At 45.6% G+C, this 123,126-nt stretch overlaps 3 protein-coding genes across 9 annotated transcripts; 1 reads left to right on the top strand and 2 right to left on the bottom strand.

Moving 5' to 3' along the window:
* Positions 1-2,686: 2,686 nt before the first annotated feature.
* Positions 2,687-18,457, bottom strand: DRC10 (dynein regulatory complex subunit 10). Of its 4 annotated transcripts, none has more exons than XM_075898213.1 (5): positions 18,124-18,457; positions 16,669-17,525; positions 6,428-6,661; positions 4,673-4,744; positions 2,687-3,140 (listed from the first exon to the last, which is right to left on the bottom strand). In XM_075898213.1, the coding sequence occupies exons 2-5, from the start codon at positions 17,380-17,382 to the stop codon at positions 2,868-2,870; spliced, it is 1,293 nt and encodes a 430-aa protein (XP_075754328.1). In that variant the 5' UTR covers positions 17,383-17,525; positions 18,124-18,457; the 3' UTR covers positions 2,687-2,867. The 4 variants fall into 4 exon arrangements, with proteins under 4 accessions (XP_075754328.1, XP_075754326.1, XP_075754327.1 ...); XM_075898211.1 differs by lacking the exon at positions 18,124-18,457 and adding an exon at positions 18,055-18,104; XM_075898212.1 differs by lacking the exon at positions 18,124-18,457 and adding an exon at positions 18,047-18,100.
* TPCN1 (two pore segment channel 1) lies at positions 18,349-91,024 on the top strand. Of its 4 annotated transcripts, none has more exons than XM_075898207.1 (28): positions 18,349-18,487; positions 19,712-20,011; positions 42,487-42,611; positions 45,402-45,578; positions 48,077-48,190; positions 48,714-48,844; positions 50,138-50,226; positions 51,209-51,243; positions 52,509-52,567; positions 53,259-53,358; positions 55,777-55,890; positions 57,328-57,452; positions 59,364-59,412; positions 59,615-59,678; positions 60,911-60,955; positions 62,047-62,103; positions 62,192-62,245; positions 67,713-67,785; positions 68,143-68,247; positions 73,242-73,313; positions 73,983-74,072; positions 76,390-76,505; positions 77,476-77,522; positions 78,392-78,460; positions 78,904-78,988; positions 81,721-81,854; positions 83,776-83,856; positions 88,237-91,024. In XM_075898207.1, the coding sequence occupies exons 2-28, from the start codon at positions 19,903-19,905 to the stop codon at positions 88,348-88,350; spliced, it is 2,433 nt and encodes an 810-aa protein (XP_075754322.1). In that variant the 5' UTR covers positions 18,349-18,487; positions 19,712-19,902; the 3' UTR covers positions 88,351-91,024. The 4 variants fall into 4 exon arrangements, with proteins under 4 accessions (XP_075754322.1, XP_075754321.1, XP_075754323.1 ...); XM_075898206.1 differs by having other exon boundaries at positions 18,475-18,621; XM_075898208.1 differs by lacking the exon at positions 18,349-18,487 and adding an exon at positions 19,438-19,604.
* A 1,909-nt stretch (positions 91,025-92,933) lies between these two features.
* On the bottom strand, positions 92,934-109,782 carry SLC8B1 (solute carrier family 8 member B1). Its single transcript, XM_075898214.1, has 15 exons — positions 108,377-109,782; positions 103,344-103,496; positions 102,932-102,984; positions 102,228-102,284; positions 101,101-101,207; positions 100,130-100,297; positions 99,836-99,943; positions 99,669-99,731; positions 99,133-99,263; positions 98,143-98,284; positions 97,184-97,305; positions 96,681-96,834; positions 95,675-95,755; positions 94,323-94,387; positions 92,934-93,691 (listed from the first exon to the last, which is right to left on the bottom strand). Exons 1-15 carry the CDS (start codon positions 108,566-108,568, stop codon positions 93,494-93,496), a joined length of 1,794 nt encoding a protein of 597 aa, XP_075754329.1. The 5' UTR covers positions 108,569-109,782; the 3' UTR covers positions 92,934-93,493.
* Between the last annotated feature and the right edge of the window lie 13,344 nt (positions 109,783-123,126).

The following is a 123,126-nucleotide window of genomic DNA, read 5'->3' as shown; positions in this document are numbered from 1 at the left end:
GCCCAACATGCTATTTAGGGTAAGATCTGAGGTATAAATTGACCTGGCACTGGGACTGGTCTGTTGGGACCAGGAAAACCTGTTCAGATTTGGTGAGATTGGTTTTTGTAACCTCTCATCTGTGTAAGATATGGTGCTGGTTGTGGCATAGATAAAGCTGAGGTGTCTTAGGGAATTGCTTATGAGACTTCTTGCTGGCCTGCTGGATTGCTGTGTGTGACTGGTTTGGTCCCTTTAGAGGAGGACCCCAGTCTTGGGATGTAAATAGCCCCAGTTCTAAGTAATTCACCCTGATCTGATCCTCAGTGTGCCCCCAGGTTACCTGTCACATTACACCCTGGAAGCTGTGCCGTTGTGCATCCAGTCAGAAGAAATTCAAATGATGCCCAGCTGATTTGCAGACTGCCCACTGCTGGGTTTTGTGTTTCTATTGGCGGTGCATATTCACACATGTCTCAGTGTTCATAAAAAGTATTCTGCACACGAATGGAAAAAATCTGCACATGAATGGAAAAAATTAGAGGCAACATTGGTGGCCAGTCCATACAATGCAGACACATTGGAAACAAACTGGAAAGCATGTCAGATTGACCCAAGCACCCAGGAAATAACACAGCAAAGAAAGATTTGTCATGTCACTGTTAACTGTTTTGGAGCAAAGTTCAGTAACACTTTGGATATGTCTACACTACATGGCTCTGTCAACGGAGCCATCTAGATGAGCTTTGTAGACATAGAAAAATGAAATGGCGATTTAAACAATAGCTGCTTCATTTACATCAAAATGGCTGCCACGCTGTGCCAATCAGCTGTTTGTCGGCTCAGCGCAGTAGTCTGGACAATCAGTGGTCGACATCAAAAGCCTTTGTCAATCGCCATTTTCGCGATCGGGGCTTTTTTGCGCAAAACAATACCGCGTTTTCTACACTGGCCCTCTTGCGCAAAAGCATTTGCGCAAGAGGGTTTTTGCCCGAACAGGAGCAGCATAGCATTTCCACAAGAACACTGACAATCTTACATGAGATCGTCAGTGTTCTTGCAGAAATTCAAGCGGCCAGTGTAGACAGCTGGCATGTTTTGTGGAAAAACGTGCCAGTCTAGACTCAGCCATAGACTTTAAGCTCAGAAGAGACCTAGTTATTTAGAGTTCAGTGTGAATACTAGGGATATAAAATCCTGGTTAATTAGTTAACCAGGTAAATGTTAGGTTGACAATGTTTAACAGGTTAACTGACTAAGCGAGATCTGGGCTGGGGACTGTTCCAGCCCAGCTGGAGCAGCCCCCAGCCCATGAGGTTTCCACCTCCAGTCCCACGGTAGGGCCGACTACTGGCTCCTACCTCTCAGCTCCTATGCTGGGGCTAAGGCTGGCTCTGCTTGTGGGCTGGGACTGCTGTCAGCTCCTGGCTCCCAGCCCCCACTGGACTAGCCCATGTCTGCAGCAGGCCTGAGCTCCCCGCAAACAGAGGCTGCTCCAGACACCGGACAAAATCAGCTCCTGTCTGTGTCAGGTTTCCTGTCAGGCTGGAGTAGGAGCTGTTCCAGTCCCCACTAGTTACCAGTTAACCAGAACTAGTAAGTATCCCCCCATTTAAGGTGATGCTTACCAGTTAACCAGGCAAATGGTTAATCTTTCACATCCTTAGTGAATAGCCAAGGATTCTATTTAGTCTTAGAATTTAATAGCCTTTGATATCAGCAAAGACTCAGTGCTCATAGTCCATAAAATATTGACGATACTACCTATCCTCAATAGTGATAATATAGGTAATACTGTTGATCAGTGTAGTCCATTTCCTTGTATGTGCAGTAGGGCAGGACAGCAATGTAGTATATCAGGATTCAGTGATGTGGCGTCCCGGCAGGTTTGTCAAGGATGATAAATGTTCAGCGGCGTGTGTTTCTGTATGCTTCCTCTGTATATCTCATACTCTGCACAAACAGCTAGCATAATAGACTTCAAGAAAGCCCCCAAAGATCACAGACTCATAAAATATAAAGGCACCTGGGTCAGGTTTACTTCTGAACCAACTACAGTAATAGTTGTCAGTAGCCAGATAGTCACTGAGCTACTACATATATGTAGCTGTGACAGTGGACACAGCTCAATAGGGATTTCACTATTGCCTCCTAGTCTGGCCAAAGAGTTAAGTCAAGATATCCCAACATTTATAGACTGAGATAAACAATCTATCATACATATCTTATGTATTATCTTACATGTTAATGACATTTGGTATCTCCCCTTGTACTTTTCTCGGAAGCATTCCTATTCACCACTTGTTATGCTTTCACTCCTGCTGTTTCAGACAAAATATCACTTTGTCAGTCCAGGAGTGCAGGCAACAACAACAAAGCAGGGTAAAAGACACCCCACATTAGAGGGCAGAGGTAACACAGCACTCACTAGTCTAGACTATACCTTGGATAAGAAACACAGGTCTGTGGTAGGGGTCTGCTCTGGGACCAGGGTAAGTAGGAATTTTGCTACTGACCACAGCAGGGGCTGGAGTGGACCCTGAGTAATTTCTACTAGGTTTCGCAGTGTGTGAGTGGTAGAGTTGGGGATAAAGTCCAGGAGTCCCAATCCTCAATGTAGTGTCTTAACTACAAGATAATCCTTTTTCTCTTAAATTCAGACCAAAAGCAATTAAAATATCTGGAATTAATATACCTGGAAGTCTAATATGTTCGTTGATATTTATTTATAATAGAATCATTATTACATGCCAGATTTGTGTACATAAAAACCACAGTCTTAGAGAGGGTGTTTGTCTGGCTGAAGCGAAAACATTCTAGACAGATAAGGTCCAAGAGGAAATTCCTATAATGTTGCAAGAGAGGGAGGGAAAAAGGATGGAACTAATTTATTTTTTGCTCTTCTTGCCTTTTCCCTTCTTCTTTCTCTTTGACTTTAACAGTGACCTGACCAAGTAGCCCTTCCAGAAGGCCTGAATGTGAGTGGCAGCACGGACCATGATAGCTAGTTCCCTCTCAGCCCTTTCCTTCTTCTCTTGAGATAGCCTCCTCTCCTCCTTGATCTGGGAATATTCTTGTTCAAGCATAGCATACTTCTCCTTCAACTCAGCTAGCTGGGCCTTCTCTTCAGTATAGACAGCATCAACTTCCTCATACTCAGTCTGGTAGGGCAGCAAACAGAGTTATTCATGACATTCATAACATCACCCTATATTTCCCATTGGTAATGTCTTTCCCGGAGGATCCCAAAAAGCATTACAGACCCTCTGGCTATGTCTACACTGCAGGCTTCTTGTGCAAGAAATGTTTTGCGTAAGAATTCTTGTGCAAAAGGTCTTCCACAAGAGCGCGTCCACACTGCCATGTGCTTTTGCGCAAGAGCATCCATGGCAGTGTGGACGCTCTCTTGCGCAAGAAAGCTCTGATGGCCATTTTAGCCATACGGCTTTCTTGTGCAAGAAACCCATTGCCTGTCCACACTGCCTTCTTGCGTAAGAGGGCTTACTCCTTGTGGGGAGAGGAATAACTCTTGCAGAAGACGACCTGTTTTCTGACGCTGTACTGGATATTTACTTGTGCAAGAACACACGTGCAGTGTAGACACCTGGCAGGTTTTTGCGCAAGAACAACTGTTCTTGCTCAAAAAGCCTGCAGTGTAGACGCAGCCTCTATGTTTAGGGATCATTTCATCCATCACAAATGCGTGCAGAGCCACTTATAGCTCTTTAAAAGTTCCATCTCAGAAGAGGAAATGAGTAAGATCTAAAAGGAGGTACCCAACTGGGAGTTGGGTGCCCAATTCCTTTAGGCATCTTTAAAAACTGTGTCCTGCAAGACCAGGCCACAACACTCAATTTCTTAAGCAACTTTTTCCCTATGATATAAACACAATTAGATGGATGATTATGGTTTATTGTCATTATAAACCATCTATAGGGATGAAAATAAGTATTATGGAGATAACATGCTCATAGGATAGAATAAGGGGAATCAGAAACATCTGTGTGTCAGCCCTACCAACCCGAGTTCATCAGTTTCTGTCACTATATTCATGATGATGGCTTCATGGGCAGCCAAGAACCAGCAGGTTTCTGCTTCCTACCATGTTATTACATGGGACCTACTATTAAGGCCCATTCTCAACAATTTTCCATGTCCCCCTCCTTAGTCCCTTACTTTGCTGTTAACCAAGCAGAGATCCACTAAGATGCTAGGAACATGTGAGGAATTAGTGGATTCTAGGAAGGGTTTGGTGGTTTGGACACGATTCTAAGACTATTAAGCTTAATGTGGAAGAGAGGCAATGATGCATTTGCTATCACTCTCTATACTATGAACTAGCTGTCTAACAAGTTAGTAGTGATGTGGAAAAAGCACTTGATTTGTATACTAGGTAGAGCCAGTAACTCTAAGGAATCAAGCATAACAATTCCATCTAACAAAGTGAGGAAATAATCATCTAATGCTAGAATAGGATAGATTTTGCAGATGATATGACTCTTCTCAACAATGCCTAGACAGTAGAGAGCAGCTGAACACAAAAGCAGGGCAGAAAAATGGTTATTTGCCTGATAAGAATCATGGTTCTTCTTTTAGATGGCTTGTTTGGGTAGATCATACACATCCCTTGAGTGGGACCCACATGAACAAGCCCTCTCAAAGAAGAGCCAACTGTCTTGACCAGTTAGGGTACCTGTTTTTCTCCCATTTCAGCATCATATTTCTGGATCCAGTTCTCAATTTCCATCTCCACTTTGTATTTTTTCTAAAATAAATGACACAGGAAAAAAAAAACATTTACAGGCAGCTGAATATAGAAACATAACATCCACTATGCAGGGATGAAAGGAGCTGTATGTTTAAATCCCAGCATCTAGTATGCTTGAATGTGATGCCTGCGCCTTTTGAAAAGGTTCATTGGTCCAAGATGTCTTTATTATCCATCTCTCGGTCTCTTACGGAGAGCAGACATCATCCACCTAAGGAATATGGAGTTTACTTAGTTTACAGTAAGTGGATGGGTTTCAGTTGCAGCACAGCAACACTATCTGGATTATAATGGTGGGTGCATTTAAAATAAAGAAGTATTTTGGAAAGTTGGAAAATCGGATAAAAATGACTCGACCCCATGTATGGTGAATCTTATAAAGCTACTGACAAGCAGTTTCCCTCAAACTGATGATATCTGCAATCTAAGAACCACTTAGATTTTAAGATCAGAAGATCATCTAGTCTGACCTCCTTTACATTGCAGGGCAGAGAATTTCACCCAGTTAAGCTTAACTATTAGGAAACCCAGTTTCCTATTTGACCATACCTCTTCTGCATGGATGCTATCAGAACCTGGTTTTTGATGCGCCCCAATAACCAGCTCCTTATTTTAAGTGAGGTGGACCGGACTATGACAATTCCCAGTTGTTCGCAGATGAATTCCTCAATCCAATTAAAATATTCGGTCTTTGGAGAATAAAGCATGTAGGATGGGAAAGGTTCCAGTAGTGAGGGCTTGTGTTTTCTTTCTCCCACTTGTCTCTCTGTCAGCATATATTGTGAGCTAACCAGCTTTTTACAAAAAAACAAAACAAAAAAACCCCAAACCAAAGACACACACAGAGAGAGAGGAATGACTGACAGCTTGAATTTGAGCTGAATGACAAAGCAGGCCTAAGAATGGATGGGGATACTTGGATTTCATACTGCTTTGTAATCTTTAATTCAACACTTTGGCAATGTCCCTACAGATAAAGCATTATTCTACCTTGGACTGTAAAATATCTGGAAAGAGCTAGAACAGACATATAGCGTAAACATCTTTAAGTAGGTATGTTTTGCCTGTAAATTGATCTGACTATTTGGACTGAGCACGGATTTTTTAAAAAAAGTTTTTTTAACACTATAGATTTTTGCTATACAATTCTTCCACTCTCCAGCAGGAACACCACCACCAATTGTAAAGCTTTGGAGATGCCAGTGATCAGGAGGATGAATCAGGATTGTTTGTTTGGATAGCACCTAGCTAAGTGGAAGGTGAGGATGTTGTCTGACTGACCGTTTCTTCTGATGGTTGCAATATAAATTTGCCTCCCTTGCACTTTGCAGTGCAATTTTTGTGCTATGAATTCTAATTGCTTCATTGACCTACTAGAGCACTGTGTAACCTGTGCTATGTATTGAATGTGTCTTCAGAGGCAGGCTGGCACCCATTATGTACATGTCTGGTGGGATTTATAGGTAACAACAAATTAGCTTCTTTGCTGATGGGTTGCTGTGAGGCTGCTTTTTTATCAATAGCATGTTAGATTACAGCTGTATGTTCAGCCGCACAGCAGGCATATTTTACCAGGAATGTCCGATAGCAGTTCAGTGGTAAAGCTTAGTAGGCAATATGAAAAACTCACAGCACACTAACAAGTCACCTTGCCTCTCTAGAACGCCCTTCCCTCCATACCTTTCTGAGAGCCAGTTCTGACTCTCGATTGTCTGTGATGAGAACATTGAGCTGTGCTCTTAGCTGATTTATATCTTGCTGTATCTTGGCACACTTTGCCTGGGAAGTTCGCAGCTCCCCTTTTTGGAGTTTCTCTGCTTCATGTTTGGTGCGTTGGATGTGGCTTTCAGAGAACTTCTCCAGATGGAGTAGATGGCTTTTGAGATCCCTGATTGCAGCATTCTTTTTCATAATCTAAACCCAGGGAAAAAAGGCATCGTAAGGATCAGTAGGTTTACAAGGGGTTTACAGATTGAAACTACAGGAGAATTAAGTTACAAAGACACCAGTGTCCTAAGATAAGGAACTACATTCCAATGACAGCAAGTACACTGTATTTACACAGAACTCTGAAATCATTATTGGTGCAACTCCTAGTGACTTCAAAGGGTACAGAGTTTGGCCAACACTGAAGCTTGATCTACACTAGATCTTACTATGGTATAAAACTTACATTGCTTAGGGGGTGTAAAATAGATCACACTCCTGAGAGATGTAAATTACAGTATTCTAAGCAGAGGGGTAGATAAACATAGTTACCATCTCTCATAGAGGTAGATTTATTATGCTGATGAAGCACTCTCTCCAGCTCACATACAGTGCCTTCACCAGATTCACTACTGTGTGCCTCTAGTGTAGACAAGCCTTAAGTGCTTTGAAAACCACACCCTCAAGGACTCTTTTGTTGATAGTTTGGCAGAAAGCCCAAGGAATGAATTGGCATCACCGATTAACACCAGCTGAGCAGCATAGGATAGTTGGCACAGCTGCTACCAATGCTGGACCTGATCCAAAGCTCACAGAAGTCAATGGAAAGACTATTGAATTCACTGAGCTTGGAATCAGGCTTACTGTGCCTGTCCTGTGGGCAGATGGGTCCAATCTGATTGCCTGTCTAGACAAACAGACAAAAACCACGTATTTCCTTGCTAGGTACTGAGCAAACTGCTAAACTGCACTAAATAATCATGAGTTCATTGAATTACCAGCATGCTTGACCTGAGCTTGGAAATTAGAACTCAGTTACCTCCCAAGTGCAAAATGAGGATGATTATCTTGTCTGATCTACAGCCTTGCTAGGTGCACTTTGTCCCCAGTCATTCAACTGGACCATTTCCACTGAACCATGAGGGTTGTACAAAGCCCAGTGAAGGTAACAGAGCTCTAAATGAACGCAGGCTCTTCCCACATGGATCAGATTGCAGGATTGTAGTCTTAAATTGTAAAAGCAAATAACTAGCTGCTACTGCTATACTGCTATGATCCCTATAAAATCTTCACAAAAATGTTCTAGTCCAAGCCCAAAAGCTATTCAACCATTCTTCATTGCAATGATGGTGAAAAATCTGACTTTCACTTAACCCAAAGATATACTTTTCACTACAGATGAACAGATGGATCGACTTTTGCAAAGATATATTGACAGATTAAACTAGATGTCAGATCATTACACTAGATTAATAGATTATGCTGGACTGTAACTGTTATTAGTGATTTGGGTCTCATTAAAAACAACAACACAATTGCAATTTTTATTGTATTCTTAATTAATTTTAAAATAAAGAAATTAAGGGAACTTTTTGATAAATCCCCTCTCTGAACAGTGAGACTCTTGTATGCTGCATAATGAGCACCATCATGTCAAATCTCCTGGCTGCTTAATGTTCTTCCTTGGAGATGGCTTATTTACCCTATATTTTGAGTGTAAAGCACAAAGAGAAGTGATATTGAGTGGCTATAGGGGAGCCTGGACTACCCTGCCTTGTGGTGATGTCTGCCTTGTTCACAGTGCAGATTTCTGGCCTGTCTCAAGTCTGGTGCGCCAAAGCATGCAGGCATGGTCAAGGGAAGCTGTGAGTCAGGAAATGTTTTGAATAACAATGCAGATTAAGCAGGGTACGCAAGACAACGTCAAGAACCCAGAACAAGCAAACTTGTACTGGTATTTCTGTTTCTAATAAGCAAAAAGTACACATGCAGCCATGAAACTGTCAACTACGCACATAGTTTAGGTAACATCCTGAGTAGCAGGATGTACCCCAAATAGAGGCATTGGGTATTTTACATATCCTACACAATATGTAATCAATTAGTAAATATTATTAGAACGACCAAGTCTCTCTCTGCTATAAAACTGGTCCTAGTAGGAACAATCGATGGGAGGAAATGGGCAGGCTTGACCCACAGGTCCTGCTCAATGTAACTAAATGTAAATAGGTCCTTCACACTGGCGACCCAGTGCAGGACATTCTAATGCATGGGAAGAAAAGGAACCACGATCTCCTGGCTGGTACTGTAGGTAGCATAGGGGTGAAGTGTAAGTGAATTAGGCTTTATTATTGTATTAATTTCTTTAGAATCTATAGTATTCAAGGTTTAAATTGTATAGACATTGTTTTTAAGGCTTGTAAAACTTAAACAACTGTATTAACTGCTTAAAACTTGCAATAAGTAGGAAAGTGGTTAAATAGCCCTAGCATGTCCTGGTTTCCCTTGGATCTAAACTAAATGGAACCGCAGGACAGTGGCATGTATGTGTATGAGAGTTGTCACCCACTGACTGGAAAGAAGTAAAGAACATTAGATTGTGGTTTTAAATACTCACTTTGGAGGTCTTTAGGATAGAAAGGAATGATTTGGAAACTGCTTCCAGCATTAAAACAAATCAACATGCATTTATATGCAAGAGGCATTGGAATTTTTCTCAGAGGCCTTTTCCACTCAATTTCCAAGAAATTAGCTAAAATCTAAACTCATCACTGAGTGCTTTTTTAGTGACACACAGCAATACTGTACAAGATTAAAATGATTAAGGTCAAGTACATTGGGGTGGATATTGGTGTTTTCCACAGCTCCAAAGCAGATTACATACATATTTCAAAATGAACGCAGGCATTTTACATTGCATCATGATTTATAATTGGTTTACAAATTTTTGTAGCCAGTCTATGTACAGATCCAGAACTGCTAGTAAGCAATAGGGATGTAAAATCCTGATTAATCACTTAACTGGTTAAACATTATATTTAACCGGTTAACTGCTTAAACGAAACCAGAAAGGGCCACTCCATCTGGGCTGGAGCCACCCCTCCACTCGCCAAGGTCCGGTTGAAACATCCTCACCCATGGCGTGCTGCTACAGCCAAGACAGGCCCACTGCTCTGGCCAGCATAGGCCTGCCATAGGCAGGGACTGCTTTGGCTGGGCTGATGCTTACCAGTTAATCAGGTATCCGATTAACCATTCACATCCCTAACAAGCAAAGCTGCAGCTGTAAACTTATCACACATCACTTTTCGGTTTCTTTATCTATTAACTTGATGTTGTTTACAAGCCCTCTTATGAACTTATACTTTGTTTCCTTATTTCTGTTTTCATTCACTGTGAATGCATGGCCTACTAGATAGACCAGAACTCTTATATAAAAACTGAAATGATTAAATAATTAGGGAGGAAGGAATAGTTTGTATATATAGCAATTGTGATACATAGAAGGTGTGCTGGAAGGGCCAGAATGGAAGGGGTGGGCCAGGATAATTCCCTGCTTCCCCACCCACAGACCATAATTGGTTTGGTGGTGGTGGGTAAGTGCATGAAGTCTTTGACCCCACCAGAGGTTCCCCCTAAGTGCCCATCTCCCTGGTGATGGGAGGAGACTTCACACACTCTCCCTTCTGCCCCCAGGCCAATCTGCAAAGTCTCCTCCTGCCCTGCCAGGATTGTGTGGCGCTTCTAAGCGCTGCACACTCCTTGCATGGGAGGAGCAGGGAGGAGGAAACTTCATGTGCTGCCCCTCACCCATAAACCAATCAGGGCACGAGGATGGGAGACCGTGCAGTCTCCTCCTGTCCTGCCAGGAGCATGTGGTGCTTGTAAGCACCGCACACTCCTTGCAGTGTGGGGGCAGAGTGGAGGAAACTGTGTGCTTCCTCTCGCCCTCAGCCCCTGATTGGTTTGGGGGCAGCAGAGTGGCAGGGCCTCCACAGGCCAATTAACTCACTTGGCAAGCCGGATCTGACCCACACAGGCCTTTTTGCCCATCCCTGATTTAAACCCAGACAGGACTACCATGCTTCCAAGGAATTCGGGGCATAGAAGTGAACTGAACAAGGAAGGAATCAGGAGAAATCATTTGATGGTGGCAGCTACCCTGCAAAGTCAGTAAATCTGTGACTTTGGGGAGTTTTTATAAACAGAGGCTGTAGAGGCAAGGTATTTTTTTAAGGTCTCTTGCGGGCCCTCACCTTTTGCACTTGGGAGTGGCAGAGCGGGGATCAGCCATGACAGCAATGATGGACCGAGGCTATGTCAACACTACAAGATGAGGTCAAAACTATTATGGTCGATTTCTGATCACCTAATTTTGCAAAGTCAAATTTTGAGTCCTCACTGTGGGGAAGAATTCAATAAAGTCTGAATAGTGCATCCCAATTAGGAAGCCTACAGTGTACTCCAAAAGCAATACACTGTTGACAGTTTTGCATTCTGTGCTATGCTCCTGGTGCCTGCTGGGACCAAAACTCTGTAGCCAGTGGTTATGGGTTAACATTGTCAGCATCCTATAATGAACTCTAGTCTCTCCCTCCTTGCACGAAACCAATGAGAAACAGTCTGTTCACGCCTTTTTTTGTCCTGGTTTGCTGTGCAGACATCATAGCAGCACAAGCAAGGATCGTGGATCCAGGTTTGCAGCAAATCATTTTGATGATGATGAGTGCTGTGATGTGCCTAATGATGCAGTACTTTGTGAGTATATGCATGTCACTTTGCCAGGAAGAGGAGGAGGATGAATCTCAGCTTGGCATGGAGTTGCTCCTCATGCAAGTCCTGGTGCTGATGCAAGTACAGCTGCCAGTTAGTCCTGTGGACACAGTGGAACGCTGGTTCTGGGGCCACAAGACAAGCACAGACTGGTATGACCACACTGTGATGCAAAGATGGGATGCTCAACAGTGACTGCAAAACTTCTGAACGTGCAAGGTCACTTTTTTTGAACTTTGTGAATGGTTTTCCCCCACCCTGAGGCACTAGAGTATCCAAACGAGACTCGCTCTGACCCTGGAGAAGCATGTGGCAATAGCCCTCTGGAAGATTGCAAAGCCAGACAGCTATCATTCACCTGGGAATCAATTCAAAATGAGGAAATCTATAGTGGGGGCTGTTGTCATACCAGTAGCCAAAGTGATCAATACCTTTCTGTCTCAGAGGGTTGTGACTCTGGGAAACGCAGATACGATTGTGGACAGTTCTGCCGTAATAAGGTTCCCTAATCGCAGTGGACCAAAAGATGGAACATACATCCCTATCTTGGCCCCTGACCAACTTGCCGAAGAGTACATAAACCACAATGGATACTTCTCGATGGTGGTGGATCACAAGGACTTTTTCACTGACATCAATGTGGAATGGTCAGGAAAGGTGTATGAAGTGCACATCTTTAGGAATTCCTGCCTCTTCAGAAAGATGCATACTGCAACTTTTTTCCCAGACAACAAAATGAAAATTGGAGAGGAGGAAATACCTATTGTGATCCTTGGCCACCCAACCAACCCCTTGTTCCCATGGCTCATAAAGCCGTACATGGGCAGCCTGGCCCCCAACAAGGAGCAATTCAATCACAAGCCGAGCAAGTGTAGAATGGTGGTTGAATGTACTTTTGGACATTTAAAGGGTATGTTTAGGAGTCTCCTGACTTGGTTGAACCTCAATGAAGTCAACATTCCATTTGTGGTGTCAGCCTGTTGTGTGCTTCATAATCTTTGTGAGAGCAAAGGGGAAACTTATCTGGCAGGGTGGGGTGTTGAGGCAAGGCACACAGCCAGAGACTTTGAGCAGATGGACACCAAGGCAATAAGGAGAGCACAGTCTGGGGCAGTTCAAATCAGAGAGGCTCTGAAGGACAGTTTTATGAATGACCAGTTTTGAGACTCATATACATTACCCTCAACAAGCTGCCCCTGCATTCCCTATCTTTGCCTTTAATCCCACACCCCAATCTGTTATCCTATAGCGAAGGTCTCTGTAAAGACAATGGAAATGTGTTCTGTGCAAGGCCAAATTTTTGCTTTAAAGTAGCCACTTTACAGCAAGCACACAGAGTTCTAAGGGGAGCATCTGGACTCATGCAATTTGGAGGCAGGCAGGCATGGTAAAAGGCCAGCCAGGGCAGGATCCAGCACACACTAGATTTCTAGGACAGTGCTACTTTTCCAACCCACAGAAGTATGAAGGCAGGGAGAGGTGACAGGGCTTCCCTCTATGTCCAGATCCAGCAGACACGGCCTCCCTCAGAGAGTGCAAATAGCTTCCCTTCTTTGGGAGCAGATGCTGACTAAATGTGGCCAGAAACCTAGACCTTATGCTGTAAGGCTTTATGGTTTAATGATGCCAGACTACTTACTGATATCTTGGTGAGGGAAGCTGTCCTACTATGGAGGACAGAATAAGAGTGGTTTCCACAAAAATCTTGTGAGACAGATCAAAGAATTCCTGTGTGAGAACTTCATGGATATATGCAGGGAAAATTCCTGCTTCATCTTCAGTCACATTAATAAGTGGTTCTGAGTTCCTCCCCTTCCCCCACCCCCAGTTATGTAGGCACAGAGTGCACTGTACTTCACACCCAATTGCCTTAACTTGCTTGAATTGTGAACTCACCAGAAGTGCTCTCCCCGGGGTCAGTGCTCAACTGAGAGACATCCTGGAAGGAGGGTACTGGTTCCAGCACGGTGAAAAGATCCTGGCTCTCATTGACTGCTGGCTGGAAAATACTCCTTCTCATCCCCCTCTTCTGCCACTATGCTGTCCTCCATGCTGACGCCAGGAATGTCTGGCCACTTGCTCATAGAAGAGGAATCTGTGCAGTTGTGCACCAGACTATCTGTTTGCCTCCTTTGCCTCATGACTACCTGAGCTCCTCAGTTTTTGATTCAGTGCTGCTAGACATCCCTGGAATATCCTTTAGCCATCAGGCAGCCTATGATCTTCACGTAAATGTCCATGCTACATTTGTTGGTTTGGAACTTGAAGAGAATGGATTCCTCTCCGCATGCCTCAATGAGGTCCAAGATCTCCCAGACAGGGGCAGCCCATGAGCCTAAGCGAGCTAGGCAGCTGCCTAGGGGCCTGCTGGCCCGGGCACCCTGTGATGACATTACGGACATTGACAGCCGTGCAGGCAGGGGCACTGATTGCGCCACCCTGCCTAGGGTGCCAGCTGCTGCAGCCGGCCTCAGGCTGCTCCTGCTTCCAGACAATCCACACTGGCACTCTTCTGCATCCCAGGGAATTGTAGCCCATGGGAGTCGAAGTATTCACAATCATTGCAGTATTTGAATTGGCTGAAGTCATGGCCTCATGTACCATGGAGCGCTACTTGCTCTGAGATGTGCTTGCAAAACTGGCCACCCTGGAAATTAAATTAAAATTTTTCTGGGGATTTTCCTGTTCAACTAGAGACCAGTAAAGGCGCAAATTTTGGCCAGAACACGGCACTGTGAGATGCTTCCCAGAGGCCAAGAACCTTGAATTTCTCTATGCTGGGTCTACACGACTGTAACTTTGAATATACAAGATCAGGAATAGCATTATTCTTTATGAAATAACCAACAAACATTAACTTGAGCAGGCCTTAAAGTTGATGTGACATGCTTGGTAGTGCGGACGCATCATTTAGAAAATCAACCTTATGCAGCTAAATTCAATCTAAACTCCTAGTGTAGGCCAGGCCTTAGATTCAGGAGATCTGAGTCCTTGTCTTGGCTCCGCTCACCAACCTATATGTAATTTAAGCCTTGTTTTCCACAGCTGTAAAATGAAGAAACAATATTACCTCAGAAGAAGGTTATGAGCTATAGGGTTAAATCCCTGTAGGTATTTCGGGGAATGTCTTTGAGGATGTGGGCCTTAGTTCATTAATATTCATGAGGCAATGATGCACTATGATGAAGGCTATAGAAAATGCCTATAACAATATGTCAAACTAGAAGATTGACCTGGCATTGATCAGATCCTTAACTCAAATAAGTTTGGTTTTCTTCATTTCAATCATTGTTCTGGAGTGGGGCAAAGGCTGAAGGGTTCAGTATGGAGGCTGCTCCAGGGAGAAAGGATCGCAGCAGCTTAGGGCCAGATGAGAAGCACCTGTCCATGGCTGCCGCAGTTACACTCGGCACAGCTAGGGCAAAGGTGCATGTACCCCTGGTAGGGGACAGGCAAACAGACAGAGACACACAAACAGACAAACTCTCTGAAATTTATATTAAAACAAAAAAAGCAGTCTTGTAGCACTTTAAAGACTAACAAGATAGTTTATTAGGTGATGAGCTTTTTCATCACCTAATAAATCCTCTTGTAAGTCTTTAAAGTGCTACAACTGCTTTTTTAAATTTTACCAAGATCAGACTAACACAGCTACTTCTCTATTACTTGAAATATACAGTAGACAGCTGTCCCTTTCTCCACCCCTGCCGGCCCAATGCGGTTATAGCTGTCCTGGTTCCTATCTCTGGCCCATTTGTGGGCTGCTTGTGGACTTTCTGCAGTATAACTGTGTCTTCTGCCAGAAACAATCAAATTACAGGTACATCCCATTGTCCTGGCACAACCAAACACATGCCTTGCTTTACATTATAAGAGGAAGCTGTACACCAAATTTGGTGGTTCTAGCTCTTACCATTTAGGAGAAGTTCTTGAACAAATGGACGGACAGACACACATTTCTAACATATATAGTAAAATAGTGAATATGGAGTCTGTATTAAAAATGGATTTTTAAAATAGAATTTTAGAATTGTTACTGTCACTATTTCACTATCTGTTACAGGGAATGGTACTAGTACTTTACAGTGAAAGCTGACATTATGGCCCTGACTAGGAGAGGCTTTGTGACACCCTCTTTGCCATAGTGCCTGTGTCATATTTTTTAATACTTTTTAAACTTAGTAGTGGGTAAAACTGGGTTCCAATATGATTTGAGCTGGCCATTGAAGATGGAGAACTATGTTTGAGTGCCTGAATCTAAATATGCAGGGATTCATTTTAACTGTTTTTAGAATTAGATTTACCCAGTACTGTTTGGGCCCTTAACTTCATTATTTTTTGTTTTTGGAAAATAAAATGAAAATGCTTCATTTAAAGCATGCATTGGAGAGGGCGTGAGGATGAGGGGTTCAGTATGCATCAGAGCAGCTTGGGGCCAGGTGAAAAGCACCTCCCCATAGCTGCTGCGGCTCCACCAGGTACAACCTGGGGAGGGGTACATGTTCCCAGGCTGAGACAAGTCCTGATTTGTGCCCCCTACAGTCCCCAGCCAGATTGAGGATTGCAGCAAACTGCACTTTCCCCTTGCTCCCTGACAAAGAAGAACAGTCAGCAATGTTCCCATATGAATTGGGGGAAGGAGGCACGACTTCAGCCCACTCTAAAGAGGGCCTGGAGGGGAAGGGAGAAAGTGGCTTGGCGCTGAGGAAGTCCCAGATGGGGGGCAAATCCCCAGCTCACCCCTTTCACTTGCCTGGTAATTCTGTTTCTTTTCTATATGGTTTTATGAGAAGGCACATTCCATTTTCCTGGCACAATCAAACCCTTACCTTGCTTTTAGTCAGTAGTTCCCAATCTTTTTTATACTGTGGACCAGCAAACCCATTCACAAACTTTAGGCAGACTGTTAACATTTTATTTGCTTCCTTCTGCCACCGTCTCAGCCCAGTGCCGCAGCCAGCAGCAAGATCGGCCACACAGGTGGTGAGGGGGAGGCCAAGCCACCAACTTATCTGGGTGGGAGCGGGAGGAAGGCTCCTGCTACCACTTCTGTCACAGTGCAAAAATCAGTCTCTATGGGTGCTGGAGATAGTTGAGCCTCTGCAAACAGCCAGCTTCAGCTCTGGCAGCTGCTGTAGCCCAGCAGCCAGCACCGTGGACTGGCTGTTGGGAACCGCTGCTTTACGTTATGATAAGAGAAGGCTGTACACTGTATTTGGTAGCCCTAACTCTGTTTTGGAAAAGTTCTTGAACAAATAGACAGACATATTCTCTCAACTATATTGTAGATATAACTATTTCTAATTCAGAATGTGTATTAAGAAATATTTTAGTGACTTCCACTTTGAGAGGCAACAAACAGAATATAGTTTAGTTTACTGGCCTTTCCTACAATGACCTAGGTCTCTAGTTTGAAATGTTTAGTCTTACCACCACTGTACCTCATCATCTCGACTCTGGATTGCCATTGCAAGTTCTGCCTCTAATGCTGCAATAGTTTCACTGTTTTTCTTTTCCTGGAGGGAGATTTCTTCCATGAATTGAATCTTTTCTTGTTCTTCTAAGGGACTAGTCAGGAGTTTCTCAAATAAGAAACCCCGGAATTCTGACAACCTTTTGAGAAACATTTCAGATGATAAATCCCTAGCATAAGCCTCGTCTTTCACAGCTTGAGAAGCTATAGGGTCAGCCTGAAAGAGTCTCAGAATATTTCTTATAGAGCTTTTTACAGCTTGTTGATGCAATTGAAGACGGCGGTCAGTTCCTACAAGGTCCCCTCTTCCATCATCCTGCTTCAGGAAACCTTCTCTTTGAAGCTGGGTAAGTAAAGCTTCCATGTTGTTTGAAAGCCGCTCATGCTCCTTAAGGGTACCTATGAGCTCAGATCCCAGGATAGTGCTTAAATCACCCACACATTCAGTAATGTGAGAGATCAGACTGATCAGTTCTATCTTAAAGATGGTCTCATCCAAAACAGATATGATCCTCTTTGTCTCAACAGTGGTAAGTTTTGAACGAGCTGGATCCAAAAGCTTTAGTGGACTTGGTTTCATCACTGACTTTCTTGGAGTCTGACTGTATCCCATGGAGGGCCTGGTGGTTGATTCAGTTGCCTCATATGGCAACTGGAGCACGATAGCCACCTCTGTTGCCATATTCTCAGTCAAATATTTAAAAGTTCTAAGATGAAAGGGAGCAAAAATCTTCTATATGAATACAGTCACAGAGGACATCTTAATACACGTAGATTTAGATTCCCCTGCTGTTTTGCTGCATGCTCTTCTTTCACAACATTTACCTGAAAAAAAAAAGTTTGATTTTAGCATTAGCATCATGATATACCTTGGCCAAAATTGAGAATGTAAAATTATATGGGGTCTGTCTCTAAGTTTAAAAGCACATTCAGAATATTGGGTCCTTATGCCTATGACAGCCCACCCTCCTGTGCTGGAGGTGAAACTAATTCTAGTGGTTAGCCTCCAGTGCCTGAGACAGCTAATGAGCTGTTTGTTTCCTATGCTGAAAAGTGGAAGGAAAACTCTCCAGCCCTTGTGAGACTAGACTGAGATGGGGCAGGGATGCCCTGCTTTGGGGGGGAAGAGGGCTGGTTGCTCAGTCCCGTTGGAGGCTCCTAGGTCTCTGTGGCGGTGGGTTGAACAGGGGCTGGTCTATCAGAGCAGGTGGCCAGGTTGGTAAGGATGGGGGGGGGGGAGGTGGCCTGAGCGTGGGAATAGGGGAGCAAGCTCCCCGGTCTCCCTGGGTGGGCATGGGGGCAGGAGGCTGCCGGGGGTGCGGGCGAGGTCCCCCAACTCTCTTCACTTGCTCACACCACCGCCGCCGCCTCCCTTCCGGTCCTCTTCCAGCGTGTCTCTGTTGCTAGGTTACCCCTCGCTCACCTTTAACCCCAAACAAAGGAGGCGGGGATAGGTCCTGACTGATTTGCCCCCTCCCTCCATAGCCAATCGCCGCCCTTGTTCGGTAAGTTTAGCCCAGCCCCTTCCTTCTCCGTTGGAGGGCGGAGTCAGGGCAGAGACTTCGAGCCTTCTGTCCAATCCGAAACGGAAAATTTAGCCCTTCCTTTGATGGGCAAGACCAGAGTCCAATGGAAGGACAGAATGAAAGACACCCGGATGCCCCCCTTCCATGAGCCGCTGTTGCTAAAGAACGGAAGTAGGGCCGATTGGTCGGTCTCAGGCATGGGGCGGAGTCCTGAGGGAGACGGCCAATAGGCGGGGTGTGGACAATCGACGGCTGACTGAGGCGAGTTGTTGCAGCGACGGCGGGTTCGGGTCTGCTGTTGGTGCGGCCGGCGGGGGTCGCGCGGGCGGAGTGGAGAGTCCACGCGCACAGTGTGCCGAGGGGCGGGGCCGCTGCACGAGGAGCAGCCGGGGCCGGTGCGTGTCCCTGCGACCCTCCTGGGCAGAGAGCGAAGCTGAACCCCCCGGTGCGAGCGGGTCCCGGGGCCTTGCCCTGGCCCGGCGGCTGTCTGGCCCCGCCTCCCTGGGACTTGCCCCGCCTTCCCCGCGCAGGGCGAGGGGCCTGACTGGCGCCCCCCCGGTATCCGTAGGGCTCAGGAGTGCGGGTTTCGTGTGAGGCTCCTCCCCCCCGCCCCCGCGCTCCGCCCCCCGGGCAGGCTCCTCCCCCCCGCGCTCCGCCCCCCGGGCAGGCTCCTTTCCCCCCCCGCCCCCCCCGCGCTCCGCCCCCCCGGGCAGGCTCCTTCCCCCCCCCGCCCCCCCCCGCGCTCCGCCCCCCCGGGCAGGCTCCTCCCCCCCCGCCCCCGCGCTCCGCCCCCCCGGGCAGGCTCCTTCCCCCCCGCCCCCTCGCTCCGCCCCCCCGGGCAGGCTCCTTCCCCCCCCCCGCCCCCCCCGCGCTCCGCCCCCCCCGGGCAGGCTCCTTTCCCCCCCCCCCCCCGCGCTCCGCCCCCCCGGGCAGGCTCCTTTCCCCCCCCCCCGCGCTCCGCCCCCCCGGGCAGGCTCCTTTCCCCCCCCCCGCGCTCCGCCCCCCCGGGCAGGCTCCTTCCCCCCCCCCCAAATCTATCCCCAGGGCAGGCACTTTGAAAGAGAAACCATAGTGCTGGGTTTGAGGCCATGTGAGCCAGTGGTGCTTCGCTTCTCGCCTTCAGGCTAAGATCAGCCAACTGTATGCTAGGGACCTGCGCCTGCCTCTCTGGGGGTACTCCAGCACCCCTCAGGCGGGGGGGAGGTGCGGCTGAGGGGTGGCGGGATGCAGAGTGATGTGGTGGTGTCACCTTGTTGTCCCTCAGGAAAAATATATGTGGAGAGAGATGCGGCTTCTGCCTATTCTTTATTAACAAACATTGAGAAATGTACCCAGGACTATTTCTGTCCTAAATTAAACCATGAGTGGTGTAGCTATTGTGGTTGAGGCTAAGTTGGATCAAGTTTATTTATTTTTTAAATGGTGAGGGGTTGGTTGTAAACTAATGTTACTAATGAATTTACTTCTCTGAACTATTCTTTGCAGACAACTTGGTAGATTCTTTTTTGTATTGAGACCCCTGGAGATGGGTATGTTTTTCTGCATATTACGTCTAGAAGATGCACCTGGTTGATGGAGAACTTTCTGAGGAATATTTTTGACCAAGTGTTCTTGAAAGGTGGACTGCAAAAGACATTATTTAAAATTCTTAGGAGAGAAACCTGAAAGGAAATACAATGGCTGTAAGCATGGATGATGATGTTCCCCTCATTCTCACTTTGGATGAAAGTGGAAGCAACACCTCAGCAGTCAATGAGCTGGATTCAGAGGACTTGCCTAATGAAAGTAAGACTACTTGATAGGTTTTTTGGGGGGGAGGCGGAGGGAGGGAAGCATAGTTTATTTTCAGTCACCTGCTGTAATTGTGGTTTCAGTTTTTCCCCCCAGCAGTTCCATTGTATTCTTCTTATGGAAATCTTACACAATAATTATTCACAGTCTTAGGAATAACCTCAAGTACCTATTTGGAAATTGTTTATTTGCTCAAAACTCTCATAACTCTAATGAATGTTTTGAGTAGTGAAGGAATAAATGACTTGATCCTTTATATGAGTCTGTGTCATGCAACCTTTGATACTCTCAGGTAATAAATTGAGGAGTTTTTGCCCCTAAGCTGAAGTTTCTCTTTTCCATATCTGTGCTCCGAGCTATGTGTGTTCTCATGTGATGCCATTGGACCAGGCTAACACACAGTATTTGCAGTCATGTCATCGGATGTTTCCCCTAGAACATAAACTTGTCTGTCTGTAGCTGCTGTATTTATTTTTTACTCTTTTGGTTCTAGTCAAGAAATTGATCCCTTATGTAATCTTGCTTCATTCCTGCTCTGCACAGTCTGTCAATCTTAAATTTACGTCCCTGATAATTGAGATTTTTTTTTTATATGGGAAGAAGTGCTAGTATTTGTGGTGTGTATTTTTTAAATAGAAATGAGATAATGCTACCTCTGCCTATTTGCTTGGATCAAATAAACAGGACTTCTTAACATGCGGCCCGCGGTCCATTTGTTTGCGGCTTGTGGTGCAGTTTAGGTTTACATGGGGCTCAACACATGGCCCACAGATGGGATCCTTTGAACATGACCTTAACTGGGAATACACTCCACAACCACGAGGCATTTCCCAGGTGGGGTGAGCACTGAAAGTCATGAGCGGACAGGCTGGCTGGAACAGATGGGGGTACAGGGTGATGGCATTTCTACCTCTCCGGGAGGAGGTGCTGACAGCACTGGGACATTGTGGGAAATGCTGACTGCTTAGGTTTGTGGGCAGAGCCTGAGAAGTGCTGACTGGCTCACACTGGCCACATTTAGGTCCAGCACCCAGCTTAAGGTTTAATCTTTGTATTCATGACCGTCAGTGTGAAAGAAGCTATTGACATATACTTGCATATATATGCAACCCCACATAAGTTTCAGCCCTCCGCATGTGTTGTGAGCATCATTGTGGCCCCTTGGGCTTCCAAAGTTGAGTAGACCTGAATTAACTTACAATTTACTTTAAAAGTAACCATGCATGCTCCGTTCTTGCTATTGGTAGTATGTGCATGAGCTTCTGTATCTGTGCAGACACCGATGAAATCAGCTGGACTCTGCACAGCTTGATTGCTGAATCTGCACACTGTACAAGGATGGGCAAATACTGGCCCACAGGCTGGAAGATGGTTCCCCAGGGCAGGATCCTAGCAGGCCATCACTGCTACATTTAACTGTGCTTCCACAGGTATGGGTGATTGCAGCTTCCGTTGGCCATGGATCTCCATTCCCATGAAGCGGGAAGTGGCATGAGGCCGGAAGAGATCCTCCAAAAAAGCTTCTTCTGAAAGAGAGTGTCTACTCAGGAAAAGCACATTGCTTTTTTGAAAGATAGCATCCGCACTGAATGGATGCTCTCTTGCATTTAAGCTGTAATTACTATGGATGGAGTGGAGTGGCCACCAGGACACCTGTGATTTTTTTCCTCTTTCCTCTTCTTCCTACAAAAGGACTCCCTCTTCCCCATCCACACACGCTCTTTTCTGAAAGAGCTCTTTTGGAAAAAAGTTTCGTCCTTATAGAAAGAAGTTGACCAGTATCAGAAAAAACCCTCTATTCCAATTTTTTTTTTTTTTTTGAAAACACAATTGCAGTGTGGACTTAAGTAAAGTTTTTAATCTAAGATGTGGGAGTACCATGGATTAATATAGAGGCAATAAGATATTCATTGTCTTATTCACTCTGCCTTTTTAATGATTCCGAACATTCAGTTTGCTGTTTTGACTGCTGCTGCACGTGGCGTGGATGTCTTCCACAAATGATCCACAGTGACACCAAGATCTCTCTTGAGTGGTAACAGCTAAATTAATCCCCATTAGATTGTACATAGATGGGTTTATGTTTTCTAATATGCATTACTTTGCATTTATCAACATTAAATTTCATCTGTTGTTGTGTGAGATCCGTTGGAAGCTCTTCAGTCTCCTTTAGACTTAACTGTTTTGAGTTGTTTAGTATCGGCAAATCTTTTGCCACCTCAATGTGTATCCCCCTCTCAGATCATTTATGAATATATTGAATAGGATTTTTCCTAATATAAACTAGAGCTGTGGAAGGTTAACCATAACTGGTAAGCATTACCTGTTTAGGTAACTGGTAACCAGTGGGACCAGGAGCATCTTCCCATCTGCAGTGGGCAGTGAGCTGTGCCAGTTCCCAAGGGGGCCAACCACTGACAGGGGCTGCTTTCTTCCAGATCAGCCTCTCCCAGCAGGGAGCCTGACCCCACTGTGGGTGGGTGCTGCTCCAGTAGGTTGCTGGGAGCTCCCAGCAGCCCCGCTGGATTGATACCCCGCTTTAGTCAGTTAACCCGTTTAAATGATAACTGATTAACTGGGAGTTTACATCTCTAGTATGGACCTGTGGAGGAAATCACTAGTTACCATTCGCCATTGTGAAAACTGACCATTTATTGCTATCTTTAGCTTCCTGTCCTAACCTGTTATCAGTCCTTGAGAGGGCCTTCCCTCTGAAGACGTTTGAGAGACTTTGTCAAAGACTTCTTGCAAATCTAAGTACACTATATCTACTGGATCCCCCTTGTCCACATGCTTGTTGACCTCAAAGAATTCTATTAGATTTAATGAGTCATGAAACCTTGTTACGCATGTTAACCTTTCCCCAACAAATTATGTTTATTTATTAGGGATGTAAGCAAATAGTTGAGTATTCGACTGCTCACATTTCTCCCTCCGCCCCTTGATGCTTCTGTATGAAGGGCAACAAGAGCGGAAAAGGGGGAGTGGGAGCTGACTTAAAGCCAGTCCCCTCTCCCCGCAGCACAGTCTTCATGGTACTGCTTGCTCCCTTCCCCCCATTCCCACACTTCTGCCTCACAGGGGATGCTGCTGCAAGCTACAACTTCCAGGATCACCTCTAGAAACTTTTTTTAAAAACTGGCGTCACATTAGTTATCCTCCAGTCACTTGATACAGAAGATTAAAGGGTCAGTTATAAGCCACCATTAGTAGTTTTGCAATTTTCACAGTTGAGTTCTTTCAAAACTCTTTGGTGAATACCATCTGTTCCTGATGACTTAATACTGTTTATCAGTTTGTTCCAAAATCTCCCCTCGTGATACCTCAATCTGGGACAGTTCCTCAGATTTGTCCCCTAAAAAAGTTTCAGGTTTGGGATTCTCCCTCACATCCTCAGCTGTGAAGATTTATTTTGTTGTCTGGATAGGATATCATCAAAGTTTAATCAATTTTCCCAAATCATGTTATAGTTCTGATCTGTCCTACAGTTGTATCATTATTTAAGTACAACACAGAACCATAGTTTCTCTTTTGGCCCCGGCTTAACTCTCTGACATGTTGGCAACTGGTCCCTCAGATTTGGGGGTGGAATGGGGGAGTTGGCAATAGTGCTAGTATGTAAAAACTAGGCTGCAATATTTGTAAATAGTTCTGTGCCAGTCTTCTCAGAACCATGATACCTCTATATGTCAATTTTTACTTTGTATTGTGGAAGAAAACAAGCCTTCACTCTGCGTTGTGTTTAAGCAACAAGTAGCCAGAGGCCGTTTTATTATGAGCTACAGCAAGGGAAAAACTGGTTCAGACAGGGGGGGGTGAGCCCCCCCAGGCAGATCTTCGAATACAAGCAATTATGAAGCAGTTTATATACTGTCTATTAGATATAATAACAATAACAATTAGTCTCCTTCCCATTACAAACACCAGTGGTTAACAGTTTAGTTCCACCCAGGCGCTCCTTATCTCAAGGTCCCTGCCAGAGCCAGCATTCTGTCCTTATCTCCCTATAGAGGCGAGAGATAAAGGCAGGTCTAATTACAGATCTGGCCTTGTCAGGCCACAGACTTAGCCTGACTCTTGCTCTCTTGTTAACAAGACCAAGATGGCTGCACGCAAATTCCCTTCTTCCCTTTTCCTGCCTCCACAGTATGTTTCCTAAAATTGTAACAGGAGTGATGGGCAGATGGGACTTTCTTGCTTGCTGTTATGGACTTACAATTTTCTTTAAATTACATGAAAATGAGAAGATGGAAGCCAACTCTGTTTAAAATAAGAATTTAAAGACAACTTGTCCCCTGGTTTTATTTTTCAAAACACTGAATAGAGGAAAACACTTCAGTGAGGAGGAGTATATAACAGGCTTACAATGACTGAGATTAATGAAGGCTGGATTTTGTATTGTGCTGCAGTATCGTATCTTCCAGGGTGCGCACTCTTTTTGCAAAGCTGACTAGAATTTTGATGATAATGGAGGGAATAGTGTGGTTTTACCACAGGAGAGGCAGCTGTCTGAACAAAAAGAATTGAGGCTTGATAGAAGTTTTTCAAACTGCAGCAGTTGAAAGAGACAGAGAAAGGAAGAGCTGTCATCACTTGAGTCTGTTTCATAAAGAAATTGTTGCCCTTCTATTGTGCATCTTATTTGAGGATCTCAAAACCTTCATTAAGTTTCACAGCTTTCTCATGAGTTAAATGAGCATTACCATCTTTTTACTGATGGTGGTGGTGGGAGGGAATGAATTGAAGGAATTCGGTGACCTTACCTAAAGTCATATGGTGAATCTCACCAACAGTGGTGGAAAAAATAGACCAGAAGTTGGTCAAGCACCACACTTCTGTGGGCAGAAGGTGTAGGGATCTGGGACAGCAGATGGGATGTAAGAGAGCTTGGGATAGAGGACTGGCATGCAGGAGGTGATGTCGGGTCTTGGAGGGAGTGCGTTATGATCTGGGGTAGAAGAATGGGGTGCAGAGTCTGGGAGGAGGTATGAATGTAGGAGTAGATTCTGACCTGGGGAGAAGTGTATAAGGAAGTACAAGATCTGGGAGGGAGTTGTGACCTAGAAGAGAGGGGATTCCAAGGCAGCAGCATGGGGGTGGGGGGGGGTGTTGCAAGGAAGACTGCCATAAAGCAGCCTCTGTCTGTGGTGAGCTTGGGATTGTCATAGAGGCTGCTCTGCAGCAGCAGCTTCTGTCCTTGGTGGGGTGGAGGAGGTTCTGAGCTCCCTACAAACAGGCTGCTGCCACTCAGCGTTGTTGCCATTGTAGCAGAGGCAGCAGGCGGGAGCCAGTCTGTGCAGGGAGTTGGTTTTTAAACTGGCTCCTGCCTGCCACCCCACAGTGTGATGGAGGATCCTTAGGTGTGATGGAGGATCCTTAGGAGTGGGACTGGGAGCACAGTGGCTGCCAGCCCCACTGCCCAGGGCTATTGAATAGTCATGTAACTGCTAAAGTTACACGACTATTCAGTTACATGCTATTTATGACACTAAGCTCGGGGGAGAGGTAGATACGCTTGAGGGCAGAGATAGGGTCCTGAGTGACTTAGACAAATTGGAGGATTGGGCAACAAGAAATCTGATGAGGTTTAACAAGGATAAGTGCGGAGTCCTGCACTTGGGACGGAAGAATCCCGAGCATTATTACAGGCTGGGGACCAACCTGCAGAAAAGGACCTGGGGGTTACACTGGATGAGCAGCTGGAGATGAGTCAACAGTGTGCCCTTGTAGCCAAGAAGGCTAATGGCATATTAGGTTGCATTAAGAGGAGCATTGCCAGCAGATCCAGAGATGTCATTATTCCCCTTTATTTGGCCCTGGTGAGGCCACATCTGGAGTACTGTGTCCAGTTCTGGGCCCCACACTACAAAAAGGATGTGGACGCATTGGAGAGGGTCCAGCGGAGGGCAACAAAAATGATTAGGGGGATGGAGCATATGATCTATGAGGAGCAGCTGAGGGAGTTGGGTCTGTTTAGTCTGCAGAAGCGAAGAGTGAGGGGGGATTTGATAGTAGCCTTCAACTTCCTGAAGGGAGGTTCCAAAGAGGATGGAGAAAGGCTGTTCTCAGTGGTGACAGGTGGCAGAACAAGGAACAATGGTCTCAAGTTGCGGTGGGAGAGATCCAGGTTGGATATTAGGAAAAACTATTTCACTAGGAGAGTGGTGAAGCACTGGAATGTGTTACCTAGGGAAGTAGTGGAGTCTCCATCCCTAGAGGTGTTTAAGTCTCGGCTTGACAAAGCCCTGGCTGGGTTGATTTAGTTGGGATTGGTCCTGCCTAGAGCAGGGGGCTGGACTTGATGACCTTCTGAGGTCTTTTCCAGGTCTGTGATTCTATGATCTAACATTGCTAGCTCAAAGCATTGGGCTAGAATTTAGTCAAGGAATAGATAACCTTGTTTTGCTGAAATACACATTCAGTATATGAATATCCACTTGCTGTCTCCTATAATCAGGATAAAGCTCAAAGGAACCCAGATTTCTTTGTATAAATTCTGGTTCAAGAACGTATTTGTATCAGCAGTGAAATAAACTTATCTGGACTCGATTTGAAAGTAATTCAATATTAAAAGTTGACTTTTTTCTTTTGTGAAAGATTTAGAGACTACTACAAAATAAAGGTACCAATCCTTTACATGGCAATGAGAGAATTAGAAGATGACATTGCATATTCAGACACAGATTATATGGGAAGTGATGACTGTGACTAAAGTAATGGAGGGGAGAAAGTGAGGGCAGAGGAGGAGCTTGCATTTGACCTTATAATTCGTGGAGTCTTTGACAGCAGAGCCTTAAAATCATCCTAGATTGTCTGGTCAATTTCCTACATACCATGTAGTATATCTTCTTACATCAGGCCTTCCTCCGTAACTGATCTCCTTTGTAAATAGTTCTAGTAGTAGTGCTACAGCTACTTCATTTGGAGATAACTCATGGTAAGAGGTCAAGACTGGGAGCCACAATTCAGGAGTGTCAACCTCAATTCTGTCAGAATTCTTTTTTTGGCCTAGATTAGGTCACTTAATCCTTCTGTGCTTCAGTTTATTATCTGTAAAATGTGTATTATACCTAACTCAGTGGGGCAGAGAAGTTAAATTAGTGTTTGGTGAAGGACTTCTATTTTGTAGTGATCTACTTGCATTTCTCTCCCCCCCCCCCCCCCCCACTCCTAGGACGAGCCAGTTGCTCTGGGGGTGGCACAGCCACAGCTCCATTCTCTGCCCATCCCACGTGCCGGGCTCGCACTGCTTTCCCAGAAGCCTCACTTATGCATGGCAGGAGGAAGTGGCCAGGGCTGCCCAGTGCTGGACCAGGAGCAGAGGACTGAAGCCCAGGCAGGCAGAGTTCAGCAGCTAGGCAAACTTGGCCCTCCCAGGCTGGGCTTAGGGAGATGTAGGCTTGCTGCATTGCTTGAGTTGGCAGTACTCCAGGGGTGGATCTCCTCTGATGAGCTGGGCAGATATCACCATCGCTGTTTCTTAGAGTTCTGGGCCGGTGGCACTCAGGGCTCTGTATGGGTTGGACAGGTGGGGGTGGGGCAGAACCTTTAGCCAGGTGCTCGGAGAGCCTGGCTATGCCCTGCGGGCACCTGGGAAAAGGCTCCAACAGCTGAGCTAGTGTGGCTGGACTCATTGCGTGGCTGGAGCAAGCCCAGGCTAAGCACTGCACACCAGCAGCCCGCTGGGCTTGAGGGCAGGGATTGGAATTCACCCATTGCTGCGGCTTTGTCCAAGGAAAGTGCTGTGTGGCTCTGCCTGGATGCACTGTAACCCGAAGGGGCAGAACAGGGCGAGTGGCCGAGGGCTGAGCAAGGCTCACGCAGCCCAGCCTCCACTGTTGGCCTTCCCTGGCCCTGTGATTCCTGGTCGAGCTCTGCCTGTCTCCTATCTGGCCTAAGTGGTACCAGGTAACACACTCTGGTGCATCGGGCAGCTCTGTGGGGCTGGAGGCATGAATAGGCAGGTCAAGTGACCCTCTGCCAACCCAACACTGACTTCTCAGAGCCTGGCCAGCCTGCCTGGGGTTGCTTCGGCCCTTCAACTTCTGTCTCCAGAATGTGTGCAGCAGACAGGCACTTAGCTTGGGGGAACCTTGGCATCAGGGACCGGATGGGAAGGCAGGAGAGTGGTGGTTAAATGAGGTGTGCTAGGAAGCTTCATCCCAAATGAAAATGTGGGCTGCCTCTTGCCAGACTTGTCTAGTGCATTTTGCTGCTTTCAGGGCTGGATGTAGACAGGGGCTCCTGGACCTGGTGTGAGCTAGGACTGAGCAAGCCCAGCTTAGTGCCAGCTTGTGCTGGGTCCAGGAGCTACCCCTGCTGTGGCTCTGCAGTTTTTAAATGTAGTAAGAGAGGGACTGCCTGTGTGCCTGACTCACTACATTTAAACTGCAGAGCGGCAGCAGCTGCTGGAGGCTTCCAACCCTATTGACTACACAATTAGCTGGTTACTTGTTTCTTAACCTCCCTAGTGCTGCAGTATTTTTGTTCTGTTACCTTTGTTTAGGGATGGGATTTTTCAAAAGCACATAATGGCAGTTTGGTGCCTAATTTGCATTGACTTTCAATAGGTGGTACCAAGCTTGTGAACTCCTGGACTCACAACAATACAGTCTACAGAAACACAAACAGAAGATGTTTAATGTTTCTAACCCAGATAACTTATGGACACTTTTTAAGAAGAGCAAATTGCCTCTCTTAAACATGGACCTCTCTTGAATTTACTGTGGTGGTCACACTTTACAAAGGCATCTGTGGCAAAAGAATTTTAATGTATGAGCAGAGTGCATGGTACACAACAGAAGAGTATCTCTGAACTAAACCAAGTACTGTAGAGGTTTGTCTTGCAGTTAGCATGAACTCATTGTGCCTGCCTTGCTTTTTCAATTTGGCTGGAGGGGAGGGTGTTAATCTGCATTAATATATAGATTGTACCTTTCACAGTAGGGCTCTGTTGGGAGAGAACAGCTGCACTGTTGAATAGAATATATTTTTTTTATGGTTAATCCCCCTCCCCCCCCCAAAAAACACACAACAACCCAGTCCTACATGTGCATCCTACACTTGTGCAGAATAAGATCACTTAATTGTAGGTTATAAAGTGTTCATTATTCTAAAGTGAAAAGCCTCTTCACCACTCCACACCCCAAAACTATAAACACATCGAGTTTTATACACACAACAGATGATTAAAGTATGAGAAATGGGAGTTGCTTCCAGATTCTTCCATTCTGTCCTTTCATGTAGAAGTTGAAAATGACCTTGACGCTTTGAGATCATTTGCATGTTCCCTCAGCACATCTTCACACTGCATAGTAGAACAGAAAAACAGGGTATTTCCTTCCTAGGCTAATGGCTTATGTTGAGAGATGTGTAGAGTGATATTAGAGATTTCCAGTATTTGAGCAGGTGGTCCTAGAAATATAAAAGATTTTAAACAGCTAGAAAACATTCAATGTATGATTCTGAAATGACAACAGTAAACCCAACAACAGTTGGAAACAAATAGTTATTAGCTTTCATGTCTTCCCAGGGAAGACATCAGTTGGTTTTGTTTTTGTAATTTTTATGGTTCCTGTGGATTTTTAGGGCATTGCAGAAGCAGGATATTTGGTGTGGCCAAGTTTGCTTACTAGCAGATTAAAATGGACAAAAGCAGAGCATGGTGAGTTAACTCATCATAACCAATATGATAGTCCTCAGAACTTCCTTTGTCCTTGGTGTCTTCAGCGAGGGATCCTGCCTGCTGCTGTCAGCCCCCCTGTGTTGAAATACCATTTTATCTTTCTGATTGCTTTAAGAAGCACAGTCTAAAATAAACAGCAGCATCTGTGCAGTGGTTAGAGTTGTTGTTGATTGCCATTTTCTTATTGCCTCGAGGGTTCTAAGCTCACATTCACCAGTAGAATTTATGAGCCAGAACACTACATTTCTGATCCTTTAAACTGGCAAGTGAAATGAGTTTGATGGTCTCTATTGCGTTCTGACAGGCTCTGGTTTTAGATTTGCATCTTCCAAGTGTTTTCATGTGTTTGTAGCATGATTGTGAACAATATGCTGTATTATTGGATGAACACTTCCCTTTTTTGTGTGGGTAGTTCTTTAGGTGCAACTTTGTTAACTGTGTAGTGACTCTGGAATTCTCTGTGCCCTACAGAGCATTTGAATCAAAAGCTCAGGCTACCATGAACTGTATAGGGCACTCTCACTTTGGGGGAAAAAATAAAATGCATCAAACCACCAAACCAAGTTGCTCTTCATTGATGGTAGAAGACTTTCATGGTGGTGTTCCAAACCCAAGATCAAATCAGAATTTTAAGTGACTTCTGTCAATATCAGTGGAGGCAAAAACCACTGCATACTATATGTGAGTTATGCTGAGCTGGTGAAATATTCATAACAGTGCTTTCATTCTTGCATTGATGGAAATAAATTATGTAACATTTCAGTACAAACAGAAATTAGGTACTCAGATGCCAAGATAGACACCTTAGACATATAAACAAAACTAGCCCCAGATGCATGGTGCTGCTGTTTTTTCTGTAAATCATAATCCTGTAATCTCGGGTATCCTCTGTGAATTTATATGAGAACAAAATACAGTTTGTGGAGCCAGCCACAGAACCTTTGAAAAAGCCACATATAGGAAGATAACCCATTAAATTCATTGCATGGAATACATACATCCTTCTGTGCATTGGGCTAAGTGAGGATGATGCCAATACAATTGGGGTGTGATCATACAATTCCATATGTAGGAGCAATGAAAAATCCCCATGCCCCAGGTATTTTAATGAGTTTGGCCTCATCAAATTTCTAAATGCAGATTATATTGCCATTTAATGATAACAGGACATGTAAGGAAGTAGAGAGAAGCATTATCTCCTCCAGAGCTAATCCTTTCCAATCCATCATATGCAGTCATTGTGCTCCCAAAGGCATAGGAGTATGTTAGAAATAGTATAACTGGAGTGAGGGGGATTCCTCAGCAGAAAAATAGTGCATCTGAGTAGAATGGCACTTCCTTCATTGACCTTGCAACCATGTTTGAGGGTATTAGTCTTTGGTACTTTCTTGAATAGTGACTGAATTACTGAGTCAGTCTAATCTTGCTTGCCTTATTTATCTAAGTGGTCCCATTGATGTCAGTGGGATACCTGCCTGGATGAAGTGAGCAGCATTTACCCCCCTCAAAATACATGTATCTTGAGGAAAGCCAATCAAGGCCCAAATACTATCCTGTTCAAGGTAAAATAGCTAAACCAGGTTGACTATTTTATTTGTCATCTGTAAGTCATTACTGAAACTTGAAAATACTCCTTTGTAGTGTAATGACACCCCTATTAATGCATGGGAGGGGCAGAGACTCCTAAGTGTGATGGCCATTCCAGAACAACTGGAAATGTGAGGATAATTACTGCAAACTTGCTGGATGTTACAGGCTACATTACGTTGTTCTTTAACTCTGCTTTGCAGTCTGCATTCTGCTTTTATTGAAGTCTGGCCATTCACGGAGAGTTGAGCAACTCAGTAGGTGGGTGTGCAATATACTGTGCTAAACACACACACAACTTGCTAAGCAGAGTGTCACTAACGAGGGAATGACTGACCAAGCAAAATACATTTTCTTAAACATGAGAGAGGTGTCAAGCCTTTTCTTTATCCCCAGGCTTTTCTTTATCCCCAGCAGTTACAATGGACCAGTTTCATTAAGCTGGATACAGTTATGAGCCAAATCAGTAAGGAGAGGGACATTAAACAAACTTGAATGATATTAGGAATTGTCTAAATACTTTTTACGAGATGCCCAAAAAGCTGCAATTGAGAGAGAAGGCAGGCTACCCAGGTTAAAAAAGACAAACAAACCTGTCTTTGGGGAAAATAAAACCAACAAAACAAATGGCGGGGAAAGGGAAAATTGGTAGCAATGAATGTAAACTAGGAAGTGGCAGAAGTGTTTAGTAAACATTTGAGCTAGATTTTTGGAAATTGAGTTAATGTATTCATTAGTTATGTTGATTTACTTTTCCATTCCAACAATAAACTAAGGAAGATGTTAAACAGAAGCTATTCAGACAGACATTTTTAAATAAGTAAGGTCAGGTAACTTGCATCAAAACATTTTTAAAAGAAGGGGTGAGATGCTGTCAGGAATGTTAATGCTGCTGTTTGGGATGGATGTTTTTCCCCCTCCACTTGCCCTTGGAGCACAGGTGAGAGCACAGAGAACTGGAACAAAGCTAATGCTGTGCACATATTTTAAGAGTAAATGGAGATGGCCTGGGTGGTGTGTGTGTGTGTGGGGGGTGTGTGTGTGTGTGTGTGTGTGTGTGTGTGTGTTTGGGGTTTTTTTTGTTTGTTTTTTAAGGCCCATCAGCTTGTCTTTGATTGCAGGCAAAATAGTGGAATGGCTGATACAGGCTGACTTTATTAATGCCAGCCAATTTGGGCTTATGGAAAGGTCATACATGTAGAACAATGAATGTACTTACAGGATTGTGCACTCTGTCCTTGGAAGCAGTTATCCTAGAAAAATACAGAGGGGCTGTGTCTAGACTGGCAAGTTTTTCCGCAAAATCATCTGCTTTTGCGGAAAAACTTGCCAGCTGTCTACACTGGCCGCTTGAATTTCTGGAAAAGCACTGATGATCTCATGTAAAATCATCACTGCTTTTCCTGAAAAACTATGCTGCTCCCGTTTGGGCAAAAGTCTTTTTCCAAAAGACTTTTGCGCAAAAGGGCCATTGTAGACCGCATAGTACTGTTTTCCGCAAAAAAGCCCCGATCGCGAAAAAGGCAATCAGGGCTTTTTTTGCGGAAGACCGCGTCTAGATTGGCCACAGACGCTTTTCCGCAAAAAGTGCTTTTGTGGAAAAGCATCCTGCCAATCTAGACGTGCTTTTCCGAAAATGCTTTTAATGGAAAACTTTTCCGTTAAAAGCATTTTTGGAAATTCATGCCAGTGTAGACGTAGCCTGGATGTACATAGCAGATAATCAGGTGAATACAAACTCCAAAGTGTGGTGCTGTGGCCAAAGAGGTGAATGTGCTTCTCAGATGCTCAAACTCAGTGCTCACCTGTTCACGTTGCCTCTGTATTTGGCATTGGTGTGACTGCTGCTGGTATCTGTTGTCCAATTCTGTTAATGCTTCAAGGATGTTGAAACATTTAAGAAGGTTCAAAGAGCCATGATGACCTCTAAAGACTAGAAAACATGTCATAACAAAAGACTGAACTCCTGGATGGGTACTGTATGGGGTTATTAATGGTTAACTGGTTAACTGTGGCAGGGGGCTGTTCCAGTCCAGCTGCAGAAATCAGGGATGGGCCAGCTCCACTCCCTGTCCTCATGTTTAATCAGTTAGCTGTTTAAACTTCACATTTACTGGTTGACCAATTAAATGGGATTTAAAATCCCTACTATTGGATGACTTGGTCAGTCTGTAAGTATCTACTTTGGGGAAAAGAAATGTGGACAATTTATACTATTGACTTGTTATACTTTTGTAGAGGAAAAGCCCTCTATTACCAATTTTAGACTAGAAATACTGTGGAAAATTAACAATGAAGGCAAATAATCATTAGAATGACTGAAGAGTTGTGGCGGATTCTCCATCACTAGCAATTTTTACATCAATCTTGAACATTTAAATACATTTAGCAACCATAGATATAGTGCTTGAAGCAGAAATTCTGTGAAGTCCTATCTTCTGAGTCATGTAAGAGGTAAGATTTTTTTTTTATAAAAAAGATATCTTTAAAAAAATCATAGATCTGGCAATTGAGAGCATGCTTTTAGGGCTATGTCTAGACTACAGGGAACATTCAAAAGAGGATATGCAAATTCTGCAGAATTTTCAAAAGTGAAAATAGCCTAAATGCGTGGGTTTTTCGGCCTCCTCTCTCCCTTTTTTCGAAAAGCCCGGTAAACCTCATTTTTTGAATCTTCCCCGTAGTCTAGACGAGCCCTTAATTACAGTATCTTTACTCCCTATTAAATCTTATTGGAACTGCATAACAGTAGCTCCTTCTTATTTTCCTTGCTTAGCAGTTAAGTGAGCCCAGAAGTCAGGAATTCTCCATATTCCCTTGTATACAGTCTCTTGGGATATTAGCAATTTTTCTTGCACAGTTCAGCCAGAGCAAAGAAGGAAGAAGAGGTGATAATTGCAGAATTCCACAAATATTGGCATATTAGAACACATTTTTAATCATAATTAAGAGTATATAGTTCATAAACTTCAGTTTCGGTAGCAGAGAGAATTTAATCTAGTTCTGGTGAGTTGAGTTTTTACCGATTGATGCAGTTTTCCCCAATAAAGTTTCTAATTTCAGATTCTTTTCCGCTTTTTTTTTTTTCCATATGTCAGTATCACATTCCTCTTCTTAATTCTGGCTTGAGATGCTTGACTCTGATTTCATCTTAAGAAATAGTCAATGTTGGTATCTAGAAGCGTTACATTAGAAGTGGGCAACATGACTTGAGAGACTAACCTACTATGTTAAATACATTCAGTAGTTGCGGGATTTAAATATTGTCTTTCTGGATTTTTTTCAGTTACAGACTAGCATGGCTACCACTCTGAGAATTTCAAACAATGTTTACATAGGTGTTGATGGCTTAATATAAGAGAATCTTTAACAAGTTTTTTGGAGTGTTATCTAAAATGCTCATCTTAGGGTTGTTGGATTTTTTTTTTTAAATCCTGTGTTACTAATTAATACATGATCTATTGTATTGTAGTAAGGCCAGATCTTTGTTTTCTGAGTTCTGTCTCATGAGTAGTTAGGTGTGATTCTAGTTTTGTAGGATGAAACCGTATATGCATCCTCTTTTGAAATATGCATCTATCTACAAACCCTGAAGTCATGTGTTAATTTGTTCTGGGGCTTCTACTCTTTGAGTAGGTGACACACAAGGTGAAAATTTCAAAGCAGGAGAACTTTATCTGTTTTTACAGCGTGGATCCTAAACATTTCCCAGAGAAACTTTATAAGCCTTAGTAAATGCCTTTTACTCTCCTTTCAAGTGTCATTAAATATTATATTAATCATGCTCTTCTTGCAAATACTATTTCTAGTTGACTCATAGATTTGTTTAGCATCTTAAAGTTGAACTGTGTGTGGATAATATGCTTTTTGGTGTATTAGCTTGGGGTGTTGGAAAAGAAGAGGAGGAGGAAGATTATACATGTACTCCAAGGGTAGTGTTAATTTTCTTTTTTTAATTTCATATTAAATATTGTAAGCATTGCTTCTTGTTTACTATCCCTTGTTTTAATGCAGTGCTCACCAACCAGTAGATCAGGATCTACTGGAAAATCTTGGAGCCTCTGACAGGTGATCCTGACTAGTTCGTTTGGGAGGCTATCAAGTGCTGTCATGTCAGCTGTTCCTCTCCCCACTGCTCTGCTGCTCCTGCCCAGAGCCTCAGAGCTGCCTCTTAGGAGCCTCCTGCTTGTTGTGCAGGATAGGGGAGACAGAGGCAGGGGGCACATGTCACTCTGTCCCCCTCTCCTGTACCCCATCTCCACAGAGTGAAGAGGGTGTGGCCTCTGTGAAGGGGCAGGGCAGGGGTGTTTGGGTTTGAGAGGGATCCTGAACTGACTGAAATTCAAAAAGTGGTCTTGTGCTTAAAAACGTTGACTACTGTTTTAATAAATTTTCTTCCACACATGAACTGTTATATGCAGGGCTCGACAATCTATTGAATCTACTCGCCCGTGGCTAGTAGATATCAGCCCAGCGCCCCGTTTACCGGCATCGCATGCATGCGCAATGCAGGGCTGGCAAGCGGCTTTCGCCGCGGTTCGTCAAGCCCTGGTTATATGTATGTATTTTGTTAGTGTATGGATGTGCACCACCAGTACAACCTCAATATTGGTGTTACACAATAAATTTCAACCTATGCAAAAGAAAATGCAACACCTCCACCCGCAGGATAGAAAATGTTAGAGGGAATGCTGGATCCAAGATAGAGAAGGATGTCTAAGTGTTTCGGAATTTTTTTTACCCTACATTCGTGTCTGTCACTGAATTCTGGGGCATGCTAGCCTTCCCTTGGTAAAGCACTCCTGACCTGTAAACAGTTGATTCAGAAAGTCAAAAGTTCCAACATGATGATGGAATGGTGGGCGAAAGTGATAACAGAACACTGGCAAATGGTAACAATGAAAACACTGAAAATTGAATTAATTTTGAAGTGGGCATTGGTATTGAAAAGCTCTGTTAAGGCACTCATTAATGAGTATCTCAAAGTTTCCATATTACAAGTCCATTTCAAAAACCAGCTTGAAAGGGAATCTGCAGAACTTAATTTCATTTACAAGTTTGATACCTACAATAGAGGTTTAAACAAAGGCCTTAACGGGATTACCTGCTACGTTCCACGTCCTAATGACAGAAAAAGCCAAACACCAAGTTCTTAGAGTGGGTTCTAAGAACCCACTTATCAGCTTCGTTTAGCATGGACCCTATTTTCCCATTTTTTTTCTCCTTTCCATTTCCTACCCATCCCTGCTCTTTATTTGCTATTTATTTGGAAACTGGACCCCTTAAACTCCATTTTTCTGAAGAAGTGGGTTGTGCCCATGAAAGCTCATGATGCCATCTCAAATTTTTGTTAATCCTGCAGCTCCTTAGAGACTATTAGTCTGTAATTGAAAAAACAACTAACAGCTATCGCTCTGAAACATCTGTTAGGACCATTTCAGTGGTGCCATCAGGACAGAGGTTGTGAAGCTACCGTCCATGGCTTTCCTGGCTCTGGCCAGTTAGACTCTGGGCTCAAGCTGGTACTGCAGCCCTGCCGCGAGGAGTTGGTTTTCCAGCCCTACACATGCGGCCCCCACCCCCATAGCTGAAGTACCAGCACTTGCTCCCTGCTGCAGCGGGGAGCCCTGAGCCTGGCAGGCTGGATTGGGGCAGACCAGGGCTAGATCCAGTCTGGGCTCTGGAGAAAATGGCAGCACCAGGAACCTCTTGCCTAGAAGCTTTTCTCCCCTGCTGCTCCCATTGCATGGAATCTTTGTCAGTGCTACCCCTATGGCTTCCAGAGGAGTACTACATCAGTTTATGGGGTTTTTTTTCTGGCATTTGTGAAAGACCTTGTCATAGTGGATTTCCCTCTATAAAAGCCCAGGTTCTATTGTTTCCATCTACTTAACATGCTAAGACCTAGCATAACTATTTTCATGTCTCCTGTACTCCTCCAGGAGTTGGCATTGGCAAGGGCTCCCTCAGATGCCCTCACTCAAGTGGACCCATTACCTACTATATGTCTTCCCTCCAATTCCCCTTCTCAACAGGGAAATTCTCAAAATAAGAAGAGACCAGGCAAGGATCATCTTCATAGCCCCTTGCTGGACACAGCAACCATGGTTCCCTTGCTTGCAATCCCAATCATGCAATCCAAAGATCCTTTTCCAACCAAAGTTTCACACCCACAGTTTCTAACACTGCACCTGAAAGTCTGGTACCTAGTTGGTTCTCAGAGCTACAGTGCTCCACCCAGGTACAAAAGGCACTTCTCCACATTCCCTTAACTCAAGACACATAGGGACAAATGGTCACGATTTGTCTGCTAGGCTACTTCTGCAACATAGGTCCAGAGACAGTCCCAATACCTGTGATACTTTTGACAACCTATTGCACCTTAAATTCCCATCTCTCCATCAGTTCAATTAAGGGACATTTGGCCACTATCGCAACATGATATATGAAGATTGATGACACCAGTCTTTGCACATCCCACGATGAAGTGATTCCTGAAAGGCCTCCAAATGTTATAACCATTCCACATACACCTCGGAACTTACATTTGGTGCTAAGCTCCCTCATACAACCCTCATTTGAACACATGGCTACATGCTCGCTTCTTCACCTATCCTTGGAAATGACATTCCTAGTGGCAATAACATCAGCCCATCAGGTGGGGGAAATGGCTGCCCTAATGCAAACTTTCCCCTCTCCCCCCAAAGATAAGGTGTCTCTGTTCACCCATCCCAAGGACCAATCATCTTTCCACATCAACCAGGCCATCCACTTACCTGTGGTCTTCCCCAAGCCTCATGCCAATGCTTTCGAAGCACAAATGCATACCCTTGATGTATGTAGAACCAGACTTTTCAGAGTGTCCTCTAAACTCTTCATTTTTATCATAGAATGCAACAAGGGACAGCAGATATCATCCCCAAAACTGTCACACTGGATCTCAGACCACATCAAAATGTTGCAACCAAAACCAATTGTCACCACCTACCTCAATTTGTGTGCACTTCCCCAGGGCAGAAGCCACATTGTAACCTGCTCTGCTCCATGGACCTCAGACCAAACCTTTGCCAGGCGCTGTGCACTTTCTTGGGGACCTTTCCTCCACCAGAGTGGCAAGGGTTGTCTTGTCAATGGCCTACTTGCCTGATCTGAAGTCCCTACTTCTATAGGATACCTTGCTTTCCGGTCACCTGCTGTGAAGCACCCACAGGAAAGTCTCTTCAAGAAAAGGAGGTTACTCCCCTTTAGCAGTAACTGATGTTCTTTGAGATGAGTGTCCCTGTGGGTGCGCCACCACCCTCCCTTCCTCTCCTCTACTTTGGACTCCTTTTTGTGGTCAGGTATCCAGGTGAAGAAGGAACTGATGGGAGAGTGGCCATGCATGTGTAGTAGTCCTGAGTAGAATCCATGTGCCTCCCTTGCTGCTCATGTATGGTTTCCTTCCCTCCCCTCATGCACTGTTGTGAAGAATCCAGTCTGTGGCACTGGGCACGCAGACATTTGCTTTGGCGCACCCACAGGTATTCTCATCTTGAATTCCAGTTACTGCTAAAAGTGAGTAACCTCCTCTTCCACCTCCCCCCATTCTCCTTCCTGCTCTGCAGCAGTGTGGAGGGTGAGAGGTGCAGGCAGGAACCGGTTCATGTGGGAAGCTGGCTTTCAAGCTGTCTCGTTACGTGTATTGGCTTTGGCAGAGCCATCTCCCCTTCTCCCTCCCCTCTCCCCCGCTGCACCCTCTCTATCAGCAGTATAGGAGGGAGGCATGTAGGATGCTCGTGTAGCCTCTGTTGGCAGGGAGCTTGGGCCACTCCCTCCTGCCTCTGTCTAATAGCTTACACATAGCCTTGCATTGGCATTGATCCATTTCCAACAGCAGCATACTTCTTGACCAAATCTCAGTGGCAGAAGTTGCTTACCCTCCTTTCCCTGTCAGAGGAGAAAGCAAAGTCTGTTGGTTAGCAGGGTACCTCATTTAATAAAGGGAAAAGGGAACTGTTCAGAGTGAGGAAAGTTTTGTTTTGTTTGTTTCTTCCCTTTTCTCCATATATAAAAAAATTGCGGGCATATGGAAACTATTTACACTGGAGCATGCTATGCTCTTATGAATGAAAATATTGGGAGTTCCTGCAGTTTCATTCTGGATCATTCTGGATGCCTTGTGTAAGCAGGCCAGCTGGCTTTTTTTTTTTAAGGAAATGTCTGTAAGTTACATCAGAGTAGGGAAAATATTACCATCTGTTCAGTTCAGCTGGAATATTTCTTCACATCCTTTGTACTATAAACTTCACAAAAAATGAAAATATTTTTGGTTGAGGGAGTGTGTTCTTTTACACTGAATGCTCAGCACTTTATTAAATCCTTTCCCATTAGCGGAACACTTGCAGAGTTAGCAGATTCTGTTGTGTTCCAGGAAAAAAGGGAAGTGCAAATGAATCCATTCTTGATAACTGGAATTAATTTTGGAAACTCTTCATACAGTGAATAAGCCTTCTGAAAAATCATGCATCCAGTTCATGGGGATGAACTTTTAACTGAAGCTTTGAGCCACTTTCCATACAAGAACAATTTATTTTATATGTGGGTTTTCTTTTTCAGAGAGTAAAAGGCAATCTAGTTTGTTTAGCTTTTCTTAAAATATTGTCATCTCTAAACTTAAAATATTGAGTCAGCTAAAACTTTCAGACAGAGAAGAAGAACTTAAACTGTTGTAATTCTTCTTCCGCTACCTACTTCCATCTTCAAATACATTGCATCTGCATGTTGAGGCGAAGACTGACATGCGGTGGTGGAAGCAGTCTGCCTTTCACTCAGAAGATTATGAGAATCCGGTGGAGAGATCTTCCTATCTGACTGACATGAATGGTAAATACAACTGGAGCTGGTCTACAGCATGATTTGAGTGGAGTGAAGGGTTGCATTAGTCTATATCACTGTTATCAGGGGAGCAGTGAAGAAATTAGTTACCTGGATGGCTGCCAAACAAGAGTCAGTCTCATTTCATATTTATTATTATTTTAGCCAAATAATACTAGTTCCTTGGGATTTTAGATGAACTTTCTGGTACCCAGTGGGAATGAACAGACAGTGTAAATGGAGTTCCACAATAGGATACTTAATCAGTCTTCCATTCTGTGTGGGACTAGCACTGATATGTTTTGGGCAGAGAGAAAACAGCAGATTTCAAATATTGTTTCTGACTCTCAGGTCTGAGGAGTTGTATTTGCATTTGGGAACATCTCTTGTATTTCACCGGTTAGCAACGTGTGTATGAAATGTTGGAAAAGTTTTTGTTTAACCCAGCGCTGCTTTTTGCATCCTTGCAAAATGTTGATTTGATTCCAATCAAGGGGAGATCTCTGTTTGAAAAACATTTTAAAGATTAAAGGAAAAGTCTTGAATGCTACAAACCTATGGCTAGATTGGGCTGAACTTCGTTTTGGCATTCTTAAATTTTGTGAGGTGTTGTCAGATTTTTAATGTTGGTGGGATATTTTTAAAACAGAGAAATGAAATAAATAAATTCTGATATTTTGAAAGGTTCCAGTTGTTTCAATACTTACCCAGGCTTGTACAGTTTGAGGCAAGTGAACAAGAAAATTGGACAAAAGTCTGGCCTGTAAAGGAGCTGTAGTCTCTGAAGTAAATAAAATGAAATTGTTTTCAAACTGCAGTTGGGCTACATGTGGCCTGTTTGACAATGCTGATAAATAACTGTGCAAATATATCTGTCTAAAAGTAGCCATGTGCCTCACCCAGTTGCTACCAGTAACTAAGAGGATTCCCTTCCCTCAATTCTGGGTCTACCTTGCCAGCTTTTAGAGATCCCTTTTTATCCCAAATACCCTGCCATAAATCAAATGGATCTTTATGGCTCATATGTTCAGAGTCCGTTTTTTTTAGCTTTTGCTTTTGTTGATTTGTTTTCAGGATATATTTCAGAAATGTCATCCTCACAAGTATTAACCAAATTATAATTTTATTTAGCAAAGACATATTAATGCACTATTAGGATTATTAATTAAAACATTTAAGAAATGCAAAAATAGATGCTAGTTACAAAACACACTGTAGTGCAGGCAACAGACTAGGCTTCCATTATAATTCTGTTTCCTTGGCATGCTAGTAACTTTTTCTGAACATTTAACTATTCTGAATGTGAAATTTCCATTTTTAATTTCTGCTCCAAGGTAGGAGTCTCTGTCAATGTGATGACATCTGCTGAGAGGTTAGCAAATTCTGATGAAGCCATGGTCCCTCTAACTCCTCTACGCATTATGCCTGACCAGAATACTTGGATGCTTCTGCTGTCAAGCTGAAATTTACATAACAGTTTGTCTCCTGGGAATATATGCATATACACAATCTTTTAAAAAATAATTAAAAAAAGCAGTAGTTGAAGGTGTCTAAGAATTTTGCAGATTATAATCTTTCATTTGAGTGGTGGCAAGGGGAATTTCACAGTTACTCAAGTTAATACCCTTTTTATACATGGATTTTGTCCATAGAATCCTATGTAAATGATAGAGCACTCTTAGTTGGAAAGTTTTTTTAAAGATTAAAAAGATACCATATTTCTTTTTAGCTGCAAGATGTAGATACTGATATTTTCTTGTTTTTGGAGGGTTGTGAAGATGAAATAATAATTATAAAGCACTCTGAAAATGTATAGCTTTCTATAATAAGTATTGTGATTTTAGTTTCTGTTGCTTGCTCTAACCCATTCTTCCTTAGCATTCAGTCTAAAAAAAGTTCCAGAGTATTTTGACTTTGTTTTTCTTGTTTACATATACCCAAAATGGCTTTCTGAAGTTTGCTATCTCTTTCTAATTTGTTGCTTTTGACGAGAGGGATGAATCTGAAACAGATCATGAATCAAAAGACCTTGTTCTATTTTGATAGAATCCAATATGTCCTGTTATAAATTTCTCATGTTCAAGCATCCCAGAGTCCTTGAGTGCTGAATTTGTGAGCTGATCCTGGCTTTTGAAAAGCTGCTTCTTTTGAAGACTCCATTGGGCAGTGTCTGCATTGTCACTTTATGTTCAGGTGTCACTTGATGCTTGTAACTTTTCTTATTACTTGATACCTGGGTTGCTTATGTTCCAGACAAGACTGGTGCATTCTCGTTGATCAAAGTTGGGCTTCTTAATTGTACATCTCTCTCTTCTGTCTCTTGTGCCCTGTCCTATGGATGCAGATGGAGGCAGCTGTGATCTTGTTAATGATATGTCTAGCCCAGCAACAGGGGACTGCTATTCTCAGCAAAGATCTACCAGAGACAACTGGGAAATGAAGTACCAAGAGGCAGCAATCTACCTCCAGGTCAGTCTTTCTATTCAGTTTTGTGATCAAATAATCTACCCTGTATATGAAATTACTCATCAGGGACTTGAACAGAAAATAACCCTTTGAATAAATTGGGAGAGTGGACTTGTAAATCTTGATCATTATTAAATATAGAAAATATATTTGTGAAATTTCCTGATTACAACTAATTCTAAAGAGAGAGTGACTTTATAGTTAGAGGACGGATTGAGATTTATTCCTAATTCTGACACTGTGATCTTGACCAGTCAACCTTATTCAGGTCTGCCTAGGGAGGCTGTAGAAACTCCATCACTGGAGATAATGTCTATCTAACCTGCTCTTAAATATATCAGGGATGATCTAGACCGAGGTGGGGAGCATTTTTTGGGTCTGGGGCCGCTGACCCACAGAAAAATCAGGGACCGCACACAAGTGAAAAGCAAACAAACAAAAAACCTTACTGACATGGACTCTGACTGAGAAGGAGCAAGACACTCTGTACATTACCCTCTCACACCAGAGGCTGGGGACCCAGGCTAGTAGATTTTGTGTGCTGTAGCCTGCAATGGGATGGCAAGGGGTCGCAAGCATCAGGACTGGCTCCCCAATGCTGGGTGGAGGTCTGAGCCTCAGGGTCTGGATCCAGGCAAGCTGGGGGCCTCATGTGTGACCCTTGAAACATTTTGGTGACTATTGCCCCAAAACGGAGTTGCCAGATTCTGCTGGTTCCACCTCCCCCTCCCCCGATCTAGACAGTACTGGGTCCTGCCATGAGGGCAGGGGACTGGACTTGATGATCTCTTGAGGTCCCTCCTGTTCTAGTATTCTATGATTCTGTGTTTTATGTGAGCACATGTTTATATTACAAGTTCTCTGTGAACATTCACTGAGTTAATGAAGGCTCTCATTTTGATGCATACAGTAACCTAAATTCTTCCAATCCAAAAAAACTATTCTTGTTGCTGTTTTGACCAGTTGCCATATTGATGTCCTTGAAATGAAGTAGACATAACTTACGTTGTATTCACATTGCTTATCTAAATTAGCACCTTTAAGTTGGAGTTTGCTATCTGGATAAGAAGACTTAGTTGCTCAATATTTTGAATTGGCTAGTTACCAAAGGATAGAATTTCAGTCTACAAACTTGTTTTGGGTGAAACATGGAAAAGAATGTCCTGTTGATTTATAGCTAGCTTTCTCTGATTAGAAGTTCATGTCAGGATCACTAACTAATAGTTGTAGTAGTGAAACAGAACACGATCTTTCACGTACTCTTGAGAATTGTCTCTTTCCCTGTGAGATGATTCCGAGGGATTAAGTTGTTAGCTCACATTTGCCGTGTGGATCACCTCTTAATGGAACAACTGTCTTATGGACCTGACCTCACCTCCAAACCATAATTGCTTAACATCCTTATTGTAATTGGTTTGCCTTCCCTAGAAATGTAATGTTCTGGAAGTATTTAGCTGTCTCAGTTGGAAACAACTAAGCAGCACGACATGACAACTTCAGACAACTGGTCCACAATGTGAGAACGTCTAGTTCAGTTGTTGGGAATCTGTGACCCATTGGGTTTCTGTGTGTGACCCTAGAAACATTTTGTTGACTATTGCCCCAAAACGGGGTTGCCAGATTCTGCTGGTTTCTGTCACACGCTCACACACACTCACACACACATACACACCTCCCCGCCATGTGAGGTGTGCGCTGATAGCGCACTGACTATAAGAGTCTCGTGTTCCCTTTGAATCCAAATCAGAGCACTGTTACAGCAGTTCAATGGGAATACCCTGCAAATTCTAGTTACACATGCACAATTAGCAAAACCACCGTATCCTGGGAAACTCTCAGTTAGGACAGTCTTGCGGCACACTGACCTGAAGGGCCACTTGTGCAACCCACTAGGTTGCACCTTGCAGCTCTAGCTTAAACAATAGAAATGGCTGCTTGATGGCCCAATATTGGGAGACTGATGAGAACTATTCAGTATAGATCCATTGGAAGCAGGGCAGTCTTTTATTACTTCTTTAACCTGTAAAAAAAAAAAGCTACCGATGTAAATCAGTTGCAAGCAAACAGTTGGAGTACAGTAACTGGTTTCTTTTTGTGTTTTGTTTTGTTTTTTTTAATGTTAAGATCCTGGAGCAAGAGGACACGACGCTTCAGTGTATAGACATCTTTGTTTTTTTTGTCTCCAGCTTTCTATATTCCTTTCTGGAATATACTGGACAGTGTATTAATGCTTTTACAAAAGAATGCTCCCTTCAGTCATTTTGCAAAGTTAAGATAAGAAACCATGACTGTCAACCAGTTGGGCATGGGTTAGAGTTCTGTCCTTGATGTTCATCAGTTTGATGTGAAGTCACAAAGGTGGAAATAATTAAAAGTTAACAATGTCAGAGTTTATTAGTGGTGTTAGCTAAATGTCTTTAACTATCCTGTAAAATGATATGGACAATGTTAGCTTTTCCTAAGAAATGAATACTTAGAAAGCTGCCAGCTGTTAGTGTATTTTGTACTAGTAAAATATATGTACAGAAAAGGGGAGTATACCTTATGTATAATATATGCAATGTTACCAAATAGTTACAGCATGCCCTTGAGACCCAAAATTTCTGAGTTCTAGACCTATCTCTGCCCTTTAGAAAAGACACTTAATCACTCAATGAATTCTCTTAGCAGTCTGTAAAATAAGAATAACACTATTTCCTTCACAGGACAGTTGTTAAACTGATTTGATGTATGTAAAGTTGTTGTTCTTGAAGTGCAAAACATGACTAATGCTGCTGATGTTGTTTTCTGTAGGAAGGAGAAAACAATGATAAATTCTTCACCCACCCCAAGAATGCCAAATCGTTGGCTGCCTATCTCTTTGTACACAATCACCTTTTCTATCTAATGGAGCTGACGCCAGCACTGCTGCTCCTGCTGCTATCTCTCTGCGAGGCCCCCGCCGTCCCCATGTTTCGCCTTGGCATCTATGTATGTAGCTGACGTCACAAAATGACAATGAGTTTATGGGCACAGAGCAAGAAGGCAGGAACACTGTAAATATTTGGTTTGTGTTAATACCTGGGCAGAGCAGAAGCAATGTTTTTCATCAATATAGATATAGCAGAATTTATTTTCCATGAGATCAGGCTCACTCTGGTTAACAAGCAACACAGGACATATGTATGATGCTTTTAAAGGTTAACATCCCAGACCAGGAGTTAGCAATCTATGGCTTATGAGCCAAATATGGTTCACTTAGGGAACCAGATGTGGTTCTTGCAGAGATGCAGCTCCACTTCCTCACCCCCAGCTCTTCCCGCAGCTTGAAGCTCATGTTGGTGCTATAGCCTTATAGCTCCTTGCAAATTGGAATGCCAATGCCAGCTTCATGCAGGAGAGGGTGGGCAGAGAAAGCCTTGAGCCCTCCGCTGGATCTGGTGTGCAGAAAACGTGCACAGCCAAAAATGGCTCCATGCACTACAGTGTCATCCTCCCTTCCTCCCCATCCTCCTATAGCTGAGGAAACAGTTTCTCAGGGACAAACTTCCTGGAGGTTTCCCCTTTGTATCCATTGGCCAGAATCCAGTGAATGGAAGCAGTGGGAGGCGGTATTTCATGGTATACACCCCTTCATGTCCAGAACCTGAACCCCTTCCCCCTCACTCATTTCGCCCCTCTCCCTTGCTGAGAGTCCACACCCTCTGCCCTCTCCTGCTTCCTCCCCCCAGACACTTTGCCCCAGCCGACTCCTGCACCCTACCCTTCACCCACCCAGCCCTTACCACCTCACTCCATCCTACCTCCTTCCCCCTATCTTCTGCCCAGATCCTCCTTCCCCATCACTGTCCCACTCACTGGCAGCCCTGTCCTGCAAACTTAACCTCTCTTTTTTGGTGAGGGTTTTTTTCCTTCCTGTGCGACAGTGGCCACAAGACGATGTTGAAAACTTTTGTGCCAGACATAATATTTTACTTTATTTAAAAATGAAGCCTGGCCAACAAGCATGCAATTGGGGCCCAGCCCACATCTGGCCGCAGCATCATAACACTCCTTCATCTCCACACGCCAACTCTGAGTCATACTTCATACATCTGAACTCCCTGCCCTCAGCCCCTGATACTCCTACATCCCTAGTCCTCTGCCATAACACTTCTGCACCCCCACATATCCCAGCCCCCTGCTATAAAATTGACAGAAGACCGCCTGAATATGTGCATGAAGGTGGATTTGACCAGTTATGCAAACTTCAAAAAAAGCGTGAAAAGATGCAGCAGCAGACATCCCATTAAATAGTCTGAGTACAATGTTTCATGTATGCTATTAATCAGTAGTAATAAGTTGTATATTTTCAGTTATGCAAATGAGCATTCTTACAGGCTCTTTGTTGACCACTTGTTCTGAATTTTGATGTTGCTTATCTCTTTGGCTTGAAAAGGTTGCTGACCCCTGTCTCAGACAGTACTGCCCATGATGTATTCAAACAGAATCATTAGCAGCTCTTAGAATCAAAACATTTCAGATCTTTGTCCCTTGGTATGTTTGAAAATAGTGTTATGTTAGGTCTCACTCAGATTCCTCCTATAATGTGGATAAGTCACTTAATCTCCATGCCTCTGTTTACTCAGGCTTTTTTCCATGTTTGTGAGAATTCATTTTAAAGTGCTTTGACACTTTATAGCTAGATGTTTTTAAAGGCCAATTCTCACTTTCTGTGGGTGCAGAATGTCTACAAAAATGAATTGAGTGTAAGCCATAATTTGTGTGTGTAACTCCCTGTGAGTATAGTGCAAGCATTCAGATTTGTGAGTGCAGCTTGCACCTGCAAAAGGGAAGCTGGCCCTATAATTAAGTGCTAAGTGTTATCATGATGGCTATTCAGAGTAGTATTTCTAATCATCCATAATTTTTCATATATGCAAGCTCTTTTTTTATCCAACTCTTATTCCCATACCACATCACAGGGGTATATGCCAAGCTGGGACCTTTCAAAGAGCCATTTTTGAGGTGCAAAAAGAGCATGAGATAATTACTTGGAAATGAATATTTATCATACTCCTAAAAATGGCAAAATAGTTCTTATTGATGGTTTTATCACACATTATTTCTGGGATAGCACCAATAGAAAAAAATGCAAAGGGAACCTTTGTTAGAGAAAGTCTTTAGTGATGTAAGGCTGGATTTTTTCCAAAGTGCTCAGTAGCTGTTACCAATTTGTTGAACATGTTTGGGGGGAAAAAATCTAATTCTTAAAATATTAGTGCCAGGCTAACTAAGATTGTTTTAATGACAGAGGACTGTTTGTTCCGATTGTGCAAATGTTTTCAGTATTTATTCAGGTCTTCTCCTGCAGAGATAGAAGCCTGAATTTTTACAAACCAGAGGTTTGTTACAGAAGCCCCTAACTTCTTGAGAAGGGAGTGTCAGACTTTGGTTTCTGGAACCAGTGGAAATTGATAAGATAAATTTTATTGGTGGTCTGATTACAGATCCATGCAACCTTGGAACTCTTTGCATTAGTGGTTGTGGTGTTTGAACTTGCTATGAAGATGAGATGGATGGGCTTCTACACTTATCTCCGACACAAAAGAACCATGGTTAAGGTAAGCCTGCTCCACTCCTTGTCTGTCTTCAGTGTTTTTTCCTCCTTCATTGACTTCTGTCACCAAAGAACCAAAATAAATATTGGGCTATTGTATACAGGGCATTTGAGTTGTCTCCCAACTGCTATTATGTGAGCTATTGTCCATGTCTACATTTTGGAATTCTTTTTACCTTCTTAAAATATCTTTCTCCAGTTATGGTCTCAATGTTCTAGAACACAGGTGATATTCCTCTGTACCCTGCATGAACTTGCTGAAGTACATCTGCAGCGGTACTACTTTGTTTCCTCCCTTCTGTAAAGGCTGTTCCATTGCCTGGCTGTTGGGAAAGGAAAAGTAATGCAAGCTGTGCTTTCCTTATTTGTTCGTGAACACTACAACTTTGCTTTTCACTATGCCGGCTGTCAAATATACATTTTAGCTGACTTTAAGAAGATTTTTGTCTAATTCACTAATCTGGAAGTGGAAGAGAAGATGAAGTTAATTTAATGGTGATCGTTTCCCCTTTTTCTCCCCCTTGCAGACCTGTGTGCTGTTGGTGCAATTTGTAGAGGCAATAGTGGTGTTGGTGCGTCAGACCTCTCACTTCCGGATAACAAGAGCTTTGCGGTGTATCTTCTTGGTGGACTGTCGCTATTGTGGAGCTGTCAGAAGGTGACCGGCTATGTGGCCAACTGGCTGATCCTGTAGTTGTGACTGAGATCAAACTAAAGCTTTGTGGTTGTCAATGCAGCCAGTGGAAAAGTATTTCATAGACACTTCAGATTTACCTTAGAGTTTTGAAGAAAGCAGAAGTAGCAAGGCAGTCGTAAAAATGTTACATTGTGCCTTAGGACCAAAGCTTGGAGTGTTCTATTGGGAATCTGTCTTAATCCTGCAGAAGGAAATTGATATGGTGAAACTAGTAACATATGCATTACCTCAAGGTTGATTTCATAGAAACTAATTATGGCTTGGAAAATTACTTGATGTTCTGGGAACAATATAGCATTGTACTGCTGCATGGGAATGAGTTAAATTCTGATTTCTCAGAGATAAGCCAACTTGAATGTTATGATCTATGACTTTACTAATGGCTTATAAAACAGAAAAATATCATAATCCCACTGTATAAAGCCATGGCATACCCACACCTTGAATACTGAATGCTGTTCTGGTTCCTCCCACCACCTCCGCCACCAAAAATTAGAATTGGAAAAAGGATAGGACACCCAAAATGTTTAGGATATGAAACAGTCTCCATATAAGGAGACTGGGAGTGTTCTGTTTATAAAAGTAATAACTAAGGAGGTTCTGACACAGGTTTATTTAATCTTGAAGGGTGTGGAGAAAGTGAATAAGGAAGTGGTATTTACCCTGTTCACATAACACAAGAATCAGGGGTCACCCAATCAACTTAAGACAGCAGGTTTAAAAAAATGCAGAAACTGGGACTGGACAACACTGGGTATTGCACTGTTCAGTTCATTCCATCCAGAGCATATGGTACCGGCCATAGTTGGAACACACAATACTGGGTAGACGGATCGTTGATCTGGCCCAGTGCAACCAAATTATGTAGACAGGATGCACTTGGGCTTTAGGATCATACTGCTATATTGCAGTCCATCTTACTCAGTCGCCTACTGTAAGGCATGATGAAAGTGTATGTAGTAGATGGTGAAAAAAAGATGATGAAAAAGATGTAGGATGCCCTCCAGAAGGGGAGTGAAGGAGACCTTTTGCCAGAAGTGTGATGCATACACCTCTCCTGATAGGAACAGTGACAAGGACAATGTGCTAGAAATCTTGGGCATTCCATTCCCAGTCATTGAAGTGAGAGATGGAAAAACAACTGGATTTTCCCCTTTATCTGCTTGCCAAGGAAGAATTGATCCATCCTCACTTATTGATGCACATGCAGAGGTTTCCGTTTAAAATACAGACTAATTGTTTCCTTCTTTTCAGAAACCTGCGACAGATCTTCCAGTCTCTCCCTCCATTCATTGACATCCTCCTCCTCCTCCTTTTCTTCATGGTGATCTTTGCCATCCTAGGTAAGTTGCCTTGTGAAAAATTAAGCTGTCATCTTTCTTATATGGTACCTTGCAATAATTATTCTCCATGTACTACAAAATAACAAGGGTTAATGCAAAGCTGATTGTATATAAGATGTCTTGGCAGATGCTTCACTTCCTTTCTGTCTTACTCATTTCATAATAAGCTGGGAGGAGTGAGCAGGTGAAGAGTTGGAAAACCTGGAATCAGGGATTTTAGCCCCGTGAGCTAATATCACAAGTAACTAGGGATAGGGGTAACTTTTCCGAAAGGATCAGAGGGGTAGCCATATTGATCTGTAACTTTAAAAAAACAAGTAGTCCTGTAGCACCTTGGAAACTAACAAGTGTGTGTGTACACGTATATGCACATATAGGATCATGAGCTTTCATGAGTAAAACCCACTTCCTCAGATGAGCAGGATTTCTTATCTTTTTGTTAGTTTCTAAGATGCTACAAAACTACTTGTTTGCCAAAAGGAATTCTTGTATACTTTAAGTGCAATTTGCACGTTCTGCTAATCCACTCTTCAGCCTGCAAATTGAATTTAAACTTCTGAAAATGACTGTCTGTACTGTGCCGTGTACAATGCCATCCTCGGAATCTCCAAGAATTTGTTTTTCAAAAGTACCTTTCCAATGTATGTTAAGTACAAGGAGTCAATAGTATCGGACCAGGCACTGTGTGGCATATACAACACCTTTTCACTTTCTTAATATTGGAGTAATGCCAGTCCAGTGGAAAATGAAACCCTATAACTTCATCTTCTCAAAAGCATAATGTACATGCATTATACTACATGTAAATATTAAATAATGCTGCATGCAAATATTAAATAGCAAAGCATTCATTTAGCTGATCTGCAGCTTTATAGCCATGATTTGAGGTCAAGGGACTCTTTGTTGTGGTGTTTCTTGAAATGAGTCCCTTTTTTTTTGTTTGTTTGTTTTTTCTTTCTCTTTCCTCTTTCCATTTCTCTAGGTTTTTATCTATTTTCCCCTAATCACTCGGATCCCGTAAGTAGACATGGATTCTTCAGACTTAGCTTTTTAAGACCCATTTAGTCCTCTAAAAAACCAAATTCAGATATTCTTTCTGTATATTTTAGAAATGTTTGTCTGTGCAAGAACTCCTCCTAAGCGGTAAAAGCTAGAACTACCAAATTTGTTATGCAAAGTGAGGGGTTTTTTTTGTGTCAGGACAATGGGGTTTATGTGGAATATGATGGGTTTGTATCAAATGGAAAGGGAGAGGTGTGATGGCAGAGGCAGTTATACTCACACTTGACCACAGGGGGCAGCAAGTACCCCAGTGAGCAGTTGTTGGTTGGCAGTGCAGTCCCTGGCCTGCCCTGGGGAGCAGCAGTGCACCCCCGCCTCCTCCTGCTCTTAGCCAGTCCCAGGCAGTGTTGGGTAAGTCTTCCAGTAGTCTATATATGTGCTACAGCTATAGGTTGGTTTGTTTGCTTGTTTATCCTCCTAGAGACAACTCATTGAGAAGGAAAGTTATTAATTGGAGTTAGGAAAAAAAAGGGCAGAACGCCAGGACTGACCTTTTTTTTAAAAAAAAAAATGATAGTTAACTGAGAATGAGACTCCCATGAGAAATAAAATGATACCTACTCAGTATCGGGAAACCCAAAAGGGATGATACGTTTGTCACTTCTCTCTTGTTTCTGCCTGAATCTAATCAGGACAAGCTATATCCCTCACTACCAGAACTGCGTGTCTAGTGCAGAGTGAGACACTTGTGGGCCTGTGTATAAGTTTCCTCAGTATATCTTGCTGCCCTGTGGTTAATCTTCTGTCCAGATAAGTAAATGAACATCCCCAATAAAGAGTTGTGATCCCAGGCCAGCTGCTGGCAACTTCTTCTGATATTCATGTGCTACAACAAAACAGATGGAACTTCTTCATAGCATGATCACAGGTCTAAGGAAAATAGGACTTTCCCATCCCAAGTGGAAGATAGACCATTGGGTCTGCAGTGAAAGAGTGGTGTAAGACATTCCCATCCTTTAGTGCCTTTACTGATCAACAGCCACATGTTCCAGCTATCAAGTATGACTACAGGGTGATGAAAGTATTGGGAGTAATCCACAGGAATGTATAGACAAGCTTTAAAATTTAACTCTTCACTGCCATACTTGTAATGGCATGCCCCATCTATAAGCAAACACATGTAGTAAAGAGCTACTGAGAGAGGTTAGGAAATTAGTTAAGGAATTATAACCTTGACCATGTCACTGTGAGAATAGCTTGCATTTGTTTTTCTCTTTCAGTATTTCAATACCTTAGAGAACAGCCTGGTGAATCTCTTTGTTCTTCTGACCACTTCAAAGTAAGTCTCTGTTTTCTTTTAGTGGCGCTCCCACCACTGGAAAAAAGCCTCACAGCAAATCTTTCTGTATGAAACACTGGGTATGCAGATATAACTTCTTCATTGCATGAGAGCGATATTTCCCAGTGAGGAAACCTATACGTTAGTGCGCCCTAATGTGCAATATCTGACCCTGAAGGCACTGCTATAATTCACCTTATAAGCCAGTAAGGCACAAGTTATGACACAGGTCTAAGAATAAGGAGGTCAGAGTTAAACTCCTTTGTCTGCCACTAATGCAGACATGGGGAAGTCATTTCACCACTCCTCTGCCTGTTTTTTCCATCTTATAAAATGAGGATAACAATGTGTGTTGTCTAAGATGATTGTGAGGATTAATTAACTTTGAAATCCTTGGAATAAGATCTCTGTAAAATTGTAAAGTATTACTGTTGATTAAAACATACAAAATATCTATGGTTTATTTAAGTCCCTGTTCCTCATAAGACTTGCGATGTTTAGGAATGCATAATTTTCACTGCATTTAAAACTTTTGCAGCCAATGCATAGTCTGCATAAACATATGAAGATGTTGGTTTGTGTATGCATCTGTCCAGTTCCTATACATAGTATGATCATCTCCAGTCAGAGTGAAACACTGCATGAACGAGACTTCTGTGCTTATTAATGGCTTGTATATTTTGGGATGCAGTTTTCCTGATGTTATGATGCCATCTTACTCCCGGAACCCCTGGTCGTGTGTCTTCTTCATAGTGTATCTCTCCATTGAGCTCTACTTCATTATGAATTTGGTAAGTCTTACTACAGCTGGGACTTCCCTTCTCCTTTTAACGTTGCAGTAGCATTTGTTCCATGTCACAATGGGTTGGTAATAGAATGTCCATCTGTAATGACGCAGTAGGGGTTTCCCCGATCTTGCATCCCCATAGCAGCAAGAACAGATTCTTCCAGCAGTAGAATAGCGAGATTTTATTGCTCCTCCAGGATACGGCACAGCATAGACATAGTGTGTTTACAGGATTCGGGGCCAGGGTGTTTCAGCCCCTTGGGTTAGGGGTCCATCACTCCTAACCCTCAGCCCCAGCAACCTGAGTCTGTCTCCCTCATGGTTCCAGCCCCAGACTGCCCCTTCCCTCGAACACTCATCTGACCCTAGTTCCCTCGCTGCCCCAACTCATCTGACCGATTGGGTCTTTGTCTATGTGACTTAGGCAGCCCACCTCCTGGGCAGTGCTCACAGAGGCCAGTAGGGGTCATTCACAGCCCACAACCCAAGCACAGCAACCAGCAAGTTACTGACACTACATCACCACATGTGGGTGAGTTAGTGGGAATCACACCTCACAGCCGGGATACAGAGCAGGCAGCACCCCCACTACACCACACTGTCATTTTCTTGTGTGGTAATTTCTTAACCGGGTCTATCCAGTTAAAAACAATTATACCTTGTAACAAGAACAAAAAACAGGACTATGTAGCACTTTAAAGACTAACAAGGTGGTTTATTAGGTGATGAGCTTTCGTTGGCCAGACCCACTTCCTCAGATCAAAAATTTGATCTGTGGAAGTGGGTCTGGCCCACGAAAGCTCTAATAAACCATCTTGTTAGTCTTTAAAGTGCTACATAGTCCTGTTTTTTGTTTCAGCTACACCAGACTAACACGGCTACATCTCTATCACTTGTAACAAGGTTTCAGTGATGATGATCAGGCTTCTTTGTAATTGCTCATAACAACATTGATAACTTCTTTAGAGATTTTTTTAATCATTCAAAATCTCACAGGTGACAAGTGACATGTTCATAGTGACAAGGCCTCCTTTTGAAATCTCACAACAGGTGTATTAGGTAATAGCTAGGGATGTTAAATATCGTGTAGTTGAATAGTTGTGTAACCACATGAAATCTTAGTGGTTAGATGACACTTCAGTAGTCCCTGGGGATGGAATCCAGTGCACTCCCAGTGATTCTCTGCTACTCCACACTGCTGCCTCTGTATCAGCAGTAGCATCAGGTGGCAGCATCCTGTCTACGGTGGGCTCACAGTGGACAGAGGCTGCTCCATGGGATGCTGACATCGGTGGGATACCAGAGAAGCCTCTGTCCATGGTGAGCTCCAACCCTCCACTGACAGGGGCTGCTGCTGCAGACCAGCCTCTGTCCCTAGTGAGCTTGGGCCATCATGGACAGAGGCTGCTCACAGCAGGTTCCCTCCCTGAAGATGATGTTGATTGCTTTCCATTCCTTAAATAGAATTTTCCCAGGGCAGGAACCCTCTGTTTAACCTTCCCCATCCCCATGGAAAAAATACCAGATTCTAGAAGGATTCCAGCACCAGGTGGCATGGTCACATGTCTTTGTAGGACCAACCATAGGAGAAACAAAGCCATTCACAGATCATTGTTTTGAGTACTAGCCCATTAAACTCCTTAAGCACAACTGAGGGCTTTCATTAGAAGTTCTAGATTAAAAAGCAGGTTAACACTTCATATTTTTAACTTCACATACAAGAATAATACATTCGCAAAAATAGAACATACACGTTCAGGAGATTACAGGATCTTGAATGACAGATTACTTGACCTGTTTTGCATAAAGCATATTTGAGTTATGCATATTCATATTAAAAACATAATTCTATAAGAAATATGGTGGCATAGTGTTAGTTGGTGTATTGTCATACACCTGTTTGGTGTATTAAATAGGGAGCACTGTTATGGCTACTAACTCAGTCACAGCTAGAGTTTTTAAGCTGACTTTGGCTTGTCCAAACGAAACAAGACTCCAGAAATCTATCTAAGATAGTGGTGTACAGCTATCTGCTGGTGTAGAAGCTAGCTGGTTGAAAGTATACATGACAACTTCCTTTATAAGTATAAAGGCAGAAAGCAACGCTATTCCCCCCAATCTGGTGAGCTTCCTGCCCTGGTACAAACAAGCAAGCACTGCACTTGTTTATATGTGACTAGTTAATTCTGGTAGAAACTGTGATCCCCTTCAAAAATGGAACTGCATGTGTACTCGTGTTAATCCCTTATTGTTCGGATGGGTTAGATTCTTATTAACTCTTCTATACCTTACCTTAGCACAATATATAGTAAAATGCATATTGCTGGCATCTATTGTGCCTCTGTGTTGCTTATTCCTAAGTGGCCGTTTACTGTAGCAGTCAAAACCTGACTTGCTTTTTGTCTCATCTGTTTCTTTACAGCTTCTTGCTGTGGTTCTTGACACATTCAGTGATATTGAAAAGAGGAAGTTCAAGTCCCTACTGCTCCACAAGCGCACAGCCATTAAACACGCCTACTCACTTATTAGCGAGCAGGTAAGACAGGGATGGGGACCCTTTTTTGGATTGAGGGCCACTAACCCCAAAATCACTCAGGGCCGCACATGGATGAGAAACACAAAAAACCCCAACAATCCTACACTGTCATGGCCCCTCACTGAGAAGGAGAAAGACAGTCCCCACGTTTCCCTCATATGCTAGAGCTTAGGGGGGGCCTAGACTAGTAGATTTTATGTCCTCCAGCCCCACTGTGTGTGGAGGGGAGTAGTGGGGGGGGGGGGGGAAGAGAGACTGGAGTACCAGTGTAGGCTCCCCAATGCTGTGGGGAACCCTGAGGCTCAGGGGCCAGATCCAGCCAAAATCCACATCTGGTCCCTAGGACTTAAGTTCCCCACCCCTGAGGTAAGGGATACTTCATATGCATGAGAGTCACAGCCTGTGTCCTTAGAAATAAAGGGGGATGAGCTCCACCAATATTTCTTTAGAAGACACTTTTTTTTAAAGAGGTGATGTGCCGCCAGTGGTGATTGATGACAAAGTTCAGTACGATCAGAAACCTGAAGGATGAATAGATTCAGGGTTTTTTAGCCATGCTATAAGCAGTGTTAAGCCTATCCACACAAAGGGAGAAGAGGAATGATTTAGCATAGTGCATTTGAGTATAGTGAAGAGTAATGAGATGAAACTGAAAAGGGAAAATGTAGGCTAAGTATCAGTAAAAATATCCTGGCCCTGAACTGTGTTAGTAAGTCCACCTGAGAACAGTTATTTACATTTACTAACTTCAATGTACTAACTTCTGTTGGTCTATTGCTTAGGACTTAGACAAAACTTTAGTGGAAGAACAGAGAACAATCTTGTACTAGTCAAGAGACTTGGGCTATGTCTTCACTACAAAGAAAAGTCAGAAAAATATACACAAATTGCAAAACTTGCATATTTCTATCCGCTTTTCTCCCGAAAGAGGCTTTGCTGACATTTGGCCCGTCTACAAGGGGCCAAATGTGGCAGGAAGATTCTCTTTCAGAACATGCCTTCTTCCTCCGAGCAAGGTTTATAGGGATGCTGAAAACAAAATATCTATGGTTTATTTAAGTCCCTGTTCCTCATCAGACTTGGGATGCTTAGGAATGCATAATTTTTGGAAAAGCAAATGCAGACTTTTGGAAAAGCAAATTTTTGGAAAAGCAAATGCAGTCTTTGGATGTGGCAGAGCTTTTCCAGGATACCTTCAGTATCCCGGAAGAACTCTGCAGTGTAGACATAGCCTAAGTGGAGGAACTAATCACATGAGGCTTTTTCCTGTTTAGGTTCTAGAGTAAGTGAGGGTATGCCTTTTAGAGGTAACATCATCTTATCCTAACATTTAAATATTGCTTAGCAGCCGCTCTAAGAGAAGTAATTGCACTGCCCTAGTGTTCCTATGCTTCCTCCTACAGCTTCACTTATGGCAGCCCCTTTCTGTGTTTCCAGAGGTCGTCTGGTATCTCCTTCAAACACTTTGAAGGGCTGATGCGATTTTATAAGCCTCGGATGCGCACCAGAGAGCATTATCTTACTTTCAAAGCACTGAATCAAAGCACTACACCTTTATTGAGGTAGGATGCTGCTTCTGCAGTCTAGAAAAGGGGCAGCATTTTACAGGGTTCTTGGCACTTTGGAACCATACCATATGTCAGAGGGAATGGTGTGGCTCATCAATGAAAATGAATCCAGAATGCAAGCTTTGACGCAGTTCAGGTTTGGGGAACATTTCTGAGATTTTGGTCTATTGGGGGTGAATTTCTTGGTCTATTGGGGGTGAATTTCTTGGTCTATTGGGGGTGAATTTAAGCTTCAAAAGAGTCAAGTGATTAATCCCCTCCTTTATGATCTAGCCAAGGGATGGCTTTTCCATCTGTCCTGTTGGAGAGAGAATACTGTGATGACAGCTATGAAGCAAAGGGAGTTGGGTAAAAGAGAAGCAGGAGAATTGAGAATCAGGAGAAACAGAGAACCCTATTTGGACATGTGACACCCAATGAAGGAAGAACTTCTGCACGTGCAATGCAACTTTAGCTTAACAAGTTCCCAGGTTATGTCCCCTGACATTTCACTAAGGCAGTGCTCTACTGGAGCTCTTAAAACAACTGCAGAATTTTGTATTAAGATTCAAAGTAATCACTGCTGAATCATGCAGTTGGGCATGTCCAGTTAACACTAGGGATGTGAAGGACTAGTTGACTATTGGATAGTAGACAGGCTAGTCGACTAGTCACTTTCTCCCCTTGCCACCTTTATTAGAGGCAGCAAGGAGGGGGAAGAGGAAGGGGTACTTCAAAGCGGAAGCACTGTGTGGAGCCTGGGGCCAGCCCTTGGGCTCCATGCAGCGCTGCTGCTTTGAAATGCCACATGCAGCCCCCGGCCAGCTGGGGTGTCCCCAGGCTGCATGCAGCATTTCAAAGCAGTAGTGCCACATGAAGCCCAAGTCAGCAGGGGAGTCCCCAGCTAACCGTGGGCTCCATACAGCACTTTCACCTTTGAAGTGTAGCAACAGCCCTTCAGTTGCTACACTTCAAAGGGGGAGATGCCCTATCAACTAATTTAATAGTCCATGCAAAAATGCATTGACTATTCAATTAGTTAATTACTTGATATTTCATATCCTTAGTTAACACCCCTAATCTGGATATAAAGAGTCTTTGGAGAGAGAGATCTAGGGTGATAGGACAAGGAAACCCCAAGGGAAACACTGAGCATAGCTAATGTAGTGGTAGCAAATTGTTTTTATTTTGCAATAAAACAAAATCCCCAGGAAGAGGGTGAAATTGGATGTTAGTTCAGAATCTGTGTGTTTTGTTGTGGGTGGGATAGAAACCAAGAGAGTCCTTTTATTTTTTATGATTTTTAGATGCCTAAGGTGCAGCTATACACCTACTGAGATTTTTCAATTCTTTATCTTTAGGCTTCTAAACATCTTTAAAAATCTAGACCACACTTATTGTCATTATTTCATGTGCCTGCAGGATTCTTGTGTGTCTTTGCAATTGACCACTACAGCTATTAAACATTAATAGTGGTGTGAACCCTTGCCTTATTTATTTATATCCATGTAGTGTATGCAAGTAGACAAAATCAGTGCCCCTAAGAGTTTAAAGTGTGTGTGACATTCTCCTTCCATTAGAGTCCATGGTGCAACTCTTAGAGTTCATTAGAGCCAGGATTTCATCTTAAGCCTCTTTATTTATCAGGCCTTGCTACAGAAATCTGGTAGCATTAACTCTCTCATAAGGGCCACTTGCCTTTAGGAAAATCTGTCTCAAACAATAGCTGAACATTGACTTTCTGCTAGCTTGGTCAAGGAGCTAACTGGAGAAATTCTAGTAAACTTCTGAAAGAAAATTCTCCTACAAACAGGTGACCAAGTAGGCACTTGATACAATTAAATAGTGAAAGATTTAGTATCTGTGATGGTAAAATCAAGATCTCACAGAACTGTAATGTGATTCACCCTTTTCTTTCTCTTACAGTTTAAAGGATTTCTACAATTTCTATGAAGCTGTTAGCTTAAAATGGAAGGTAAGTGTTAATGGAGGCGAGTGAGAGAAGGGAATGAGGACTAAAGGGAAATCTACAAGGTAAAGGAGAAAATAAAGACTTTGTGGAACAAGACAGAAATGATGTGGGGAGAAGATGGAACTCTCCCTCCTGTCTTGCTCCATTCTCATTTGACTTAAATCCCTACTCATACTTCTGCTGATCAGGTCTGTTCCACTTCCAGGCAAAACCAAACCGCGAGCACTGGTTTGATGATCTTCCACGGACAGCATTTCTTATTTTTAAAGGTAAATTGCTCTGTGGATCACTTGATTACCCCATTCTGTTTGTTCCCTTTGAAACAGGTGACATTGGCCACTGTCTGAAGATAGGATATTGAACTGGATGCACCACTATGTATCCTAATGTTTACATAGTTTTTAAATAAAACAGATGAAGCAAATATCATCTGTTAAAAATCATCTCTTCTAAAAAAAGAGTCTTTCTGTACATTACCTCAACTTACAGATATAGTTTAAATGCTCCAGATAAATTGATGATGCACTCAAAACACTGCATTCTTGGCTTCCAGAGGAAGACATCTGTCATATAAATACACATTCTGCGCAATGATTCAGAAACTACCTTCATAAAGGACAGCTTCTTAACAAATATCTTGTAGTAGACCAAACACTGAGCTCGCCTATGAATGGATTCCTCTTCTGATAAGCATTCTTAGGAGTTTGATGCAGCACTCTAGTTTGCTCGTACTGGCTGAGTCCAGAAGATTCATTTCTCAGTATCTGAGGCTGCAGCTCTTCTCCAACAGCAATAGACTGTGGTGTAGATTTGTGGTCCCAGAGGTTGGCCTTCATAGACTTAGGTGGATGCATCATTTGCACAGGATACATGCAGCTGCTGTAAAGGAAATAGTAGAAGTTATAATGTGGCCCAGTACAAGTAACCACTTCAGATAATGTCCTCTGAAAAAGTGGGTTTTGCCCATGAAAGCAGATGTCACAGGACTGTGTGTTTGGTTTTGGAAGTTACAGACTAACCCAACTACTGCTCCTAGACTTTGTAAGTTAGTGAGGAACAAATAGCCTGAATCAAGATTAGTGCAGGCAGTTGCTATACAAGATCATTATGCGGCTGTGCTAATGCAATTTAGCTCCAAGTTATAACTTCCACTTTACTAGAACTTGGCAATGACTGACATCTCAATTTGAACTGTGTATTAGTTTCACAACATGGGGATATTTGGAACTGCGATAGGGTGAGAACTGCCACACCTTTGTTGTTTGAGTTCTAGATCAGGGTTTAAACTCAGGACACAAGTGAAAGACAAATAAGTGCATTATTATTCACTGAGATATCTAGATCCTGTGCTAGGATGGATATTCAAAATTAGCTTAGCTAACCTTGGAGTGGGGGCATTGAATACAGGAAGAAGAGGGAGTGTTTTGTACATGTGATTATTTAAGTAGTTTTTTTGTTTAAAAAAAAAGATTTGCTTGTGACATTTCCTTTCTTAATACAGGTATTAACATTCTGGTGAAGTCCCAAAGATTCCAGTATTTAATGTGTAAGTGTGAAAAACAAAATCTCATGACTTTACCTGCTCAGCTCTTTGTTCTTTGAGGTAGGGATTCTCTCTTACGTGTTGGTATACTGCTTAGTGCAATGGAACCTGATCTCTGATTGGAATCCCAGTATACATCATAATTCCTGTGCTTGTTTGCTTTTAGGGAGGGAGTTTTTGGGTGTGCATGTGGGATTCTCCTAAGGGCTAGTTTATACATTACTTTGTAGTTTCTTTTGTGGGACTGGTTTCTTCTAACATCCTGTTGCATTTCAGATGGTGCATGATTATACTTCATATGCTTTCAGTTTTGACACTGCAGTTGAGGATGTTGATGCAAGGATTTGACACACAGTGCTTTACTCAACTTCAAAAAGTTCAATGAGCTTAATTCCAGGGATATTGCTTGGAATTTGTGTTAAACTTGACAGTGATTCTGCTGCTGTTTCTCTGTAGTGGAGAGCATGTATGACTCCTGCTCCAACTTGTTATGCTAATGTCTAATTCTTATAGTTTTTTTTATTCTGTAAGAAAACTGACTGTTTTGCTAATTCTGATGATAGAATGAAGGGAGGAAAAAGAAGAGTGAAGGGTAGAGTTCCTACAGCTGGCATCCTCGGTGTCCCAATGGCTTAATGGTGGGACCTAAAGAAGGCTTATAGGAGCCTTGTGATGGTGCTGTATCCTTCCCACATTGTAACTGACTTAGGAGCTTTATACAGTTCTGGAACAATTCTGGAGAGATTGAAATACAGAAATAATATCAGGTCAATGTAGAGAATAATTTACCAAGAAGAATAACTGCACGTCAGCAGTTTCAACAGCATACATTTTCTTCTGAGGATCTTAAAGCACTTTATAAGTGGTTAAATTATGTTCCATTTTATATCCTGTGAAACTGAGGCACAAAACTTATAAGGGTTTGCCAGTGAATTAAGTGTGTAAGATTGGGAAAGGTGGGAATAGAATTTGGATCTTCTGATGTTTAGGGCACAGGACTAGCCATTAGATATGACTGCCTTCCCAAAGAATTAGAAAATTAATGTCTGACTATTCAACAGCTTTTCATTGAAGCTGTGAATTTTATTTTCCAGATACTGTGGTGGCTGTGAATGGGATCTGGATTCTTATTGAAACCTTTATGCTGCCAGGTAGGAAATATGTGGTTTGTTTCTTGACTTGTCTGCTTCCATAAGTTTGATCAGCACTCTGAGAAGGTGCTGTTTCTGTGCCTTGCAGGTGGGAGCGTCTTCAGAAGAGATGTCTCTTGGAGTTACATCTTCTTTCTCCCAAGTAAGTTGCTTTGCCAGACCAGCATGGCCCTTTTCCATTACAGCTGGGGAATTCTCATTATTGGGGTTTCTCAACTGTGCACTTTAGTCACTAAAGGGATCAAAGCTTCCATTTCTTTGAAAGCCACCTTCCTAAGTAAAGATTTCATTGGACTTTGCCTTCTTGTTTAGGTGATGCTGGTGCTGTGAAGGAAAGCTTTTGCACCTCTGCTGTCTATTGAAGCAAGACCCTCTTTATTTCCTACTTTGCTAATTGTTTTGTGGAACTCTCCTCTTTCCTTAATTTATCCTAGAATCTCTTTCCATTTTCTTCCATTGTACTTCCTTTCCTAACTTTAACTCTGAGTAGTCTTCCATCCATTTTGGAGGTGGTGACTTCTTTGAGCCAGTCAACACCACTTAAAACAAATGGGATGTCTTGAAAAATCAAGTTCCTGCTCTCACACGGTACTGTATTTCTAGTTCTCCTGAATAGTCCAAGGCAATAGTGAGCCTGATCTTAATCTGCATGCCAGTGCGTTGCTTTGCCACGGGGCTTACTACAGGACCGAATTAGCTCATCCTCTCGTATAGGCAATGTTTATTTTTCGCTGCTGGGCAGTTTGATTGAATCAGACCTAACGCTGTTCATGTAAAGCTGACTATTGCAATAAAACACTTTTGATGAAATCCAAAACTGTTTGCTAACCTCCCACTAACTATATGAGGAGTCCTGTGGAGTAAGAAAAAAAAGTCTGTTTTCCTTTATTAGGATGCAGTTATTTTTCTTTCTTACTGGGGTTGTCCTAATCAGTGATATCACATAAAAACAGGCGCCTAAATACTGACACACTTTATGGTGTATTTGCTAATGCAAAAAGTATAAATGCTAATGCTTGAGTGGCTGGTATTAAATGAGGATATTGAGACAATAGGCATCACAGAAACGTGGTGGAACAATGATAATCAATGGGACACAGTAAGCTACAGCTACCAAATAGTGGAATGATAGAGCAGTTTATGCTGGGGTAACTGGCACTGAATGTGAAATAAACCAGTGTCAAATATAGGAAAAATCTGAAATAAATCAAACAGTATCATAGAATGTTTGTGGATAAAAATGTCTTGCTTCAGTAATAATGTAACTGTTGGAACAGATTATTGATCACTTGACCAGATAGTGTCTATGATTTGTGAAATATTCAGGGAGGTTAGAAGCTACAAAACCAGAAAATCCAATAATGGAATTTCAACTGTCCTCGTATTGACCGGATATACATCACCTCCGGGTGGGATGCAAAATAAAATCTCTAGACACAATTAATGACTGCTCCTGAACAAGTCCTGGAACTTCCAAAGGGCGAGGCAAATCTGAATTTAATGCTGTGAGATCACACAGTCCAAGAAGTGAATGACTCCATAATAGTCACCATAATGTAATTAAATGTAATTCTTGTAGGGAGGAAAATAAAAAAATAACACACCACAGTGTGTTTGTAATGTCTTTCACTTTGTCCTGAATTCAAATCCTGCAAGTTCTCGTCCTATTGCAGTTCAAAATTTACCCAAAATTTTCTTTGAGTGCTTGCTCTGTTCATTCAGTGTAGGTATGTGTGTGTGCCTACATGTATCCGTGTGGAAAGATTTTCCCTTAGCAGTATACATAGGGGAACTGGCTCAGGTGCCCCCTGGAGTGGTGCACCCATGTCTCACTATATAGGGTGCATCTGGTCCCCTCATCCCTCTGTTCCTTCTTGCCACTAATGATGGTGCTTGGAACCAGCTCTCCTCAGCGTTAGCCGTCACTCTTTTTTTCCATTTCTTTGGACTCTGTTTTCCCTGTAACAAGTTCTCATTGTTAGTTTATTGTTTCAAGTTAATGTAGATCCCATAGGAATTTAGCCTCTGGTCAGAGCACACTCTGATCCCCAGGCTTCAAATCATGGTACAGTTGCAGTGGGCCCATGCCATTTAGTGACCTCACTGTGGTGCTTAGATGCGCACAAATGATGCATTTGCAGATTGTTCAAGTCTCCTGCCAAAAAGGAGAGGGAATTCATTTCAAAGCTTTCTGAATGGAATTCACCTTAGTTGTTGTGCATGACCATTTGGTCTCTGTACCAAACACTAGTGCATCAGTGTGCAGTGCTCCAATGGTGCTGTCAGCCTCCTGGCACTGATCTCCAGCATCACAAAAGCCCAGGCAGAGCAGGGCAGATCTATGGGGCCTAAGAAAAATAAGCCCAAGATGCCAGCCACCGCTGACATTTCTGCTGCAGTCCAGCCAGACTAAGGCCCCTTTGGAGTGATGCTCTCCTGCTCCTTCCTTGCAAGCAGCTCAGGACATCATGTTGATGTAGGTGCCACCCCCACTTGTAATCACAGAACCATACAACCCCCACCTGTAATTGCAGAACCATGGCATAAGGGGAAACCTGCCATGGCACCACTCTGGCCTCCACAGAGTCCTTGCTTCCTCTTGGGAGGGACATCTTCTTCCTCATCTCCACGTGGCAAGATTTGCAATGTCCACAGCCTGATTTAGTCATCTGCAGGATCCTGTTCAGCAGAAGACTTGAGGTGAGGCTTTCTGGGACTTAGACACAGATCCCCAGAGGCATATGGACAGTTGGCTCAGGACCATTACTGTGGTCTGAATGTTGTTTGAGACACTGGTCACTGGCACCTATCACTGCTCTCCATCTTCCACTTGCATACAGTGTGTCTGAGAAGCTCAGGAATCAGCAATCCTGCTCTGTTTTGTGGTGCTTCTCTCAAATCCAGTACGAGTCAGCCAGCCATCGACACTTGCACTACAGGTCTCCCAGCAGTCATCCCCTGGGGAATGTCTGTTCATGCTGCTTCTCCCTATCCGCAGTATCTACTTCTTTAGCAGTGTATGGTACTGCACCAACATCAGTCCTCATTCCTCATCTTCATCAGCCTGGTTTTGAAGCCTCCAGCTCAGACATCTTGCCTGAGGCTGTTAGTACTGCAGACAGGTTCTCAGACTTCTTAGTGGCCACAAGCCTGGCCACCCCAAAGGTACCTGGGAACCTGTGGAAGTTCCTTGTGCCATTCCAGGCAACTGTCTGTAAAGTGGCTTTTTTGGTGACCACAACCTGTTTTCCTACCGAAGGTGGTCTCAGCCTTCCACAGGGAACAAGACACTTTCCTCTTGATCTTCTCCCCAAAACCTCATGCAATCAACAAGGAAAGGTGACTGCATTCCCTGGACATCCACAGGACCCTGGCTGTTTACACTTATTAAAAAAGAGCCCTTCTGTAATTCGCCCCAGTTCTTTCTTGCATATGCAGAGTAAATGAATGAGCTTCTGATATTCACCCAGAGGATCTCCAGTTGGATAATCTCTTGCATTTGGAATTGCTACCAATTGGCAGGTGCACTGCTGCCCCTACACGTCGGGGACCCAATAAACCAGAATGCAGGCTTCTTTTACAGCCTTCCTTGCCAACATTGCTGTACAAGAGATTTGCCAGGCTGAGATGTGGTCTTCAGTGAATTTTCACTTATGTCCTGACACAACAAGCCTGAGAGGATGCTGCCTTCAGTAGAGCTGTCTGTAAACTCCCCCCACCAGCACCAGAGACACTGCTTGTTGCCACATACCATTGAATGGACATGAGCTAGCACTTGAAGAAAAGACCATTATCAGTTTCTGTAACTGGTGCTCTTGAAGATGTATTCATATCTATTCAACATCCCTTCCTCCTTCCCCATATCTGTACTTACTGCACTGGAGAGCTTCTGGCATTTGATTTAGCAGGCCTAATAAGGACCCACAAAATTGAATATTTAGCATATCATTTGTGAACACCAGTACCCCTTACTTTACCAGGAGTAAGAGTTGATGGTAATGTTTGCTCCCATCAGCCTTCTGCTGTGGAGATGGCACCAAGCTTGACTTAAGGTATGTTGACTCTGCTATGATTTTTAGATAGCTGGAGTTGCATACCTTAAGCTGACCTTCTGAGTGTAGTATAGATCTGGCCTGAGGGTGGAAGGAACTGTGATATGTGGGCGCCACTCCAAGGGATGCCTGAACCTTCCTGTTCCTTCTATGGATACGTCTAAGGGAAAATCTTCTAGCACTGGTTCAGGTGTCAGGCACATGTCTACATTGAATGGACATGAGCAGCACATCTCAAACCACTAGTTACGGAAACAAGTAACTTGGAAACTAGTGCATGGTAGCATTTAATTAGTTAACTATGCATACAAAATGAGGACATCTAAATTAGCTTTTACCACTCACAAAATATCTTAAGTCCTTGTGGGTAGTCCTCCTAAAATGCCTTCTCAATGTGCAGTACGAGTGAAAAAGCTAACAGGATGTTACAATCTTTAGGAAAGAGCTAGCCAGTGAGACAAAGTATCATAATTACAGTATATAAATCCATGCTATGCTTACACCTTCAGAACTGCATGCAGTATTTGTCACCCTACCTCAAAGATATATTGGAAAAGTACAGGGAATGGAAATAAAAATAATTAGGGTTACTGAACATTCTCCATGAACAGTGATTAAAAAATAAAAAGATGGAGTTAAGAAAAGACTTATAGAGAATGATAGAGAGAAGTCTACAAAATCATGAATGACATGGAGTGGAGTCAATAAGATTATAATATAATATGTGCATCTGGTTCACCCATGAAATTAATAGGCAGAGGGTTTTAAACAAATTTAAGGAAGTACTACTTCACACAGTGCACAGTCAACCTGTGAAACTTGTTGCCAGGGGATGTCATGAAATCCAAAAGTACAACTTGGTTCAAAGAAGAATTAGATGGATAAGTATCCTCCATGAACTCATCATTGCCTATTAGCTAAGATGACCAAGTACAACCCCTTGATCTGAGTGTCCTTAAACCTCGGACAGCCAGAAGCTAGGGTTGGATCACTGTTCATATCTTCTGAAGTATTCAGTCTGTCATTAAGACAGGGTATTGGGCTAAATGGACTGCTGGTCTGACCAAGTATGATTATATTTACGTTTTTATCCCCAGATGTATAGATAAACTTTGATCATTGAACTTTTGCCAGGTGGCATAATGTTCTGTTAATCCAAAAACTTGGCAAAGTGCTATTGTGGCAGTGTATGAAACAGTTTCTCTCCCTCTCCCCCTCTGTGCAAGAATACCTCCTATGGTCCAATGAGCTCATTCCTTAGAAGCTAAATTAGACAAGTGGGATTATGTGCCCTGAAGTTCCTCTGGATGACTGACTAGCCTTTTGGTCCAGAGGTCTAAATGTTTAGCACTGTAGCTAAATTGAGTTCCAGACTGCCATCTGAGTATATGGAGAAGTTAGTGATCTAGAAAGGAAGTGGGGCACACTTGGCATCCCTTTGAGGATAAATGTGGAGGGAGGGAATGGGAATTTATTAAATCTGTGTGCTCAAGTTGCAGACAAAGAATAGCAATGGTGTGGTTCATGTAAGGATTTGTATACTGTCTTGTTTTACAGTCTCTGGAGCAGAGGTGCTTCTGAAAATTATTGGCCTGGGACCTATTGAATATCTGTCCTCTGTATGGAATTGGTAAGTTTGCTTCTTATGTACAGTGAACGGGGGACTGGAGGTAGAACACCCAAAGATTTTGTGCTGCCTTGTATGGCATCAGTATCACTTGAGCCACTTGTGAATTTGAATCAGCTGAATGCAGCTGGGGAGCTAATGATAGAGAACTCAGAACTGCAAAATATGAGGAGCCTAGTGGTGATTGTTGGGATGTAGTTGCCTTCTTTCAAAACAAGCCTTAAGCTGATAGGTTAGAATACTTCATTTCAGTAGGGGGTTCTTCAGGCAATTCCAGTATCCCCTCCAACCTTTCCCTTTTTCCATGAGCACTCTGCCCCTCTCCAAGCTAAACCATGCCCTTCTCTCTTGCTTTTCCAGCTTTGATTTTGCAGTCACTCTGTTTGCATTTCTGGGTCTCCTGGCAAGGGAGTTTAACATGTCATTTTACTTCATCGTTGTCCTGCGACTTCTTCAGCTGCTGAGGTGAGATGGAAAGAATATACAGGGAGTGGAAAACAGCAACAGAGATAGGGAGATATGTTTTCCTTCCAGTGCAATCAAGGGCTTGCTCATTGGCATGACCTAAATGGGACAGTTTCATAGAACTGTCAGCCTGTTTAGGGAATGAGATTATCTAGAGCCGTGCTCACCAACCTATCAACCGGGGGGGGGAAGGCGCTTGACCAGTTGATCGCAAAAAGTTTGGGAACCTCCCTATTTCCTCCAACCCCCAAAAAGAAGCCCCTGCTGATGCTACCTCCAATGACAATGGAGGTAGTACTGGCTTCTGGGGGAGGAGGGAGGTACCACACCCGCGCGCCACATCCAGTGTTCCAGAAAGCACATGAGCTGCTCCCTCTCTCTCTCCTCCTCCCCCCACCCCTCCTAGCAGCTGGCACAGTTCCTGAAATGCCAGTTCCGTCATGTGCTGGGGATTTTCTTCCCCTACTGACTTCCTGTGTTGGGGAAGAATGAGTGTCTTTCTCACGCACACGCGTGTGTGACAGACCTGGTGTTTCAGGAAGTGTGCCAGCTTTTGGGAGGTCTAGCAGGGAGCAGCACACATGCTTCCTGAGACCCAGGCCTGGTGTGCAGCTTCAGGATCTCTAGGTACTGGCCCAAGCTGTCTCCTCCCCGGCCTGCACCCACCAACACCCTGCCTCAGCACCATATTCCCTGACCCCACCAGCACTGTTGGGGACCACATTTAGTGAGGTTTGGGGGTTTTGGAGGGGTTGTTTTTTATCTCACTTGTGTGGCCCTGACTGACTTTTCTGTGGGTCAGAGACCCCTGTCTCAAAACAGGTTCCTTGTCCCCCTCATAAACAGACAATGCTGAAACCTTTTCTTTGACATATTTTATTTAAAAATGAAGCCTGTCCAACAAATCCCAGTTGGAGTCAAGCCCCCATCTGGCTGCAGCATCATAATATTCCTGTGCATGCACACGCGCACACATACATGCGCGTGTGCACACACCCCATCTCCAGGCTCAATTCTGAGTCTATCATACACTGGAACCCTGTGCCCTAGGCCTCTCACATCCCCAAACTCCTGCACCCCCTTATCCCCAGTCTTCTGCCACAACACTCCTGCACTATCTACACACTGCAAATTTGTGTCCTGAGCCCATCATACTCCCAGCCTCCTTTCCCTGATCCCCTCTCACACCCGAACACAAACTCCTGCACCCTCACATTCACAAGCCTGTTGCTTGCTCAGCATCCCCAGTCCCCACAAGACCCCCACACTCCCCAGCCTGGAGCCCCCTCCCTGACCCAGCATCCCCTTCTCCACCTCTTCCTGCGTCCAGATTCCCTCCCAAAGCTTGCACATCTCACCCCTTCCCACACCCGATTCCCTCATTCTAGCCCCAAAGCCCACACATCCTGTCTCAACCCAGTGAGAATGAATAAGGTCTGGGAACAGCGAGTGATGGAGAGGAAGGGAACGGGGGGGAGAGCGGGGGGCTCTTGGCTTGTCTTGACATTTAAAAAGTGATCTTGGGTGTAAAGGTTGAAGACCACTGGTCTAGAGTTATCAGAATTAATTGATGATGCTTTGAGGCTTAACCCAACCTCTTAGAATCTAGGCTGAGGTCAGATTCCCTTTCACCTTTCCCTGAAATACCTATTACTAGCCTGTCAGACAGGGTCCTCGGCTAGTCAGACTTGAGGTATGACCCAAATTGGCAGTTCCTATGTTCAGAATGTAGGAACATAGCTGTAGCTCCCAGAAATGCTTATCACTGAAGCAAACCGTGGCCACTGGTAAAACAGGTTGCATGAATTCTTGTCTCAGTTTTGATACTTGCAGTGACACCTTGAGCAATTATTTCATCTCTCTATACCTCAGTAAAGCAGGTATAATAATGTCTATCTCACAGGGTTGTTATATGGATGCATGCATCTTTGTAGAGATAATCAAATGCAAGTTTCATAGATGGACCAGCATTTGCTTTAAAGATAAATGATAACCTAATCCTTATATAGCACTTTTCATCAGTAAAAGGAGGTATAGCACTTTTCATCATTTACAAAGGAGGTCAGTATCATATCCATTTTACAGAAGGCAAATTTAGGCCAAAAGAGGCAATGTGACTTGCCCATGGTCAACTAGGAAGTCTCATGGCAGAGCTGGAAATGGACCCTGGTCTCCTGAGTCCTAGTCCAGTTCTCTGTCCCCTAGGTCAATTATCCAGGATCTCTGCTTGTTAAAGGAATACACATAAGGACTTACAAAATTAGGTTAATCACACTTATTCGCCTACCAAAGCTTGCACTCAAGTCTGTGATGGTGGTTGTGCAAGGAATGCAACTTTCTCCCATTGATTATTTCAGGAAAAAAACGAGATAGTTATGCCTGTATCTTGGCATGAGTTCAGCTTTAAAATGTGTTCTGTGAACATATGGCAGAACAAGGAGCAATGGTCTCAGGTTACAATGGTCTCAGGGAGGTCTGGGTTAGATATTAGGAAAAACTATTTCACTAGGAGGGTGGTGAAGCACTGGAATGGGTTACCTAGGGAAGTGGTGGAGTTTAAGTCTTGGCTTGATAAAGCCCTGACTGGGATGATTTAATTGGGATTGGTCTTGCTTTGGGCAGGGAGCTGGACTCAGACTCCTGAGGTCTCTTCCAGCCCTAGAATTTTATGAATGACAAGTATATGCATGTTAATGATGGAGCTGCTTATCAAAAGTGTATTTATGCATGATTTTAAGTAAGATACTGTCCTTGTCCTGAAGCATCCTGCAAACCCCTTTTTATGCATATTGTTGATCCTCAAATGAAGCAGTGGGACTTACCCATGGAAACAAAGATTATATTTGATTGGGTAAAGATCTGGATGAGGTTCTGGGAAGCCTCACTTGTCCTCTTCTTTTTTTTTTTAATGCATGTGAAGTATAAATATCCCAACCAATTGAAAGTGGGCAGTGTTACCTAGTGGATAGAGAGCTGGTACTTTGAAGACCTGGGTTCTGTGTCTGACTCTGCCACTGACTTGCTTTGTAACTTGGGCAAGGCATTTCCCTCATCTATAAAGCAGAGATAATGTTACAGCCCTCCTGTATGAAACTCTTTGAGATCTGCTGGTGAAAAGAGAGATGACATCCTATATCACTTGACCTCTGAGGCAAATATTGGTAAATAATGGAAGAGCAAAATAATTCAAAGGTTTCCAGGCTAGAAGGGACAGTTGTGATCATCTAGTCTGACCTCTTGTCTTGCACAAGCCACAGAACTTCCCCAAAATTATTCCCAGAGCAGAATTTTTAGGAAAACATCCTCTCGATTTAAAAATTGGCAGTGGTAGATATCTACCACAACCCTCTAACAGTTGTTCCAATGACAAATTTTTATCAGTGAGGGTAACTAATTATAGAACTGGAAGGAACCTCAAGAGGTCACTAGTCCAGTACCCTACACCAGGCACCATCTAGACCAGGTCTGGGCAAAATACAGTCTGCGGGCCAGATCCAGTCTGGCGAGCCACCGGATCTGGCACACAGATGCTGCAGGGATCCCCAGGCAGGCTTTCCGCTCAAAATGTGGTTGTGGGGTGGTTTTTCTTTAAAAACTATGAGTCAGGAGGGGAGAGGAGGAAAGCTTTAGGAGATGCTCTCACCCCAGCACAATCCCATTGGCTGGTTTTTGGCCAAAAACTGGCCAGTGAGAGCTGTGTGTTTCAATAACAGACAGCAATGAAGCACAAGGAGGGCTCCAGAGCACATGGTTGTAGCCATCTGTGCAGGAGTGGGGCAGACAGGGAGGCTGATTCAGTAACTACTGCTGGCTGGTAACTCTCCTGACAGAGCCTACCTCTGGTACCCTCCCTTCCCCCACTCCTACTCCTTATTTCACATACTCAAATCCTGCCCCTCTCCTGCACCCATATTCCCTCCTAGATCTGGCATTCCAATCCTCTGCCACAGATCAGTTCCCCTTCTCCCTAGTTCACAACCAAATCCCAGCACCCCCTCCTGTACCCCATTTCCCTGCCCTATGTCACAATCAACCCCCTGCAGCCCAGTCAGTGCCCCAAATCACAAGTGCTTTCACCCAAGCTCCTTTCTGCACCCAACCTCCATCCTGCAACCCTGCACCTCTTCCATTAATAGCCTAGAAGAATGTGGCTCTTGAACACTTTCCAGATTCTTGGAGTGACCCCCCCCCCAATCAAAAATGATTGCCCTCCCCTGATCTAGACCATCCCTGCATGGTGTTTGTCTAACCTGCTCTGAAATCTCCAATAATGGAGATTCCACAACCTCCATAAGTAATGTATTCCAGTGCTTAACAACCTGGACAGGAAGTTTTTCCTGATGGCCAACCTAAATCTCCCTTGCTGCAATTTAAGCCTGTTGCTGCTTGTCTTGTCAGAGGTTAAGGTGAGTAATTTCTCTCTCTCCCCCTCCCCCCTTACTATTCTACTTGAAAAGTAGTTATCATGTCTAGAGCCCTGTTTCCTCATGTGTGTCTGCAAAAATGACCAGCAGATATCTTAATTGACATCTGTAGATTTGGAGTGGATATCTGCAAATTTGCAGGGGTCTAGATAAGAAATTTGTATCTGCCTCTGTCTCTGCAAAAATGAGCTGTGGATATCAAATGAATATCCATGGATTTGCAGGGCTGTACTCATGTCCCCTATCTGAACAATCCTAATGCCATATTTCAGATCCACATTTGCTTAGCTTCAGCTTCCAGCCAGTGGATCATGTTATATCTTTTTCTGCTATCAGTATCTCCATGGCTAAATGCAGTTGCACAGTCCCCCTTTCATTTAGTAGCATCACATTGAGGAATGCCCAGTCTGATAGTGTTGTAATGCTCTTCTTTAGCGTAGCCTCTGGCTGCACCTGTAGTCAGGCTCCTCCCGTGGCTTTCTGCTGCTATATGCTGCTTGTTTTTATGCAGATTAGTAACGAGGGTAATTCCTTCCTGAATTAACTGATGGCTCTTCATCCCTTCTTCAGGATTTTTAAATTGAAGAAGCGCTACAGGAATGTCCTGGACACAATGTCTGAGTTGTTCCCGAGGATGGCCAGGTACTGCACAGCCCTCTTTGTAAGGGAAAAATAGGCAGCATGTCAAAGAAATACTAATGTGGTTCTGCCATTTCCAGGGTAACATTTAAGTGCTGATACTTTTTGTGCAAAGATATATACACACCCATGGTGATCTCATGTCCCTTAATACAATAGGGAACCAGACAGGTTAATTATTGCAGACTGATGTGTAATGAAATAAGCAGCTGTTGTCAGTATATGATATCACAATATCTTATTCCCCTGCTGCAGATCTGCTTGTGTCCATGACATATTAACTACCTTATTCTTGAAAATGTTCTGGCATTGCTGTTGATGACCAAGGAAACCGAGGATAGACCCATGTTAGTTTGCTTCATTAGAGAAATGGGTGTGAGGATCAATTATTTAGTGGCTTAATGGAAAGAATGTAAGTCTGTCAATATTCTCAGAGTTTATTTCTCACTAAGGGAGTGGTACAGACTTCCATGACTTGAGACTTTTAAAAATAGTCTAAACAAAACACTGCACAAAACATCATTGAAGGGAGATGGCCTAGATGCTTCATGGGGGATTATTGTATCTGGTAGGCAATTTTCCATCTCTCACAAACCACCACTTGCTTTTTCTCTGTCCTTGCACCCTGTGGAAAAACAGTCGTTTTGTTTTGTTTGTTGCTTTCTCTTCCAGCTTGGGTTTAACCCTGCTTATCTTCTACTACTCCTTTGCCATTGTCGGCATGGAAGTCTTCTCTGGGGTTGTCTACCCAAACTGCTGCAAGTGAGTACTCAGCAACCACCTTCCTCTGAAATGCCCATGTTAATAGCCTGGTTCAATGCCAAGCGATGAGCATTAGGGATCCTGTATGTATTTGTCTACCAGGAAAAATCCAATGGATGTGTTTAAAGTGAGAGGGGTAAAGCAGGGCTAAGTGGTAACATGCTGGTTGATGAAGCTGAGTATTTGAATCTGTGCCTGCTGCAGCTGGGGACTGAGATGTTTGTTCTATGATTATGCCACAGCAATATACCCATGTAATATGTATGGGTATGTCTACACTACAAAGTTAGTTCGAACTAACGGACGTTAGTTTGAACTAACTTTCATAGGCGCTACACTAGCGCTCCGCTAGTTCGAACTTAATTCGAACTAGCAGAGCGCTTAGTTCGAACTAGGTAATCCTCATTTTACGAGGATTAAGCCTAGTTCGAACTTACTAGTTCGAATTAAGGGGTGTGTAGCCCCTTAATTCGAACTAGTGGGAGGCTAGCCCTCCCCAGCTTTCCCTGGTGGCCACTCTGGCCAACACCAGGGAAACTCGTCTGCCCCCCTCCCGGCCCCGGACCCCTTAAAGGGGCACGGGCTGGCTACGGTGCCCGTGCCAGGTGCAAGCCTGTCAGCACCCATCCAGCAGACCCTGCACCTGGCACGGCTCGAGCCAGCCACCCGATGCCCCCCAGCCCTCCTCTCTTCCCGGGACCAGGCTGGCGGCTCCCGGGAGCTTGCCCGGGACTCCAAGAGGCGGGCACCAGCCTGGGCTAGTGCGGACATCGTGCATCGTGGACTTAGTCCACGATCTCCGCACTAGGCACAGGAAAGTGGCCGTCTAGGGCAGGAGAGCTGCCAGCCTGGCCACCCAGAAGCAGGTGTGCAAGAAAATCAAGGGGGTCCACTGCGACCCCCGACCCTGAGCCCTGAGCTTACAATGGCCATCCTGGGTCAGACCAAAGGTCCATCTAGCCCAGTAGCCTGTCTGCCGACAGCGGCCAACCCTAGGGACCTTGGAGGGGATGGACCGAAGACAGTGACCAAGCCATTTGTCTTGTGCCATCCCTCTCCAGCCTTCCACAAACCTTGGGCAGAGACACCACTCCTACCCCCTGGCTAATAGCACTCCATGGACCCAACCTCCATGACTTGATCTCACGTCCCTTTAAACTCTGTTCCAGTTCTAGCCTTCACAGCCTCCTGCAGCAAGGAGTTCCACAGGTTGACTCTTTGCTTTGTGAAGAACAACTTTCTGTTACTAGTTTTAAGCCTGTTACCCATTCCTTTCCTTTGGTGTCTTCTAGTCCTTCTTTATGGGAACTAATGAAGAATTTTTCTTGATGCACCCTCTCCACCCAACTCCTGCTTTTAGAGACCTCTATCCTGTCCCCCCTCCGTCTCCTCTTTTCTAAGCTGAAAAGTCCCAGTCTCTTTAGCCTCTCTTCATATGGGACTTGTTCCCAACCCCTGATCATTGTAGTTGCCCTCCCCTCTCCCAGCCTCTCTCTTCCCCTCTCCCACCTCCTTTTCCCAGTCTCCCCCAGTTTTGTTCAATAAAGACAGATTCCATTTTTGACCACAATTGTCCTTTATTTTGTACATCAAGAAAAGGGGCTAGGGAAGGGTAAGTGGAAGGAGGTGAGGGAGGAATGGGGTACGAGCCCCCGATGGGGAGGACTGGGCTGGCTCTGCAGGCTTCTGGGGGTGGAAGCTCTCCTGCAGCCCCCCAATTGCCCCCTCTCCCCAGATGGCAGCCTGCGGCAAGTGCAGCCGGGCTGATGGCCGAGTGCTGTGATGTGCCCAGTGTGGGCACTCCGGGCACTCCAAGCCAGGACTGCTTTGCAAGTGGGGCACCCCTGAGAACTGTCTGTCCGGGGTGGGGGTCAGGTCCCTTTAAGCGCAGCCCTCGGCTAGCCTGAGACAGCATCTGCACGCTCTAAGTCCTCCTCTGATGCCCTGCCGGCACTGCTTCCGGCCATCCTTAAGCCCGGTTCAGGGTCCACTTAATGTGGACATGCTAGTTCGAATTAGCAAAACGCTAATTCGAACTAGTTTTTAGTTCTAGACGTGTTAGTTCGAATTAGCTTAGTTCGAATTAACTAATTCGAACTAAGTTAGTTCGAATTAGCGCTGTAGTGTAGACATACCCTCTGATGCTAAGGTGTCCCTGAGAGGTACCACTTTAGAGAATGGGCTTCAAAATGCAACAAGTGTTGGCAAGAAGGAAAAATAGCCTCCTTACACACAGCTTTTTAAGCATGTAAGTATCTGTCAGCACATCTTTCCAGAGCTCTTCTCATTCTTGATTTGTCCTGGCTTCTCTGATCAGCATGAGCACAGTGGCAGATGCCTATCGCTGGGTGAATCACACAGTTGGCAACAAGACAGTTGTGGAAGAAGGTTATTACTATCTCAACAACTTTGACAACATTTTGAATAGCTTTGGTAAGAGGAATATTGGTTCTTATTGTTGATCAAAATTCTCATTTCTGTTGCTGATCAAATTCTCACATCTATTGTTACATAATGCAGCATGACCCCGTGTGAAGCTTGTGGAGGAATGAAGCTCTTAATAAATCTTGTAGGACACCTGCTGATGGTTCCTTCTTGCCCCCAATGCATGTCAGGCTCGTCCTATTCTAACTGCCCCCCCCCAATACCCCACATGTGGCTCTGACCTGCAGTACCCCTGTTCTGGATCCCTAACAGAATTCTGCTTTTACTTCTCAAACCTGCAGTATTCTCTTCTTCCTATCCTGGGTTCTGCTGTTAGCTACTAAACCCAACGGTGTAGTGATTTACAAGGTAAATAAACATAACCTGGAGACCAGCCTGAGTGAAACTTGCAGGCTTGTTTTGACTTGTGATCTGAACCAGTTTTGAATTCATGCTTCCAGAAATGAATAGAAAGCATTACTTCACTCCCTTGCTGAGCTTCCAATACTGATTTTGTCACTCATGAAAAGAATTTTTCATGCTGATTTCCCCCCCCCCCCCCCCCCCCCACTCCCACTCCCTGATTTTTAAACATGAGTCAGGCCTGGAGAAGGAGGAGGATAAGTTTTAATTTCTTTGTGGATCTTTCCAAAGTCTTGTTTAGTGTGGACTTGCCTGGCAAACTCCTGGTTTTATTAAAGACATGCCAAACTGTGCTCTGGTGTTATAAAGGTCTAACCTAGAATCACTCCACTGTCCTCAGTGGGGGAGACTCCAGATTTACTGATGTAACAAAGCAGAATCCGTCTCCTGTCAACAGCACCCAAGTATTTTGGTCTCTGTTGACCACACTAAAATGAGGTATCTTCTGAAAAGGAGGGAAGCACATAATAGGGGTAACAGTCATTTGTAATGACTTTGAAACTGGTTAGGTTGGATAAAGCACTTCTTTGGTTATTTCTTTTCTGTTTCCATACAGTTACGCTGTTTGAGTTCACAGTAGTCAATGATTGGTACATCATCATGGTAAGTAGATCTTGGGGTACTTAGATTTTTTTCTCGTCAATTTACCATCACTCTTGCAGGGTAAGATTCTCTGTAGCATACCTCATTTTTGCATCTGAGGGAAGGCAGCCAGCTTTGGCTGAGGTGGATGGTACAAGCCAGTTGCACTACCTGCCAGGATCTGCCCTCCAGAGGAACATCACTCAGCTATCTTGACAAGCTGGTTGCCACTGGCTGATTCAGCGCTGTAGAGCTTGTGTTCTCTGAGCAGTTCTGAATGGTTTGGAGGAGAAGATGGCAGATTCTGAATGCTGCCCACTTACTTCCTGTATTTCTGAATAACGTTGTTCAGTCTTCTGAATGCTCCTCTCTCTTCTCTCCCCTACTAATTTATCTATTTGAATGTCTGCCATTCTCTGCAATGCCACACGAGAAATCTGCTTTGGGATAACCTCAAGATCGTTAATCTAAAGAATTCTAAATGTATCATGGCAGACCTTTTGGTGTAAAGGTGGTGGTGACCTCACTCTTCAAGCACCTCTTTACTGTAGCTTAGTGTCCTAGATGACACACTCTATATAACTAGCTAGATATGTAGACAGCTATTGCTACATTTTTCTGTTACACATGTAATAGTGATGGGTGCATTTACACACCTAAGTATTATATGGGAATCTGTGTTCAGCCCTTTAAAAGAAAGACCAGCCTCTAGCTGGTGTTATGAGTATTGCGGGTGCAGCCCTTGGGGTTAGATATGTGAGGTGCACTACTTGTCTCTCATTTCATGAGGTACAGAGTTATATTTGGGGTGCCTGCTGCTTTTTCTGCTCTCGGGATTAATAGCAACTTCTCTTGTCTTTTCATGCCACTGAACTGTCACTTGTTCCTAGGAAGGGGTGACCTCACAAACCTCTCACTGGAGCCGCCTCTACTTCATGATTGTCTACAGTGTGACAAAGGTAGGTCCTCAGACATTTTTGCCTTCTTTGGCATTTAATGCACTTCAGGCAGTCTTGCTCCACTCTAATGGAAGAATCCAAGGTCAGTTAGAGAAGTTCTCCTCTTTTTACAAAGAGTAGTTCAGATACTGTCCAAATCACTTTCACTAACTTTGGAGTGGCAATAACTACAGGTGTTGCCAGCGTTGACACATAATTTAGCTGGATAGGAGTGATAGTGGTATGCAGTGGTGCCTCATCTTATCACACTACCCATTCCCAGGTCACTGGCAAGCTGTTACACAGACACATCATGTAGACTCATGAATTAGAATTTGTACTCTCCCTCTGCTGAAAGAGGGGGTGGGTTGAGGGAATGCAGCCGAAGTTCAGATGGAAGTGTTTGGAAGGGTATCCCAGTTACAAACCTTGTGATGCTTTATTCGTTCTGATTCCCTTACCAGGTGGTGATGACAATCATTGTTGCCTTTATACTGGAGGCTTTTGTGTTCCGCATGAACTACACCAGAAAGAACCAAGACTCAGAAGGTTAGTGCAATGCATGGCCAACCTATTGGTTTGTACGTCTTTGCTCCCAAAGTTTGGCTTGTCAGTGTGAGCAATAATGGTTGAGTAGAGAAGCCCTGATTTTTATGACTCTTTGCATACACCCATAATTCTGTAGGTGCAAACAGTTTAATATTTAAACACAGCAATTATCTGATTTCCCCCAGCTCAGGTATCTGGAGGTCCAATGGCAGCAGTTGTAGCAGCAATTTTTTTTCATTGCCAGTTCATTGCACACAGAATAGACCATAATGTGTAGATCCTTTTTAAAATCAGACCTTTGGCTCCCCCAGGATCTTAAACTGAAAGAACCCTCTTGGTCCACTATACCTGCCAACTCTTAATGTTCTTTTCTAACGTGTTGGTGAGATGTGCCTCCTCTTGCCAATCCTAGTCTGAGGAGATGGTCCCTTTGGCTGGCCTCCTGCTTATTCTTGTACAGCCAGATATTTGGTATGATGCTTTAGAAGAATATGAAATTTAAAAAATCCATTAATAAGGAATAGGAAATGAGCCTTACTGTAATACTCAAGGAGTTGGATCAGTTTATTTCAACAAAGAGAAGACCAAGGGATGATTTGATTACTGTTTATAAATAAATAGTGGGCAACAACAATTGACAATGGGCTTTTAAGCCTAATAGACAAAAGTATAACTAGACATTGAGGGTACATCTAAACTACATGGCTCCTTTGGAGCCTTGTAGATTTGTTTTTTTGGCAAAGGGAAATGAAGCCGTGATTTAAATAATCGCGGCTTCATTTAAATTTACATGGCTGCCGCGCTGAGCCGACAAACAGCTGATCAGCTGTTTGTCGGCTCAGCGCGCTAGTCTGGACGTTCCCCTGCCGACATGAAAGCCTTTTATCGACATCCCCTGTAAACCTCATCCTATGAGGCCTAAGGGGGATGTCGATAAAAGGCTTTCAGGTCGGCGCGGAGTGTCCAGACTAGCGCGCTGAGCAGACAAACAGCTGATCAGCTGTTTGTCGGCTCAGCACGGCAGCCCTATAAATGTAAATTAAGCCGCGATTATTTAAATCACAGGCAAAGGGAAATGAAGCCATCTGTCTAATCTACATGCCTCCATCGACAGAGGCATGTAGTCTAGACACATCCTGAGACTGGAAATGAGATATGAATTTTGAAGGGCAGGAGTCAGCAACCTTTACAAACCAAAGATCCAAACGACATCAAAATTGAGAACAAAGAGCTATATAAGAATGCAGGCGTCAAGGCAGGGATTGGAGGTGTGGGGGGGCTCAAGGCAGAAGGTGGTGGGTGCTGGAGTTGGGGGAGGAGGTGGTGGTCTCAGGGCAAGAGGCTGAATGTGTAGGCAGGCTCAGGGCAGAGGACGGAAGCTGCAGAGGTCAGGACAGGACTTGAGGGGGCTAGGACAGGGGATGGGAGTACAGGAGTCATGGCAGTGGCTAGGAGGGGCTCATGGCAGAGGGTGGGAATGCAGGAGTGAGAGCAGGAGGCTGAGGGCCGGAGATGGGGGTGCAGGGTACGGGGTTGGGATATGTGGTGGGACTTGGTGCACATGGAGTGTAAGAATCAGGGTGGGGGAGGAGGGTTAAGGGCAGGGGGTTCAAGGCAGGAGGCCTGAGGGGAGAGGGCTTACTAGAGCTACCCACGGTGGTGAAGATGGTGCTGCTCCAGAGTGTAGGGTGGTGGGCGCAGTTTCTGAACCTCCATAGCATCTCCTCCCAGGGAGGAGGTGGACAGTGGTTTCTACCCCACCCCTGAGTCTCCCCGAGTGTGTCTGGGGCTATGGAGATGTTGGGCTGTGGCTTCCAGTTAAGTCCTCCTCCCTCGTATCTCCTGGGATAGGAGGGGGCCACTATGCTGCCCCTGATGTCTTGGAGGTGGGGAGTTTATCCTGAGGTGTGTGAAGGGGCTGCCAGACTGCAATTTGTGGCCACCCAAGCATGTCATGGATGAATGGGGGCTGCCAGGCCAAGCTTTAAAGCCCTCTTGTCATTTCCTGGGGTCAGGGTTATATAGGGAGTGGGGAGAGCTGAAGCTAAGCCAGGGCTGCCTGATGGCTGCCCGGCTTCTCCTGGGCTGTGGCTGTAGACAGATGGCTGCCCTGTGTGCTGGGGCTGGAACCAGGGCCACAGTCTGCCTGCTCTTGGGGCTGCACTTACGGCCCTGGCCCTCGCCCTCGGAGTGCCACACCAAAGCCCAGATTCAGATCCAAAAACCATACAGCCCACCCTGGGCAGCCAGGCAGCCACCATGGGGCCCGGGCCCCCCATTCTCCAACCAAGCCCACCACCAGTAGCAGCTTACCTTCCAACTGCAAGGCAGGTGAGTGCTGCTGTATCAGAAAGCAGGCAGGATTACAATTCTTTGTGCACCCTAGAGGCAACTCCCAACAGCTGCCAAGAGAGCCATATGTGAGCCATAAGTTGCCAACCCCTGAGTTAGGGTAATTAAACTTTGGAACAATTTACTGCAGGTTGAGATGGATTCTCCATCAGTGGGAATTTTTAGATAGATTGGTTGCTTTTTCCAAAAGATCTGATCTTGTTCAAACAAAAACTAATCCAGGACAGTTTTCCGGCCTGTGCTATGCGGGAAGTCAGTCTGGATGATCAGTGGTGTTTTCTGGCCATATAACCTATAGAAACTCTTTAGAAGTATTACCTTTGCTGATTAAAACTGACTTCCCAATGTCATCTTCTCCTTTTCTTTTCCTCCCATTGAAGAAGAAAATGGCATTGTCCTGGAGAAGATCATCTCCAAGGAAGAAATGGAAGCAGTAATCAAGCGTTACAGACGGAATTGTCCTGCCTCTGAAATCTCTGAGTTGCAGAACGTTGCACAAATAGACAAAGACAGGGTAAGAAGAGAAACTGGGATTTGGGCCACAATCCTCAGCACTTCTGTGATACAACATCTAGGCTTACAACTGGAGTTTAAAGGAGTGCTTTTGCTGTACAGAGGAAACCTCTTTCCACATGTTCCTTTTTGTTCTTGTTAGTATCTGCTCTCTTGAAGGGACTCTGGGTCGGTGCCTGCAGATTAGCATAAGTAAAACTCTGGCCATGGGAAATACTTGGTGGTAGCAGCCTAAAACAACTCCTTTCTTGAATCCAGGAAGAAAGCACTTCTCAGAAGTGTAGCCCAAACACTTTTACCACAAGAGAGCTTGAAAAAAGAAAACAAACTAATCTCTGATAGCGGATTTCTCAGTCTTGGATATGCATACACATACCTCCTGGAAGGTAACAGACACAAGAATCAAATCATAGCCTTAAAAGGGTTATTTTATTAATGAAATAAGATATACTTGGTTGCTAGGTGTTGAAAGCAATTGAGAAAAGAATAAATTAAAACACCCCATGATTCATCTTAAAGTTAGTGTGGGGGGAGGAGCATATGGACTTAGTATAGAGAAGTTTAACTAAATAACAAAACAAAGAAAATAACCTGATCGTGTCTAAAGAGACATTCCCTACCTACTCTCACATCCATGCTTCAAGGTCCAGTCCATTTCTATGCTCAGTATTCTTTCTAAGCATGGCAGTCCTGCCTGCAAATACTTATCTTCTTTCCCCAGCTCCTGGCTTAAACTCACACAAAGAAAAAGAAGCAAGCATGATTCCTTTCAATTCAGAGCTCAAAATCTTCTCCCATTAGCTCACTTGCCTCCCTGCCAATACCTCCTAGCTACCTGAGTTTAATCCTTTAGACACAGAATGCTGCGATGCCAAGAAAAAGACAGCACTCCTCCTCTCCATCACAAATTGGAATTCCCTTTTCCACTGGTATCACAAAATGGATATTGTGAAGCCTTAAAATGATCTTAAACTGTCCCAGGCTACAGTTCTTCCCTTAGAGCTCTGTCTCTCATACTGGTGGGAAGATTTTAAATGGATTTTTTTTTGTAATAGCTGGAATTTGCCCCTTCTATTGCAATCCCAAACTGTCAACACCAGACTTGCTGTAGTAGTCTACAGCAGTGTTTCTCAAACCAGTGGTACGAGTACCCGTAGGGGTAGTTGAGAGAAGCCTGGGGGGTACGTCAACACAACTGAAATTTGGAGAACTGAATTTTTGTTTTAAGTTTTACAGGGTTTTATTATTTTTTACTTTTTACACCCAAAAATTTCATTGCACACCCAGCTACGATTAAGTTGCATAAACAAATGAGTTGCAATGGTAGAAAAAAGTGTTTGTATGTCTGAAAAATGTAGGTACTGGGGATATTTACTTTTTTTTTTAAAGGGGTATTTTATTAAAAAAAAAGATTGAGAAACACTGGTCTACAGCATGTTTGCATAAGTTGGCTTGGTTGGGTCTCTTATTGCCTGGGTGTTGAAATGTTAAGCAGGTGTGCACACAGATAAAATTCAGGACTGGAATTGTGAAGGTTATATCTGCCAGTGAAGAGGCAATTTTCAAAATGTTAAGCCTAAAAGTGGCTCTAACCTCAACCATGTCTATTTAAAGGAAAAGTTTAACATTTGAAATAAAGTTAAATCAGTAACTGTAGGAATATTTTTTATCAGTTAAAAATTCATCCAAAATGATCACACAGTAATTTAGACTGCTGATCTCTACTTGTGTGAGTTGAAACTGTCCCTTGAACAAGCTGGTAGGTATAGGTGAATGGGGAAAGCTTTGCTAGGCACAGTCTCCCTCAGAAAGCTTGGGTTCTCATGTCACCACTGACCTTGCTGTAAACTAGTGGGGCAGGAAGTTAGCAGAACTGGGTTCTTTCCCCCTATTTTATTAATATGTCTATTTTGTTTTCTCAGCAAATATCGATACTGTTTCAGGGACGGAGATCAAGGACCAAAAGTGACTTAAGTATGAAAATGTATGAAGAGGAGATACAGGTAGGAAACATCATGTCGCAAACATCCTCATATTCTGAGTAGTAGGACCAATTCCATTGGTTAGAATGTTTATTCATTCTTTATATTGGGAGTCTTTCTTTCAGAGGAACTAGACAGCAGGATGCTGTGTGACATTTGTATATGGCATATAAAAAGCATCTCACTATATTCATAACCTCTTAATTTTATATAGCCCCTTAAAAGTCAAAGTACTTCATAAACTGTGCGCATGCACTTGTGCATGCACCACTGAAGTGAAGTGCTCTCCAAGGTGAAATACAGCACATGTTTACTAGTCCCAGCACACAGCCTGGCAGTTCAGAGCAGGAGATGAAGAATAAGAATTAGAAAAACCTATAAACTATGTCTGCACTATGCAGTTTCCAGTGGTGCAGATGCTCATGCTGATGCTCTAGGCTAATGGGAGAGAGCTCTCCCATCACCTTAATTTTCCACTATGTAATTAACTACTGCCACTTATTTTAATTAAGCAGAGTTTCTCCTGCCAACATAGTACTCTAGGGTATGTCTACACTACAGCACTAATTCGAACTAACTTAATTCGAATTAGTTAATTCGAAATAAGCTAATTCGAATTAGTGCATCTAGACCTAAAAACTAATTCGAATTAGCGTTTTGCTAATTCGAAGTAGCATGTCCACATTGAGTGGACCCTGAACCGAAGTTAAGGCTGGCCGGAAGCAGTGCTGGCAGGGCATCAGGTTAGGACTTAAAGCGTGGAGCTGCTGTCTCAGGCTAGCTGAGGGCTGTGCTTAAAGGTACCCGACCCCCACCCAGGACAGACAGTTCTCAGGGTTCCCCGCTTGCTTGTCTAACTCGATGAGGGACAGCAAAGCAGTCCTGACTTGGAGTGCCCTGAGTGCCCACCTCGGGATACCACAGCACTCGGCCATCAGCCCGGCTGCACTTGCCTCAGGCTGCCATCTGGGGGGGTTAATCGGAGGGGCTGTCAGGAAGCAGGAAGCCCTGCAGGAAAGCTTCCACCCCAAGGAGCCCGCAGAGCCACCCGAGTCCTCCCCATCGGGGGCTCGTGCCCCATTCCTCCCTCACCTCCTTCCACTTACCCCTCCCTAGCCCCTCTCCTGATGTAAAAAATAAAGGACATGTGTGTTCAAAAATAGAAACTCTCTGTATTTAACAAAACTGCAGGGGGGATTAACCTCTGGGGAGACTGGGAAAAGGAGGTGGGAGAGGGGAGGGGGAAACCTGGGAGGAGGGAGCAGGAAGGGGAAGAAGGAGGAGGGGAAGTATCAAACTATGGTACGCCGTATCTTCAGTACTGTGTACAGATGTGGTCTCCTCACCTCAAAAAAGATATTTTGGCCTTGGAAAGGGTTCAGAAAAGGGCAACTAAAAATGATTAAGGGTTTGGAACAGGTCCCATATGAAGAGAGGCTAAAGAGAGCTTGGAAAAGAGGAGACTGAGGGGGGATATGATAGAAGTCTATAAAATCATGAGTGGTGTGGAGAGAGTGCATAAAGAAAAGTTCTTCATTAGTTCCCATAATAGAAGGACTAGAGGACACCAAATGAAATGAATGGGTAGCAGGCTTCAAACTAATATGCGAAAGTTCTTTTTCACAAAGCAAATGGTCAACCTGTGGAACTCCTTGCCACAGGAGGCTGTGTAGGCTAGGACTATAACAGAGTTTAAAGAGAAGTTAGATAAAGTCATGGAGGTTGGGTCCATAGAGTGCTATTAGCTAGGGTGTAAGGATGGTGTCCCTGGCTTCTGTTTGTGGAAGGCTGGAGATGGATGGCACAAGACAAATGGCTTGGTCATTGTCTTCGGTCCATCCCCTCTGGGGTACCTGGTGTTGACTGCTGTCGGCAGACGGGCTACTGGGCTAGATGGACCTTTGGTCTGACCCAGTACGGCCATTCTTACGTTCTTATGTTCTAAGCTCAGGGCTCAGGGTCGGGGGTCTCACTGGACCAACTTGATTTTCATGCAGACCTGCTCCTGGGTTTGCATGTGCCCTTTGGTGGCTAGGCTGGCAGCTATCCTGTGCCTAGTGTGGAGATTGTGAACGTTTGAGGCCTCCCCCCAAACCTCGATGAGGTCCACGATCTCCACACTAGACCAGGCGGGTACCTGCCTCTTGCAGCCCCGGGCAGGCTCCTGTGAGCTGCCAGCCTGGTCCTGGGAAGAGGCGGAGGGCTGAGTGGCAGCAGGTGGCTGGCTCATGCAGTGCCAGGTGCAGGGTCTGCTGGCTGGGTGCTGGCAGGCTTGCAACTGGCACAAGCACTGTAGCCAGACTGTGCCCCTTTAAGGGCTCCGGGGCCGGGAGGGGGGTGAAAGAGTTTCTGTGGTTTGGCCCAGAGTGGCCACCAGGGCAGGCTGGGAAGGACTAGCCTCCAACTCGTTCAAATTACGTGGCTGCACAGCCCTTAATTCAAATTAGTTAATTCGAACTAGGCCTTACTCCTCGTAGAATGAGGTTTACCTAGTTCGAATTAAGCACTCCTCTAGTTCGATTTAAATTCAAACTAGTGGTTTGTAGGTGTAGCAGTTATTAAAGTTAATTCGAACTAACGGCTGTTAGTTCAAATTAACTTTGTAGTGTAGACATACCCCTATATTGGTGCTTAAGTCAGTACAACTTGTGTCACATGGATGTGGATTATTTTATACCAACATGCACTGCAGTGTAAACATGGCCCTAGATTAACTGATTAAGCAGTTTCTGCTAATATTCTTCAAACATAGGATGTCTCTGCTGCAAAGGACAGTTGTTTTAAAGCTTCCATCTTTCCCAGTTTGTCTCATATCAGTAATTAGATGAATTTACCCTATTAAATACCACCACTGTGGTAAGGGCACCTTTGTCTCAGACGGAGAGATGTATGGTGTTAATGGTCTAGCACCTCTTAGCCCTGAGGTACTCCTACCAAGCTAATCCTGAGCGTGTTGGTGAAGAAACATCCACAATCAGTCTGAACTGTGAGTATAGACTAGAGCAGAGTTTCCCAAACTATGGGTCAGAACCCAAATATGGATCACCATTACATTTCAAAAGGGTTGCCAAGTGTCTCCTCAGGTGGCCTCTCCTCCCCCCGTTTTTTAATTGCCTGGGGTAACCAAGTCTTCCTGAATTGTCAAAATGGGTACCCATCGGGAAAAGGTTGGGAACCGCTGGTCTAGAGCAAGTCATGGGCAGCATAATCCTTTTTATTCCTGAGCCTTGCCCGCCTTTGCCCCATCAGGTCTGACTCGGTCAGGGAGGATACCAGTTAGCACTGCAAACTGTGTGTGTGCATGTTCCTCATTTCATTGCCTTGGAGGCTTAATGTGACGTCACCAGGATTGACTGGAAAACAAGCTGTCCCTTTAATGAAAAATTGAGGGTTTGACATGAGTAACGAGTGTTAAACTAAGCAAAGACTTTAAGAAATGAGATAGAGACTGACCAAGCCCTCCAAGCTAGCAATAGCCCAGCAATTAGGGCATCTCCGTGTTCAAGACCGTGATCGAGCAGGGACTTCAACCTGAATCTTGCACTGCACAGGTGAGTGCCCAAACAGCCAGGCAGGAACTTGGACACTCAAAGTTCCCCAATAAAAATTTGTTTGAATCAAAGTCTTTGACAAAAAGCTGCTGACTCACTCTAGACATCAGAGCCTTTTCAACACCAGTGACCTTGTTAATGCAGAGGCCAAAGGAACTGATTGGGTCCCTGGAACATCCCATGTTGTATATGGTGGAGTATGCACCAGAAAAAACCCTTTCTGAAGGGAAGGGGCCATTAAGCCCCAGGAAAATTTGTCATGACTAATTTAATGATGCAGAAATTGACTCCTCTGGTATTCATCTTTCTGGCGTCCCTTCTGTTACGAGCAGTAGGATGAGCTGTGAGAATAAGTCTGGTGCTTATCCTTAATTGTGGTCAGAAATTTGCTGCAACTGTTTTCGCTTATAGTGATTCAAATGACCAGTCAGCCCTTAGTAAATGAGTCTTAAATCCTGCACAGGAGGCATGTCAATGGAAGGTTAAATGCACTGGGAAATCCTTGCAAGGACATCCTGCTGTTGCCAGCAGTAGTGGTGAGGAGATGATGCTTTGAACCCCAGAGCTGAGAGTTTAGTGTTTCCAGTCTGCAAATGTTATAGCAATGCCCAAGTTAAGCCTTTCCTGTCAGCGGCAATAGCTGTATCCAAACTTCACAATGGAGGGAAAACACTCTGTCTAAGTCCTTGCTGTTTACTAGTGCTAAAGCATTTGAGAGGTATCACATGCCAGGTTCTCTTGTGTTTCACTTGGATGGGGAAGAGGGTGCTATTTAGGACAGTGACAGGGAGGTGGGGAGTTGAGTGTGTTATGAGTACTACTTATTGCATCTGATCTTTGTTCTGTTCAGGAGTGGTATGAAGAACATTCCAGAAAAGAAGAAAACCAGCAGCAAGACGTCTTCCCATCCAGAACCCCTCTGCCAGCTTCAGGCCTCAGGCAGCGTTCTCAGACAATTATCTAGGCCAAACTAGTGCAAGCCATTCGTCTATGCAATAACCTAATAGTATTATTTTAGTGTGTGTGCGTGTGTGTGTGTGGATCTCTTCAGTGTATATCAGTTAAGTTTTGGTTTTAAACATCTCTTCCCCTGGAAGACATCATGAGTGCTTTTCATAGTTTCAAAGCAAAACACCCAGAGGACTCAGAATAGGATTGTTGGAACAAAAAATATATAAAATCTTGAGCACAACCATATCTCTGTCACTGACTATTGAGCATCTACTACAGAATACTTTGTTGTCCTTCCAGTCCTAGACGTCACCAATATGGACCTATAAATTGTTTTACTAGTCAGAAACCACTGGTGGGGTATTTAATCCTTTGAAAGAAGGAAATAATGCTGACCTCACCTGCTAATACTCAAGTGCTTAAAATATATGTAACATTAATTCTTAAATAAAAGGATCAGGGAGCAAGTTTATTTCCCTTCCCATCTAGTACCCAGCAAGGGGGAAGGGTGAGACATTAACCGCTTTATTCTGAATCTGCCTCTTCCTATCTACCTGGCTTATTGACCATTCTAGAGATGCTACCAGTAGCAGTTTTATTCCTGCAGAGCCCATCCAACCGCTCTGATATATTCTTTGGAGGGTGGCTCTCTAGGACTGAGTTCCAGCAGTTCTTTGGATCCTTACAAAAAGTTGTAAGACATGGCAGAGTTCTGGAGCAGTGCCCTTGCTCAAGTTGTCGACCATCTCCCCAGTGTTCAGTACAAATGTCTGGGCTGTGCTATTTCACATAACCATCAAACTCAGGCTGTCTTGGTTAGTGGGTGAGATACAGGGGGGTGATTGAGCCTTTGCCATTCCACCATCCAGTTTCTCAGCAGAAGAGCTGGGCCTGGTGTAAAAATGAGATAGGCTTCTGCAGCACCAGGTTAGTGACTTAGCTTCATGTAGGACTGGATCGAGGATATCTGGGGCAGAATGTGAACATGTGGGTGCCCAATGCCTCTGCAATCACCAGTAGGAGTAATGCCTCCTCTGATTCCCCAGGCAGATTGTGACCACATGGGAACCTTTTATCCTTCTTTGCCTTATCTCTTGTAAAAATTTTGCCTCCCCTGGGAACTATTAATTGATTAATTAGGGCCAGAGTACATACATAGAAGCAGCCTCTGTTCTCTGCTCTGCTACTGACTTACTCCATGACCCTGAGGAAGGCATGTAATTATGCTTCTGTTTCTGGACAATGGGAGTAATGAAAGCCACATATGTAAAGCAAACCACTATCTGTGGCTAGAGTGCGCTGTTACAAAAGCATCTAATCATGGCACATATGCAGTGGCAGACCAATGGAGAGGTTGCCATGGCGCATCATCTTCGAATTTTGGGTGAGCACCAATAAATTAAAGTGAAAGCTTTTGACAATCTGCCCCCTCCCCTCCCCTAAAAAAAAACCCTATTACATAGCAAGCTGCCTCCTTCCTCCAAAATCAGTATTAATCCAGAGGTGATATCCTCTTTTCCTTGGAGTTATAGACCCACTGCAAAGGACCATATCACACTATATTGGGCAGGAGGGGGAGAGTTTCCACAACTATGTGGAAAGTCCATTTAGGAGCTACTCTGTCATTCCCATTATGGCCTATGGTTAGATTTTTAAAAAATATCTACATGTCCTAAGAGCCCAGTTTCTGGTGAGTGATGCTCCTAAGTCTCATATGCTTTTGACAATCTCCCCTTCCATGGGTAGTGATTCAGTGTCCTTATTCAGTGGAGGTGATGGGCTGTGCTGGTGTTCACCATGCCTGCACCCACTGCATGCTGCTGGTCCTCACTGCTGCATTGTGGAATTCATCGGAGACTCAAATGAAACTCTTTGCTGCTTCTTTGTGTGAAAGGACATCTGAGCACTGCCGAGCTTCCCTGCGGAGAAATCATGGCCATTTTCCAAGTTGTATGTCATACCTCTAGGATGCTCACTGGTGAGCGGCCCTGAAAAGAGCACATGCTTGCTGCTGCGATACATGGATTCCTAGCTCTGGTGTTTTATCCTACACTAGTTTCTAAAGGCTGCAGTAGCACAATTTTTGCTGTTAGTTGCTTGTAGGAGGGAAAGCGCCAGGATTGTAAGGGTTAAAAGCCAATGCAGCTGCTAGGGAAGTAAAAAAGATATTTTTCAAAGCCATCATTCAGGCCTTTTTGCATTACTGGAGGGCAGAGGGACTAACAGAGGAGGCATGAACTGCAGAGCATGGAGTGGAGTTTTCAAGCAAGAACTCATGTAATATGAAGGGTGCACAGGATTGCTGAAAGACAAGTTCCAGCGTACACGTGACACTCTGCCTTCTGTGACTTTTATTGCTGAGATTTTCATTTGGCCTGAAATATGCACTGTATTTTTTTTAAAAACTGAAGAGGTTTGCAGAGGTTTTTTCCAAATGACTAACAGTCACAAGGGAAAAAAAAAGTTTTGTGTAGGGGGCATCCCCTTTTAATCATCCTCCCCATCCCCTTTCTTAGACACAGACTTACCATAACTACAAAGACAATCATTTTGTAGGGATAAGGGAGGAAGCACTGCAGGGTTTTGTATGTTGGCAATTTGTTTATATACAAAGTATATAGGACCTGTCTGTTCAACTATCTATTTTTTTTCCAGGCACATAATAAAAACATCCTCTGCTACACAGACAGCTGCCTCAGCTCCTCTTTCCTGTGTCAGTTTTGATAACCAGTTGGTTTGTGGTTGAGCTTTTGCCAAACTGAGAGGATCCCTGTCCACCTTCAGTTTTAGTCTCTAGGCACAGAAACCCTCCCTGTTGCTCCATTCTAAAAGCTGCTGTATACTTCTGCTGCGATACATTTAAAATACTAAGTAATCCTAGGAGTCTGTAAAATTGCTGCTCTTCTCCACGCCACCAGATTAGAGCCTTGTGATCTAGCATGAAATTTTCAAAAGTGCCTAGATCCCATTTTTATCCATGATGTAGGAGCCCAGGTCACCCTTTTGGTGAGGCCAAAGACTCTTAAAGGGCTCGTCACTTTTTAGATGGTTTTAAAATCTTGTGCAGATTAGGCACCTGAGAACAATCTTAAAAGTGTGCAGTTCATCTTTTGGGGAAGGTGAAGTTATCACAATGCCTAAGCAGGGTGCTTCCTATCAAAGTTCACCCCTATTTCCTTTCTTCCTAATTGCTATATCTGCTTTTTTGGCTGCCTATGTATTAATGGATGAATTACTTCAGCAGGCCTCTTGCCATCCCTGTTGCACAAGACCCAGTGACTAACTCTTGTGGTCACTCAGTCCAAGCACATTGCTGACAAAGGATTAAAGAAACCTTGACAATGCAATTTCCTAGTAAACCAGGACGACTGTTTTCTTCAATGGCAAACTATTCCACCTGTCAGGAGTCCTTTGCTGATGAAGGGAAACAATGGCTATCTTCCATCAGCAGTAGAGCAAGTTAAATATTTTCACAGTGCATAGCACAGCTCTCTGCCATGGCACTCTTGCATTTGCCCTCTGTCTCATTCCTGCTGTAGTGAGGTGTTTCCCCACTGCTTCATGGATAGACAGATATACTGGAATAGGTGCTAAGGCCCAGTCATGGACCACAGAATCACTAGGCAGAGCCCCATGCTTTATTTTATAACCCTTCATACAGCAGGGCTATGTCTACACTAGCGGCTTCTTGCACAAGGGTTCTTGTGCAAGAAGTCTTGCACAAGAAAACATCCACACTGCCATGTGCGAGCTGTGCTTTTGCGCAAGAGTTCCCATGGCAGTGTGGACACACTTTCGCACAAGAAACCCCTATGGCTAAAATGGCCTCTTGCACAAGAAATCCCTGCCAAGCATCCACACTGCCTTCTTGCGCAAGAGAGCTTATGCTCTTTTTTATCACATGTAACTCTTGCGCAAGGAGCCCTCTGTAAATTTCCTAGCGCAAGAGCGGGTGGGCAGTGTGGCTGCTCTGCAGAGTCTTGCGCAAGAACGACTGTACTTGCGCAAGAAGCCGCGAGTGTAGACCTAGCCCAGCTGAACTGAGGTTTTCAGCGGCTAAAAGTATGTACTGAAGCCACTAGAGCAGTGAGAATTCTTTCAAAGTTGCACTGAAACAGTTATTTGAGAGTCACTTTATTGTGCTACAATCAATGAGCAGATGTCCTACAGGGAGGGAAGTAGGAAATTAAATGAATAAGCTTAAAAAAAAACCTGCCCATAGCCCATCTACACAACACTATTTTGAAATAACTCGTGTTATTTCAAAATAACCGTCCCTGGCTACACAGTCGGCAGTTTTTTCAAAATAATGTTGAAATACTGACAAGCTGGAGGAGGACTTCTTACTCCAACTCATGTAACCCTCATTGTACAAGGAGTAAGGGAAGTTAGGGGAAGAGTGCTCTATTTTGAAAAAAGTGCAATGTAGGTGCTCCCATTTTCAAAATAAGCTATGCCACTGATGTAGCTCAATTTTCATAGCTTATTTCAAGTTAAGCCCTTCTGTGTATATGTACCCTTTCTGTGCCGCTGCAAAATTCCACTTAAGGCAACAGGTGTTTCCATTTACCCTCAGTTAAAATGCAGTGCAAAGGCTTCCTTTTAAAACAAATCTTTATTTAATTAAAAAAAAACCTATTCTAAATCTAAATAATTCCTTTATTTTAAAATCAAGTGGAACGGTAAATGCTGCTAGTAGAATCCCAGGGATGGTGTCGCAGTAGCCCTGGATTGAGCTCTGGGTATAGTCTGAGCACCAATGTAGCCTCAACTCCTGCAGCACTGGCTTCCTTTCCTGTGGTGGAAATGTCACTAGAACCTTAATGTACAGGCTCCAAAGCATGCCCCAGGACTGTGGGAAATTCCAGGTGTCATACCTTCAGCTGAGAGAAATAGACACACTTCCAGAGCTGTGTTTGCAAGGAAGGCAGCACAGTCTCCCACATACTGGTGGTACCTCTTTCAGTGATTCACTGGAACTGGCCCAGCCAGCACAGGTGCAGAGACTCATGCCAGCTGCTTGCCTGCATCTGCCCATCCCACCACCAGCTCTTTCCCCTTCATAATCAGAAGCTTAGTCCAAGTCTTGTGGGCTCTTCAGCCTCCAACCACCATTCTCACAACATACATGGCAGGTCCTTCGAGGCAAGATGTCATCAGAGGGTTGTGAGCCGGATCACCTTGAACTCTGTCAGCAAAGCTACTGTGAGGAAGGCCAAGTAGTAGAGGAGAAGGCAGATACCATACCCTCTGCCCACCTGGAAGCACTGAGCTGGCACTGATATGAAGGAAAACACTAGGCTCAGCCCCAGTGCTCCAGCCAGAATCCAGACCAGAAGGCCATCCAGCTCCAGCTGCAAAAGAAAAGGCAGGAGTTAATTATTGGTGCCACATGGTTTCTTCAGGTGCCAGTCCATCAATACAGTGCATTAGTGCTGGAGGTTTATATTAAGGATGTGAAAGGTTAATCAGGAAGCATCACTGTTAAGGGTGATGCCTACTGGTTGGTAGGCCCAGGTGCATCAGAGGTTTAACCAGTTAACCAATTACACAGAATTTTACATCCCTAGTTTTATATACCACTGCTTAACCTTGTATCACTTGGAGGCATCTGCCAGAAACAGGTGCCCTTATGACAACCTCCAAGATCAATTCTAAAAAGTCCAGAATAATCCTTGTCCTCAATGTGGGGCCAACCACTCTACCTGACCCTAAATGTGGGAATGGTCTCACCCTCCTCTTTCAGCTGTCTTCTGCCATTCAGCGATGAGTGTTTACCTCTAGCATACAGATATATAGCTGCTCTGATATGTCCCCACTCACCATCACAAGCTGTAACATGTACAGGCATTGGTGAAGCTGTAACATGAACAGGCATTGGTGGTTCAACCAATGTATCTCACTTGTCCAGAGCAGGTAAGTGAAAGCAAGACAAGCCCTCTCCCAGAGCACAGGAGGAGCATGAGGTCAGCAAGAGAGCCCTACCTTTACCACCAGCTGACTGGTTGTCATCTGCAGCAAACAGCCCAGTCCCACTCCTACCAGCATATCTGTGGTCCGGCTCAGGAAAGAAAAGCCCTACAGGAAATGGAACTGGCCCTGGGGACAAAAGGAGTCCCAACACCAGCTGGACCATGGGGTGAGAAATAGGTTGGACCTCTGTAACCTGCCACAGAAGGAAGGAACAGACAGCTGTGGCCTGTCCCCACACATTCACTAGAGAAAAGGCTTATTTTCACCAGCAGCCTACAGTCCAATACCTCTGAATAACTCTGAGACCTGGCTACAAGCCAGCTGCACCTCTGCTCTGAACTGCTACCATGGTGGAGACCCTACACTTATTTCAGATGAACTGAGCAGGAGTAAAAATGGCACCTTTAGTGCTGAGTCAGGCTAACTCCTCCTGGAGTCTTCTGGGCAAATGGGTTCTGAGCCTAAGTTCCCCTGATCAAAGAGTGGGGCTTGCCTCATGGAAGGCTGCAACCAAAAGCAGGTGCTGAATGTGCATCTTTCAGCATAGCTTCGGAAAGTGTATGCAGGTTAGTGCCAGGGACTCCTGAGGTCTAATCCTGCCTCAGCCCTAACTTGCCACATGGATTGAGCCAAGTCAGTCTCTGTAGTCCTGTTTTCCCTTCAGAGCAGTGTAGTTACTGCTGCCTTCCTGGCATGAGCGGTGCAAAGGCTAATGGTCTGAGGCACCGTGAACACCAGAAGTTCAAAGTCCAACTTAGGCTCTGATTTACTGGCTATTTGCAGCTATGTTGGCAGGGATGGCAGGTGGGTGGTTGCCCTAAAAATCAAAGTTAAGCTCATGCAAACCCTGGGAGAGTTGGTGTAAGTTTCCTGGGCACTGCCAAATGCCTCAATCCCCGCAAGCTCCTTCCTAAAGCTAGTCTTCACTCTGGAAACTGGCTTAGTGCATCCAGCCACCCTACCCACAACCAAACCTCTTGTGTGGGCTCACTGCAGCTAGATGAGATTTCTTTGTGTCCCCATGCAAAGCTACAACTCCCCTAGGGGACTAACACGGAGCCTGCAGCTGGATAGCTAGTTGGAAAAGAAAAGAATTATAGACTATTACGTAGAGGAAAACCCCTTAGCACAAGTTTAATAAAACCAGTTGTCAGAGTACTTTTCAAAGGAGGTCTGTATTGTTAGCCCTGTTTTACAGGTGGGAAAATAGAAGGTACAGAATCTTGCCCAAAGTTACCCAGCAGGTCAATGGCAGAGCTGTGAACAGAATCCTGAATTCCTGAGGTCCAGTTCAAAGCTTTACCCACTAGCCCATGTTGCCTGATTTAGCAGTTGCCCAAAGAAGATCTCGCTTGAAAGGATACTGAAGATGATGCCCCCAAAGCAAGCAGAGAAGGCCATGCGAGGGTATCCGTGCCGCGCCATGGTGAGGTCTGAGAAAGTGTCTGCAAATGAAGAACAAGGAACATTGTCCACGTGCACCATTGTTGCAGACGGCAGTCTCCAAGCTCGTGAGACGTGACATGAGGAAGGCTCAGTCTCAAGGGAGGCTTCTTCTGAGGTGTCCCCAGGTGGGATATGGATATTTTCATTGTCAAGGAATGGACCCCTCCTCAGACATGAGGTCCCAGCAACACTGCATAGCATACGTTAGCAAAGCCTCTGGGCTTAGATGCAGGTTGCACCAGCAAACTCTGACTCAGGCAGGGTAGACGCACTCTGCTGGCAGTGGAGCCCTAGCACCTCTGTGGAGACAAGCAAAGGACACGGGCTACCAGCCCCTAAGTGATCTGTAACACTGGGACTGCTTCCCACTCGTAACTTTGCTGGAAATGCCACCACCTAGCTACAGCTGGCTGGAACAAAGAGATCAACACAGTGGCAAAGTCCTGGATCTCCCGATATACAGCAGCCTCTGCGCTCTGCAGCATGATCTGTACCCTGGGGAATCGGCTACATGCTGCAGCTGTGGAGATGGGAAGTTCCTACTTTAAATGCAAATGACCCCTCTCCTCTCCACCCTGAAGCCAGGCGGGTGTAGGGTGGGGAGCTGTAGCTGAAGGAGACCTGCTTAATGAAGGGTGCCACGTGTTCAAATCAGCTGTCAACTACTCATGGCGTTAAGAGTGGTAATGGAAGCCACCAATCACTGCCACTGGCAGGCATGAAAGCCAGGCTCGATCAAGCACCTCATCCTGCTGGAGAACAGAGGGAGGTATGGTCTTCATCTGCAGCAGCTGCCAACGTCACTGCTTTTGCTATGACCGCAGCTGACTAGATCCAGACTAAAATTCCTGCCCCTGGCTTCAGGGCCAAGCTGCCAGTCTGCACTGGGAAATCCCCCTCTGCGCTGCATGTGGAGCCACTCACCTCCGATGCTGTTCCCCCAGGCCAGCAGTGTCAGGCCCAGCACAGTGTTGCTCAGCTGGAAAACCACTCCTAAGGTCCGCAGGACATTGACCACCTCCGTGGCAACTGCGTTGATCCACAGGGCGCTGGCTATGAAACCCAGGAAGGCAAACAGCTGCCAGGAGAGACAGGGCAGTACTGTGAGAGAGCACCTCCAGAGCAGCTCTGCCATGCCCTCTTCACGCCAGCACTAGGCAAGAAATGGGCCCCTCCCTCTATTGATGGGCAATTCACAGCTAGCCAGGCCCTGGATCCCAGATTTTCCCCCACAGGCAGCCAGAAGAGGAGCCAGGCCCAGGCACTCGATGACTTGTGGCTCTTCCCAGACATGGGCTGAGTGGAGAGCAGTCGGGGAAGGGTCCCTTCAGCTACGAAGCTGAGGAGCAGGGTCCCTGTGGCCATAGAGCTGAAGAGAGGATGGAGAGGGTCCTCCAGCCGCAGAGCTGTATGCCTGGGGTGCTTACACAGTGGTACTTGGGTGGCTCTTCATTCTTTGTAGTGCAGAAGACTGTTGTGGCCAGGAAAGTGCCAATCAGGAGTGTCAGGCCCCAGACTGGGAAGACGTCCTGGATTTTATACAGCCCATCTGCACGGGAGGGAAAGAAACCCTGGTGGGAATTGGCGCAGCCTGGCCCCGCTGGACACCAACCGTCCCTCAGGCCCCGCAATGGTCTCTCCTGAGAGCCCCGGGAAGAAAGCAGAGTCTCAGTCCTCAGTGGCGCTCAAGGCCCCCAAATCTATATGGTCAGGATCCTTCGTTTAAGTTACATTAGCCTATAAGCTTGACTCTGGCCCCCTAGGGGCAACGCTGCTGGTGAGGACTGCCAGAGCACAGTGCACTCTGCACTCGCCCCACTCCCTTCCCAAAACCTCCTCCCCTCCCCAGTGCTGTGATCAGAGCAACTGCACCAAAGTCAAATATACCAGCTTTGCAGCAGCTGAGGATTTCCCCACACACTGAAATTCAGCCACCTCTGGATAGGGGAACAGTGCTGATTAGAAACAAAGCACCACTGTACTGCAGTGGGGACTGCCTGGGGCAGGACAGACTCCTCAACTTGATCTTTTTTGCCCTTGCAGAACAAACGGAGCCTCTGCTTTCCTGGCCACCCCCTACACAATTCTCAGTTCCTGTAGCTCAGAGCTGAGGGGGGTTGTGCAGGACTGTCAGAAGCTGGGACTCAGAAGTATTGTAGCTGACCTTCCCATCTCCTTCCTGCCCACCCTGTCCCCACAACAAGGAAGTGAGCCGAGCAGCCTGAGAATCGGTTGCACAATGCCTAGATTTCCAGCACGATTGTACTCAAGCACCTCAGCCCTCAACTTTCGTGCAGCTGCACTTGCTCCCTTCAATTCCAGCTGCAAAGCCAAGTGAGCCGCACTGCTTACAGGGGTACTACTGGGAGTAAGCCAGGGTTCTTACAGGCTCCAGATTTCAGCGTGAGGATGCAAACCAAGGGGCTGGTGATCAGGTGCAGGCAGTTAAGAGGTCTCTTCCAGTTCTGGTCCTCCTGATCGGGATCCACCACAGGCACTGTGAGCAACATCACAAACTCCACTGGCATCTGGGAAGAGACCGCCCACAAGGAGGCAGCTGACATGAGGCTGGACTTGCAGATGGGCCCAACAGAGCAGCCGACCGCAGCCTTCTGCACGCAGACCCCAGCCTTGCTTAGCCGGACAGTCACAGAACATCCGCTCTCCAAAGCCGAGGTTCATGGGATGCCCCCTCATGTGGCTCCAGCACCGCACGGATGATTCAGTGGCCAATACTTTCAAAGGAAGATCCCGGCCTTACTGACTCGTCCTTGGGGGCGGAGGCTCCCTTTCTGAAAACAGGCCATTTATGGAGATGCCCAACCGTGGATTTGGGCTGCTTCCCTTTAGGCACCCGGGCCTCGCTGTCTGGGTTGGCTACCTCTGCACTTGGCTGTCCCTGTCTGGAAAGCGCTCAGCTGGAAAGAGGTCAGAGGGCTCAGTGCAGTCCTGCGGGACCCAGCCAGACTCCTTTGGAATGGATGTGGGGTAAGGCCTCTGCCTCCAGAGAGAAACTGGTGGAGTGATGGGAGCCTGGGGCCTTTCACTTCTATCCCCAGTTCCTTTCCAGGCCAGCTCCCAGACACTTGTCTCCTGGACCAGCAACCCTCTGCTTGTATCCAGCAGACACAGAACATGCTGCTCAGGGGCTATATCATAGCAGAGTCCTGACAGCTCGGCCAGCATGCTCAAGCTTCCATCCTTCAAGATGCTGCCTCCTCCCCCGGGGGCTGAGACTGGAAGAAGGTGGGGTGAATTGTCCATATCCTCAGCAATGAGGTTCTGCTTGGTTGGGTGTCCCACATCAGTCCGCACCCCGAACCCAGCCTCCCACCCCACACACTACAGGGCTAAAGAGGGACTGTGACCAAGGCACCTTGAAAATCTTGAAGAGTCTCCAGTAGCAGGATTTCCTCCTCCACTTCCTGTGATCCAGGGGGTTCAGGGACTTGGTCAGGATCTGTAAAGTCCCCTCCTCGGAGGGGAGCAGGGGCCGGTATTCCTCCTCTATAAGAGAGGCACAAAGGCTGAGTTTCACTTCACAGTTACAGACACCGCATGGGACACCCAGGCCCTCCAAACTGTGCTGGAGCTGCTCCCTGTGTTGTACCCGGGTCTCTGACCCGGCTCCTCTTTTTCCCAAGGTTTGTCAGAGAGCTGTGCACACTCTGCCTCTTTGGAGACGCACATGTAGGTAGGTGCCCCTTCCTCAGCCCAGCTCCAGCTTAGAACCACTATTGTCCTGACATTCAAGGAAAATCTATTCTCCCTATTCACTAAGCCCCAGGCTCTCCAATCACAAGCATGGCCAACCGGAGAGCCACTCATGTCACGTGTGTTCATGGCCCACTCTGCCTACTCATGGTGATGGAGATGGAAAACATGGTACCAGCTAACCAGGAAAAGACCTACCATACTCCCCGCTGTCAACACTTGGTGGGGGGGAATCCTCATCTTCTGGGTTGGACAGATGCTCTGGAGGAGACAAGAGAAGGGGTGCGTTGAAGGATCTCCAGAGTGCAAGTTGTTCATGGGGACCCAACAGGCGTAGCGGGCCCAGAGCATGGCAACTCCCTTACCTGGCTGTCCGGAGCCAGCAGGGGACACCCCATCACCACGCTGCCTCCTATGGATCCAGGTGCAGATCACAACTGTGAGGACGTAGAAGACGTACAGCCCAAGATAGCCTGGTCAAGAGAAGAGGAAATGGCTCACCACTCAGACTCCTGCATCCACACGGCCCCCTGCAGCCACACAATCTCACCTTCTACCTGCCACTCTCTTACACTCATCAAAAGTGCTCCTACTGGTGGTGTTTACTGCCACTGGCTCTCTGCCCCACCAGAGCGGTTTGCAGCAGGCTGGTCACTTACTCAGAGCCCCTGCCAGCGTGATCCTCCTGAAGTACAGCATGGCGAAGGTCAGGAACACGGCCACCATGTAGAAAATGGCATCCCTGAGGAACGGCCTGGAGGCCACCATGAAGGGTCTGAGCAGGGCAATCCCGCCAGCCACCACCGTGGTCACAAACACACCCGCACCTGTGAACACAAACGTGGCCAAGTCAGCGCTGCTGCCAGGAGAGTCCCTCTGGTTCCTTGGCACTCAACAGCTGCAAGGGCAACTGTGTGTGTGTGTGTGTGTGTGGGGAGGAGGGATAGCTCAGTGGTTTGAGCATTAGCCTGTTAAACCCAGGGTTGTAAGTTCAATCCTCGCAGAGGCCATTTAGGGATTTGGGGCAAAAATTTGTAAGGGATGGTACTTGGTCCTGCTGTGAAGACAGGGGACTGGACTCAATGAGCTTTGAAGTCACTTCCAGTTCTAGGAGATAGGCAATCTCCATTAATGTATTTTATTTATAATTTATTTTAAAATAATTTATGGAACACACCTCACAGCAAGCCCTGGCCATGGCCCAGGACAAGGGCAAAGTCATAGTCACGTTCCCCACTTCCTCGGGGGCCAGACAAATCGGAGTGAGGAGCTGACTGGCAGTATGAACCAACAGCATCTCATGCTGGCCAGGTGATGCATCAGCACCCACCGCAGTCCCACAGGAGGCCACCCTGTCTACTGGGGCAAGGGACTGAAAGTTAGGACACATGCCCAAAGCTCTGCAGAGATGTGGGGGTGATGGGACGTTGGTTAGGAAAGCCCCGTGCACAGAGGGAGCTCTGAAGTGGTCATCTCTGGAGCAGACACAAGAAAAGTAAAACAGGAAGGAAGCTAAAGCCGAGGCAGAGGAGGGGGACGTGCACGGAGAGGGACTGGCTAGCCTCAGCCAAGCACATTGTGGTCCTTGAAGGGAAGTGTGAACACAACGGGCAAGGGTGCTTCTCCATACCAAAGAGAGCGCCAATAGCCAGCCCAGCAGTCCGGGGGTCAGAGAAGGCCACCACAGCACTGAAGACATCTGGAGCACCGTTCCCAAAGGCCAGGAAGGTGACGCCATGAAGAGGAGAATGTCAAGGAAGTGTGGATGCTGAACCTTTTCCAATCTAGTCCCCTCCCTCTTTCCTACAGGTGCTGCTACTCAAAGTGCAGAAAAGACGGCTCCTGCCATCCAGGCCCCAGGAATTCCCACCGGGGAACACAGCTGAGACAGTCTGGCCCACCCTGTGGCAGATCTCGTTTGCACACCCCATGCTGTCGCTGGCTTGCTGGGTGACCTCTTTGCCTCAGTTACTCCTTCTGTAAAACAGGGATAATGCTGTGGGCCTGTTTTGGACAACATGGCTCTGGACAGAAGGTGCGACAGTAATTCAGGGGACTAAAGCAGGACACTGCCACTGTGCTCAGAGCTTCATGACTCCTGACCTGGCTTTGCAATAGTGCATGAGAATCTGGAAAGCACCAACCTATCTTTGTTCCCATTGATCTCTGGACAAAACCCCCTCCTGGCTTCAAAGGGAGCAGAGTTAGAGTCAAACCGGCACTGAGGCCATGTGCAAATCCCCTGCCTGGCCCTTATCTCATCCAGAGATTTTTGAGCTCTCTGGATGGTGACTGCTAGCAGGGACTTCACTGCACCTGGACTCACTGGAGATAGACCACCCTCTCCTTGCATCCTCATTCCCCCATCTTCATTCTTACAGACCAGCTGTTGGCAGGTAGATTTTCCCAGGGGCTAGTAGCTGGCTGGTTCAGGTAATGAAGGCCAGTGTTCTAATAGGGTTTCTAACATTCATTTCTAGCCAGTCCTTGGCTTTGGCCAGCTGCCCCCTGCCAACACAGCCATGACATGAATGTCTCCCTTCTCTCCTGACACACCAGAGCCATGGTTGCTCTCCCCTGTCCACCACTCTCCATACACACCCTGCACTTTCACATTCTCAGGCGTTTCCCCTATTTTCTTGCTGTTGCTCTGCATTTGAAATTGGCCCTTACTTGCTTCCCCTCCTCCCTGTTTTTTTCTGCTATCTGTTCTCCCAGCAACCGTGGCCCAGGGTGAATGGCGATCAGAAGGATACTGCTACGTTGTGAGCCAGTCTCAGATTGATGGAGATCGCAGACAAATTGGGGCAAAAGCTAGAAGGAGAGAAGACGCAAGAACATAGAATGAGTCTCAATCGCTGGCGCTACTGAGAGAACAATCCAGTCTGTTTATCAGCTAATGAATACCAAGGCTCAGAGCAGGCAGAGGCTGGTCAGCCTGGCTGGAACCAGTGAGGTGTAGACAAGATAATGTGGGAAGGTCCTGCACCTCCCTGCATAGTCTCTCCCCTGCTGCTCCAGTCCCAGCCTCCCTCCACACTCAGCTCTGTCGATGCACCTTAGCCCTGACTTGCAGCCGCTCAGTAGTGCTGCTCTGCACGCTGCATTTAGATTGCACACCAGCAGCCACAAGGGTCCTGACAGCCCCTGTCTCCACAGGTGACAGAGAGCAGGAGGCAGGGGCTTCCAGCAGAGTCCAGATCTGAAATCCCTCTCCCAAGTAGACAGAGGTGCACCCCACATGGGGCCCTGCTTGGGGTTACGAGGGTTTGGAGCCACTTCTTGTCTTTAGGGCAGGGGTGGCAGGGAGCAGAATCACCCTGCTGGCCATCTCTAGCCCTGCTTGTACCTGAGCTAGACACAAGGCAATGAAACTGTTCTGAAAGCGAGAGGCCTGGCCCATTTTGCCCACACCACCCTTCTCCCCCCAGGGGAAGGAACTGTCCAGAGTGACTACTCACAACTTCTCAGCAGTCACGCCGAGGATGAGGAACAGATACAGCAGCCAGAGAACCTGCAGTAAGCCAACAGTGAATTAGCAAAGAGCAGAACACAGAGGGAGGGGTAAAGATAAAACACATGGACATCTGGGTAACCCTCTTCCCCCCAAAAAATAGCAGTGGGAGTAAAAGGGGGCAGAGATAGAAGCTGCTGATGTTTTGTGCTTAGCTGTGCCCAGCCCTGGCCTTTCTCTGCTCCCCTCTGGGCTCTTCACAGGGCCAAGAGGCAGGTCCCACCAAGGGCTGTGCTTCCCTGTGTCTAACACTCGCCGCCACCTTGCCAAGCAGGTGAGTTGTTTTCTCCTTCACATTCCCTCCTTGTGGGGCTTTTCCCCTTTATCTCCCACAGCCGCTCTCCTGCGGCAATCCTTACGTATAAGGTCACCACCAGCGGCAACAGTGCGGAGGGGAAGGCACAGAAGACCCCGTTGAGGTAATTGAGGAAGCCGCTGTCCATTTGGCAGTCCTGGTTGGTCTGGATGAAGCTGCACCAGTCGGAGCTCTTCTTGTTCCACACTTCCCAGCACTAAACAACAAAGAAGGAGTCAAACCAAGCTTCTGTGCAACTGGAAAGCCAGGGCATAGCAGAAGTTTGCCCTGAAAAGCAGGGTCACTGGTCTTTGCTCACTCTGAGCTGGTCAACATGTGGCTGCAGGTTGGCATCTCTATCCATGTGCTCTCTATGATGTATAGTCTAGTGGGTAGGCACTGGCTTGCACCTCAAATGTGGGATCTCCTCCTGGCTCTGACACTAACTTGCTGACTGACTTTAGGCAAGTCACTACTCTGTGCCTGAGTTTCCTCCCCTGTAAGGTGGGGATGATGATAGCAGCTTCACCTCGAGTGCTTTAATTTCTAGGCCTGAAAAGTGCGATCAAGGCGCTAGATCTTACCACCTGTATTACAGTACTAACTCCAGATTCCAAGCAGCGGGAGGCCTGGCTGTGTCAGGAGCTGCACAGACTCATTGTGAGAAGCATGCCCTGAGCTGAAGAGCACACAATCCCACTCCACAAGAAAAAATGGAAACTGGGGCAAGGAGTAGGGCAGTAACTTCTCCAAGGTTCCCCCGGCAGCTCACTCAGTGATAGAGCGGACAGTGAGACCCAGGTGCCATCACTGTCATACCTGGGGGGGGCCTCAGCTACATTGCTCAACAGGAGACCTGCAATTCTACAGCCATGCTGCTTGTCTCCACAAAACCCTCCCAGTGGCAAGCATGTCTGTTGTGTGGTGACAAGGCTCCAACATTTCTCGAATGTTGTCCTGCCCACTTCTCCCATCTTTGTTGATGCTACCTGTGGGGCTGCACCTAGAAGAATCAAAGGGAGATTTACAGATCCCCTTTTTGTCCACTTTGGTCCTGCCCAGCGACAGAACGCAGTGAAGGCAAAGCACACGTAATGCCTGATGCCAGGTTGGCTCAGCAGCCGTGAGGATCAAAGCTGGGACCTCTGAGTCTTACACCACAAGTCTCTCTTTGTATTGCTGTAGTGCTTAGGGCAGAGGACTGCAACTTACGGTTCAGTATGGAACCAAATATGGCTCTCTTGTCATGCCTAAAATGCATGCAACTTCTTAAATTAAAAATTAATTCAAAATGTTTAAAAAAATCCCCACAAGTAGCTTCAATGCGTGCATGAACCTGAATGTGACCAGTTATGATGTAAACGTCAAAGAAATGCGTGAAAAGATGCAGCAGCAGCAGAAGTCCATTAAATAAGTGTGCAAGTACAATCTTTCACTTATGCTATTATCAATCATGTTAAGTTGTATATTTTCAATCGGACAAACAGGCATTCTTATACAGCTCTTTGTTGACCACTTGTTCTGAATTTTGATGTCGTTTGGCTCTTTGGTTTGAAAAGGTCACCGACCCCTGGCCTAGGAGCTGTTCTAATCCTGGACCATGACTCATTTGCGCTAGGTGTTGTACAAACAGAAAGACAGTCCCTGTAGGAGATGTCAATCGCTAGATGTACCCCTGAGTGGGTCATACATTATGTCACAGAAAGGAACCAGATCTGTTGGTTGCACCCTTGCCTAAGGAGCTACAGTCAGGTTCCCTGACATTGTATAGCTAAGGTAGAGAATTTTTCACACTTGAATCTAAGCCTTTGTCTCGGTTGTTGAATGTCTTAAATTCTAGCAGTGTGAGCCTCAGTTCATTGCCTGTGCTGCTAACACTTGGGATCATTTCACACCCTCACACTCTCTTACTCTATCCAAAGGACCCACAGGTGAGTGTGACACAGCCAGTGTCTCTGGTGCAGACTTTGGACTGCGCCAGTACGGGACAGGGCATGCTTCCCCCTCTGCACAGCAAGGGAGAGTCAGTGCACAGGGCCTGCTGGAGAGTTTTTGGCTACCTTGGAGCATGCAGCGCCTCTTTGGGACATGAGGAGTGACTGAGAAGGAGCTAGAACTTTGTGACCAGAACTTAGAGCTGCTGGGTTAATAAATCCTCAGTGTAGACAGGATAATCCAGGCAGAGTTGCGTTTAGGGCCTGCATCGAGCCAGAAACTCCATTCCAAAGATAAAGCTGACTGGGGATATTAACCTCGCAGCCTGTTATTCACCATTTAAATACAAAGCCAGCATCTCAGAAACCTCCAGCTGAGCTAGGTGGAGGGTCTGATTGCATTACTACAAGCAGGAGCAGCCTGATCAATCTGAGCCACCCATCTTATAAGCATGCTGCAGTCCTGACAAGTGAGGGCTGGAATGAAGCCACATGGCCCAGCAGGCCTAAAACTGAGTTGCTAACAGGGCCTGCACCAGCAGTTAAAGGGAACACTTCACTCCTACAATCTCCATCAGTAGATTCCACAGCTTTATCTCCACTTAACTGATGGAGAAACTGACAGCTGGTTTGCACTAGAAAATTAGATTGACCCAGTTACATTGCTGGGGGAGAAGGTGCTGTTTCACACACTGAGTGATGTAGTTAACCCTCAGGTAAGCAGCATTAAGTCAGCAGGAGAATTCTTCCACAGAGCTTGCTATCCCCTCAGGAAGGTGGATTAATTATATCAACTGGCTGGCCCCCTCCCTTCTGCACAGGCAGTGTCTATACTGAAGTCTGCCAGCTGCTGTGTTGCAAATGAACACAAGCCCTGGGAAGAAATGATTTTTCCAAGGTCACTCAGCAAGTCGGAGCCAGGAATAGAACCCAGGTCTCCCATGTCAAAGCCCCTTACCCAGTAGGCTGCAGCACAGTGAGGTTAAGTCTGCCGGGCTGTGATCCCCAGTTTTATCATTTCAAACCACCCTCTTTGGCTTTCCAGAGCTGCATGAATCTTAGTGTCTTTGGTATGAAAATTGAATTGCAGGGGAAGTAGGGAAGTCTAAAAAAGTACACCTAGACTCATCCCGGTCATTTCAAAGGGAAGAACTGCATTGATTTGTTGTCGGTCCTGAGGAGGGAAGGCTGCTACAGTGCATCAGTCTTGAGCTAATGCTAGATGCTAAGGAATTGAATCAAACTGAGCAGCATAAGGTCAGAAGAGATCGAGCTTCTATGAATTTCTGAAATTCCAGAAAGTCCGTGGATGCTGCTGGCTTCCTTTCCAAATCTTTCCTTTTCAGAGAGGTTAGGTTGAATACACTGCTTGCTCTCTGCTGAGCTAGGACAGTTTCTCTGGGGATCTTCAAAACCCATCAAGAGGCGTTATCAGTAAAGCCACTGATGAGTTTCCAGCCATGTGCTTAGCCAGCAAGAGAGACCACAAAGTTGCAGTTTGCTGTCACTCAACAGCACAGCTTTCAAAGATGCAGTAATCTTGCAAAGCCAGAGCGTTAGACCTGGAGCTGTGCTTTCCAGTGGCATAAAGCACATGTCTCCGGCCTAGGCCTGGCTTGAGATAAAAAACATTGTTCCCTTTGTTCTGATTACTATCTTCCTTCCACTTAACTCCCTTGAGATTACTGCAATGGGTACTTAACTCGTGCTCATATGACATCCACAAGTGCCACATATATGCCCCATATCGCACATCTACACACTAACTCACTAACTGGGTAATAGCACTTCCCACACAATATCTTAACTGTAAAAACTGTTATAAGAATCATAAAATGCTGACGTTATGGGAGTCTCATTTATTTAAAGTGGGCTGGCTGTATCTTGTGCAACTCAACCCCAGTTTGGACCCTTAATGTTATGCTGGATCCCATTTCAAGTCAATCCAAATACTCCCATGATTTTGGCACATTTGGAAAAATCACATGCTAAACAGAAAGCCAGTTTTAGCTTTAACTACCCACAGTTCTGAAAGAACAGCGGTCACTTTTGCTTACCTGCAGTTACAGGGACTGCATTGACCTACTGACGAAAATCACATGGGAAAGACTGTGGCAAAAGTCTTAGCCTGCCAAACCAGCACAAAGAATTTAGGCTCAGTAAATGACTGCAAATGCTAATCTTGGACAGTACGGGAGACAAACATCCAGCTAAGGGAGTGGCTGAATATAAAGCTCCTATCTGCCCCCCCACCAGCCAATCTGGGGAATTCACAATTCTTGTGGAGAGGTAGTCCTATGAGCAGGTCAATGATAGGTTACACCAGAGCGTTAATGTGCTGCTGGGAAGCAACTGCACTGCTCCTCAGCCTCTGGCCTCAATCATTTCCTCACCTTAAAGCTCTACTTAATGGTAAAAATCTAACAAATTGGTAAATGGAACTTACCGCTTGGCTGTTCCCTAGGCCTGACATCAACAGGGTGAATCAGCAGGTAGTACCCCATATCATTGTGAACAAACCAAGCAGGACCCGTATATATGTTAATGAGGCTTTGATCAGAGGCAGCTACTCCTTCCTCCAGATCTCTCTGCAGCTTACCCTTCCCATTCCTCCTATCACTCAGTTTACTACTCACTTCTGTTACTAACACAGATGTAATACATGCAGGGCCTAGTCAGTGTCCTGCCAGCTCCTCCAGGGCAACTTCTGGGTAGGTGCAGGCACAAAAGCTATCCCTCTGGCTGTCTAGGAACCGTAAATGCTGCCCTCTCTTTCACCTAACCTCTCATGGTCTCTACAGTCCAAGCACAGCATGTTAATGCATTAGGATAATAATACTGGGTTGGTGCTTTCCACCTGTACATCTCAGCACTTTCCAGAGAAGGTGAGCCTGCTCAGGTTTGAAAGACGAGGAGGGAAAGGGGGGGGAGACCTGTAACAAACCCACTCCTATCCTCTGCTGGAGGAATTCCTGCCCCAGGAAGGGACATGGTAGGTACCATGGGGCAGACTGCACAAGAAGTTAATTCTCAGCTGATGCCAGTGTAGCACTGCTGATTTACACCAGCTAAAAATCTGACCCCAAAGACAGTGGAAGCCCCTCTTCTAGTGCTCTGTCAGTCTGAACTATCCCGGCTGTACCCAAAGAGCTCAGATACTTACATCAATAGTCTTGCCCTGGTGGTGGGCATACCGGATGCCATCAGCCTCTCTCCCGATTTCCAGATGGGCAGGCATTTGGCTCCCAACACCTTGTGATCTAGCAACAGCTCTTGAAACAGCAGCACTGCAGCTCAGCATCCAGAGCACACCCAGAATCCAGAAAGCCTTCAGGCCCTCAGACCTCACTGCCATCCTGAGGCTGTGTCAGAGTTCAATGCACCTCCTTCTAACTCTAAAACCAGTCCTTTGAACTATTATGGCACCTCGGCTTCTCCTGGATCAGTATCTCCAACAGTGAGTTCCTTGGGCAGGAGGTCTCTTTGGTAAATTTTGCAAGCTGGGACGTTTCAGCCGTTGATGGAAATAGAGAAGTAATGTGCAGGCCAATTAATGTTTGCACAGGACTGTGCTGCCACAGGACCTAGGATTCTTTTACACACAGATTTCTTGACAGGGATAAAAAGGCAAATAAACTGTAGCAGGCAGAACTCCTTAACCTCCCTTTGGAGCATCCACGGAAGAGCGAAAGATTAACAAAGACAGGGAAGGGTTAAAAAAAAGGTTACAGCGAAAGTCAAACAGAACTAGCAGAGAAGGCAGAATTTCTTCATCCTCAAATACCACACAATGTCCTTTCTACAGCGTATCGAGAAATGTGGCTGGCTCCTGGATGAAGCACACAGGAACCTTTAAAGCAGCCCACGCCCCATTCTGCTGGACTAGCAGCAATGGGATAGAACACCTGGCTTCCCGGCGGGGTTCCTTGTCATTCGCACTGGGCAGCACAGTCGTTGTGATCTGGATGCCTGTTTATATACAGGCTGCGAAACGCCTCCGGAAAGCGAGGGGTTAAAAGGAAAATATCTGGTCCTTCCAGCTTGAAAGGTGTCATCAAAGCCTGTGGAATTGTCTTCCTGTCCAGGGCTTGCAAAACGCCTGCATCAGCACGCAGCGAAGTAAACAAGGCTGGCCCGCCCGAGGCTTATGTCAACCATGACCCAGGTCGCCCGGACTCCAGGATAAAACTTGGACATTGCAAAAGCTGAACCTGGCCACCTCTCTGGACCCTGAGCAGCGGCCGAGGGGGGGCCCCCAGGAAAGCTCGGGCACGTTTAATCCAGGCCATAAACTTTACAAATACGAGCGAGCAGTGGGGACCCACCCTAAAGCGTCCCTTTCTGTAGGGAACTTCGCTTCCCCCGGCCGCGGCGGCTCCAAGCACTCGTAGCAGCCAGCTCCAGTACGTTCTTCCAGGGCTCGCCTGCGCGGGGCTGATGCTTGGCCTGCGGCGGCCGGGCTCTGCTCACGTGTATCCAGGCAGCTAATTCCCATAGAGCGAGCAGGCGACCAACCCCTCCGCCGGTCTCAGCCGCTTTCCTCTTCAGACACCGACAAGGGCCAGCCTCTCTTAAAGAGACAAGCTCCTCTTATTTTTCTTAAACAGCCTGAGATTTTCCTCTCGTGTGAGCTCCTGTCCCCTTCCACCTTCGTTTCCCCCTGCCATTAAAACAAATATCAAATCAAAGACTTTAACCAGAAATCTTTGGGGGGAAGTAATGAATCCCCATGTGGGGATCTTTACACCTCCTCCTATTCCTCTTCAAAAAACAATCTCAGCCTGCTTCACTAAGGTGGGTGAACATCAACATCCTCCTTTTCATGGGAAAACTAAGGCACAGGAGAGGAGGACTGTGACATAGCTGGGGGTGACAGCCGAGAGCCCTCTCTGATCTGAGAGCGATAGCCAATCGGTTTTCCCATCCAGTTATAATTGTGAGATTGGAAAAAAAAATCCCATACAAAAATGTTCCTGGACTGAAAATCCCCCCAATTTTATTTAGGTCAATCCAAAAGTTTTCTTTGTATTTCAACCATGTTTGTGTGTGTTTGTTTGGTTTGGGTTATCGTTGTTGTTGTTTTGTTTTTTGTAATGCTGTGTGTAGTTTACATTTTGAATCAAAGTTGTTTTGAAGTGGAAAACTGAACACTTTCAACTGTAGACAATGTTGAAATGAGGCATTCCAATGAAGTTGAAGCTTTTTATTCTTCAGACATTCTTCAACATGGGACATTTGTCAGATCTGACCACAGCCTGTGGCAAGTATTGGTTTCTGCAAACTGGCTTTGCCCATGACAAAATAGTCACTTGAAAGATTCCCTACCAGCTCCAGCCCTGAGCTAGCAAATGTCCAATAGGACTGCTCCTTTGAGCCATTAAGGCACTTGCAGGTTTGGGGCCTAGCCCACCATACCAGACCGTTTTGTAATGAAACCTTACAGTAGTCAGAACCTGCTCAGAAGGGACTCATATTGAAACTCTTTGTAAGGAAGTGAGACTAAAAACCCAGGGTTGCTTCATTGCACTACAGGGGGCAAAAACTTCAGCTCTGCTCTGACGGAAGTCAAGCAAGGAAGTCCCATTCAGCCTACCCCTACAAATGAGGCAGGAGAGCTTGTTTGCAAGATGGCTGAAAGCTGCGTAACCAAGATTGAGCTACATTCAAGCCGTGGAGTATCCCAAACTTTATTAGCCCACTCACGGAGGTCCAGGTAGGCCCACTCCACACTATGGCTTTTAACTGCATTCTTGTTGCAGGGACGGACAGTTGTACTGGACCCCCACCATAAAGCCTCATCCTGTGTGTCACAGTCTACGCTACAGTTCCCAAGAGCCCAGGATGAAATAGGACGGAAGAGTTGATGGGTCAAGAGGCGCTAGAAAGACTGCCCAAAAACTCATCCTGCATAGGGCAGGCAGGCAGGATGGCTTAGGTGATGCCAGCTGGCAGCACTTCCGTAAGCCACACCTTTGTCGTGCCAATAAAGTTACTCGCTGAAAATTACAGAGCCCTTCTCAGAGTCAGCCCTGGCTCCCCTGTTGCTGACCTCCCTATTGTGCCGTGGAGCTACAGACACTGTTCTCCTTTGAGCCCAGCCTCCTGATCTCCGCAGTGCTTCGGCATGCAGAATTTCCACTTGGCAGGATTTGCTCTGTTTAAGGGCTCTCTGCTTCTGCTGCCTCTCTGAGGGTGGGGCTGTGAATGTGCTACCATGGGATTCTTTCTCACCAGGATAGCCTGTCTGGACAACAGGGGGGGAAGGGGCTGTGATTAGTCACTGCTGTCGCCACCTCACTAATTTATGCCTCTGGCTATGCCTCTCCCCTCCTGTCACACAATTCCCTAGTTTTCACAGGTCTGGGGGCCAATGAAAAAGTCTGGAATTACTCCAGATAAAATACAGTAAAATCTCCTGGGGCTGCAGCTCCTCACTTCTTCCTGACTCCAAGTCTGGATTGGGCATCCCATTCCTGTGCCCCCCAATGGCAGTAAAATGCTAAATTATAAACCCCCAGCCCCAGACTCTGCTGTGATCCCTAACCTAAACAGTTGCCCAGAGCAGGGATTCCAAATGCATTAGGTATACACCAGTGCATGCAAGCAGTGGGCAATATATACTGCACAAGCTTAATCAGCAGGCATAATTACTACGAACAGGCATGTAAATCAAATCATTTCACAGCACTGATCAATTATACACCAATTTGCAAGCTACATAGGAATACAGGACTGGAAGAGGCTTCTCTAGGTCATCAAATCCAGTCTCCCACTAGCAGCACATAGGTAGCCCCATCTTGTGCTCAGTCTTGATAACTGCATGTGCAGCTAAGGCCCATCTCTGCAGACACATTCTGCATCTGCCATCCCATGCCTTCTGTGACCGCATGTCCATTAAGACTCAGGAGGACAGAAAAACTCTGCTCTAGGAAAGATGCTATGAGCTACAGGATAGCCCTGGGTGGGGTATAGCTCACACAATCAGCAGCCAGGCCCACCTGCCCTCCATCCAGGCTCTACTCCAGCAGGGCCTGCAGAATGGAGTCTGGAGGTTGCACTGCCACACTCACCTGGCAAGGAGTGGAGTTGGGGGCTTGTCTGGGGCACCAGAGGGGCCAGGGGAGCGGGGCAAGTGCCCTCACTGCCTGTAGCACAGGGTGGGTGGAACTGGGCAAGTCCCTGGACCCTGACCTCACTCCCCTGCTGGAGACAAGATGGGAGGAGCAAAAGAAAGCCCGGACCCCACTCCGCAGCATGATAAGCCCTAAACTCCCTCCTCAGCAGGAGGGCCCAGTGGGCAGAGATGGGCAAGCCCTGCACTCCCAGCATGGGACAGAGCTGGTGGGGGGCACAGGGAGTAAATTTTTATGGGGACTACTGGTCAGAGCTACAGGAGCTATCCCTCCTCTTCCCCCAGAGCTGGCCAGAGGGTGAGGAGAGACATGCTACCCAAAGTTACGCATCCACCCGAAGTCTGGGCCTATCCCCCATGTCCCATTCGGCTGTGCCATTATGTGAGCGCAGACTCAGAAAACAGTCGCAACAGCAAGAGAGGGTGGTGGTCCCCGGAGTTAGCAGTGGGATGGAATATTGTCACAGTTTGAGATGAGGAGCCCTGTACTGCAGGATACGGGCAGGGCTCCCCAGCGTTCAAGCCAACCAGGAGAGGTTTTCAGAAGATTGTAGTGATCCTGCTGAAAGAGTGCACAGGGATGGAGGAAGGGCCAGGAGCGCTGGCGATCGGTATGTGACCTACAGTGCTGCTACGCTGGATTTTGCATGTGGAACACTCAGGCTTATTTTGGATTATTTTGGGCTACTGACCTGAGAGATAGCTCTGAAAAAGTCTATGCTCTTATGAATCAAGGCAGATGGACATACCCAGACCAGGAGGAAGCATGTTCTAGTAATTACAGCACAGGAGAGAGAGTCAGGGCACCTGGGGATCCCTGAAGAGACCAGTGCAAAGGGAGAGCCTGACCAAAATACCTCTGGCCACAAGGCCTGGGGCCTGGCAAACTGCCACGCTGTGTGTTTGAAAATCTGACTGTGTGTGGATGGGCTGTCTGACTCCTGACAGACAATGTCACCATTGCTAAACTGTAGCAACATCCTAACAGCTCAGGTTGGGGAGGGGGGGAAACAGGACAGGGGTGCCAAGTTCAGCAGTGCAAATCACAGCTTAGAGAGAGATTATGCCTGTCTGCGTGTGAGGTTTCTATCAGTGTGGCTCTGTAAATGGGGCGCTCCCTGGCTAATTGTGTGAGCCAGTCTCCGAGTGTCACAGCTCTTTGGCTGTCACACAGCTAGCCCTCCAAAGGCCACTCCCTCCTGAAACCAGTACAGCAGCATTTTCCTGCCACCCAACTTCAGCCCATGTTCTGCTCTTTTGACTTCCCCAGTAGTGCTGGGTTTGCAAACCTCAGGGGTGCTGAACTGAGCCTCCATGACAGTCATATGCAGGAGACACACATCTGGTGCAGCCACTGGATGGGGGCCTCTATCGATTGGTTAAACTCACACTAGGGCTCCCCTCAACCCAACATGTTTCTTCCTTCAGGACAGTACATAGTAACTATGAATTACTGTTATCGATATCATGTCTATGAGCCCCAGCTACACTGTGCTGGGTGCTGTACAGACAGATGGACAAAAAGAGAGTCACAGGGTTCTGGGAGCTCCTTATATCAACCCACTGAGCCCTGATAGTGAGGTGTATGGCAAGACCTTCATGGCAGCAGCATCCACACAGCAGGCTGCTCCAAGGGTCATTCTAGATTCTGGGATGGTTTCTCATGAAAGGTTGCTTCTTTGAGTCATTCCGCAGCCCCAGTTACTATTCTACTTTGGCTCCCATACTAAGCTCCCCATGACATCTGAAGCCCTGGAGTGCATGGTATCTGGCTATTGCCTGTGTGTCTGTGCAGGCCATACAGCACAAACTAGAGGCATGTGATAATACCTGGAAAGACCTTTCCTTTAGAATGGTTCGTAACAGGTATTTGGACCCAGCCAAGTGCACTCTGTTAGGGGGCAGAGGAGGGGAGGAGGTGGTATGTTCGTGCCAAATGGCACCGTTTTCTTTTCCCTCACCATAAAAAGGCAGAAGGGCTTCAGCCAAAGGCACCAGACCAGTTCATGAATCTTCAAGCAGAAAATGCCCAGCCATGTCTGGCCCTACCTGGGGAACCAAATCTGGAACACTTTGCAGTTCCAGCCTGCTCTGCTCCCACCTCCCCAGTCTGGAAGAATATCCTGCACCAGAAAGAATTCTCCTTGCAGTGACAGCCTGAGGCCAAGTCACTGTGCCTGGCTTTGATTTTGTACTGCCTGCTTCCTCTCCCTCAGAGTGCTCCTGGACAACAGTGATCAGACAGCAGCAGACCTCTCCGCCCAGCCAGGGGTGCTGATAATGGGAACCAGAAGCCTGGCCATAAGAGCCTTAAGAGATTAAAGGGTCAATTTTCTACCTTGTTAAATTGCCCACTAAAATCACATGCCTTTAAGAGAAAAAATATGCTTTTAACTGAGCAAAGAATGAACCCAGCCACCCTGGGGCACTGGGTTTGTTGTGTTCAGGAAAATTACAAATGCTTTTCCTTGAAAGCTCAGAGCCACAAAAAGTGCACCCTGGTGCCTGTTGAGAGAGCTCAGAGAAGGCTCTCCAACCACTGATGTTGTGCTGTTGATGTTATGATCACAGTTAAAGCTGAATTAGCGATTCAACCCCAGCATCCAATATCTATTACCTGGTAAAATAAATCCCTCACATTCCACCCTACACTCCAGGTAAATAAAATTTAACCCAAGTGGAAGGTGCAAACAAAGTGTTATTTATTTAGGGGAAGTAAACACAGTTAAGGGGGCAAAGAGGACACAGAGGAAAACAACAAAAACACCAGTAAGGCATGACACCAGGCTCCCAACAAATCCTTAGCAAACTATAGGTATCCCTAATTAAAGTCATTTTTATACTTGCAGGACAATGCAGATAGCCAGCAGACAGACAACAAGCAGTTGCAGGGAGCACAGGTTTGCAGGTGAGGCCCAGAATGCTCAGAACCCACACCCCTCCCCCACTCCCTCCTAAGGCTCTGGAAGAGAGTTTGGGTGAGGGAGGGATGTGAGCTTGGGAAGGGAATCTGGGTGCAATGCGGGTTGCTGACTCTGGGCTGGGGCAAGGGACTGGGGTGTAGGAGGGGGTGCCAGCTCTGGGAAGAATTTGAGTGCAGGAGGAGGTGAGGGGTGCAGGCTCTGAGATGGAGTCTGAGTGCCAGCTGTTGGGTAGGGAATTTGGATTCAGGGGGTGCAGGCTCTGGGAGGGAATTTGGATGCAGGAGGGAGTGAGAGGTGCAGGCTTTGGGATGGAGGCTGAGTGGATGGGTGCAGGCTCTGGCCTGGGGTTGGGAGCAGAGGTACAAGAAAGGGTGAGGGGTGCAGGCTCTGGGAAGGAATTTGGTGCAGGATTTTGGAGGCAGAAGAGGGGCTGGAGGGAGAGGGTGTAGTCTCTGGGAAGAAGTGAGGTGTGTGAGGGGAAAGGGGATGGGGTTCCATGCTGACTGGGGCCACCCCCCTCTGGCAATGGATCCTGGGGGTGGGGATTTCTGTGCAATACTGCCTGCCTCCCCATGTGCATCCCCCAACCCCACTTGCCAACCTCTGCACTCATCCATGTGCTTCCCAGTCTGAATTGCCACTCCACACACTGCCCCCTCCTTACCCTTGTGTCCCCTGGCCCACCTGCTGCCCGCACTGGCAGCACCGCAGAGCCAGAACAACTTCCAGCCACTTTGTCTGTGTGGCTACCAGCATGTCCCTGCTGCCTTCAGCCCCCTCTGTGCCTGTTTCCCCTTTCACCTTCTTTCTGATTTGTCTCAGATTGTAAGTTCTCCAGGGCAGGGATGGTTCCTTACTGTGCGCTTGCCTAGCACAGAGGGGTCTCTATTTTAAATGAGCATTTTCGAAGCTTCTAGAACAGAAATAACACATACAAATACGGGTTATTCAAAACAGGCTTTGTGTCATAGGATAAGGTTAGGGACACATAGTTGCTACCAACCCAGCTGTGTCTAACTGGTTGACCAGAAGAAGTCAGGATAAAAGGTTAATACCCAGGCAGAGAAGGTGGATGACAAGGGAGGGAGGGAAGACCCTTAGCACATATCTTTTCTATGCTCCATGAGAGAGAGGAGAACCTGAATCCCTTAGGATGTGTCAACAGAGCAGGCTTTAACTTGAAATAAGCTACACAAATTGAGCTACGTCAATTGCACAACTCATTTTGAAATTTGGAGTGTCTACACAGCACTTATTTTGAAACAGCACACTCATCCTATGACTTCCCGTACTTTTTATACAATGAGGGTTACAGGGGTTGGAGTAAGAAGTCCTCCAGCTTGACAGTATTACAACATGTCAAAATAACTGCTAGCTGTATAGACGCAGACTATGTTATTTCAAAATAATGTTGCTGTGTAGACATAGCCTTAGGTTCCTGCCAGCAGGCCTGAAGGGACAGGATACAGCCTAGAGGGCTGAATATAACTGGAGTTGAACTAGAACAGTGTTTCTCAAGCAGAGGTACGTAGAAGTCTTCCAAGGGACACATCAACTCATCTAGATATTTACCTAGTTTTACAACAGGCAACATAAAATGCACTTAGCAAAGTCAGTACAAACTGAAATTTCATATGAACAATAACTTGTTTATACCACTTTATATGCTATACACTGACATGTAAGAACAATATTTATATGCCTCTTGATTTATTTTATAATTATGTGGTAAAAATGAGAGTCAGCCCTTTTTGTGTTTTTATATCTCGATTTTGTGAGCAGGTAGCTTTTCAGAGAGGTGTAATTTGGGGGTATTCAAGGGAAATCAGACTCCAGAAGGAGGAACAAGGAGTCTGGGGAAAGGCCGAGAGCCCATTCTTAAAGGGCCAATGTACTTCTAAGGGGCCTGAGGCCCAGAAAAGGGGCTGAGCACCCATGTGCCATCTTTGGCTTCTGTAACAAAAACCAGACTCTTTTTTATTTTCTTCCTCAAATGTCTGTACTGATTTCAGCTGGAAGGGGTTAGGGGTGAGGAGGGAGATGCAGCTTTCAGACCACCAGACCCCCAAACAACCGATGGCTTTAAACAGGGCCATCCTTAGCATTTATGAGGGCTTACGCAATATTATTAAACTGGTGTGCCTATGCCCAACATCAGCTGGAGAGGGGGCAGAGGTGCTAGAACTAGGAGTAACAAGGAAGGGGGGCGGTATTGTAGTACCCCTGGTGTGAAGTGGTTTCCAATATATGGTTTCAGTTTGGTTCATCGGCTCTGATTTGATAATCTTCAGCAACACACTAATGAAATATTTTAAAGCAAAAATTAAACTAAGGTTCTGTAGACTAACAGCAAATTCAGAAAATGACAGATTATGCCTGGGGTTAGCAAATGCCTGTTAAATGGCTTCATTACCACTTGGTTGGCTCTTTGACAGATTCTGTTAACAGGTCTGTCAGACTTTTTCACTTTTAAGATAACTAGATTTTCTCCAGAGAAAGCAAAGCCACAGAACAGGGATAGGAAGAGGTGGGTGGCTTTAAGACCTAGGGGTGCCCCAGATATCTCGGTGCCGGATACAACTGTATATTCTGTGTATGGGTAAGAATGGCCCTATCTTCAAAATCACCACCTAACTCTGCTTGGAAGCATAGGGGAACCAGGTAGAGCACAGAACACAGCTGGAACGGATGGTGTGCAGATTGTATCCAGCAGAGGGCCCTGTAAACCACTTATCTGAGATGCACCTGAGTCAGAGAGCAAAGTCACAAGTCATCTGCTGTCCTGAAGCAGGAAACGGCTCCTCTGAGTGGATACAGGCCCTGGTCTGCAAGATGCTTTTGTTACAGCTGTCAGGACTGGTTCAAGCAAATCTCAGATTCTCTTCAAACCACCCAGTTGCATTGTGACCTCGGGTAGGGGGAGCCAAAGTGCAGGGAGCCAGATCCAATGCTCCCAGAAGAGCTGGAGCCTCAGGTGCAAGAGGTGGGCAGCCAGTCCTCAACACTGCACTCCTCCCCCCTGCCAGCCCTTAGCCCGGTCCGAAGCTTATTGCATGGGACCCTTGCAGTGATTTAAAAGGCTGAGAATCAAGGGCTATTTTGAATTGCCAGGTTCCAGGGCAGTTGCTGCCTTCCCCCACCCTCTCATCACTTGGCCTGGAAGCAGGAACCAAGATTAAGTGTGGGTAAAACACAAACCTATTAAAGTCAAGGGAAAAACTCCTCCTGCTTTTTAAAAAAAAAAAAAAAAACAGAGCCAGAATTTCATCCACTGTGTGCCCTTCACTGCCAAATTGCGGTGCCAGGACTGCATGGGGTGCTTGGTACATATCACATACTACCAGGTAGGAGACACTTTGGAGCTTCCGTGGTATTTCCTTATCACTCAGCAGGAATCAGCTGTAGCACAGGTAATAAAGCCACCCTTCCCCCACTGGATGAGCTCCCATTACCTGTGGGCCTTCTTGTGGCTGAACTGGCTCTGACCTGTCGCACCCCAAAGCATTCATCCTAACCCCATGCCCATCTTACCTATTGAAATGTTCCCCTGATTGCAGAGTTCTGTCTTGTTCGGGGTGGGACACTGGACTGTCTTTAAACATCACAGAATCTCCTGATCTGCAAAGAAGCCAAGAACGGACACTGATGACAAGGAACAACCCAGCTGTGAGACAGCCTTGCCCTTCTGTCTCTGGTAATTTGACTTTGCCACTGGCTTCTCCCTGCTCAGCCTGCTTTAGTTGCAAACCCAAATGTTTAAAATGTTCATAAGTCTGGCTCACCAAAAATCACAAGATTAGCTTTAATATCACACAATTATGTACAAACCGTAGACTTGCTGTTATTTTTATTTGTGCAAAAAGGAGCCATCTACACAGCTCCTTTTTGTGCAGAAATGGCCCCTAATTAATTATGCAAATGAAGCACAACAATATGCTAATCCACATTTCATTTGCATAGGCTTTTGCGCAAGAGAGGTACAGTATAGACTTAGCCTCAGCTATGTGTGGAATGTGATCATTTCTCATCAAATGGAAGGGAGGGGAGTGATAGCAGGGACAGTTATACTGATGAATAACCACAAGAGGCAGGAAGTGCCTCAGCCCCAAGGAGCAGTCACTGACTGGCCATCCGGCCTCTGCCACCCGCAGAGCAGTTGCTGGTTGGCCAGTGCAGTCTCTGCTACCCTGAGCCTCCCGCCCCCTGGGTTGAAGCCACTGGCTGGGCCACATGCCCCCACCAACCCAGGTCAGCCCCAGGGAGAAGCCGATGGGCAGGCTGCACTCCCGCCCCAGAGCCAAGTCAGCATACAGGTAGCATGGCCCTCCTGCTGCCACAGGCTGCAGGTACCACACCCCCTGCCCTGAACTTCCCCACACCTCCCAGTCCTCCACCCCGGTATAGAACATTTATTTGTACCTTATGAATAATTTTAATGGCAAGGTTTCCACTTGTAGCTCCGATGCTACTAATCACCCTACTGCTGGTGCACGAATCTTTTCCTTCACAGCTGCCATCCTTCTGCATTTAATTAATGTTCCCCTTTTTTCAAATCCCCAAACAAGGCCCTTTTCCATGTCAGGCCCATGACTTTTTCTCACCCTCTGCTACTTATTAATGAATGCATTTCTCTAACTCTGCAAAGTATTTTAGCATCCTCTGTGCATGGAAGATGCTGCACAGAGTGCAACTGGGACTCAAGTGCATTGGAATTTCTGTCATTGAGATTGTTTTGGGTTATTCTTTTTCGCTCACAAATCTCTTTCCATGAATAATAGTGTAACTAGCTGTAATTAGCAAGCTCCTGCTTAGGAAAAGTGTAGTGGGATCTGTTTTTCAATCAACATAGCTGCTCTTTATTTAATACAGGTGACACTAGCTGGACGCATACCACAAGCATCCAGAGATTCATGGCATCAACTACAGAACTTACATTCTTCTGCTCTCAATTATTACACCTCCCCTGCTGAAGATAAAGGAGGATCACTGTAAGCAGTTTGAGATCTATGACAATAGCTAGGAAATTCTGATTCAATACAGTAGTAGGCCATGACACACATATTACAGGAGGCCCATCACAGTCATATGTGGGAATGCTCTGAAAAATTTCCTAAGTGCAGGGAGTGCAGTGGTCTGGCAGTTGGCAAGAGCTCGTGGATCTAGCATGCATGGTCTGGCAGTAGCAGGAGTTGGCAGGTCCAGCAATTGGCCTGCAGGTCCAGCAGCCTCCAGGAGCATGTGGGTCTGGCAGCCCGCAGAATATTTAACTATGTAACCGACTGAAATTCAATCGGTTACATGGTTACTGGGTTTTTTAAAAAAGTTTTTACATCCCTAGAATTATGGGTTACAGATTGTTGTAATAAACCTGTGTGTCTATTTGACCTTGATTATTAGTGTCTAGCAAGGTTATGGGTTTAAGCTTCCAGGCTCATCTTTGGAAGGTACTGAGCAGGCTTCAAGGATGCAGACTGAAGCCACATCTACACTGGCAGATGTCAAGCGTTGCAGCACTGCTCGCGGAGTGCAGCAGTGAAAACACTATTGAGTGTCCTCACTGTTAGCCTATCAGCGCATCAGCGGGATCATGCATGTGTCACTTGCAGCTCCTTCGGGAGTGGTGCACCTGGGCAGCTCTCCTTCAGAGTACCTCTTCCTCTTCTGCTGCAGAGGTTTGTGGGGCGGTGTGGAACATTCTGGGTCCTGTCCCAAGGTCCTGTGGTGCATCACTTTGCATCCCAGCCACCTCTGCGCTTCTGTTTGCTTTTGGCAGCAGCTTCTCTGCTGCACACTCTGTGTCCCTAATGTACGGGAATGGATCCCCAGCTATTGATGAAAATGTTGATAGGTATCACTAGTATGTCATGCATGCCAGCTGAGTTATTCCTGAAGCTACAAACTGATGAATAGGAGTCTGTTCAGTGTACATAGGAGACAATATTTCTTGTGGCATTCACAGAGGTGCTGACCACGGTAGAGTGCCACCTTTGGGCTTGGGAAATAAACACTGAAAGGAGGGATCACATTGTCATGCCAGTCTGAGATGAGGAGCAGTGGCTGCAGAACATTCAGATGAGCAAAGCCAGTTCCACAGGACTCTGTGCTGAGCTTGTTCCCACCCTGCGGTGCAAGGACACAGGAGGAAAGCTGCCCTGCTGGTGGAAAAGCTCATGGCGATCGCGCTGTGGAAGCTGGCTACTTCAGACAGCTTTTGCCAATCATTTTGGAGGGGGAAAATCAACTGTTGGAGTCGTGCTGATAGAAGTCTGCAGGGCCATCAATCACATCCTGATCTGAAAGAGCATGACTGTGGGAAACATGCATGAAATTGTGGATGGTTCTGCACAGAAGGGCTTCCCAAACTGCGGTGGGAAATAGATGGCATGCACATTCCACTTCTGGCATCAGATCACTCAGAACTCTGAGTACATTAACCACAAGTATCATATTACTCCATGGTTCTGCAGGCATTTGTGGATCACTGTAGGCATTTCACTGACATTCATGCAGGCTGGTCTGAAAAGGCTGCATGATGCATTCATTTTTCAGAACACTGGCCTGCTCAGGAAGCTGCAAGAAGGGACCTTTCTTCCCAGATAAGAAGATCACCATTGGGGAAGTGGAAATGCCCATTATGATCCTTGCACCTAGAGATGTATCTGCAGAGCTGATATTAGGGGCGGATGAGCTGGGCAGTCACCCAGGGCCACCAATTGGTTAGGACCGGCCCTGTGTATCTGTGTACAGCTGGAGTGCAGGTGGGACTGGACTGCCTCCTCTCCCCAAATGCTGATGAGGTCTAGCACCTCAGCATGGCTCCAAGCTTGGTATCGCCTGTTGCAATAGAGCAGGTATGGCCAGTCTGAGAGAGGTGCTGAGAACCCCATGCATCACTGAGCCAACAGGAAAGGGACTTTAAAATTTAAAAAAGAAGGCAAGGGTGTGTCTTGGTGACTTGGCTGGTCACCTGAGTAGGGCAGGGCCGGCCCGAGGCATTCTGGTACCCTGGGCACGGGCTTGTGGCCTACCCCTGGGGCGCATGGCGCATGCGTGGCCCAGTCCGGTCTGGCTGTTGCTGTTGGCGCGGGCGCCGGGTCGTGTAGGGCCCCGCAGCCATGGGGGAAAGGGCATTGCTGGCTGGCGCCGTGGGGATGCGGGTGGGTTGGCGCTAGGGAAGCCAGGCGTGCGGCGCCTGATGGCAGCTGTAAGGGACACTGCGCCCCTTACAGCTGCCATCAGGTGCCCCCCATTGGTTGGCACCCTGGGCAGCTGCCCGGCTCACCCATGCCTCCGTCCGGCCCTGGAGCAGGGCAGTAAAGTTCAAACAAATGAGCAGAGAGGCATTGTGGGAGGGATGCTGGAGGCCAGTCAGGAGGCAGTGCTACACCATGGTGGCCACGCTGACGCCCCAGCGGTGTATCCAGAGCGCAGCAAGCTCTACACTTCTCATGGCGGTAGTTTACCCGGGGTGCCTTGCCACTATGGACCCCATGAAAGTTACAGAGCTGGGGGCTGATTTGCTGCCCAGTAACTTGCCAGTATAGACCAGGAGTAGGCCCCAGGGCAGGTGTTACCAGGGGAGCTGATCACTGTCCCAGCAGAGCTATGTCTGCAGCTTTTGCATCTCCCGTTCTGGCAGGGTCCGGCTCGGGTCTGCGGGTCGCTTGCTTGTCACAGGCTTCAGGGGTTGTTGGAAGGGTGGAGGAGGCGGCTGGGGAGGATTCCTCTAGCATGGGGCGCTCCTGTTGGATGGCACGCCCGCTGGGGCCCACGCACGGAAGAGGAGGCTTGCGGGGGGGAGGCGCCGCAGGCAGGAGGCCCTCCCCAGCCCCTCCGCCGCGCCCCACGCATGCACAG

Source organism: Pelodiscus sinensis, chromosome 15 (genome assembly GCF_049634645.1).
Source record: "Pelodiscus sinensis isolate JC-2024 chromosome 15, ASM4963464v1, whole genome shotgun sequence".
Classification (NCBI taxonomy): domain Eukaryota; kingdom Metazoa; phylum Chordata; order Testudines; family Trionychidae; genus Pelodiscus; species Pelodiscus sinensis.
This window is presented reverse-complemented; position numbering and strand designations above follow the sequence as displayed.

Coding starts and splice junctions, on each gene's coding strand:
- SLC8B1 (XM_075898214.1), bottom strand. CDS start 108,568: ATGGCAGTGAGGTCTGAGGGCCTGAAGGCTTTCTGGATTCTGGGTGTG. Junction 101,208..102,227: donor AGACTGGCTCACAACGTAGC/AGTATCCTTCTG, acceptor TTCTCCTCTTCA/TGGCGTCACCTTCCTGGCCT. Junction 99,264..99,668: donor TGTTGACAGCGGGGAGTATG/GTAGGTCTTTTC, acceptor CCTCTCTTATAG/AGGAGGAATACCGGCCCCTG.
- TPCN1 (XM_075898207.1), top strand. CDS start 19,903: ATGGCTGTAAGCATGGATGATGATGTTCCCCTCATTCTCACTTTGGAT. Junction 45,579..48,076: donor TGTTTCGCCTTGGCATCTAT/GTATGTAGCTGA, acceptor GTCTGATTACAG/ATCCATGCAACCTTGGAACT. Junction 76,506..77,475: donor CAACATTTTGAATAGCTTTG/GTAAGAGGAATA, acceptor GTTTCCATACAG/TTACGCTGTTTGAGTTCACA.
- DRC10 (XM_075898213.1), bottom strand. CDS start 17,382: ATGGCAACAGAGGTGGCTATCGTGCTCCAGTTGCCATATGAGGCAACT. Junction 6,662..16,668: donor TCCAGAGTCGAGATGATGAG/GTACAGTGGTGG, acceptor CCCTGGGTTTAG/ATTATGAAAAAGAATGCTGC. Junction 3,141..4,672: donor CTGAAATGGGAGAAAAACAG/GTACCCTAACTG, acceptor CTGCCCTACCAG/ACTGAGTATGAGGAAGTTGA.